This window comes from Crassostrea angulata, chromosome 9, assembly GCF_025612915.1.
Source record: "Crassostrea angulata isolate pt1a10 chromosome 9, ASM2561291v2, whole genome shotgun sequence".
In the NCBI taxonomy this organism is placed as follows: domain Eukaryota; kingdom Metazoa; phylum Mollusca; class Bivalvia; order Ostreida; family Ostreidae; genus Magallana; species Magallana angulata.
This window is the reverse complement of record NC_069119.1, coordinates 35542293-35666617: the sequence shown is the minus strand read 5'-3', so window position 1 is coordinate 35666617 and position 124325 is coordinate 35542293. Positions and strand designations below refer to the sequence as shown.

General features: G+C 31.8%; 3 protein-coding genes, 1 long non-coding RNA gene and 1 pseudogene across 7 annotated transcripts; 1 reads left to right on the top strand and 4 right to left on the bottom strand.

The window, feature by feature from the left end:
• Nucleotides 1-19231: 19231 nt before the first annotated feature.
• On the bottom strand, nt 19232-42087 carry LOC128163091 (uncharacterized). The gene is made up of 5 exons (XM_052826579.1): nt 42065-42087; nt 27166-27476; nt 25755-25835; nt 22731-22871; nt 19232-19565 (listed from the first exon to the last, which is right to left on the bottom strand). The coding sequence occupies exons 1-5, from the start codon at nt 42068-42070 to the stop codon at nt 19304-19306; spliced, it is 801 nt and encodes a 266-aa protein (XP_052682539.1). The 5' UTR covers nt 42071-42087; the 3' UTR covers nt 19232-19303.
• On the top strand, nt 28437-39527 carry LOC128163085 (uncharacterized). Of its 3 annotated transcripts, XM_052826570.1 has the most exons (22): nt 28437-29175; nt 29807-29989; nt 31022-31120; nt 31317-31418; nt 31591-31689; nt 31902-32000; nt 32241-32342; nt 32515-32613; nt 32824-32922; nt 33123-33221; nt 33420-33518; nt 33707-33805; nt 34002-34100; nt 34293-34394; nt 34615-34716; nt 35463-35562; nt 36092-36195; nt 36671-37455; nt 37589-37790; nt 37929-38024; nt 38577-38731; nt 39113-39527. In XM_052826570.1, exons 1-22 carry the CDS (start codon nt 28677-28679, stop codon nt 39377-39379), a joined length of 3690 nt encoding a protein of 1229 aa, XP_052682530.1. In that variant the 5' UTR covers nt 28437-28676; the 3' UTR covers nt 39380-39527. The 3 variants fall into 3 exon arrangements, with proteins under 3 accessions (XP_052682530.1, XP_052682531.1, XP_052682532.1); XM_052826571.1 differs by lacking the exons at nt 32515-32613; nt 32824-32922; nt 33123-33221; ... (2 more) ...; nt 34002-34100; nt 34293-34394 and having other exon boundaries at nt 38577-39527; XM_052826572.1 differs by lacking the exons at nt 31591-31689; nt 31902-32000; nt 32241-32342; ... (4 more) ...; nt 33707-33805; nt 34002-34100 and having other exon boundaries at nt 38577-39527.
• Nucleotides 42088-61442: 19355 nt separating the features above from the next.
• Nucleotides 61443-65948, bottom strand: LOC128163092 (uncharacterized). Of its 2 annotated transcripts, none has more exons than XM_052826580.1 (5): nt 65867-65948; nt 64231-64541; nt 63465-63545; nt 63028-63171; nt 61443-61712 (listed from the first exon to the last, which is right to left on the bottom strand). In XM_052826580.1, exons 1-5 carry the CDS (start codon nt 65870-65872, stop codon nt 61460-61462), a joined length of 795 nt encoding a protein of 264 aa, XP_052682540.1. In that variant the 5' UTR covers nt 65873-65948; the 3' UTR covers nt 61443-61459. The 2 variants fall into 2 exon arrangements, with proteins under 2 accessions (XP_052682540.1, XP_052682541.1); XM_052826581.1 differs by having other exon boundaries at nt 64231-64538; nt 65867-65940.
• Nucleotides 65949-72149: 6201 nt separating this feature from the next.
• LOC128163086 (uncharacterized) lies at nt 72150-124027 on the bottom strand (annotated as a pseudogene).
• On the bottom strand, nt 85606-88697 carry LOC128163094 (uncharacterized). The gene is made up of 2 exons (XR_008240758.1): nt 87650-88697; nt 85606-85902 (listed from the first exon to the last, which is right to left on the bottom strand). It is a non-coding gene; the product is annotated as an uncharacterized LOC128163094 (long non-coding RNA).
• Nucleotides 124028-124325: the final 298 nt, after the last annotated feature.

The window sequence follows — 124325 nt, the reverse complement described above, 5'->3', positions numbered from 1 at the left end:
ACAATATAATGATTTTCTCTTGCGTTACACAATTAGGGTTTTTAGGGACCAGAGGTAAACGGGTGATCTTTTCTATCTTAATTGGAAGAAATGCAAGTATTTAAAAAAGCAAGAGAACTTATAAAAAGCGGTACAATAAAGCATTAGTACTTCACTCCTTTTTCCATAACATGTTTTGTTGTCGAAAATCAAAGTCGATGATGTCATATTTCATTCTAAAAATCGAACGGAAGACCTCCTCGTTGCTCGCAACGAGATCGTGTCTAGTTATTATTATTTTTTTCCACAAATTTTGTGCACGAGATTTCTCAAAAACTATTCGACCGATTTCAATCATTTTTTCACAGAAGATGGGACTTGATGTAAACTTCATACATTTTAAAGATTTTTTCTGTCGTCACTTCCGGTACCGATTTATCGGCCATTTTGCACATTTTCACGACCTATTTTGTGCAGAGCTGATCTCAGAAACTATCAGAGATATGACTATGAAATTTTCAGGATAGGTAGTCTATAGTTTGAAATTGTGCACTATTATGTTGTTTTACGCCAGTGGCGCCATTTCTTGGAGCTCGCCTGGGCTCGAAAATTGAGTACGAATTTTCATTCAAAATTTTCATACGTTTTGATCTGTATCTTTTTATCAGTTGATATTTCGTTAAAACATATATAACAAAAGTAGTAGATAATTAAACGTTCTTTCCAACAAAATCAAGAAAAAGGGGCTGGCCCCTTAATTTAGGGGCCAAGACAGTCGTAAACTCTATTAAAAATAACTTAAAAACGATCAAAATTTTGTAATGCAATATAGAAGAAAAGTTGTTGATTGTAGCAATATTTATCAGGTAAAATCATTTTCACACCCATTTATGACGTAATTAGGGATTTTAAGGGGCCAAAGTACTTAAACTTTGACGCAATATATCTAGAGAAGGAGACATATTTTGTTAGGCAATGTAGAAAAGAAAATGTTTGCATTGATGATTCTAATCGATTCCACTAATCAAAACTCTAAAGTCTGTCCCCATTAAGGAGATAGAGGGCTGGCCCCTAAAATATTCAATCATTTGTATCTCAAAAATGAACAACAACATTAGATGGGTGTAAGAACAAAAAATGTTTGAATTCGTGAGACCTTTCGATTGAACTCAAGAAAAAGGGGCTGGCCCCTTAAATTAGGGGCCAAGACACTCGTAAACTCTATTACAGATAACTTGAAAACAATCAAGATTTCAAACATCTTTGGTACCTAGCCTTTTTACAAAATTGATACCAGCGAGATTTTAGTCACTGTAAGTGATTGAGACACAAACTTTTATAAATGATAGACAATCGATTGAAGATATATTTAACGGGTTTTCTTTCGTCAACCGTCACTTCCGGTACTCACCAGAAGAGTTCAAACAATTCATTTTTTTCACAAGTTTAACTGATTATCTTTGGTCTTTCATCTTCCATGATTAACAGTGGTGTACACTAAACAGATGTATAAAACAAAATCCTAGCTTTTATTTTCATAAACCTCTTTTGTTCGTCCGTTTTCGGACAAAAAACCTCGATGCACCAAGATCGCAGATTTGGCAGAGAATATCGATATTTCATCGTATCATATGAAAACAAAATCGGACGGAAGACCTACTCGTTACTCGTAACGAGATCTAGTTTCTTTATATTTTTTCAGCTTTATAATTTTGTTTAAGTATCTTCCATCACAATCCTTTGAGAATTATTTAGTTTAAATCTGAGATCAAAGTGAGTGATTATTATTACAAAGCTTTGTAAATATTGATTTTCAGCATTCTCTACGTTCCCTGCTTATAATTTGAAAGATTGAATGCATATTAAACAAAACAATAAACATTTAAAGCAATATGAGCTGTATTTTTCAGAATTTAATTTTGCTGCAAAAACCTGCTAGTGTGATAAGTCTGCCTGTAACTTAAACTTTCATGATAAATAAGATTTGTAAAAATCATTAATTTTTGTCAGGAGAAAGATTTCACTTATAACGAATATATAGCGGATCAATTTTTGTACAAGGGGGACAATGATTCAATTTTGCTCCAATTAAGGCTTCTTAATGGCTTTTCCCACAAAACAGAGCTAACAGAATTTAAAAACTATGATACTTTTTGTCATTTTAGTAGAAAATAACATTTTCTTTAAAAAAAATGTCAACATGAAAATTGCAGCTCATATTGCTTTAAAGTTAAAAATACGTCGTTTTTATTAACGAAAATGACGACATTAATAAAATGAAAATTATACAGAGGTCACTACAGAATAAATCACGTATTTGTAAAGTTTTGATAATCTATATTGCAAATCGAATAGAAAAATCATTTCAAAGGATATATTTACATGTTGAACAAATGCAAATGGATTAATTCAATTTCTTAAAACTTAATAAATTTTCCAATTCCAATGTAACATAAAATAAAGGCATTGAAAAATCATTTTAAGATTTTACCTGACTTTTTGCCCCCCCCCCCCAAAAAAAGAAATAAAATTAATAAAGTACATAACCACACTACCATGAAGTACTTGGAATTCATTGTGATTAAATTTAAACAACCACAATACCAGTTAGTATCACAGAGGAAAAAAGAGTTTTGTTTTATACTGTTGGAAATTGTTTCAGTTAAGATTATAAAACACTTTGATAAGAAAATAGGTAGACGTATATTGTATGTATCAAACATTTAAACCCTTTTACTTTTTGTGTCATGTTGAGAAGTACGTTAAGAGATGATAAAATATATAAGATTTAAAGGTATTGAAATTTTTAATGTCAGATAAGACAAAATCTTCGTCTTAACTGAAACGTTAATTTCCAGATATTTTCTTTATTCAATTAACGTATATATGGGAATTAGCAATTGTTGTTTGATAAAAAAAGACTTTAAATGCTTTAGAATTTGGCTTTCATTAAATTTATCATTATTATCTGAAATAATAAATATCTAAAAAAAAAAAAATCAGAAGTATGTATTAAGAATATAGTTATAGAATTAAAAAAAATTAACAACAGATCTTTCGGTTTGATTTTATTATTGTCATAAATAAAATTTCAAATACCGGTATGTGTTCGGTGACGGTAGAGATAAATCAAGTAAAAACATAAATATTGATTATTCAGAGACACTGACGTCTTGCAGTTTTGTCAATGTTTATTGAAGACGCAGAATAGTTTAAATTAACCAAAATAATTCAGCTAGATATTTCGCGATCATTTTGATTTCATTTGTGTATCTATCAGTAATCTGAATACATGTAAAGAGTTCGACATACCATTCGAGTCATGATACTAATATTTAATCCAGTGAGCACTGTAATAATCAGTTCAATCTGCATAAATAAAAGGGTTTATGTTAAAGGATTCAAGACTTATGAAATTGCCTTCTGGATCAAAAAGATCGATTATAAATATGAAACCTGCATTAAAATAGCTATATATATATATATATATATATATATATATATATATATATATATATATATATATATATATATATATATATATAAGACACTAGCTAATGAGAATTTTTTTTTTTTTGAAACTGTAATTTCACTTTTATTATACCAATGACATGTTTATTATGTGAATTGAAAATGTCAAAATAAAAAAAAAAAAAAAAAGGGGTTTATGTTTTGGTATTTGTATTTATCATGACATGTTATACTTTTGCGTGAACTCATTATGAATAAATAATAAGCACAATACTTTAAAAAAAACTTGATCAGGCTTGAAATTGAAAAATAGTATTTTTTATAATGTTTAAATTAACTCCTGTATTCGGGAGACGTTTTCTAATGAAAAATTGAATGTCAACTGCAATGTCGAGGTTGTCGTAAGATGAAGAGCTCGCAATTTTTGTTATACTTACAAGACACGTGTCATGTTTTTCACTTACAATGAATATACTTGTTTGAGTTTTCTCCTGGTTTGTTTGTTATAAACACGTCAAGTAAACAACTTCTAGAGATATGAAAAGAATAAGTGCACTTAAGCTATAGAGAAGGGGCCCCTTTTAAGTGCCGTTTTTATGTAGAAAATATCAACAAATTCATTTTATTCTTAATATTTAAGCACTGAAGGATACTTCTGATTTATAAGTACGCTTAAATTTACCAAACTTAGCATACAGTTTAAACAATTAAAGGTTTTTAAATGCCTATAAATAATCTGAATCCGGAAAGATCGTACCGAACCTACTTGAATTGTGTCTATTTAAATCAGATTGAGGGGCCATTGAAATCAACATTATTTTGTTGGTGGATTGACTTGCGCGTTTGTTGAATTATACAAGTACCTTATAAATGCATTATTTTACGTCTGTATTAATAAAGCTACGAAGTTTCACATGATCATAGTGATCAAACAAACATTTCTGACCATACAAAGTTGCCAGTGTTTTACAGTGAGCACATTTGACAAGACTAGCTGGAGGGAACCCACGTGACTGTTTGAAATAATTTATTCCATAACTGAGTTCAAACAGGGGTCACACAGGTAATAGCTGCCACTTGCTATAGGAAAAGCCTTGAAATATCCATACGTTTTTAATATTATAAGTAACAGCCTAATGTTGTAAAAACATTTACTTTTCACAGGAGTTTTTTAAATGTATAATGCGACTTTTATCTTTTCAACAAGTTTGTACTCGGTACTGATAGTAAAGAAAGGTTTTAAATTGAATGCCCGTCCTCGATTTACTCTAGAAAATCACGAATGTCGGCTGACCCCTACCATGTTGTAAAGCTTCGTAGTATTTATAAACATTAAACTCAGCGCTAAACTTGTTGATTTTTATGGTTTAAATATCAATAGATCATGTGAGATAAAAAAAAATGATGCATAATTTGCACTTGTCCTTTGTTTAAAACAATCATATTTATATTCTATATTCATATATTATAAAGCTCAAAAAGGGCCATCTCCTTTTTGAAAGAGGTGTCATATATTTTGGCCATGAATTGTTATTGAAACTTACACATATAGTTTATGTCGACAATTATAAAAACAGGTGCTATAAGCCTACCAATGAGGATGCCAACGACAGTAGTCATATAGTGATGAGAAATTAATCTTTTATATTTTCAACTGTTTTTCAAGTCACTGGTCAGAGGGTCTCTCAGATAACTGTCCCTCTGAATACAAACGAGCTACTGAGATTCGATTGGCAGGCAAGAAGTGTTACATTGTGCAAACCCATCAACAATGTGTGACCTACAAAAGGTGTTCCTCCAAGGTAAAAATTCAAATTGTGGATGTTAGAGGAAAATTGTTCATAAATTGATTAAATTGTTACCTAGGTTTAACGAGAAAAGCATTGCTAAAACCAGGTTATAATATTAATTTAAAGATGCGTGTTAGTTTTAAACTTTTCCTATACCTTTTAAGGTAACATATCCTGGGGTTTTTCCTCTTGGATATTTTTTTGCCTTCTCTGCTTAATTTAACTGCGTTGACGCATTTAAACCCGTGCACCCGTCGTATAAGAAAATAACCCATGGCAGACAGACCATCTTTACCAGTCCTATTCAGCCAGAGGGGCGCGAGCCCAAAAGAGGATCCGTGTGACGTTGCTTACATGCCCTCCAGTAGGTCTCTGCCAGACGCCTACAGGACGCTCAAAGTCTGGTTTAACTGCGATTACTGTCGCTTCAAGCGGATCAACTTGAAGTTGCCGCAGTGTTGTTCATGCAAACGGTACCAAGATTGCAAAATACCACATAACAAGGTTCTTCTTTTATTGTCCAATGTTTGAGTAACAAAATTAAAAATATCTTCAAAAAAGGTTGAACTGTTTCACTGAAGTCTGCTTCCCGCTCTGAAAAATTTAGTGCTAGAACTTTTTTCGAGAAAATATTTTTATTAACAGATATATAAAATTTCACAATTTGTTTTGTCAATAGTACATACATTTATCAAGTTGTTTATATATGTTTGAACGTTTCATTTCATCTTACTTTGAAAAAAATATTTAAAACGTTTATATTTGTTTGTATTAAGTTTGTATACAAAAATTTAGCGTTGCAAATTTCCAGTGCAAACATTAGGGGAAATAAACACTGAACGTTAATAATCAATGTTGATTATAAAGTATGGCTGAAAGGCAACATCATGAAAAATTATGTTTAACGCTAATCTCGCATTTCAGCTAGCATATGTGAGCTTTTTGTGTTGTTTCAAACAAATAAAATACATCCGATTGCTAGCAAACTGAAAGAACGTTACGTATGTTTGATTTTAAATTGATTATTTCGTTTCCGCTTCTTTAGAGACAGGAGACAATCTGAATTAATTTGAAATCTTTGTCGTACATGTACATAAATGACAATGTTTTGTGATTTGTTCATTGATAATTTAAACTCAGTTAAGATAATGATTGTGTTTCACTAATGTTATTTAAAGATTCATATCGGTATTTTGACCATGCTTTGTTTATCAAACATCATGAAGAAAACCAGAACTCGAATTCGATTATTCGTTTAGCACTATACTTTGTTCGGATATAAACTAATTTAAAAGTTATAATGCCTTGGATTGTTAAATAAATGAAAAAAGAAGTACCAGAATGTGAAAATCGAAAAAAAGCCCATATATTCTGTATTGTAGTTTGTACGTGGTCAAATCAAACAATAACAGTTAAAGATTAAATACGAAAGCGTTCAGCTTGAATCATACAATTTCCATAAGGTAATAAGTGCAAAACGGAGCATATGGCTCAGTGGTCATAGGTATTTGACCGGTACTAGTAAGGTTGATGTTTCAAACCCTGCTGTGATCACTTGATGTTGTGTGTTGTGCACTTGGACAAGGCACTTTATATATATTGACTCAGTCCATCCAGCTAAAATTGGGTACCTGCTTACGCTGGGGGTTAACCTGCCATGGACTGGTGTCCCATCCAGGGGGAGTCTATGACTCTCATCCGCATAGCACCACATAAACCGGAGACAAGCACCGGCCTTAACGCCTTTATTGGAAGAAAAAAAAAATAACTTTTTAAAAAAGTGCTAGGTTTCTGACAAGGTAGTTACATGTATTAACGAATGATGAAATCATTCAGTCCGTCCCAGTCATTATGTGTTCCCACTATCTTTTTATGTACACAGTTCAAGAATTGAACGTAAACATCAAAACACATTGTTTACATCTGTTATGTAAATCAATGCAATTTTTGCGAAATAACAATATCATATCATCTGTTCACTGAAGTAAATTATCATGTCGATCATTGAATAAAGCCTAATATATTAAACTTATCAGGACAGAAACGTGAAAAATAATCTCTAAAAAACTATTTGAACAAATATCTTTACTGGTAGGAAAAAATGAATAAATTGCGCATTTCTATTCATAATCAGTTCAAAACAGTTTGAAATAACAAAGTATAACCGTATGCATATCCAGTGAATCTTTTTTCATGTCTTGATATTGAACAATCGAAAGTAAATGAATAATGCATTATTAATGTGTTAATTTATAGTATCTTGGTGTATCCTTTGTATCCATGATTCGTAAATCGTTTAAGATGCCAATATGCTTAAAACAAAACTGATAACTTATAAACGCATGTACATTGTAAGAAGTCTGATACAACATTCTTTAAAATAAAAAGAAGACTTCTTCAGTTTTGATTTACAGTCAAGAGAAAGACGAAGAAATAAATAAAAAGAGAGACATGAAAAAGAAAAGAAAAGAAATGAAGTACATAACCAAACTACCATAAAATACTTGGAATTCATTGTGATTAAATTTGAACAACCACAATACCAGTTAGTATCACAGAGGAAAAAAGAGTTTTGTTTTATACTGTTGGAAATTGTTTCAGTTAAGATTATAAAACACTTTGATAAGAAAATAGATAGACGTATATTGTATGTATCAAACATTTAAACCCCTTTTACTTTTTGTGTCATGTTGAGAAGTACGTTAAGAGATGATAAAATATATAAGGTATTGAAATTTTTAATGTCAGATAAGACTAAATCTTCGTCTTAACCAAAATGTTAATTTCCTTTTATTTTCGTTATTCAATTAACGTATAAATGAGAATTAGCAATTGTTGTTTGATAAGAAAAGACTTTATATACTTTAAAATTTGGCTTTCATTAAATTTATCATTATGATCTAAAATAATAAATATCTGAAAAATAATCGGAAGTATGTATTAAGAATATAGTTATGGAACAGATCTTTTGGTTTGATTGTATTATTGTCAGAAATAAAATTTCAAATACCAGTATGTATTCGGTGATGGTAGAGATAAATCAAGTAAAAGCATAAATATTGATTATGCAGAGACACTGACGTCTTACAGCGTTGTCAATGTTTATTCAAGACGCAGAATAGTTTAAATTAACCAAAATAATTCAGCTGGATATTTCGCGATCATTTTGATTTCATTTGTGTATCTATCAGTAATCTGAATAAAGAGTTTGACATACCATTCGAGTCATGATACAAATATTTAATCCAGTGAGCACTGTAATAATCAGTTCAATCTGCATAAATAAAAGGGTTTATGTTAAGGGATTCAAGACTTATGAAATTGCCTTCTGGATCAAAAAGATCGATTATAAATATGAAGCCTGCATTAAAATAGCTATATATATATATATATAAGACACTAGCTAATGAGAATTTTTTTTTTGAAACTGTAATTTCACTTGCTATTATACCAATGACATGTTTATATGCAATTGTGAATTGAAAATGTCAAATTAAAAAAAAAAAAAAAGGGGGGGGTTATGTTTTGGTATTTTGCTGATAACTTATAAACGCATGTACATTGTAAGAAGTCTTATACAACATTCTTTAAAATAAAAAGAAGACTTCTTCAGTTTTGATTTACAGTCAAGAGAAAGAGAAAGACGAAGAAATAAATAAAAAGAGAGACATGAAAAAGATACAACAGAGCTACGGATATCGGTTGAAACCATCACAGATTTTGAAACTACATATTGAAAAAAAATCAATAAAAAAAATTCATTAGCAGTCCTAATTTAGATTGGGGGTGTTGGGAGTGTTTTAAAAAAAGAATACAAAAAAAACTTCTTATACTATATATACATCAGAAAGGGTCACCTGATTTATAAGCTTTGAAATTGAAATACTAATCATATAATGAGAGTTGGATATCATTAAAAAAAAATGAAAACAAGACGAAAAAATGAAGAGATGAAAGTTTTGGTTGATAAAGTTTCAATTTTACTAAAATCTCAGTCATAACTATAGATTTTTTAAAGCAAACAATGTTTTAAAAGAATGTGAATTTTTGATTTACTGCGGTCAAGAAACGTTTAGAATGTTTGATGTAAATACTGACCCCAAGATATGATTTAACTAAGTATCTTGTGTATAATGTTTTGATATGGACAGGTTAAATCAATCGGAACGTACATGATGCTGCGTATTATTAAATACAGCACGAACTATTAGAGCAATGGAGAAGAAATATTAAAATGTATCTCTGAATCAACATTCATACAATTAAGCCATAAAATAGTAGAACGATGTATAAACAAAACAAAAAAAATGATAAGATTTATATCAGTATTTTTGTTTAATTAAATACAATGTTATTTTTTATGTACAAAAAATTTTGTTTATACATATAAAACAATAAATTTCATGTGTATATTTTCATTCTTCATGTAATGTGTAGTTTACATGTATATAGGTTTAAACAGTCATTTGCTGGATAATATTTTATAGTCAACAATGTAGGATTTTGTTTTCTACTTTATATGCAAACAAGCATGGTCACTCTGTAAGTAGTTATTTTTAAACCAGACAGTGGGTCCCTAATTATTGCAGATACCTACATTCCATGTACAAATTAGGTAACGCATTGCAAAATGGGCAGCTACATCTCTGGTGGTCAGCCACCACGTGATTCTCTTATCTTAGCAGTATTAAGTTTCAGTAACTACTTGTAGCATCATTCCTTTGTCCGGGCCCTAGCTAAGCAGACGCATTGTGTTTTTAATTATCCCACCCACCATCCCCATGCTTCAGCTTTTGTATGCTTTAGATAAGACATTTGTATTTTTATTTGTTCTCAATGCAGTCGTTGGGGCTCTCACAATCAATTGTAATAACTTTTTTTTCTTTTTTTTTAAACTGGCCTGGGCCTGGTTACCCCCATTCAGATAAATTTCTATGCATTATGTAATTAGTTATATCTACCCGCTGGTGTCAACCCGGGTCCCTGCAATTAAACCTGATGGTGTCAACCCAGGTTTCATTCCTTAAATCCCGATGGTGTCAACCCGGGAACCATTCCTTAAATCCCGATGGTGTCAACCGGGGAAATACTCTTTAAATCCCGATGGTGTCAACCCGGGAACCATTATTAACCCGACGGTGTCAACCCGGGTTTCTTAAGTTACAGCTAATAATTTCCTGATGATGTCAACCCAGGAGTTTTTCAGTTTTATATGTGAGTAGCCCCCGAGAAGGCCAAATATGTTGTATTTTGTGTGATTTTTTAATCTATGCTTTGTCAGTAGATTTATTTGTTGTGCTTTTTTTGGTGTTGAATAATTGTAAAGTATTTTCATGTTTAGATTTAATAAATTGTTCAACATACTTTGATTTGCTCTTGATATATGTATAAATATGGAAATAAAAGAGATACGTATTAAACTCATCAGCAATAAAAACATGGTATTGAATTTTTAATGTGAATGCTTTTCATATCGGATTTCTATGTAAAGGCCTTTCTACGTATTTACCAGTGTAGTTGAAAGAATGTTTATCGTATTGTTCTTCATATCTAAAGCACCTAAAACCAAATAAAACATTTTAATTTTAAACAAAAGACATTTTTTTCAGTTCAATGTCTTTTATATTAAGATTGTTTATCTTTTATACATTTTAGTGAAACGTAGATGCAGAAAATATGAATCATGGTCATATAAGCTTCATATCTTAAAGAATATTGGTAACAAGTGAGAAAAAAAAGTACTTTAGACGACGGACGACTCAAAAATGAAAAAAAGGATAAACATTGTACTCATAAAAAAATTAAAATTTAATAGCATTAATACAAATTTGAGATAATTAAGCCTGTTGCTCATGTAAGGTACAATATATACATCTGCTCAGGAAGACGGCTACTGTAAAAATTCAGTTACAGTCAAATCAACATACACAACTGAAAATACACTTGTTTATTTGCAATACAAATATATTGTATACAGAGGTATAACAGTTTTGTTCTATAAACTATTTTTTGTTGCAAAATTTGTTAATGGAAAGTATTATGTCATCGCAGATGTAATGTAATATTAAAGTTTTCAAAACAGCATGGAAATCATTTTATTTTTAGGTCAAAAAATTGTATTTATTTTGTTTTTTGTTTATTTTATTTTTTTGTTCTAATAATAATCTATACCAATAAATTCAAAATATATGAGAACATTTTAGTTTTAATATTTCTAACTGTCTAGTTGTGTTACACAACTCGCAAACCTCTCAACCTTATTTCAGTTTTTCCTACATACATTTTATTTTATCTTTTATTTTTGGTGTTGATGATGGTCTAATCCAACAATAAAAGAACTTGTTCCTATGAGCCTAGAAATTTTTGAATATCGATGAAGACAATATTACAAATATGATATTAATTCAAGATCTCAAACTGACTACTGCCAGAAAAAAGTGTTTCTTTTTATTGCCTCCAGGTTTTATATTATTTGTGTGTTATTGAAATATTTGTGCTTCATTATACATAAAATTAATTACAGATATTAGAGTCAGATCAAAGAGGTATAGCGATACACATTGCAATAGATGTTGTTTCTGATTTAATATCTTTTTTCTTTCTTTTTTTGCATTTGATGTCAGATAATTAACGTTAAAAGAATAAAGAAAAGCTACCCTATACAAACTGACACATTGTGTAAGATTTGAAGAAACAAATAAATCTACATTCTGCATTTAGGGTTTTTGTCGCGTGTGTTTGTTATACATGGTGTTGTGTCAAGGTTTGTAGAAAGCCCGTTTACGTAACTAAAGGTAAAGATAAGGAATAGAAAATGCCTTAGTAGGTACAAATCTGAAGACAAAGAAACTTTTTGATATTTTTTGGAGACCAAAAAAAAAAAAAAAACCACTTTTGAATGTTTTCCTCCATGCATGCACACAAAGAGTACTAGCTAATTCTACATAACAATTTTGTTGAACATTCTCAATTCTAATTTTATCACTACAGGAAACATAATAGCATATTTGAAACTGTTACATGTTTGTGTAAAAGTATTTTCTGTGATAATGTTTTAAATTAAAAAATATTAAAATACAGCCCAGTTTGCTTGGTCCCTATTTGCCTGTGCCTTCCATTATGGAAACAGGTGATATAAGCCTACCAATGAGGATGCCAACGACAGTAGTCATATAGTGCTGAGAAATTAATCTTTCATATTTTCAATCGTTTTTACAAGTCACTGGTCTTCAGAGGGTCTCTCATATAACTGTCCCTCTGAATACAAACGACCTTCTAAGATTCGATTGGCAGGCAAGAAGTGTTACATCGTGCGACCCCATCAACAATGTGTGACCTACAAAAGGTGTTTTTCCAAGGTAAAAAATCAAATTGTGGATGTTAGAGGAAAATTGTTCATAAGTTGATTAAATTGTTACCTAGGTTTAACGAGAAAAGCATTGCTAAAGACAGGTTATAATATTAATTTAAAAATGTGTGTTAGTTTTAAACTTTTCATATACCTTTTTAGGTAACATATCGTGGAGTTTTTCCTCTTGGAAAGTTGCTTGACTTCTCTGTTTAATTTGATTGTGTTGGCGCATTTTAGCCCGTGTGCCCGTCGTATAAGTAAATAAACCATGGCGGACAGACGCTCTTTGCCAGTACTATTCAGCCGGAGGGGTGCGAGCCTAAAAGAGGAGTGCCTTCCAGTAGGTCTCTGCCAGACGCCTATAGGACGCTCAAAGTCTGGTTTAACTGCGGTTACTGTCGCTTCAAGCAGATCAACTTGAAGTTGCCGCAGTGTTGTTCATGCAAACGGTACCAAGATTGCAAAATACCACATAACAAGGTTCTTCTTTTATTGTCCAAATATTTGAGTAACAAAATTGAAAATATCTTCAAAAAAGGTTGAACTGTTTCACTGAAGTCCGCTTCCCGCTCTGAAAAATATAGTGCTAGAACTTTTTTCGAGAAAATATTTTTATTAGCAGATAGATAAAATTTCACAATTTGTTTTGTCAGTATTGTAGTACATACAATTATCAAGTTGTTTATATATGTTTGAAAGTTTCATTTAATCTTACTTTGAAAAAAATATTTAAAACGTTCATATTTGTTTGTATTAAGTTTGTATACAAAAATTAAGCGTTGCAAATTTCCAGTGCAAACATTAGGAGAAATAAACACTGAACGTTAATAATCAATATTGATTATAAAGTATGGCTGAAAGGCAACATCATGAAAAATTATGTTTAACGCTAATCTCGCATTTCAGCTAGCATATGTGAGCTTTTTGTGTTGTTTCAAACAAATTAAATACATCCAGATGCTAGCAAACTGAAAGAACGTTACGTATGTTTGATTTTAAATTGATTATTTCGTTTCCGCGTCTTTAGAGACTGGAGACAATCTGAATTAATTTGAAATCTTTGTCGTACATGTACATAAATGACGATGTTTTGTGATTTGTTCATTGATAATTTAAACTCAGTTAAGATAATGATTGTGTTTCACTAATGTTATTTAAAGATTCATATCGGTATTTTGACCATGCTTTGTTTATCAAACATCATAAAGAAAACCAGAACTCGAATTCGATTATTCGTTTAGCACTATACTTTGTTCGGATATAAACTAATTTAAAAATTATAATGCCTTGGATTGTTAAATAAATGAAAAAAGAAGAACCAGAATGTGAAAATCGAAAAAAAACACCATATAATCTGTATTGTAGTTTGTACGTGGTCAAATCAAACAATAACAGTTAAAGATTAAATACGAAAGCGTTCAGCTTGAATCATACAATTTCCATAAGGTAATAAGTGCAAAATGGAGCATATGGCTCAGTGGTCATAGGTATTTGACCGGTACTAGTAAGGTTGATGTTTCAAACCCTGCCGTGATCACTTGATGTTGTGTGTTGTGGTTGATGTTTCAAACCCTGCTGTGATCACTTGATGTTGTGTGTTGTGCACTTGGACAAGGCACTTTATATATATTGACTCAGTCCATCCAGCTAAAATTGGGGACCTGCTTACGCTGGGGGTTAACCTGCCATGGACTGGTGTCCCATCCAGGGGGAGTCTATGACTCTCATCCGCATAGCACCACATAAACCGGAGACAAGCACCGGCCTTAACGCCTTTATTGGAAGAAAAAAAAATAACTTTTTAAAAAAGTGCTAGGTTTCTGACACGGTAGTTACATGTATTAACGAATGATGAAATCATTCAGTCCGTCCCAGTCATTATGTGTTCCCACTATCTTTTTATGTACACAGTTCAAGAATTGAACGTAAACATCAAAACACATTGTTTACATCTGTTATGTAAATCAATGCAATTTTTGCGAAATAACAATATCATATCATCTGTTCACTGAAGTAAATTATCATGTCGATCATTGAATAAAGCCTAATATATTAAACTTATCAGGACAGAAACGTGACAAGTATTCCTTTTAAAGGAATAATCGGCAATAATGATATATAAATTGCTAGAAGCAACCAACATGATCAGTTTGATGTAAAATAATTTAAAAAGTACTGTATTTTTACAAAATGTAGAATATTTTGAATCTGTATACCATAATTTCATCATTATAAACCATCAACAAATTTAATTTTGAAATAAATTTGGGGAAAGCCGTTCGTAAACTCCTTGTCTAGTTCTATATTTTTAACGTAATTATTAAATGATAATATTCATTCTTCTTCTTCTTCTTCTTCTTCTTCTTCTTCTTCTTCTTCTTCTTCAGAATACTAGGTAGGGCTCTTCAAAGAGCATTAACACGTATACAAAGAAAGAGTTGTATTAAAATAATTTAATGGGACTTAAAAACATTGAATGTCATTATAACTTGCTATTGAGGTCGCATTATAACGTAACCTTGTTTATAAATCAAGCCTTCTTCCTAGCTACTATTATGCAACATCATTAAATCGAGGTCAGTTCATGGAGCATCTTCTTATGATTGAGGTCAGTTCATCGAGGTCAACTGCATTGCGAATTGAATCTTTCGATCGAAATTCTTACGCGTGAGACAAAATGTGCATTCTTGAATTTACAGGTCGAACTGTATTTACTTTATGTTTGCATCTCTTAAGGTAAATGAATTGAAATAAAACTGAGTAAAATGGTATATAAATAGTAAACCAAAGCTTCAAGTTTTTATAAGAACTACTTATGAAAGCGGAATGTGTGCGCACGTGGAAGCATTTGCCGGATGGCTCATATGGATACAACAATGATCGGCCGAAGCCGATCACAAAAATTAATTTCTAAAAACTATTTGTACAAATGTCTTTACTGGTAGGGAAAAAAAACCCTGAATAAATTGCGCATTTCTATTCTTATCCAGTTCAAAACAGTTTGAAATAACAAACGACATAAATATTTTTTACAATGTTTGCTTCGTCCTCTATAGCCGTATTCATATCCAGTGAGTCTTTTTTCATGTCTTAATATTAAAAATTAAAAGTTAATGAATAATGTCTTATTAATGTGTTAATTTGTAGTATCTTGGTGAATCCTTTGGATCCTTAATTCGATAATCGTTCAAGATGCCAATATGCTAAAAAAAACTAATAACTTATAAACGCATGTACATTGAAAGATTCTGATACAACATTCTTTAAAATAAAGAAAACTTGAATAAAAAGAGAGACATGAAAAAGATACAACAGAGCTACGAATATTGCTCGAAACCATCAAAGATTTTGAAACTACATATTGAAAACAAAATCAAAAAAAGAGAAGTCATTTGCAGCTTTTATTTGGATTGGGAAGAGGGTGTTTAAAAACAAAATACAAAAAAACCTTCCTATATAAAATAATAAAGTTTTACAAGAACGTGAATTTTTGATTTGCTGCTGTCATTAAACGTTAAAACTGTTTGATTTAAGTACTGACCTTAAAATATAATCTCACTAAGTATCCTGTGTATAGTGTTTTGATATGAACAGGTTATCATTTAAAATCAATCGAAATGTAAATGATACTGCGTATTATTAGATATAGCACGTTACTATGAGAGCAGTAACTAACTATAAGAGCAATGAAGCAAGAAATATTAAAATTTATCTCTGGATCAACATTCATACAATTAAGTCATCAAATCGTTGTATAAAAAAAATAGATACGATTTATATCAATATTTCTGTTTAATTAAATACATATGGAAAAAGAAAAGATTGTATTTTTTCTCACCTAATGACGTATAATGGATATAATTTCATTTAATGTAATAACCAGCTATTGTTTTCAATAAATACACAACAAGTAGGCAGTGCTTATGCCAATCAACTTTTTACACTTTATTTTTATACAATATAATAACAACTAATCATTATTTCTGTAAGATGGCGCTTTAATATTTTACGCGAAATTAAACTCTACCTGAAATGTAAGATTAATAATAAGTTCATATTCATAGAGAAACAAAGACAGCCATGTTGCCTTTTGTGAAACGTGGAAATTTTATACACCTTGTAATTAAAACGAGTAGATAAATAGTAGATAGATATAGTACAATAATAAACAAATAAAAGGGATGCAAGACATTATGGGGGTGTCTGAGTCATGATTCTGCTTAAATTGTTTTTAACACGCTATATTTGAGTTCTTTTTTTGGTTTTCATACCTGTCTGAACTATGAATTTTACTTTAGAACGAATTAAGTGTTTTCTTAGTTAAGATTGAAAAATTTATTTATTGTTATCTTAAGTTAAGTTCGATTTCATCTGAATAAAGCCTACTTTATCTTAGAAGTCTATCATATTCCTGCTTTAATGGAGAGACAAAATATCATATTCGGCTCTTGTTATTCAATATTTTGGTCAAAATTCTGGACATGTCAGAAAATTATTTTGAGTTCAGTGTTTAGAAATTTAGAAGATGGGAAAGAAATGATGGGTTCAAACATCATATTTTTTTTTTAATATTTTCATAATTTTATAAAATTTTATATACATATACTTGATAATGATTATCTTAGTATTTCAACTCAAACCCGATATAATATCTGCCCAAAATAATTTTGACGGTTTTTTTTTAAAGTCAAAAATACAAACCAAAATTTAAGAATTGCCTTTTTGACAAGTATATTTTGGAGAAAAAGCCGTCGACCGTTTTAAAGATCATAAAACTTTCCAAACTGAACATTTTGACAACATTAGTTTTAAATAAAAGTTTAACTCTTATTGTGTGTAATTTATATCTAAATAAATACCACAGTTTAAAAACAACGATCTCTATTTTTCCTCTTTCTATATAAAAAATAAATAAATATTTTTCGCTTCTTAATCGTAACCTTATTTCCCTTTTTATTAATTATTTTTTATTAATTACGACTCTCACTTCTCCTTATTAATAGCTTATCATTTCTTAGATTCTCAAAATATTCTTCGTCTATGTTTTAATATGGTGGCATATCTCTGCCCCTTGTGTGCAAGTTATTTTTCAATTAATTATGTCGACATGCAAGATAAATATGTTGATATGCAAGATAATTATGTCAACATGCAACATAACTATGTTGACATGCAAGAAAACTTCAATCAAATAAGAGTTAAAAAAAATCTCAAATATCGCCAACATGTGACATCCAAGATGCTAGATACGCTACCTACTGATGCCAACATGCAACTTATTTATGTTAACATGCAACTTCTTTATGTCTACATGCAACTTATTTATGTCGACAAGCAACTTAGTTATGTTAACATGCAAGATAAATATTTTGACATGCAACATATTTATGTCGACATGCAACTGAGTTATGTTGATATACAACTTATAAGTTGCATGTCAACATATTCATCTCGCACGTAAACATAACTAAGTTGCATGTCAACATATTCATCTCGCATGTCGACATAAATAAGTTGCATGTTGACATAAATTAGTTGTATGTCAGCATATTTATCTTGCATGTTACCATAAATAAGTTGCATGTCGACATAAAAAAGATACCATTTAGTATCTTGGATGTCACAGGTGGGCGATATTTGAGATTTTGTATAATTCTTATCTGATTCCAGTTTTCTTGCATGTCAACATATTTATCTTGCATGTCAACATATTTGATAGAAAAATAACTTGCACACAAGGGGCAGAGATATGCCACCATATTTTAGTTATAAGGATGATAGTATTTTTCCTGCGAATGTTTCTGCGTAAGAATTTGGAATACATGCGAGGGTTTTCCCAAAATTACATATACAACATTTGAATTTGTTCACTACAAATTTATTATACAACTACGTTTTTTTCACTCTATCAATTAATATCCCAAAAAATCAAATTTGTTCTTCTTTACTTTTCTTAAGAAAAGGAAACAAGTAGGAACAAGCTTTTTCAGGCAGTGCAACGTGTGTCGTCCTGAATTTTCAGCCTCTACGTCCTTGCGAAACCTTTCCCATCATATTCGATGCAAATTACGTTTTGTTTTCGATATTGTCTTTTAAAAAAACTATATTCATTGAATTCATACTCTGAGTCTGAATTCACTATGCATCTTTAGTTTTCTTTTTAGCCTAAAGGGTTTCACGTAGTAGCAAACTTCCTGTCCCAGACAACTTTTTAATATCACTACATGTTTTTTCTTACATTCGTTTTTTTAAAAAAAACTTTCACTCTTTTATCTTTATAGCAAACTAGTTTTTGATGTTGATGATAATAGAATAGTTAATCTTAAGCTTGTGCAACGATCTCTGTAGTATCATGAAAAAGTCCAGTAAATGTAGATTTCTGCTCCTCAGAAGGTTTATATAAGAAATGAAATAAATATTGCAAATATAAGCAAAGTATATCTTCTTTTCTTGAAGCTTGAATGTATTTTTTGACCTTTGCTACGATTTTGACCTCAACATTTTTATGATTTTAATAGGAACAAAAAAACTAAAGGTCAAACATTCTTTTGATTTTTTTTTGGCATAAGAACCAGCGGTAACTGTTATAGAATATTTTGCCGGCGGTTTTTTTAGAATAAGAATACAAAATTTTGACAAACTTGAAATTTTATTAATCAGGATGGAGGATAAAAATACATCTTTCAATGTTTTATTACAGAGAAAAATATTTTTAGGTACTTATTTGTGGTACTGAAAAGCGACATCGGTTATATCTTTTACAAGAACAGCATTGTGGCAATCTCATACTGATCAGTTTGAAGCCACTGAAATCGCAGTAGATCCAGAGTTGGAAGGTTCTGTAGCCGTCTGGAAGACATGTGCTGGACGACTTAGACGTTCTGTAACAAGGATCTCCTCCTGCGGAAGAGCTCCTTTTCTTTCTACCTCCACCGGCACCACCACCATCACCTCCACGACCTGCTGCACAAGACCTAATTAACAAGACATCCGTTAAACTAATTATCAAGTCATCACTGGAACGTATTAACAAGATATCACCCATGATAATTAAGAGCTTCTTAGAAAGAGCAGCATTAAGCAAATTAACACGAGCAGCACAGGAACTAATTAACTACTAGACATTATTCGAGCTTCTTAATAAGAACAGCACAGGAGCTAATAATCAACAGCAACACCGGAGTGTTATATGACAAGAGCAACAAGCGATATGATTAACAAGAGCAGCACACGAGCTCATAAACTAGAGCAGCATATTAGCTAATTACCAGTATATATGTATGGATTGTCTACCTAATTACCAGTATATATGTATGGATTGTCTACCTAATTACCAGTACATATGTATGGGTTGTCTCTATATGAGGATCTGCAAACAACATTATCGGCATTCCATCGATCAGTGCAGAAGTCAGTTTACTAAACAACCAATACATAAGTCAGTTTACTCAACGAACAGTTTATAAGTCTGTTTACTTAAGGATTAGAACATAAGTCAGTTTACTGAATGATCAGTACATAAGTCAGTTAACTGAACGATTAGAACATGAGTCAGATTACTAAACGATCAGTACATAAGTCAGTTTACTAAACTATCAGTACATAAGTCAGTTTACCGAACGATCAGTACATAAGTCAGTTAACTGAACGATTAGAACATGAGTCGGATTACTAAACGATCAGCACATAAGTCAGTTTACTAAACTATCAGTACATAAGTCAGTTTACCGAACGATCAGTACATAAGTCAGTTAACTGAACGATTAGAACATGAGTCGGATTACTAAACGATCAGTACATAAGTCAGTTTACTAAACGACCAGTACATAAGTTAGTTTACCGAACGATCAGTACATAAGTCAGTTAATTGAACAATTAGAACATGGGTCGGTTTACTAAGCGATCAGTACATAAGTTAGTTTACTAAACGATCAGTACATAAGTCAGTTTACTAAACAATCAGTACATAAGTCAGTTTACCGAACGATCAGTACATAAGTCAGTTTACTGAACGATCAGTGCATAAGTCAGTTTACTAAACGACCAGTACATAAGTCAGTTTACTTAAAGATCAGTACATAAGTTAGTTTACTTAACGACCAGTACATAATCAGTTTACCGAACGATAAGTACCAAAGTCAATTAACTGAACGATTAGAACATGAGTCGGTTTACTAAACGATCAGTACATAAGTCAATTAACTGAACGATCAGTACATAAGTCAGTTTACTAAATGGTCAGTACATAAGTCAGTTTACTGAATGATCAGTGCATAAGTCAGTTTACTAATCGACCAGTACATAAGTCAGTTTACGCAACGAACAGTGTATAAGTTCTGTTTACTAATCGACCAGTACATAAGTCAGTTTACGCAACGAACAGTGTATAAGTTCTGTTTACTTAAGGATCAGTACATAAGTCAGTTTACTAAACAATCAGTACATAAGTAAGGTTACTTAAGGATCAGAACATAAGCCATTTACCACAACATAAGAAAACCGTAGTTTCAATTTTATCAATAGCCATCACTTTTCGTGGATATCTTGAAACAGATTCAAAGATACATAAATTCGGTGACTGATAATATAATTTCCTTACAATATGCTGTTATTAGAATTTCGTGGATACGTTTGATAACAAGTTTTTCCATTGTTGGTATTAAACGACTTTTGATGAAATCACATTATATACATGTAAAAAACGTATATCATTTATGTGCAATAATAATGATAAAAACTTTAAATTTTACATAGGTAATCTTTGAACATCGTGGTGCCTATGGCAACACACTTTGAAAAAATTACGCACTTTGAAGAAATTCTACAAAGTGAGTTGCATTTGGGACCAAATCAACACACTTTGAAAAAATATTCTAAAGTGCCTTTAATTTGGGACCAAGTTAACGAACTTTAAAAATTGTTTTAAAGTGCGTTATGTATATCAACACTTTTCTTATCGAGACACTTAACGTATTTTGAAAAAAAATATGTATAAATCACAAATTCTGGAATTGAATTTATAATTTGTTGATAATTTGATGATTTGGTAACACTAGTGAATCTAATTGATTTACAATCTTTGAGAAAGGAGATGGAGACTGGGATTAGCCAAGGTCAACGAATACATCATTAATTGATTACAGGAAGAATGTCCTCTACCACTCATATTTTCACCCAAAACACATGATATTCAGCAACTCGGAGTAAATGCAAAGGAACAGAAAAAGAAAAACTGTTGTATATTAAGTACCGTGTTATCGTAGAAACGAGCTAGACAAACAATAATTTCTCCAATGGTGTGTTAAAGAATCTGCAAGTGGTTCAACATAAACCGGTTGATAAAATTCTAATCAAATGATTCATTATTAAAAACGTTACATTGCTAAACATTAAATCATTATAAGCTTTAAATAAAGCCTAAGGTGTGGTACCTTTTTCTCACTGATGTTTTAAAAGGTCATATTGTTTTTGGTAAACACTGCTAACATATCCTTTTTTCACATCATGCAGTTGAAGCCAGTTGAAATATGTTATATATATTGATCTCAATTATCAATTATCATTTACAGTTGCTCATTTTTTCTGGCATATCCCAATGTACTTGATAGGAAAAAAGTTGCATACATAAAAAGGACAAGGCGATTGCTAAGCGATGCAGTTTATGTCATCTTTAGTTGATTAAAATCTCCTGAGTTGCTCTTTATGTATAAATTATCAAACAACATAAGCTTCTGAGAAAAGAAAAAAAATTCTAATCGAGGAACAGTTCACCAAGCTAGCTGAGCTGGCATTTTTTAAATATTACGCATCGAGCTTAACAAGGTAACAACATTTTTTGTTATGCATAAAAGTATCCATTATTTCAATTAAACCCTGAGCATTTTTTTTCAAAGTGCGTTGACTTGATTCCAAAATCAAGCACTTATCCGAAAATTAACGCACTTTGATTTTTTTTCAAAGTGCGTAATTGTTCGAAGTGCGTTGAAACATACCAAAGATGAATAAGCGGAAAAATCTTAATGAACCAGATTAGTTGAACAGTAAGCTGGTAATATTTTTTTTCAAAAATACCCCCACTTATTGTATCAAGCCTGAAAGATCTAAATTATATTTCTTATACGTTACTGTCTGATTCTTACCTTTTACTATAACAATCTCTGTAGGACGCACATTGCTGATGGGGTCTCACAATGTAACATTTTTTGCCCCAGTATCCGACCTCAGTAGCTAGTAGGTAGCGGGATGGACAGTTGTCTGAAAGACCCTCTGATCCCCAGTGACTTGTTTAATAAAGAAAGATTATAAAACGTTTATGCACTTTGTACATGTATAATATTAAAACTCCTGAGAATGGTAACAATCTTAAAATAAAAAAAAAAAAAAAATTCGATATTATTAAACCGAAATATTTGTTTGGTGTTTTAATAAAGATGCCCCATGTTTAAAACTCCAAAGCTTAAGTGTAGATTAAAAAACAAAGTTTATAGGCACATTTATTATGGGAAAAACCGTATATGTACCATTTTCTACCATTAAAAATGCGCAAAAAAACCCACAAAACAAGTAAACAAATAAAAAAAACAAAACAAACAAGAGGCCCATGGGCCACATCGCTCACCTGAGGAACAATAGGTATGATAAAATCAGCTTAATGGAGTCATAATACAAACTATCTGGACAATGTACAATAATACATGTAGATTTTGTATAAATTAAATCCATTTTTCCCCCTGGATATTCTTATGTTTATAATCATTAGTCCCTTTTCTAACAGGCTGATTTTATAATCATATCATTATGACTATTGCAGTTCTCAAAAGATCCTTAATAATTGTTTATATATGGGATATAAAGCTACATCAAACTCTGAACCTTATTGTGAGGCCAAAGAATTGTCCTGGAGCCAACGTCTTAACAATTACAAAGAATCATCTGGCTGATTAGTTTCTGAGAAGATTTTAAAAGATTTACTCTATATATTCCTATGTAAAACTTTAACATCCCCCCAATGTGGCCCCACCCTACCCCCAGGGATCATGGTTTTCACAACTCTGAATCTACACTACCTGAGGATACTTCCACACAAGTTTCAGCTTTCCTGGCTGATTAGTTTCTGAGAAGAAGATTTTTAAAAATTTACTCTATATATTCCTATGAAAAACTTCGACCCTCCATTGTGCCCCACCCTACCCCAAGAGATCATGATTTTCACAACTTTGAATCTGCACAAGCTGAGGATGCTTCCACATAACTTTCAGCTTTCCTGGCTGATTAGTTTCTGAGAAGAAGATTTTAAAGATTCACTCTATATATAAATTCCTATGTAAAACTTTGACCCCCCCATTGTGGCCCCACCCTACCCCCGGGGGTCATGATTTTCACAACTTTGAATCTGCACTAGCTGAGGATGCTTCCACATAAGTTTCGGCTTTCCTGGCTGATTAGTTTCTGAGAAGAAGATTTTTAAAGATTTACTCTATATATTCCTATGTAAAACTTCGACCACCCCATTTTGGCCCCACCCTACCAACGGGGGTCATGATTTTCACAACTTTGAATCTACACTACCTGAGGATGCTTCCACACAAGTTTCAGCTTTCCTGGCTGATTAGTTTCTGAGAAGAAGATTTTAAAGATTCACTCTATATATAAATTCCTATGTAAAACTTTGACCCCCCCATTGTGGCCCCACCCTACCCCCGGGGGTCATGATTTTCACAACTTTGAATCTGCACTAGCTGAGGATGCTTCCACATAAGTTTCGGCTTTCCTGGCTGATTAGTTTCTGAGAAGAAGATTTTTAAAGATTTACTCTATATATTCCTATGTAAAACTTCGACCACCCCATTTTGGCCCCACCCTACCAACGGGGGTCATGATTTTCACAACTTTGAATCTACACTACCTGAGGATGCTTCCACACAAGTTTCAGCTTTCCTGGCTGATTAGTTTCTGAGAAGAAGATTTGTAAAGATTTACTCTATATATTTCTAGGTAAAACATCGACCCCCATTGTGACCCCACCCTACGCCCCGGGGGTCATGATTTTCACAACTTTGAATCTACACTATCTGGGGATACTTCCACAGAAGTGTCAGCTTTCCTGGCTGATTAGTTTCTGAAAAGAAGATTTTTAAAGATTTACTCTATTTATTCCTATGTAAAACTTCGACCCCCCCCCCATTGTGGCCCCACCCTACCCCTGGGGGTCATGATTTTCACAACTTTGAATTTACACTTCTTGAGAATGCTTCCACACAAGTTTCAGCTTTCCTGGCTGATTATTTTTTGAGAAGAAGATTTTTAAAGATTTACTCTTTATATTCCTATGTAAAACTTCGACCTTCCATTGTGCCCCACCCTACCCCCGGGGGTCATGAATTTCACAAATTGAAATCTACACTACCTGAGGATGCTTCCACACACGTTTCAGCTTTCCTGGCTTTATGGTTCTTGAGAGGAAGATTTTTAAAGATTTACTCTTTATATTCCTATGTAAAACTTCGACCTTCCATTGTGGCCCCGCCCTACCCCTGGGGGTCATGAATTTCACAACTTTGAATATACACTACCTGAGGATGCTTCCACACAAGTTTCAGCTTTTCCGGCTTTATGGTTCTTGTGAGGAAGAAATTTGAAAATTTCTCGAAATTTTTCATTAATTTCTAATTATCTCCCCTTGAAAACGGGTGTGGCCCCTAATTTTCACAACTTTGGATTTCCTTTGCGTAAGGATAATTTGTGCCAAGTTTGGTTGAAATTGGCCCAGTAGTTCTTGAGAAGATGTTGAAAATGTGAAAAGTTTATGGACAGAGGGACAGACGGACGACAGACAAAATTTGATCAGAATGGCTCACTTGAGCTTTCAGCTCAGGTGAGCTAAAAACAAAAACAAACACCCCCCTCTAATTTATTTCATAAAGAGATAAATGATAGTTGCAATAAATATTTAATAGTCTGAATATTTTAATTATATGCTATGAAATTTCATGCAAGGAAATAAATTTATTTTCTAAAATAAAAAGATGAGTAGAATTTTTCTTCCTTCATCCATGTTTGATGAAACTGCCAAGCACAGTTATAGCGTCAGTATCTAAAATGTCTCAGAGAACAGATAATATTTGTCAACTTAAAACATATTGAAATAATGAGTTAAGCAGTACCTTTTTTCACAGTTCATTGTTTTCTTGGATATGGCATTTTTAACTGCTTCATTTTTTGACAACGTGTACTCTATTTTCCTCCTACAGTAAAAAGAAATACATGATTTTTTTTGCATCGTTTATTTATCAGGAATACAAATTTGGTCTTAAATTTTGTGTTCTGCTGAAAAAGATTTTATCATATTTAAAAAAAAACAACAAACAAACCAAAAAATCACCCCCCCCCCCAAATCACTTATATATTAAATATGTTACTAGATATATATACATGAATACCAATGTCTTAGACATTGTTAAAACATATACTCTTGAAACTGATTAATTTGTGCATAAACGTTTAAAGGACTATATATGGTTTGAGCCTAAAATGGCCCCCTAAAATGAACATCGCCATTTTACTGTAATTCTTTGTTTTATTTGTACAAATATACATCTGAAGTTTTTTCATAATTTTCATTTTGATTTTAATGCCCACAATTTAAAAATATGACATCATAAAGTTTACCTTTTCCCGCCATTTTCTCATTTTTAGCATAAAACGGCTTGTTTTGAGGCAGTTTTTCTTTAAGGAAACATTGAGCGACTACTTGAAGAAACAAAATATTTTCACCAAAGATGTATCTTTCCAATACTTATAAGTGACAAAATGTTCGTTCTTGTTCAAATAGTCGCTCTATATTTCCCATTCGAAAAAAGATAAGAAAAATGTCAATTTTTGGGTGATTTTTATTGAATTATAAAAATAGCGTCACTTCTGACGTCATATACTGCCAGTGAGTGCATATAAATCAAATAAATGGGTGAAAAACATATTTCATGTCAACTCTTTTATAAAATAACACAAGAAGTTAATGTACCTGAATCTTTTTAAAAATAGCGAATTTTGGGGGCCAAATTTGACTAATATCATATATAGTTCATATGTATATTTTGAACGCGCTATCTGCTGTGACGTCATATATGTCAATCGCCTATACTATAAGAAAACTTTGTTTTCAGTCGTCTTTATGACGCAAAAAGGCCTTAAATCAAGTAAATGGTTGCTAAAAAATGACCCCAAAAATGTGTTTGAATGGCAGAATAATTCTTTTAGTCACTATAATGAGCATGTCCTATGATATAACGGTAGTTAAATCATATCGTCGAAAAATCTTTTTATACGGAAATATTTCCAGAAACTAATCCTCTGTTAAATACCTTAGTGATGTTAAGCCCGCCTCTTTTTACTATGTTTAAAATGATTCCGACGTCAAATGTCAATTTCAGCGCGTGCTACTGTACGTAAACAGAAATATTGCAACACCATAGATCCCTGCGATACGATAGGAAACAATTAAAAGTGACCTTTCAGTTACATTTAAGTTAATTGAATGGCATAGTGCCATTACGTGTCTCTAACACGGGCCTTTACCTGACTTCCTCAGACTGACTGACGCTTCTAACGTTAAGGTATGGCGCACTAGGTCCGCTTTTCCAGCAACATTTCTTTCGATCGTAACTACCATAGTTAGATCCATGAGAAGATGGGAAGCTTCTTTCAGGACTCTCTCCTGGAGGATTTGCCGGGGACATGTTTTCTTGATCACCAGAAACAGGGGGAGGTAACGCCGCAGCTTTGATTGCGGCACCGTCTTCAACAGCTTTTGGATCTTCCTCTTGGGCTGACACAACTTGTCCATGGAATGCAAGGACAAATACAAGAGCTAAACAAGCTAGCGTTGGCTGAAATTGATAATGTTGAAATAAGTAATCATTGTTTTCTTCATTCTATAGTTAAATAACTATAACTATTTATATATATCCAAATCACAAAAGTATTTTCTAAGGGTCCGGTAAACATACGACAAATTTGAGTCTGAAAGTATACTGAATACACAACGCATACCACTTTTTTTGTTTGGTACTCAAAAACATAACATAACATAACATTGTTACTTGAAGTTGATTTGTGATTTTAATGTAGGTTTGAGTCACATATCTATTTTTTTAAATGTCTTAAGGTAGCTCCATACTGGTAAAATTCTCTGAGGAAAGTTGAAAAACCGAACTAATTTTGACTTAATAGACGTAAATGTCATCAACTGTTAGAAAAAATATACATGTCATCACACTTTTTCAGATGCCAGATAAACATAAACTAAAGCATATTTTAGTATTAGAAAAATATATTTTTTTTGTTAAAAGTAAAATCTTGTAGGCAGATATTTGTTTTTCTTGTTTAATTTTAAGGTCAGCTTTATCAGAAAACTAAAATTACAAAACTATTTTAAAATTTATCGTTGGAATAAGAAAAACTATAGCAACATACAACTGAGAGAAAAGTCAGAAAAAGAGTTATTTCCCCTTTGCATAGATAAAATATATTAAAATTTGGAAATTTAGTATAAAATTAAGTGCGAAAATATCTTGAACCTACCAATAATTCTAATTACATCCATTTGATTATATTCACATAAAATGAATAAAACTATCTTGCACAATTTTTAAAGAATTCAAAGTTTTATAAAAAAGTGTGACATCACAGAGCTCTAGATCTACTTTAAGCAAAGAAGAAAGACTGTGACAATATAGAATAAATAGGAATGTTTTGGAAATGCACAATTGCCATGTATCTATTTTTGTAAAACTCATAACGTGAATTTTGAAACTTATTACTATATTTACAAGATGGTGTAATTTAAGGACGGCGGACCCAATTCAAGATTTCGCGCCTCTGCGCAGAAATACGCGCATATGCTATGAATATGACTGTCGTAATAAGGTACATCAGAATAAGAGTAAATAATAAATTTTTCATTCCACTAAACTAATTTGTTTTACACAGAAATATCAGTGATATTTCAAACGATGTTCATAAATTCTTAAGAAGCGAAATTAAGTTTACGACATTCACCGGAAGCTCATCTGTCAAAACAGACGACAATGTCTGTTGACAACTGTTTTCGGAAAAAAGGGAAATTTGTCTCTAAAAAGGATTTTATTCATTCAAAAATCCGTCAAGATAACATTGTTAAAGCCCGCAATCAGCCAATATATCAGACTGTTATTGAATCTGATCACAATTACGCGTCTAAATTCACTGAAAAGTCGTCAACATCTGACCATGACGAAGCCTTTACTCACCACCTGCACCCGGATTACCTTGAAGATTCATTTCAGTTTGACAGACTCAAGCCTCTTAATTTCTACCGGTTTATTATTGATTTGAAATTGTTCATTGACAATTTATTTTGCCAAGTATGTGATAACGATATCTACTTGAAAAATGCGTTAGGCGTCTTCCCATCTGGAGTGTGTGGCCATGTAGTAATCACATGCCTCGTGTGCAAACACGTAAACAAAGTAGCCATGGGAAAAACGCATCAAGAACAACAAAAACCTGGCCCAAAGATATTTGATGTCAATTCAAAAATTGGATCAGGTAAAGTTATAAAAATGTAACTGCAAAATGAATATGTACATGTATGTGAATAAATAGAGGGCATCCTAACATTTAATATGAATTATGACAAAATAAAACAAACTAAATCTGTAAAATGAATGATGAATTTGATACAGATGTACATGTCTTGTAAAGAAATGTTGGAGAATATATCACTGTTTTAATAATATGCTATTAATTGACGTGAAATTGATCACACTCTGGAATATATATGTACATGTATATTATACTGTGGAATCATCATTGTTCATGGGAGACCAATGTGGCGTTTGTGTGTAACCCTTGCCCATGAATTTACATTCCCACTAACAAATAAACAACCAATTGTTTATAATTTTTCAAAATTATCCAAACATTACCAACGAAATTTTGTCCCCATGAACCAGGAAAATTTTGGCTACCCAAGAAGAATTGACCCAGACAAATAAAAATGATTCAACAGTATTTGTCCCTGGATTAATGTACATGTACAATGAACATGTGCATTTAATTATATGCAATTTTGCTCTTGCAAATAGTTACAAGAGTAAAAGCAAGAAACCTATGGAAAATTGTAAATTATGTCAAATTTTCACATTGTATTAATTGTCATTATTGTGTTTTACTTTAGCAATGTATCATACTGGGATTGGACCCACTCAAGTGAACAACTTCCTTTCTACACTTAATTTGCCATCTATAAATGTCAAAACTTTAAGAAGGCGGTGTGAAGAAATTGGAGAAGAACTTGAAAACTTGGCAGAAAATTCAGTAAAAGATGCATTAAAAGAAGAAGTTAAATGTACTGTAACAGGTATGAATTAATTCCTTTGCACAAATTACAATCTGACAGTAAATTGTGTCTCTTATGATATTATAATCGGTGTCTATATTTACCCTAAATATTTCCATTTTGGAAAAAGTTGCAGAACCAATACTCTGAAAATCTGCAATGTCAACATATCCCAATTTTTACATTCAGTGTATATTTCCCCTAACGTGCGGTATTCAATTTGTCTGCACGGCCTGGTATGTTATAGGACCGACGACATCCCAAAATAAGCATTCAATGCTTATTGTTTTCTTTTGTGATGAAGATGTTGATTAAAATCCCTGTATCAGTAAATTCATAAATTACTGTATGAATTATGTCTTGTAATAATGTTACAAAACTGAAAAAAATATGTTATTTCATTATAAAAATTTATAGTCTAATATAATAGTCTGTCCTCCACAATTCTACCTTTTCCTACTTTCATTGTATATATTATATATTTATGCTTATTTACTATTTATTTACTACCTATCTATTCACTTATAAAATGTACCTCTGACTATTGAAATGTATAATTATACTGAATGACCTCATGTACCATTTCATGGTTTGAGTGAATAAACTGAAAAAAATTGATCACTGTTACAATCTATCAAAACATTATTAGTGGGAAATTATAAACTTATAATAATTCATAATAGAGGACCTCTTTATTTGTAATGGTATATATTTTTTTTCAAACAAGTTGTACATTTTTGCATAAACCCATTATGTTTTAATTCCACTTTTTGCATAAATCCATATTTTATATCATAAAGTGAAATCAACAGTAACCTGGAAATAAATTGTGAAGTCAATGCAGTGAAATATTAAAGATTTGTTACATGCAATTTATCTACTGCATAACAATTATGTTATGAAGTGGATATAATGCATGATAGGCAAACAGGTGATAAGAAAATAACTGGTCAAGTTTAATGGGGGAGAGTCTCAGAGAGAAAGAGAAAAAGAGTGTTAATTTCTTCCATACATGCAAGTTTATTATGTTTATATCAGTCTGATATTTTACAGAGGTGAGAAGGAATGTAATTGATGTTCCAGAAGAAAGCCTTGCAGTGTCAACAGATATGCATGTTAATTCTGATGAAGATGATTACAAAGATGTTGCAGGTAATATTTAGTGAAAAAAGAAATAGGATAAAAATCTTTTAACATTCTTTCCATTAAGAGGAATATAAAGTATTAAGAGAGAGAGAGAGAGAGAGAGAGAGAGAGAGAGAGAGAGAGAGAGAGAGAGAGAGAGTATTAATTCCTTTCATAGATGCAAGTTTATTATGTATATACATATCAGTATGTTGTTTTACAGAGGTGAGAAGGAATGGAAATGATGTCCCAGAAGAAAGCCTTGCAGTGTCAACAGATAACATGCATGTTAATTTTGATGAAGATGATTACAAAGATGTTGCAGGTAATATTTAGTGAAAAAAGAAATAGGATAAAAATCTTTTAACATTCTTTCATCTGGAAAAATATAATGACAGGGGATTATTTACAAAAGTATTGCAAGAGAGAGAGAGAGAGAGAATATTCCTTTCATACATGCAAGTTTATTATGTATATATCAATATGATATTTTACAGAGGTGAGAATGAATAGAATTGATCTCCCAGAAGAAAGTCTTGCAGTGTCAACAGATATGCATGTTAATTTTGAAGAAGATGATTACAAAGATGTTGCAGGTAATATTTAGTGAAAAAAGAAATAGGATAAAAATCTTTTAACATTCTTTCCATCTAGAAGAATATAATGACAGGGGATTATTTAGTACAAAAGTATTGCAAGAGAGAGAGAGAGAGAGAGAGAGAGAGAGAGAGAGAGAGAGAGAGAGAGAGAATATATTCCTTTCATACATGCAAGTTTATTATGTATATATCAATATGATATTTTACAGAGGTGAGAATGAATAGAATTGATCTCCCAGAAGAAAGTCTTGCAGTGTCAACAGATATGCATGTTAATTTTGAAGAAGATGATTACAAAGATGTTGCAGGTAATATTTAGTGAAAAAAGAAATAGGATAAAAATCTTTTAACATTCTTTCCATCTAGAAGAATATAATGACAGGGGATTATTTAGTACAAAAGTATTGCAAGAGAGAGAGAGAGAGAGAGAGAGAGAGAGAGAGAGAGAGAGAGAGAGAGAGAGAGAGAGAGAGAGAGAGAGAGAGAGAGAGAATATTCCTTTCATACATGCAAGTTTATTATGTATATATCAATATGATATTTTACAGAGGTGAGAATGAATAGAATTGATCTCCCAGAAGAAAGTCTTGCAGTGTCAACAGATAACATGCATGTTAATTTTGATGAAGATGATTACAAACATGTTGCAGGTAATATTTAGTGAAAAAAGAAATAGGATAAAAATCTTTTAACATTCTTTCATCTGGAAAAATATAATGACAGGGGATTATTTACAAAAGTATTGCAAGAGAGAGAGAGAGAGAGAATATTCCTTTCATACATGCAAGTTTATTATGTATATATCAATATGATATTTTACAGAGGTGAGAATGAATAGAATTGATCTCCCAGAAGAAAGTCTTGCAGTGTCAACAGATATGCATGTTAATTTTGAAGAAGATGATTACAAAGATGTTGCAGGTAATATTTAGTGAAAAAAGAAATAGGATAAAAATCTTTTAACATTCTTTCCATCTAGAAGAATATAATGACAGGGGATTATTTAGTACAAAAGTATTGCAAGAGAGAGAGAGAGAGAGAGAGAGAGAGAGAGAGAGAGAGAGAGAGAGAGAGAATATTCCTTTCATACATGCAAGTTTATTATGTATATATCAATATGATATTTTACAGAGGTGAGAATGAATAGAATTGATCTCCCAGAAGAAAGTCTTGCAGTGTCAACAGATATGCATGTTAATTTTGAAGAAGATGATTACAAAGATGTTGCAGGTAATATTTAGTGAAAAAAGAAATAGGATAAAAATCTTTTAACATTCTTTCCATCTAGAAGAATATAATGACAGGGGATTATTTAGTACAAAAGTATTGCAAGAGAGAGAGAGAGAGAGAGAGAGAGAGAGAGAGAGAGAGAGAATATTCCTTTCATACATGCAAGTTTATTATGTATATATCAATATGATATTTTACAGAGGTGAGAATGAATAGAATTGATCTCCCAGAAGAAAGTCTTGCAGTGTCAACAGATATGCATGTTAATTTTGAAGAAGATGATTACAAAGATGTTGCAGGTAATATTTAGTGAAAAAAGAAATAGGATAAAAATCTTTTAACATTCTTTCCATCTAGAAGAATATAATGATTATTTTCAAAAGTATTGAGAGAGAGAGAGAGAGAGAGAGAGAGAGAGAGAGAGAGAGAGAGAGAATTAATTTCTTTCATAGATGCAAGTTTATTATGTATATACATATCAGTATGTTGTTTTACAGAGGTGAGAATGAATAGAATTGATCTCCCAGAAGAAAGTCTTGCAGTGTCAACAGATATGCATGTTAATTTTGAAGAAGATGATTACAAAGATGTTGCAGGTAATATTTAGTGAAAAAAGAAATAGGATAAAAATCTTTTAACATTCTTTCCATCTAGAAGAATATAATGACAGGGGATTATTTAGTACAAAGGTATTGCAAGAGAGAGAGAGAGAGAGAGAGAGAGAGAGAATATTCCTTTCATACATGCAAGTTTATTATGTATATATCAATATGATATTTTACAGAGGTGAGAATGAATAGAATTGATCTCCCAGAAGAAAGTCTTGCAGTGTCAACAGATATGCATGTTAATTTTGAAGAAGATGATTACAAAGATGTTGCAGGTAATATTTAGTGAAAAAAGAAATAGGATAAAAATCTTTTAACATTCTTTCCATCTAGAAGAATATAATGACAGGGGATTATTTAGTACAAAAGTATTGCAAGAGAGAGAGAGAGAGAGAGAGAGAGAGAGAGAGAGAGAATATTCCTTTCATACATGCAAGTTTATTATGTATATATCAATATGATATTTTACAGAGGTGAGAATGAATAGAATTGATCTCCCAGAAGAAAGTCTTGCAGTGTCAACAGATATGCATGTTAATTTTGAAGAAGATGATTACAAAGATGTTGCAGGTAATATTTAGTGAAAAAAGAAATAGGATAAAAATCTTTTAACATTCTTTCCATCTAGAAGAATATAATGATTATTTTCAAAAGTATTGAGAGAGAGAGAGAGAGAGAGAGAGAGAGAGAGAGAGAGAGAATTAATTTCTTTCATAGATGCAAGTTTATTATGTATATACATATCAGTATGTTGTTTTACAGAGGTGAGAAGGAATGGAAATGATGTCCCAGAAGAAAGCCTTGCAGTGTCAACAGATAACATGCATGTTAATTTTGATGAAGATGATTACAAAGATGTTGCAGGTAATATTTAGTGAAAAAAGAAATAGGATAAAAATCTTTTAACATTCTTTCATCTGGAAAAATATAATGACAGGGGATTATTTACAAAAGTATTAAGAGAGAGAGAGAGAGAGAGAGAGAGAGAGAGAGAGAGAGAGAGAGAGAGAGAGTAATAGTGTTAATTCCTTTCAGACATGCAAGTTAATCATGTATATACATGTGTCAGTATGATATTTTACAGAGGTGAGAAGGAATGAAATTGATGTCCCAGAAGAAAGCCTTGCAGTGTCAACAGATAACATGCATGCTAATTTTGATGAAGATGATTACAATGATGTTGCAGGTAATATTTAGTGAAAAAAGAAATATATGCATGTGTCCTAATGATAAAAGTTTTGGAAAATTCTTTCCATCTGAAAGTGATAATTTACAAGAGTATTGCATGAGAGAGAGAGAGAGGAGAGACAGAGAGAGAGACAGGGAGAGAAAGAGGAGAGAGAGATAGAGAATGCAAATACCTGGCTACACATGTAATTGGTATTGTTTTTTGCCCACATACAATTATATACAAGATTATCATCTTCATTATACAGAATAAGCAGTAGAGAAACATGAATGTGTTTTAGAAGAAGTATTAAACATTAAAACCATATTTGCTAAGGAAAATCTACATTATGATATGTATTTACATTAAAGATGCAATATCAGTGATCCGTCATACATTGCATAAATATTTTAGCCAATATTGAAAATCCTGATTTGTTGGGGGGATGGGATAGAGTTAATCGGAATACATCGTAAAATTTCAAAGTAGTCTTAGAATGCTACTGCTAAGGTTATTTTTATCTGGATTAAAACACGTGGTGGTGCAATTCAGCTGTTTTCTAGGCAAAGGAATAAAATAATTTCATTTGTGAATAACCAGAAAACTTATTCCAAAATGTTTAATACATATATAATGCTCAATATCAAAATTTAATTCCAACTTGCAGCAGTTTTTTTAAATTATTTATTCAATTACATTTTTAATGTACTTGCATTTAAGAATAAGATAAACTTCACATTCATTTTTATGTTATACATTTTCAGGCGACGAAAGATTGCCATCAAGAGAGTCCACAAGTAAACAACATAAAAAGAAAACAACTGCTTTTGAAAAGAATGTCATCAGAAATGTAGATAAAGACAGGTATTTGTGTGTGTGTGTGTGTGTGTGTGTATAAATATTCAGATGTAAAAGATACAATACACATTATACATGTAGCTGCAGACTCTAGATAAATTTCTGAAAAATTTGAAAGAGTATGGGCTATAAATATTTAAGAAATGAACTCAATGTCTACCCAAGTTATACGAGTATAACCTGGGTTGGGGCAGTTTATGCTTTACAATCAGCAAAGCCGATTATAAAAATCGTAAATTGCTCTAACCCAGGTTATACGAGTATAACTTGTGTAGATATCGAGTTCATTCCTTATAATTTAATTTTCTGTTATTTACCATACAAATTGGGTACGTTTTACTTTTAAAAATGAATATTTATCTGTTCAAAATTCAAAATTAACATCAGGTGGATTAGTACCTTATTGACGTTAGTGCATTGTGACATCCTGTGACATGCAAACCAGGTTATAAAAATTTAACTAAATTTTTCTATCCAATCAAATACTGCGTTACAACCAGAATTAAATTATTAAGGTATAGTCATCTTTTGATAGTCAAGGAAGTGTTCAACAAAGTGACACATCGATGGGTATAACAGTATCTGCAGATGGAACTTTTCAGAAGAGAGGATCTGGTAGATGTTACAACAGTTTATCAGGTTAGTTTGATTTTAGTGAAAAAGGATCTTCCTTTTGTGTGTATATATTTTTGGTATATTTACATGCGCGGATCCAGAAAATTTTTCCAGGGGGGGGGGGTCTGAAGGATAATTGTGTTTGTCAGGGGGGTCCGAGGCATATTTGTAATAATTTTACTATGTAAATTTAATAAATTTTCATTTTCCGGGGGGGGGGGGGGGTCGGGACCCCTCCGACCCCCCCTCTAGATCCCCGCATGATTTATAAATATTGTTTAATAAAAAAAAAAATCGCACAGTCCGGTTTTTCCATAGAGAAAATTCTAAAAATGAAAGACAACACAGAATATATATATATATATATATATATATATATATATATATATATATATATATATATAATATATGAACTAGATGTAAAGTTACACCATGAATGCCCCCACAGGCAGCCAACATTTCATAGATTTACATAATTTGTTTTACATATGTTTTATAGGTGCAGCATCATTGATTGGGTTGAAAACGGGCAAAGTGGTCGGGTTTTCAAGCAGGTTGAAGCGTTGTAGAAAATGCATGGTTGCCAAAAAGTCAAACAGAACCCCAATAAAGCATAAATGTAGGAAAAACTGGGTGGGTTCAGCGAAAGCCATGGAGCCAGACATGATTGTTGAGATGCTCCAACATGCAAAATCTTCAGATGCCCCTGTTGCCACATTAATTGGAGATGATGACTGCACAGCCTTTAAAAGAGCTAGAGAAGAAGTTAATTCTACTATAGAAAAAGTCAGTGACAAAAATCATATGAAAAAAAATTTGTCAAACAAGCTGTACAAATTGAAAACGAAGTACCCAAAAGAATTATCGGTTAAAACCATTAATGCCCTGCTGAAAAGTTTCAGTTATATGATAGCACAGAACACTGGAAATATATATGCAATCAAAGAGAACTTGGAAAGTGTTGTTTTGCACCAGTTTGGAGAACATGATGACTGTGGTAACTGGTGTTCTTTTAAAGGAAATCCCACTGGAAAGCATAAGAACCTGCCATGGGGTCTGGATCTTTCCAATAATTCATTGAAGAATGACCTTATGAGTATCTTCAAAACATTAGATGCTGAAAAGCTGTCCAAACTGGGTTCAAGCAATGTAAATGAGAGTTTCAACAACATCCTGAGATCTAAAGCCCCAAAAGACAAACATTATTCCGAAAGCTCAAGTTTAGCCCACAGGTTATCTGCTGCTGTTTGTCAAAAAAATGAAGGTTATGACTATGTTGCAAAGGTACAAATTTGAATTTGTTTCCTAAATGTTTCAAAGATACTTTAGATTGTTAACATTCTGTTTCTGATATTACTGCTGTGACATAAAAAATTGTCTTATTTTAACTTATTTTATTTTCCTTAATGGATTTTAGGTTCATCAAAATCTTGGACTAAGCCCCGGGAATTCTACTGTTTCAAGGGCAAACATTATGAACAAAGAAGTGAAGCGAAAGAAGATAATGTGTAAGGAGAAAAAGTACAAGAGAAGACGAATTCTTCTTAAAGTGGAAAGGCTAGAAGAGACCAAAACATGTGAAGTGCGAGAAGGAGATACCTACGCAACAGATATCATGGGTACGAGTATATATAGTGCCCTTTATTTCTGTCAATTAGCAAAGCCTTTGGGTGCAAGCACCTAATTTAAGTTGACCACAATAAATTATGTACACATTAATTTTTTAAGATTAATCATTATTAACTTTTTATCCTCAGAGAAAAGTGCAGCAGACCTATGTACAGAAGAAATTCCCGCTGTAGAAAGAAAACCTCAAACATGCATTTGTTTTGATCTAGAAACAACAGGATTGAGTAAGTTTAATTTATATAGGATCTCTCATGATTTGCATAAAATATGATTTTTATCCAATGAGGGGATAGAAAGCACAAAAAAGAAGTTGGCTAAAAATCCTGAGAGATTCTTTTTATCCCATGTTTTAACAAGTCTTTTGTTAAACCTCAATCTTTTCTGCACAACTTGTAATTGTGAGCCACCCAACTTAGTTACTACAAGTCTTCATCAACTTTATGCATTAAATGCTTCATACTTAACAATTTAGGAGACAAGCGTCTAGCGGTGAACTCTTTACCGGTACCAGAAATCTACAGCGACTGTGCATGCTGTCTTTAAATTGTAGCTTTGCAAAGATTGCTCTCTGAAATACATGGTCCCTCATCGCAAGCCAATATATATATTCTCCAATCTATGAGATATTTATGCAGACTCTGGACTCTGGTTGCAGACGATACCAATGGACAGTACTGCATACAGGGTTATTTTCGCCCAGTATTATTATTTAGCTTTTTATTTAATTTCTTGTTATTAAATTTTCTTCAGAATTACATGACTGATTTTTTCCCCAGGTAGACACAGCAGTATTGTTCAAATAGCTGCATCCAATGGATCATCAAGCTTCAGTAGATACATAACTCCATTGTCCTGCAACATTTCCTCTGAGGCATCAAAAGTCACAGGCATCACCTTTGATGGAAAGACTATGTGCAACCAAGGAAAAGAGGTTATCCATCATCACCCAGTCAATGCTTTTCTTGACTTCATTTCTTTTTTATCTGAGAATGGCAAGGGTGTTTATCTTGCAGCTCACAATTGTCGAAATTTTGATGCAGTCATACTTTTTAATCAGCTACATTTGTACAATTTATGGGGGGAATTTTGTAAAACAGTCATTGGGTTTTCTGATACTCTTCCTATGTTCAAAATCATGTATCCAAATTTTTTGAAAAACTACAAGCAAGAAACATTAGTGGAGTCCTTACTAAATGTCACATATGATGCACATAATGCAGAAAAAGACGTAGAAGTTCTTCAAAGACTTGTTTTTGAGAAGGGAAATGTTGAAATTTTGATATCAGAGCAGTGCTTTTTTTATTCATCACAGTTGTCTCCCAAGGGTGTTGTACCCACCAAACATTCTTTGTCATCTTTAGTATCTAAAACAGTAATTTCCAAACACATTTGTGGCAAAATACAAAAAGCTGGTTTAGGATATATGCACCTTCTCCTGGCATTCAAAAGAGGCGGATTTGATGGACTGCAGTTACTACTTGGGGAGAAAAATGAAGATGCTAAAGTTAGGGTCACCAGATGTATGAAAGTAATTGAAAACATTGCAGCTCATTTCAGAGCTGAATTCCAAGAAGAGTGATGCAAATGTAAATACATGTGTTTTGATATAGAAAGGCAAATTATGCTGCATAGGTTTTGTACATGTATATATCTTATATTTCGCAAAATTCAGAGATACATAATATGTGATTATATAGCCACTGGAATAATTTAGGGTTTTCTATTATTCATCTTATAAAGTATTATAATAACATTATATTCAACATGAATGTACTATTGATGAACAAATATGAAAATGTACGTAGCAACATATACATGTCATTAAATTTTAGTTCATATGAAAGCGTACTGCATATATAGTACATATACATTTATCTATGGAGGATTATAGCTAGACTATTCAAAGCTACATGTAACCATATGTGTAAAGCTATTTTGACTAAGATATGCAGATCGATAAAGAAAATAGTGCCATGTATTATATCAAAAACAAAAACCTATCATATTTGTGCAGTTAAATTCAACATATGAATATTTTGAAACTTACATGTACATGTACCTTGTAGTTTTTCTGATGAATTACAACAATTAATAGTTGTTACAGGGGACATTTTGATTTGAATGTGTTTTTTGTATATTTATGTATGTACGTAGATAAGTACGTAGATACTTGATGTGTGCTCTAATCTATTGTCAGCTTGGAATATGGTAGATGACAAACTTGTGAAAGAAAATATGAGGAGAATTTGTAGTTTTTTAAGATTCACCTATATTTTTTTCAATTATTTTGACTGCAGAATTTATAGGTGCTATAGATGATAATATGATTTTACAAGATACAGGGTACTATATCAGAAATATATATGTATTTGATTCAGTTTTATTGATTATCAGAACACTAATTATCTGCAGTGTTGATTATAAAATCGTATGATTAGTATATAAAGAGAATGGCATTAATGAAATTTTAGCATTGTTTTCTTTATAACTTATTCGCACAAATCTGTGTAGTAAAGGAGGTACCGTAATTGTACTTTGTTGTCTAGCTGTCATATAGACAAAACGGAAGGCATGAATAATCAGAATAACGTACTGCCCTGCCGTACACAATTGATAATGTACCATGTGAGTGCATGATATTGTTTGAACTATTGGCACTTTTTTTAGAAAGGTTATTGAGTCTCATAAAAAGGGTAGCCCGTGGCCGTGGCCATTTCTTATTTCACGTTATTCACATCGATCCGTCCGACTCCCTAACATGCCTAAAGAATCCACTCTCCTATAAACTAGCTAGCAGTGTTCAGTCCTGCATTGTATATATCGATCTAACCACTTAGCTAAAGGTAAGTTGTTATAAAACTTGCTTTTGCTTACAAAATAGACAGAATTACTTATAATGTTTTTTTTTTATATCAGTGAATCGTATACATGTATTGTGTGAGTGGCAGCAAGCACGTTGCCTTGAAATATACAGATTTTAAGAAATAAATGAATTAAAACCGACAGAAAATTAAAGAGGTATATTGACTAACAGATCAAAACATAATTTGTGATGCCAAAATATTTTTAGTGGAGAAAAATTAAAAAAAAAAAAAATAGTCCGAATTTCCTCTGTTTGCGACAAGTCCGTACTATTTCCACGGTTTATACATCCTAAAACGCCCAAAGTAAGTTTGTAGTCTTTTAATCTCGTAGATAATGAATTTATACCTTAACTTAACAATATATATGTACAACAGTTAATGTAAAGTCAGGAATAATTAATTATGTCCTTTTTCAATGACATTTCTGAAGGAAAATGAACCATGCAGTGAACTTTGACACAACCCCTTAAAAAATTTAGGTCGATGACCTACATTTTTTTTCTGTTCATCTGTAAGCTTATTGACTTCTTAATATTACAATTTAATTAGAGTAAAAAATCTATTGCAGAATTTTTAAAATATCAATTTTTATACCACACCCCAGAAAATTCCCATTACTTTCTATTATATCTGAGAATTTTCGTACCCAAACTTTGAAACGCCCCCAGTAAAATAAGGAAGTCGATGATCATGTATTTTTTTAATTGATTTTCACTCACCATTAACTGATCAACATTATATAAAAATTTGAATAAAAAATCTATTGTAGAAATGAATTGGGTCCGCCTTCCTTAAATAGCTAAAAACCTTGAAAGCTAAATATTAGAAGATTTGGAACGTTAACAATGATTTTTTTAAAAAGTTCAGTGGCTATTAAAATCAATATTTTTAGTCTTACTGCTACCTCACATGCGTTAGGTATTTAATTTCTCCATTGAAATGCAAAAAATAAATGAATACCGTTTTGTCTAACAAAAGTCTAATTGTAACGTTTGAAAGGTGACTAAACAAATGAAATTAATTATTTAGCAATCATAGCGTTAAAACATATTTTACACAGAATTACACATAAAGTTGTCCTTGTTAATTCATTCTTTTTTTAAAAGGAATGTTCCCAATAACTTATTATTATGAATAAGCCTCAATCAAGAAAACTTGGACTTTGGTATTTAGGAGAACTGGATAAATGCGGTCATTTCAGGCTATATCAATCGTCTTCAGAAAAAATATTCTATAATGTTTGAATAAATGCTATTTTTCTAAATTTAATAATCGATCATTAATAGTTAAAACTATAACATTTCAAGTTTCAAGATAGAACTTTTGAGTACGCTGATGACAAAACCATTTCATTAAAGTTTGATACACAGTTCAAAGAATTATCAAAAGTATTTACTCACCTTCATTTTGAGATCCCCACGGCTCTTTGACATACAATATATTTTTTTCTCTATTTATATAGAAATTTTTGATTCATGAGACTATATGATGTTCTAAAAAGCAATTCAGGCATTAAGGATAGTGTCCCAGTAAAATTTTCAGCTGGCTGGATATCAAGGTTATATAATCCCCTCCTGTTTTCTTTTTTCTTTTTGTTATCAGTTAATGACATTCAGAGAACATGATAATAATCTTAAATTATTTTGTAAATATTGATTTTCAAATTTTAAAAATATTTTCTTGTCTTATACAAGGTATGAAACTCGCACGTGACTTTTGATGATGTTCTAAAAACGAAAGAAAACAGATACCATTGTATGTCGTTTGGAAAAATATGCTATAATTCGTGTAGATTCACATACATCATCTTTAAATTAGATAACATATTGGAAATTTCAGATCAAGTTGTAGAATATTAAGCTACGGAATCTATTTTAAAGTTATTAAAAAAGATGAAATATGTAAATGTTATGAAATAGAGATATTTATTGGTGAAATGTTTAGTTACATTACAAATTAGGATGTAATTGTCCAATTTTGCGATCCTTCAAACTAAAAAGAGTATCATAAAATTACAAAAAAATGATGAAAATGGAATTAAAGGATAGCAATCAATTAGACATGTTTGGACCAAATTACGAAAAAAAAAATAAGCAAATAATATATCGATCCCAAAAATGGTTTGCTTACGTATTATGAACAAGGTCCTCCTACAGGTTGACATATAAGAACTATGCATTCAATATTTTTATCAAGATTTCATATTTTTTATATCTCTACTTAAGATAATTTCAAACAAAAATTTTCATTTAAAGCAGGTTTTGTTAACGCAAGGAAATACATGTTTTGTAATCAAAGAAATATCACTGTAATTCATTCATGAATTAGATACATTTTGTTAAGATATATCATTAAGGATAAGAATACATTTTGCGCTATACGTGATAATAAAACAAAACGTCTTTCAACCCTTATGTTGTGTCAGAATTGTTCGACTTACAAAACAGCTGACAATGCATGTACATGTACGACGAAAGGAATAGAAGATATTGTGTATAAGTTAATTCCTGAAATCTGATTGTTTTAAATGCAGTATATAATCCTTTCTATTGCCCCCCCCCCCCCCTCCCAGTGTTAGCAAAATTCAGGTCTTTCCAGAAAAATTTTCTTTAAAATTAAGACATTCGGTATAATAAATTTAAAAAGTGTTGTTTGGGAGGGCAACAGTTGAATGGACACTCTTTGAAAACCATTGTCAACCATCGCTTCTCGTCGGTTGACAATGGTTTTCTCAGGGGTGTCAATTTCAACTTTTACCTGCCAAACAGGTACGATTTATAAAATGTAACAGAGCAATGACTTTTTTTTATATAAAAAGATGGTATTCAAATATAAAAGAACAAACAAATTAAAAATGTTTCTAGTATATCGGGAAAGATCCTGTTAAAACTGGTTCAAACCAGATAGCGGTTTACTTTACAAGTCCCAAAATGTTAATGTTTTAAACTGAATGCGTTCAAGCTATTTCTGCAGTAAAAAGATATATTTTATCCTCTTTCATCCACCTTGAATAATTTAAAGTAAAACAAAGGGAGATAAAGATGATAAAAATGTATTCGTGATTGTTTATATGAGATATAACGCTTTTGATCAGTCCGTAAAGATTTACTGCTGTACATATGTATAATAATCATTGAATACCAACTTTCGTGTACTTCGTTCATACGTTTATCCATGAAATTAAATGTTCATTGAAGTGCAATTTCTACAAACAATTTGTATAGATAGTGTCATTGGCCTTCAATTTACGCAACTTTGACACTTTGGTTTTCACTTTTTCCACGAAAATTGATAGCACTGAATATCAATGAAGCCACAGAATCGCAAAAGGTTTTGACTCTATCCATTTCCTTACAATGTTATAAAGAAACTTTTTTTGTGAATGTTTACAAAATATTGCCATAGATAAGACATCTGATAGTCTAAATCAAATTTATCATTTCTCTTTATGGGGAAAATACATATCCTAAATAAGTAAGTTGAGAATTCTAGTTTTTTACATCTGTTATTTTGTTATCCAACGTTTTTATCAATATGTTTTTTAAATTATTCTAATCAAAGTCGTACTTTTTCGTGAAGGAAATTAACAAGACCTAATGAGAGGTTGTGTTCGATATATTTCAGGGAAATTGCTTTCCTATGCATGAAACTAACATTAAGGTTTTTTTAATCTTAGATATGTAATGCATATATCAAGTTTAAAAATTGAACAAATGTCTCAATGTACTAGTATTAGATGTATAGACCTTGTCTTGAATTGTATGTTAATATGACAATTTTATTTCGTTTGTAAAATTAAGGTTGTTACTTACGCATACAAAAAGGACAACAAAAATATACAAAGTCAACTCGGGCATAAAGAATAAATGTTTAATATAATGATTAAAAATAAATTTAAAAAGTCTTCTGTTCTATAAAATGATTTCAAATTGGAAATATTGAAAACAAAATCCTTAAAGTTATGAACGGTTCACAGCTGCAAAAATTAAAACCAGTCTCCCTACTCTGGCATGATAAGATATTAGCAAGTTAACATTCAACTCGATTAATCGTGCCTACAAAAGAAGGAAAAGATCATGGAAACCATTCCTACAAAATAAATGTGCTCTTTAAGTCATTAAATTAAATTAAAGCCATTTCACCAGAAAATCAAAATTAGTTGTGAAAACATCCTCAGATATAAAGATGCAATTTTGCTCAAAGCATAATCCCTTAGGAACGGGTTAAGCCATAAAAATGGAGTTCATTTTTGATTGGAAAAATAGAAAAAATCTTAAAAAATCTTCTCCAAAAAGGATACAAACGAAAATTTGTGTGGTAACACCATAGGTAAATATTTAAATATGCTCCTATCATAATCATGAGATAGGCTGGGCCACAAGATATAAGTTGAGGCCACACAAGTGAGAGAGAGAGTTTAAGATAAGTTTTTTTTTTTTTTTTTGGGGGGGGGGGGGGGGTTCGTTTGGTTAATCTCAAAATTCAGTTTGTCAGGAAAAAAACTGGGGATGTGTAGATTCAAGTTTTTTTTAATCCTGACCCAGGGTATGATTGTCCCACAATTGCTGATTGAGGAAAAAAATTGAAAATCCTTTTTTTCAAATACTGAATGGAAAAAAATGATGTAATAGAAAAGCATCTCAATATGATAAATAAACAGTGTTTTTAAACATATTTTTAATTTGCGTCGGTCATCATTAAAGAAAGTGAACATGAACAAATTAATTGTTGCTTAATAAATTTTAAAAACCTTTTGAAACTTAAAAATGAGGTACTGTAAACGTATTATATTTGGTGTGTACAATATTTGGCGGAAATTCGTATTGCATTTAGCGATGTACTTGATTTAGCGGAAGTTGCATTCCGCCAAAAGCGCTAAATAGAATACACAGCCAAATGTAATACGTTTACAGTATGTTACCTTTTGTTTATTTCTATCACGAGATTTTATCAATTCAACACTCTCAGTGAAAGGTTTATGAAGGTAATCCATTTTCCCCAGCATGCATCTGTTCTCTGACGTAAATAAGCCACATTGCTGCTTGTGACTGGGTCAATGTTCGAACTAGGCCAGTGTTTATGTACAGAGTTGATAAAAGTTACGAAGAAAATATATGCCTGGATGTGAAGAAAAATTTTGTACTGTCATGAGAAGACAAGGATTTAGTACTTTCATTTTCTTTGTGGGGTTTCTTACCGTTACTTTTTATTTAAATGCCCTGGAAATTTTTCAGATTTGTTTTTTTCTTTTTTGATAGATAAGATCTTGATGATATGTACGCCGGTTCTGTTTATGCTGTCAGAAGAATAACAGAACTAAGACACTTTTTAAAAATCAGGATGCCGAGCAATGCACCTTGTGTGCTCATTTATGTAGCACACATAATGTTTAAACTCATAAACAAGAAATTCCCAAGTGCAAAAAAAAATAGGTCACAATAACACTGACCCACGGACATTCTATTCTAGTTACATGTCACATTAACTGCTGGTGGGAATGCATCATTCTGAGATCCAAAATCTTCCTCCATGAACACTGTTTAAAAATGATAACTCTTAACATCAATTCAAGTTTCAATTCACATTTTGATGATGACATTTTATCTCTGTTACTAAACGTGTCTAAAAATGCAATGTGTCTCACTGACTTCAGCATCAGTGCTGTCCTCTCTTAGATGCTTAGAGATAACCCAGCAGGGAGGTTATGATTTTAACAATATGGCAGCGCTCATGGATTGCAAGAAATAGTTATTCTAAGTGGTATATCTTCTTACTGAGGAAAGCTCTGTCTAAACGGTTTTCAGATATCATTATACACATCAAACAGACAAATTTGAGCCTTTGATATTTTTTTCATGTTCACTTTTTTTAAACTTTTAGACAATTTGATGTCAAAACTGACCGTAAAATATGATTCAGCTAAGTCCTCCGTGTATAATGTTGTGATATACGAGCGTAAACAGTTTGTGATATATAATATCAATTAGAATGTAAATAATACTGCACAATATAAATTATACGTTTTTTTTAATACAGAGTGAAAGATAAAAGCATTGAAACCAGTGTTATTAGATGTATCTCTGGATCAACATTCACACTTAAAGTATGAAAACAATGTTCAAAACATTATTATAAAAACCGAAAGATATGATTTATACATTAATTATTTAATTAATTAATTAATTTCTGTTCAAACAGATACATATGCAAGTATCAGAAAGAGTGCATTTTTTACTAAATGACATAATTTGTATCTGATAAGGCAATTCATGTCAAACTCAAAAGCAATTAAGCAAGATTTGGAATTTTTATTTGAATGCCTTTCATATCTGATTTCTATGTAAACGTTTATCGACGCGTTTACCGGCGTATTTAAAAAGAATGTGTTTTTGATATCGTTTTTGATATGTAAAGCACTTACAATCAAATTAAACATTGTAACTTCAATAAGGGTCAAATCCGGAAATTGATTCTTTCTTTTAGTTGTCTTCAAGATCTAGAATGTTTACTTTTAATATTTTTCAGAAAAATAAAATTCAGAAAATATGAATTATAGCTATGTAATATTCCTATCTAAAATATATTCAATTTGGTTACAAATGAGAAAAGTATGTTGGGTGACTTATGACTCGTAAATTCATAAAAAGCAATCAATGTAAAAATAAAGTAAATAAAGTAAGTAAAATATAATCAATTGATAAATGAGATTCGTGTCAGCTTATTGCTCTCATTAGGTACAATATGTACATCTGATCAGTTAGACAAGTACTGTTATTTTGAATGGCGTTAGAACTCTTTCAAGAAAGACATGTGGTGATAGCGAACATTGTTCAAAATCAAAAGTCCAGAGGAAAAATACAAAACAGGAGCAGAGCATACACGGACCTCTAAAAACCAGAGTTAGGATCAGGTGTCATGGGGGAGTGAGCATCCTCTGCTGACCGGTCACACCCGCCGTGAGCTCTTAGTCTTAGTAAGGAAAAACAAAATGTTTATAGACAATTAGGTGATTAATTATGGTCTAACACTAAGTACGAAAAAAGTCAGTCAGCATGCGACCCAACGGAAGATTTAATATGCTGACAAGGTCGTTGTACCGATCATAGAACTTACGAAAAGATGACTTCAGGTGAGACTGTTGGTAGTCCTGTTAGCAGGTTAAGTGACACTCATAAATAGACTCCAAAATGAGTGACTTGTCAATAAAGTATACATTTTGAATAGGCGTAATGGTCTTCATTGTATGTTCAGGTATCTGCTTTCTTGAATATAATTTAATTTAAACATATTTTATTGAGTAATCAAATGGATGAAGCAACAGGCAAAGCCTATATAAAGCCTCTCCAAAAATGGCTTTTGAGAAGATGTCAGAAAATGACCACGAATTCTCGACTTAAAATAGGTGTGACCTTTGAGTTTAAGAAGTTTGAGTCCCCTTTACCCCAAAAAACTTTGGTCAAAGTTTTGATAAAAGTGGTTATGAAGAAAATCTAGTAATGTTAAAAATCTAGGAAGTTTACAGGCAGGTATACGGACAGACAGACAAACAAACAGAAAAAGTATTTAAAAAATAAGCTTTCAGGTCAGATGAGATAATAAAGATAAGTTCACCATAGTCGTTACGCCTGACTCATTGAATAAAAGAAATTGTAAGTAAGACTAAAAATAATATTTGATTATGGATGATGATGATAAAGGTTAAAGTTTGTTCAGACAGGACCAATCTAAAACTGAAGAAAAAAAAAATAAGTAATGAAAAATATCACAGCAAAAATTTTGTTTAGAATCAAAACATGAACCCAATAATTCTAAATGAATTTAATGTCAATTAAAACTATCTAGAACTTTTAGAGCAAAATCTTTGAATGATAAATTGTATAAATCAAACTTTTGAAAAACATTACCTTATATAAAGTCTTGTGCATCTCAATGCTGTTTCATACATGTATTTGTTCTCAAAGTGTTTAGAATTACGCGAAAGTTTTTAAAAGTATTGATTTGCATTTATGAAATTGTGATTAATTAATTGCATTTGATAAAAGAATCAATGAAATTGTAATGCCAACAACTGACAAATCTTTTGATGTACGAGGGCTGTTAAAAATTTTGAGACCATCCAAATATTTTTTTTCAAGGTACGGATATTCTTGAAAATTGGCACGGGCATTGAACAAACTTAAAAATGATATTCAGAAATGTTAAGTATTTTTTTTGGTGTAAATAAACTTGTTGATGATTGAGGTATCCGATGCATACAACACTTCGCGATTTAAAACCATAAATTTCTACTTACGAAGCGTCTGTAAACTTAAAGTTGATTATAATAATGAAATAAAAAATCTATTCATGTTGATTTATATTATGCCTAACCTTTGTGCACGCTTCACTTGTGTTCGAGTTGAAATATGGAAATTTACCAGGCCATAATAATCTGACTACGTCGGCATCTCGAAATTTGACGTCAAAATGGTGCAGGAAATATATGTCAAACTGGCAAGAATCTGAGGCAAATATAACTGCAGTCCAAGAAACTACTGAAACAAACACTATTATCTTGATATATATCAATATGTTAAGTGTATCAGACGTTTTGACTGATAGTGTAACTAAAATCAAAACAGGAACTAAATATTTTGTATTTATGAACGGGACGTGTTAAAATGACATTTTAATACGTTTGCGGTTGTTCAGGGTTACTGGACAAAAACAAGTTAACTAGCTTACTAGTATTGATCAAAATACACTATGGACTACAAAATGTGTTTCCTATTTAAATGGGAATTAATTTCCGAACAGTCCTCATATTTGAAAAATTTAATAACATTTTACAAATATTGATTGTGTTTTCGAGCAACATTGATTATATTAGCCCCCTTGGGGCAAATATATTGCCCTCTGCTTCGCCACGGGTAATACTTCAACCCTCCAGGCATAAAATGGTTAATGTTGCCCGAAAAAAAAAACCAGTCAGACAGTTTTGTTATATGAAAAAACAACCCTAAAATCAAGAATTTATTCGAAAACGATAAGCGTAATTTGTGTTGCTATACAATGAATTCACGGATTTTAATTTTGCGCAGAGTTCATTTCCAAATAATCGTCGGCATCAAAAGGTCACTGGTGATATTCCACCATCCGTAGGAATTAAGCTAAAGATGTACCTGATTTTACTTCACAATATTTACCAAATCCATATATTTATAATACACAAATATTTGGCTTGTAAAGTGTGCTAGAAGCTACGGCAGTTATAACACTGTTATGCACACAGGGTAATCAAAATGACGAGTTTTATTCACAAAGGATGAACGCTTTGAGCTGCAACGTCACAAGCGAAAATCAAAGTTCACGCTTGTGGATGTTGCAGTAGCTTTCCCATTAATATGAACTTATTCTTAGGATAAGATATGAACTTGAAGGTATAAATCACATTTGCAGACAATACAAGAAGTTTAAAAAAGTAAATTTAAGCATTAAATCATGATATTTTGACAGATACAGTCTCATAACTGCCGCGATATGTACATAAAAATTGTTATAAAGCGGTAACGCATTACTCAATTTGTATGCACACACCGCTGCAGATTTAAGACTGTATTTTTCAAAAAGTCATGATCTAATGCTATAATAACCATTACGATAGCAAACCGTCGCATTGTGCGTCAGTTGTGTTCTTGCCTTGACGTATTGCCTACTATGACGTCATCTTGTTTTGGAGTCGCGAAATGTTTTTCCGGCGCGGTTTACGAATCAACAAATGAGAGGCGATGAATTGAAAAGGGAATATTCTGTAAATATCAATATTTCTAACCGGTCAATATTACATAGTGAGAATGTACTACTTAATATAAAAATACGAAATATTTCACAGTCCTATCAATATTATTGATGTAATGAAAAAATGACAATAACAAACCGTGAATCATCTCAAAAATGTGTTTTGTTATTTTGTGGTTGCTATATATGTCTCTTAAAAAAGGAACATGTTTTTCACATTATACTCTTTTATCTAATAAAGTAGTATTCCAAGATATTGTTCATCACATTTCGAATTCACTCAGAAAAATATTATACATATATAATTTAATTTTGGTTGTAACGCGCTTTCTGATTGGCTTAAAATATTTTGTATCGTATAAAGAATGTTGCCTACCTCAAAGTAAGACAAAAATCAAAATCGTATCAATCAGCCTGAATTTACGCTTGATTTTTTTTACAATTTGACGTCTTTTCAAAGGTCAAATGACTATTTTTTTTACAATTAAGAGTAAAAAAAATGAATTATAAGCAATGAATTCAATTTTATCAGGATTATTTTTTTACGATATAGAATGATTTGAAACAGTTTACACAATTTGATAATTTAAAACCGCTTTGCGGTTTATAAAAACGTAAACGGTTTCAACCCATGTTTTATCGTATAACCCCCCCCCCCCCTCCAAAAAAATGATATCATTGCTTGAATTTTCAGGAGTTTTGAGTAATCACCATTAAAAAACAACTACATACATTTTAAATGATCATTGTGACGTCATATAACATCGAGGACATGTTGCACATTTAGAGTTCATTATGACGTTACATCATTAGTAATTTATAGTAGTACGGTAAAAAACATAAAATATATTTGAATATTAAAATGAGTTGCAATTTGGTTTTGTCATTTAACGAGGCCGAGTACAGAACGAGTACGCAAGCTTTCGCGCAGCGTTTCATTTGTATTGTGACGTCATCTTTTTGCTTGTTTGACGCCATGGCGTGATAGTTTCAACTGCAGATATTCAGCGAAAATTGTTGAAAATATCTCGTTTGATGCGTAAAAATAATGTTATATTGTGGAATAAACATAAATGTCTCGAAGTATAAGCTATATTTGGGCTCGGGTCGAAACGTGAAGAGGGTTCAGCAAGCCTAGCCTTCTGTCACGTTTTCTTAACCCGCCTAAATATAGCTAAATTCATATATTTCAGACAATAATCATGTATTTTATATCAATGACCCTTAATATGTGATGTTATATATTTTTTTATTACTTAAATATGTCTGAATGTTTTAATAATACAATTTAGATCACCTTTTCCGCTTTTGTCAAATAAAAAATAGCCATTATCTGACGAATCTGGGAAATTGGGCATATAAAAATCAACTTTGATAAGACCCCTGGAACAAACCAGGAGGTAAAAGGTTTTTTTTATTTGACCATTTGATGCCTTTTAGCAATAACTTTAATATGTAGAACGGAAAAAGAAATCCCTAGGGCAGAAGTTTTGAAAAAATGTAAAAAATATGCAAAATTGATACATTTCAAGCAAAATCCCATAGGGTCCTATGTTAAAGATTAACACACTTTGAGATGACCCCCTAAACAAACGGTGTGGTAAATGTCTTATTTTTTAATCTTAAAATAATAATTATATCAGTAGAAATTCATGTAAAAAGTTTCATCCAAAAATCTAGGGCAGAACAAATTAGACCCGGCCTCGTTAACTCTGTACCCAATTTAAACAACTCGAGTGGCCGTTTTGTGCACATTCTTTTTGATGTCGTAACGGAGCCATCTCAAGATTTCCCGATAAAACCAAATGCCCAGGGGTGTAAATAAAGTTATCATTTATATCTATACCGTTATTACTAGTTTATTTCTAGTAGTAAATCATATTTATCCTCTATGGACGGATCAAAAAAAAAAAAAAAAAAAAAAAAAAAAAAAAAAAAGGGGAAATTCACAATGGAAGCAATACATCATAATTAAGAAGATAATTAGCAAGAATTGTTCAAACTGTACATAAAAACCAATTGTAAAGTATTAAACTTCTAACACAGAAGAGAGAGAGAGAGAGAGAGAGAGAGAGAGAGAGAGAGAGAGAGAGAGAGAAGTCCCAAAATTAGTTAGGAGCAAAGTTGTAGACATATTTTCTAAATTAGTTGTGAAGATCTTGAAAGGCAAAATAAAATCCCAGCGCTAACGAATACAATTTTTTTTCTAGAATTGAGATAAAATACACAAGTTTTAACTAATTTTCCGACCAAGCGAATTAATTTGGAAATATGGAATAGGATAATGTTGCACTTTCTAACAAAATTGATACCTCCCGTTTCTCGTTATTTTAGATATAAAAAACCCCCATTATTTTCATTCGATTTAGAATAAAGGGTAAAAAGTAGTTTTTCTGATTGGTTTTTTGAAATATCAACTTAACAGATCTATATTCTTTATTAGACAAGAACCATAGTTATTTGCAGGCCAGTACAAACCGTATAAACATATGTTTAATCTCTTTCGTATTCTTAAAATAATTCCATTTTTAGAAATACATATACTTCAGCAATGTGATTGTGATAATTGCTTTTGATTCACTTTAACTGTTACGAAGTTGTTTGTACAAATATCGGTTTAGGTACAGTACCGATCAGACCCAACCTACCAGAAAGTAAACCCCAACTAAACCCTGTGTTTACTTTCTGGGTTTAGTCTGGGTTTCCTCCGGGTTTACTACAGTGGACCTAAAGTAAACCCAGAGTAAACCCAGAGTGGACACAGAGAGTAAACCCTGTCAGAAATGTACCACTGAAAGCAGACGCTAACTGTGTATTCGGAATATACCAGGGGCAGGAATAACAGGCAGTAGGATGGTAAGATAAAATACGGGTCTATTCCACACTTCAGTGCGTACATTTAACCTCAAATACAATTTCCAAGTAAACCCAAAGTAAACCCCGAGTAAACCCAAAATAAACCCCGAGTGGACCCAAATTTTCAAAAAGTAAACCGTCCCAGAGTAAACCCAGAGTAAACCCAAAAAGTAAACCCAGGGTTTAGTTGGGGTTTACTCTGGTGTTAGGTTGTGTCTGATCGGTACTGTACTTGCAGCATGTATATAACAATTTTCTCTTTTCTGTAGTTTCGTGGACAATTAGAGAGGTTAAGCATTTGAACGTGTACGTCTACGTGTACGTGTGTTTACACGTACCAAAATTTGGTGTACGTTTAATAAACTGTACTTGTAAAAGAAAGTGTACAATAATTAGATTTAACATGTTCAGATTACTATTATTGTTTATGAAACAATTCTATGAATTTGATGAAACCAAAAGCACAGTCGTCCTCAATTTATCGTGTGCGTTACATAAAACAACGTTTGATATAAACAACGTCTGTATTTCTATTCAAAAATGCTACAAGTATTCATCTCCGTGTACTTTTGATTCTACACGTTCTGCACAACTTGTAAAATTACGCGTATGCAGAATTTATGACGTAATACACAAAAATTTAGGGGATTCCCCTAGTCACACGTACTCGTAAACGTGCACGTTCAAATGCTTAGCCTCTCTAATATCTATGTAAAAAGGATCTGCGTCGTTTATTTAAGAAATAAGGTAACATTTTTTTATGTCTATCGGGATATAAATACGGGTTGGTCACGTGATCAAATCTCATAAAGCCCGAAGGGCTTTATGATAGATTTGATCACGTACCAACCCGTATTTATATCCCGATAGACATAAAAAAATGTTACCTTATTTCTTATATTTATATTTGTTGCAAGTTATGACACTAACATTGCTCCATACTTCATTTCCTGTGTTGACCTAGATAGCCGCTTCGTTTAAAATGGCGTCACAAAAATAGTTCTGCCGGTTGTAATACATTTAATCAACAAAAGGAATGAATTTAACAATATTTTGTGAAAACAATTCAATTCTTAACAACAAGTAGAAATTTTAAAAAGATTATTAACGTCCACTCATTAAATGACGGTTGGGATTAACGCGGAACATCACTACTTCCGTTAAAGTAATCCGGTCGGCCATTACTTGTTAAAGTTGAAAACGCAGTGATTGAAGACGGACTTGGCGAGAATTTCTGAAGACATTGTGGTTCTGACCGAAGAATTGCATGAAGCGTCATAGGATGGCATTTCTGTCGGGTTACCTTCGATTTCTTCTCGTGGAACAACAGAGAGAGATGCAGATGGAGCTCGTGTTGTGGCGATTGACATAGTAGATGAGCTACACGAAAGGTTGGTGATTTTGCGATTGTTATGATTAGGGTTAGTAACATTTGACAGACATGAACTAACTGAGCGTTTTTGTTCATCTGACAGGTGACGATTGTATGTCTTAAGAGAAGCTTCACAACGGTGGCCACTCATATACATTATCTGACGTGACTCGAATCCCTGATCACTCATGGCTGTTATTGATGTTGCGCGCAGACAGTGAGGTGTGTAAGTGTTCATGCATTTGGATGACTTGCAAATGTCGGACATGAAGCCACTGAATGATCTCTTTGCTAGAGGTTTTGATGTGTACCAGAGATCTGCACTAGGATTATGCAGTGCATCTTTGAAACAAGAGTTGAACAAACTAAGAGCACTGCTGTCTGTCTTAGAGAGAAGCAGACGTAGCATTTTAACTGGACAGATCTCACTCTCAGGAACCTCATAGATTCTCTTTCCAGATGGAGCTTCTTCTGATCGAATACCCCCCTGGAAGTTTTTCTGTTGTGTTTCGTGGCAAAGAGTTACATACTGGCGATTGTTCTCATCCTTTTGAAAAAGAAATGAGTCTGTTCGCAGTTGATGATGGAACTCTAATCCACGCGTAACAAGATGTATAGACAAGTGATACCACACACATTGTCGAAGAACAATTGGATTGTAAGGAGCGGAAAGGAAGTAAGAAGAAATTCGTTCAAGGTCTTCAGGATGAATGACAGATTTGTGGTTGGTAGCCCTTGATGCACCAGTTTTCGTCATTTCTTTGAGCATTCCATCCAATGTATGGTTTGCTGATTTGAATTCCTTGTCTCGAACAATATCCATGGACCTTTTAAGGTCTTGGAGGTACCGATTGATTGCCGAACGGATAGATTTTAAAGAATTTTTGTGGTAATTTTCAGCTTGTACATCCGTCAGTTCTTCTGATCTTTTGGAAGTTGATTTCGGTTTGGCTTCACAATAAAATCTCCTTAATTTTGTCGCGAGGACCTCTGGACTGACAGTTTTGAAATCAAGGACATCAGAAAAAGCCTCCAAGTGCCAGTCTATAAATTTTAAATGAATTAATTGTTATTATTGTTTTAAATGTTGTTTAATTTTTACTGTTTATTATTTTGTTTACATTTTTGAAATTGTTTTTCATTTGTTGGTTTTGTTTGTATTAACGTTGTTTGATTTGGTTTGTTTTTTTATTTCTGTTATTGTACAGTAGTACAATCAAAGAAAATGATATGCCTTTGTGCTGGTCAATGTTTTGTTATACATGAATTAAATCTGTAGAACATACATTTGCTTTATTTTCAAGGATATATCTACATCATCATTGTATGTTTTATTCTTTTTTTTGTTAATTTTTTTCAAATTGTTAATTTTAATCATCAGTTTCTGTAAATAAATTTGTGTTGTTGTTTTTTTACATTTAACGAGGCCGAGTACAGAACGAGTACGCACGCTTTCGCGCAGCGTTTCATTTGTATTGTGACGTCATCTTTTTGCTTGGTTGACGCCATGGCGTTATGGTTTCAACTGCAGATATTCAGCGAAATTTGATGAAAATGGTTCGTTTAATGCGTAAAATTAATGTTATATTGTGGAATAAACATAAATGTCTCGAAGTATAAGCTATATTTGAGCTCGGGTCGAAAATATGAAGAGGGTTCAGCAGGCCTAATCCTCTGTCACGTTTTCTTAACCCGCCTAAATATAGCTTAATTCATATATTTCAAGACAGTAACCATGTATTTTATATTAATTACCCTTAATATGTGATGTTATATATTTTTTTATTACTTAAATATGTCTGAATGCTTTAATACTACTATAAAGAGCACCTTTTCCACCTTTGTCAAATAAAAAATAGCCATTATCTGACAAGTCTGGAAAATTGGGCATACAAAAATTAACTTTGATAAGACCCCTGGAACAAACAAGGAGGTAAAAGGTTTTTTTATTTGACCATTTGATGCCTTTTAGCAATAACTTTAATATGTAGAACAGAAAAAGAAATCCCTAGGGCAGAAGTTTAAAAAATGTGCAAAATTGATACATTTCAAGCGAAATCCCATAGGGTCCTATGTTAAAGATTAACAAACTTTGAGATGACCCCCTAAACAAACGGTGTGGTAAATGTCTTATTTTTTAATCTTAAAATAATAATTATATCAGTAGAAATTCAGGTAAAAAAATTTATTAAAAAATCTAGGGCAGAACAAATTAGACCCGGCCTCGTTAATTTTAGACATGTTAAGTTTCCTGATATAATTTTTAAATGAGCCAAACATATACCTTGGAAGAGTTTCACTCCCCATTTCGTATTTCGTTTGGTGGAATTAGACTGTCGGGAGTCCTCAAACATTTGAATCTGTTCTTCAGTCATAGATTTAAATCTCTTTGGGGGGGGCAGGCACCCCAGGTCTAGGAAGGCCCTCCATATCTGAAATTTCGAGCGCAGCCTCAACTTCTTTAGTTTCTTCTACACTTACAGGAGCCATAAATGGGAGATCCAATGAGGCCAAGATATCATTATCTAACAATAGATATAGTTCTGGCTCGTTTTCACTAATATTGAAATCACCATATTCTGCCATGTTTTGAGAAGTGAATGCCAAAAGCAGACGGATATTTTAAAATGCAAATTAATTATTTAATAAATTGAAAAATAAATGTATTTTGAACAGATTTTATTCTGTGTACTAAAATTATCATGGTTTTTATGTGCAAGTATGTTTTAAACGCCTTCCTGTTGATTTCAGTCGGATTTGTTTTCGTAGTAAAAGTAGTAACCTAGTTCTCACGAGGTCATTGTATTCATACGCGCTCGTAGCGTGACCTCTTGACCCATAATGATGTTATGCAGAAATAACAGCGGATTGCGCAAACAGTGTTATATAAGGGAAAACATTTGCAAGTGTAAATATTAAGTCTTAATTCTGGTAAAGTTTTAGGTTTAGTGGTCTTAGATTTATATTTTTCAATAATTGCTATCACTGAGTAAGTGGAACAGGTTTAACATTTTTGACGTTGTACTCATGACGTCAAATATGGAAATACGACAATTTGTGGTAGAATTATCGGAAACATAAAATAAAAGAGCAAACAATCAAGCGAGAACACATGTATTTTTTTTACATATATAATTTACAAATACCTGTTTTTAAAAGCACAAAAACAGTTGATAATTTTGTCTAGCTATTTGAATAAAAAGAGAAATATGCTAGTTTTCTATAAATTTCACTACAAAAGCGTCAAAACAGCACCACAAACAATACTAAATTCAGAGCGGTATTACATACAAAAAGCATATTAGGCAAAGTGGGTAAACAAATTTATATAATGAACTGTATATCCTAAATAACGAATTGGTGAATTTTTAGGGTTTGTTTTTCTCGTGAGATTATTAATGGGTTAAACCCGCGACCCTCCTTCATAATTGTAGTGCATTCAATTCTGGTTTACATGATAAAATGAAAAGTTCCTCTTTTGCTTCACGTTTTTTTTTCGGTTGTTGTTTTACAAGATCTAAAGATATACTGTAAAGTAGGGGAGGATGTTTTTGGCACAGTTTCTAATGTGTCCGCTGACAGTCGTGCAATTGCTGTTTACGACTTTGTTGTCGGCGGACGGGCATTCGATGTCTGAGGGTATCCCCAGTAGTGCTCTCCACATCCAGAACATGATATATTGAGAGTAATCATCGTCGTAACTTTAAAATGTAATGGAGGAATGACATTGTATGTTAAAATTTCTGCTCTCCACATCCAGAACATGATATATTGAGAGTAATCATCGTCGTAACTTTAAAATGTAATGGAGGAATGACATTGTATGTTAAAATTTCTGCTCTCCAGATCCAGAACATGATATATTGAGAGTAATCATCGTCGTAACTTTAAAATGTAATGGAGGAATGACATTGTATGTTAAAATTTCTGCTCTCCAGATCCAGAACATGATATATTGAGAGTAATCATCGTCGTAACTTTAAAATGTAATGGAGGAATGACATTGTATGTTAAAATTTCTGCTCTCCAGATCCAGAACATGATATATTGAGAGTAATCATCGTCGTAACTTTAAAATGTAATGGAGGAATGACATTGTATGTTAAAATTTCTGCTCTCCAGATCCAGAACATGATATATTGAGAGTAATCATCGTCGTAACTTTAAAATGTAATGGAGGAATGACATTGTATGTTAAAATTTCTGCTCTCCACATCAAGAACATGATATATTGAGAGTAATCATCGTCGTAACTTTAAAATGTAATGGAGGAATGACATTGTATGTTAAAATTTCTGCTCTCCACATCCAGAACATGATATATTGAGAGTAATCATCGTCGTAACTTTAAAATGTAATGGAGGAATGACATTGTATGTTAAAATTTCTGCTCTCCAGATCCAGAACATGATATATTGAGAGTAATCATCGTCGTAACTTTAAAATGTAATGGAGGAATGACATTGTATGTTAAAATTTCTGCTCTCCAGATCCAGAACATGATATATTGAGAGTAATCATCGTCGTAACTTTAAAATGTAATGGAGGAATGACATTGTATGTTAAAATTTCTGCTCTCCACATCCAGAACATGATATATTGAGAGTAATCATCGTCGTAACTTTAAAATGTAATGGAGGAATGACATTGTATGTTAAAATTTCTGCTCTCCACATCCAGAACATGATATATTGAGAGTAATCATCGTCGTAACTTTAAAATGTAATGGAGGAATGACATTGTATGTTAAAATTTCTGCTCTCCAGATCCAGAACATGATATATTGAGAGTAATCATCGTCGTAACTTTAAAATGTAATGGAGGAATGACATTGTATGTTAAAATTTCTGCAGTTTTTGAATTTGAACTGTTGGCCTTAATAACAACGAGTAACCTTCAAGACGGTCAACAGTATTTTTCTAAACTTTACAGCATGTCCTATCCATTAGTTGTATTAATCAATTAAATTTCATTTTTTTGTTTTAAACGATATAAAATGGTTTGGGCAGTTTACGTTTTTTTTTAACCGCGAAGCAGTTAAAAATCTCAATCCATTTAATATCGTATAAAACTAATCTTATAATCTAATTATCAATCTTATAATTTAATTATTTTACTCTTCATTGTAGATTAAAACGGTCATTTGACCTTTAAAATGACGTAAAGAATTGTACAAAATTCAAACGTAGCGTCAGGCGTATTGATTCGTTTTTGGCGTTAGTCTTATTATGACGTAAGCAACATTCTTTATACGATATAAATTTTTTTAGCCAATCAGAAAGCCCGCTACAACCAGATTCAAATTATATAAGATAACAACCAAAAAGACACAGTATATTTGTGTTATGTTTTTTTTTTTACGAATGTTTTAAAATCTTATATTGACACATATTAAAATTAAATATTTGTTAAACGATCATTTCAAATGTAGCAATGGTATACGAAGTTGTCGTATTACACCTATAAACAATTTAATATATTTAACAATATATTTAACTAGAGCACATTATTTTCCTCGTTTTACACCATGTGGAGGGAGATTCAAAATAGCATTATGTTTTCTATTTCATTTAGATATTATCTTTTTCTACCGTCTTAACAGTGTTCCAATATTTACGCTGTGTACAAAAATATCAATTTTTAGAATCTTTTATGTATTTGTTTACATACTTTTAAAATGCCAATATTTCGTTAGATTTTTCATTTATGTTCATTTGTCCTGGTAATTGTATAGTTATTCTTTCTTCTCTAAATCAAAAATAACTGGTTAAAGGTTCTTTTTATTATTGTAGGCGCTTTTTAATTTTCCATCTTCAATCAATGGTATACAAGAATATACCCTGACTTGTGTTACGAATACTTGAGGCAAAAGGCCCAAGAGTGTATGGGATACAACTCGGGGTAATTCCGGGTATTAGCGTACACTTTCAAGGTATACCATTTTCGCCTTCAGTGCATTGAGACGTCACAATTAATGCATATTGTGACAACATGCTATATACCTTCGGTTCAGATCGTGTGTACGGAAATTTACACCCGGCTTATAAGCCAAACCTTCTGTTCCAAGCTACATAGCTAATAACTAATAACTGATGAAAATGTAACTTAACTCCCACCTTCACGCACGCGTTTTTTTTTCTCATCTCGCTGTTACTAAATGAAAAGATCGTTCATATCACTTTAATGTTCCAAATGATAATGAATGAAGAAAGACTGAAGGATAAGTAAACACTGAACGATGCTTATGACCTATCAAAATAAACGTTTTGATGAATATTTTTAAAGTTGGGAATTAAAATGACCCGAACACCCCTGGAGATGACTATTCCAAAAGTATATAAGCAAATGTGCTGTGGAATGTTTGAAAGTTGTCAGAGATCAGCAAAAGAGTAAGCTTGTGAAAAAAAGACAGAAATAGAAAGATATAGGATGAAGAAATAAGAAATAGGGTTCAGTATGAACCAGTGACAAGAAGCCCAAGGAATTGAGTCAAGGTGCTTTGTGTGGTGAATCCGAACAAGGTTGAGATACCAGTTTTATGTTTAGCAGTTGAAACCGGATAGAAACAGGGCGTAGAATGCCCATCACTTTAATTACTTAATTGATTGTAAATATTTTAAACATTAACCAAATCGTTGGAAGAAATTTACAGACAATATTCTCTCTGAGAACCAAGGGCAAACATGCCATATTATATAATGCCTCAAAAACTGGGGATACAAAATATCCTGATAGTTTTTGAAAATGTTTTTATATCAGTAGAACAGAGACTGTACTTTTTTACGTTGCTTTATTGATAATAGCAATTATTGTATTTTTTACATGAACAACACTGTGGCAGCTCAATGTTGATCAGTCTGAAGCCATAGTAATCGCAGTAGATCCAGACGTAGAAGGTTCTGTAGCCGTCTGGAAGACATGTGCTGGACGACATAGACGTTCCGTAACAAGGATCCTTTCCTTTGTCTGAGATCTGTCGTCTGAAAACGCCATGCAGAAACGAACGTCTACCCTTTGTAATAACTCCACCATAGGCACACGGGCTGAATAAGAGAAACAACAAACGAGTTACTTTCCAAGAATTGCATACGTGATACTACCAAAAACAACACATGAGCTAACTAAGAATAACAGTACACGAGCGTATAACAAGAGCAGCGCATGTATTAATTAAGAAATGCAACATATAAGCTATATAATAACAGTAGCACACGAGCTTGTGAACAACAGCAGACGAGCTATTGGGCCCGTAACGTTATTTTCATTTTACAATTCATTCATATCAAATATAAATTCTATCGTATTGTGCATGTATCCTGTTCTATCGTGCGTTAATTCTATCTTATAGTGCTACAATCATAGCGTATCATTTTTCTTGTAAAATATAACGTTGTGGGTAATGTAATGAACAAAAATAGCGCACGAGCCAATTACCAGAGCAGCGCGCGAGGGAATTAACAAGAGAAGCCAACAAGCTTATTAGGAAGAGTTACACAAGAGGCAATTAACATGAGCAGCTCTGCTTATTAGCGAGAGCATCAAATGGGATACTTGGCAAGAGTAGCATACTAGCTAATTATTTAAGCAGCAAACTAACTGATTAAGTAGAACAGCACATATGATAACATGTAAAAAAGAAATATAAAAAGCTGCAACATTTTATTAAGTACATAATGGCGATAACGATGGTTAAATAAGTTATCTTTCATATTTTTTTTATTTTTAACATAAAATTAACAATAAAAAATATATGATATTCATTCATTTTAGCTTAATATTCAGGTTAAATACAATTTAAGTTTCTCTACGTCATAAAAGTTTTTTTTTAGAACAAAGCAGATAACTTGATTTTAAATTTCAATCGTTTCTATATTTAAAGACATCAAGTCTAATTAATTCTACCTTAAATATTTTTATAAAGTCCCGACTTTGTAGGTACTTGCCTCTAAAGTTATTATGATTTATTTTGGAACCATATTTTTATTTGTTCATTTACGATTTTGGATCATTTTAATTTTGATGATGAATACAATTTCAAAATTATAATAATGGTTATTTGACTCGTGAAATTAAAAAAAAACCCGCACAACATCGTACGATCTTGAATCGGTCTTGTTAATGCCATACTATGGTAAACATCCTTTTGTTTATTGTTGAATTGTTTAAAATAAACTGAAAGAACGAATACATTTTACAGCTAGCGGTTACTATCGTTTGTTAATTTCCCATACTGAAGGTATATGCGTCAAAGTTTTAAAGGTATTTTTAACTTAAACGTTAGAATTTGAATCTTACCTTTTTCTATCAAGGCTGAATGATCTACACTTTGTTTCTTAAAAGTCACAATTTGATTCTTACCCTCTGCGACGTCTGCAGTTTCTGTAGGTTACACATTGCTGATTGGGTCTCACAATGTAACACGTGTTGCCCCGGTATCGAACCTCAGTAGCTCGGAGGAATCTGGATGAACAGTTGTCTTCGAGACCCGCTGATCCCCAGTGCCTTGTAAAGGCAACGAAATGACAGAAAGCTGAATTAATTATATCGACATGCTCTCTTGTTATATACAACGATATTGCGATTCGAATATCATAATTTTAAAAAAGATTTTTTTTTAACTTTGCATAGTAATTAGGCAAACTGTATAAATTCTACAAGTATCCGGAAAGTAAAGTTAAGTGAAGTACTTAATAATAAGACAATAAACGTGCAAATTAACAAATAAGGGTAAAATACGATTACAGTTGACCTTGTTAAGTGATATTACTTTCATTATTCTTAAGAGTGAACTGTACCTTTTTTCACAGTTCATTGGGTTTTTGGATATTGCCTGCTCAACCGCAGCGTTTTTGCACAACATGAACTCTATCTTCCTCCTTCAATAAAAATATATGTACACATCATTGTTTGCTATGCATCTCATTTAAGGCATATATGATTCACGTCTTCATAGTATAATGATAAAATGATTTAATAGCCGTTTTCATTTGAAATGAGTTTCTCTGAAAAATAGGTCAGCGCGCGTGTTTTGCAAATTTAAATTCTTTTTTCAACAAATATTAGGCTAATCAGTTTTTCTTTCCAACTATGAAGGCATTTTATTTACTAAGTTCCGTTATTTAAGACCAAATACCTGATTGCTAAGTAAGAGAATTGCAACCTTCGTTATACAAAACATTAGAAAAGCATAGGTTTATCCATATGGTAAGTATTTTAAGGAAATAGTTATGGATCACTGCTTAAATCAAGGCTTTTCCGGTATTAAAGGTTTAGAAATATCAAATCTCAAGTTTGCAACTCCAATACACTCTTTTAAAATGACCCTCGCTGCCCGAAACTAAACATGAAATCAAACTAAATGATTAAATCATCTGTCTCTTTTTTTTTTATAGATATGGCACAATTATCAGGATAAAAATAGCTTCAAAACAACGTACAGAAGTTTTGAATGTTTTGGGAAAAAACATTTGAATCTAACAAAGCAGAATTGAGATAAATATGGGACCACAGGTCCCAGCGTTTCACTGATGTGTTTTGATAAGTACTTCTAACATGGTTTACCTGACATGTTCAGACTGACTCTGGTCGTTCACGCTAAGTGAAGGAGCTGTGGGTCCATTTCTATAGCAGCAATCCTCTGAATTGTAGCCACCATAGATAGAACCTGAATCACGAGAAGATGAGAAGCTTCCAACAGGGCTTTCTGCGATGTCGCCTTTTTGATCAACAACAGGAAGTGGTTCAGAGGGCCTTTCTTCTTCAGCTCCTATTGGCTGATCAACTTCAGTAGCTTTATTAGGATCCACCTGGGCTGACACATGTTGTCCAATGAAAACCACGACAAGAAGGCCTAAGTAAACTATTATAGTCTGCTATGAAATAAAAATAAAAAAAATTAAAGAAAATCGTTGTAGCATATTCATTTATTCCACAGTAAAATATTTAGACATTGTGGCAACGCACTTTGAAAAATTTTTTACGCATTTTGACTTTTTTTTCAAATTACAACATTAAGTCTCATTGATTATTTTCAAAGTTCGTTTGAGACCCACTGTCATACTTTTTTTCACACACCAACTGAAGAATTTAACGTTTATCATCAAAGAGACAGTTTTGAAAAGCCTTCGGGAAAAATCTCAATTTAAATCAGTAATTCTGTACTTTGTTTTAAAAAGTAGAAATATGAGTAAGTGACTTAAATCGTTAGTAACGAAGATGGAAGGAAGAAACCAAAGATACAGTTTATATGTTTTATACATTAAATTACGTATACTAATTTCCGTGAACTGTTCGCAAACTGGAGTTAACTGGAGTAAAGACTACACTGACTTCCAAAGTTCAAACCAAGATATTTTATCATAAAAGATTCGAAAGTTATATGTATAGCCAATGAACCATTAACAAATATATGTAAAAGTGCCATATCTTTTTTGCATTATTTTCAAAATTATAATAATGTCAGACGTTTTCTTATTAGAAAAACTTACTTATCAGATTAGCTAAATTATCCAGTAATTACAAAATCTCTGTTATATATCCCATTTAGCTTAATAAGTTTGAAATGTATATAATAACTTTATTTTCATTCTAAAAAAATTGACTTTCAACTGTACAATTATTTTTTTAATTTCTAAAGAGCGTCAATATTTACCATATTTACTCACTTTATTATATAAAACAAAATTCATATTCTAACTAGCCCTAGTTGGTAGCCCTTAAGCTTAATTGGTTTCATGTTCTAATTTGCTCTAGTTGTTAGCTCTCTAGCTTAATTAGTAGATTATTCTAGCTAGGTTTGGTTGTTAACCCTTTAGCTTAATTGGGTTCATGTTCTAATTAGCTTTAGTTGTTAGCCCTCTAGCTTAATTGATAAATAATTCTAGCTACCTTTGGTTGTTAACTCTTTAGCTTAACTGGTAGATGTTTCCTCACTAACTTTAGTTGCTGGCCCTCTAGCTTAATTAGTTTTATAATTCAACTAGTTGTTAGCCTTGTAGCTACATTTTGCGTTCAAGATTTGTTTAACTCGAGTGGTACTTTTGAAGACAAGAAACACAAAAATTGTTTTCATAAATCTAACATTAATTAACTTTTACCAAAATGTTGTTTAGGTTTTTAGAAACAACTTGAATAATCTTAAAGATGTTACTAGAAGTTTGAGAAATAGAATTATACAATACAAATGAATTTAATTTACCTTCATTTTGAACTCCTTCTTGAAGTGAAAATTTAAACACACATCCTCTATTTATATACAAAATTTTTATAAAAGAATATGAAACATTCTCAAAAACAATTCAAGGGTTAAATATAATTTGGACATTAAAAGTGGGATTATGATGTTTAGATAAAATTATTCTAATCTGCACAAAAATTCCTTTGATGGTTCATCTTTTTTTCTCGTTTCTCGGAAACTAACGCAAACGATTCTTATCTGATTCAACAGTCATATACAAATATTTATGTGCAACCTTGAAAAAAAATGTGGGACACAAAATCACATTTGCATAAATGTTTCCAGGTCAATAAATAAATTTTACTAATGTAAGGATGTTTGTAATATTTCGTATAAAGAAAATCCTGTTTTAGCACAGAGAGATGATTGCTATTCAACAATTCTTTTCATGTATGGTATTTAAGGGGATGGATGGTTAGGTCTTATCTAAATTACATTGATTTCGTTGAGAAAAAAAGATCAGTATAAAGCTATACAAAACCAATATTAAAAATTCAAAGCTAAAATGTTTAGAATTTTTCTTTTAATTAAAAATAAATTAATAATTTTTAGCTTAAAATAAAACCATTTCTAAACATTTGAAGTATATCTGATATATGTATAAGAAATTAGCCAGTCTCCTTGAGATAACATTTTGTTCTTGTTTTAAATAAAGAACTTAGAAGACATTTCGATGGTAATTAAGAAAGAAATCCCCTGTGTCTATAAATAGAATTTCCACATACAGAAATGGCCCAATTGAAGTCAATGAATTGTGACTAACAAAGCAAAGCAAAACGAAAACAATGTTTATGTTATACCTTTCATCGATATATTTTGTTGTCAAAATTTGACTTGACAGTCAATGTTTTGCTGTTTATCGACTTTTTATTTAATTCCAACAAAAGACCATTAGACGAGAAGAAGGGCGAGTAACTGGAAAGAAGAACATATTGACAGAATAAGAAAACTGACAGAAAAAGAAAACAAATAAAAGCCATGTGTTTTTTGTAAGGTCATTCCACCTTTCAGGTGAACGATCTTATTTTATCATATGTTTTTCTTATTTTTATTGGTGACAGCTTTTTTCTGGAAATATTGAAACAATTTTTTTTCTTTAAGTAATTGACCATTAAAAGTAGTGGTACCGAATGACCCTTGCCTTAATAACTCTCAGAATTAACAAAGTTATTGCCCTTGTGTATAAAAAGCATGTTATTCCTACTCCTCTTAAACCGTTAGAGGTAAAGACCTGAGACTATTACTAATGTTTCAACTTCACTTAAATGCTACTTCCATCTCATCATACCGAAAGGGTCCGATGTCTCATTTTCGCAGTTATTTCCTCTCAAAGTTTTGAACATTCCATAAAACACAACTTTTTAACCATACCTCGTAGAGACATCGGACCACCTGGGATTAAAGCGTCTACTTGGGCGATCAAATTGACAGAGAGGTTATTAATGAGTTTTCATTTTTCCTTTTGAAGATATTAAGAAACTTTTTCATGGATGTAGTAAGACTTTTGAGGGTAATTTAAAATATAACTACATTGTATTTATCCCCTATCTTAAAATTTGTATAGAGTGAATGCTACTATTGTACAAAATACATGTTATCGCTACTCCTCATAAACCTTTAGAGGTACACTGTAGAGACTTGAAACTTTTACCAATGCCATTAGTACACTCAGATGTTCCTTCAATCTATTCATACTGAAAGGGTCCGATGCCTCCTTTTAGCAGTTGTTGCCCATGAAAGCTACACATTTTCAAGAGAAACACCTAATCTTGTGAACCAACAATCATAGATACATCGGGCCACCTGAAAAAAAGCGTCTACCTTGGCGGATCAAAATGACAAAAATATTAAAGATCGAGGTCATTTGACGGTTTTTGTATTAAATTTAACATATCTTTTGTTTAAAGCTGAACACCGCTCGTAAATAGGCACTGTCCGCCATATTTCTCTTTCATCACTGCTGTCCCTACAACCCCTATATAAGGCACAGACCTCTAAACAGCTCAAAGTACTTTGCTGTAGAGGTCTCACCTGTGTGGACGTACATCTCGCCTCGCTGTGTTATTCGGTCGCGATGAGATTATCAAATTTTACGCATTTTTTTAAAGCCAGGAGAATACTATCATCAAATAATTTGGTCAATGCATTATTTACAAACAGAGTATGCACATAGAATAAGAAATAAATGCATTAAATCGAAAGACCACGAAAGGAATACTACACGTCGGCCACGAGTTTCAGGTGTGCAATCGGGTGTATCGGAATCGAAGGGTTTATATACCAGGTATCTGTGACGGTGCCTATTTACGAGCGGTGTTCAGCTTTAAGTAGGTGTAAAAAACGTTTTATGGATATATTAGGACTTCATACATTTCAAAATATTAGACCCTAGTTTGAATTGGTTATAGAGTTATTGCCCCTATTGAACAAACTGCTTGTTATCGCTACTCCTCATACACTGTTTGAAACAGAGGCTTAATTTTTTTACATGTACCAATATATCTGTTGACGCCATTTGAAAAAAGTAATGCAGAGAAAACATTATATATTTTCTCTTAAAACAAAGATATCTGAAGCATGAAAAATAAGAAAAATTTAACCTCTCTTAAACAGCAAACCATAAGTTTGTGAGAAATTTTTAGCATACTTCAATTGCAATGTGTATAACTACACCTCTTTGCTCTAACTCTAATATTTGTATTTAATTTTATGAAATTTAATATTTTTTATAACACACAAATAAGACCAAACCTGGCAGCGGTAAAGAGAAACACCTTTTCTGCCATTAGTCAGTTTCATGTCTTGAGTTAATATCATATTTGTTATATTGTCTTCATCGACATTTACACCATACATGAATTTCTTGGCTCAAAGGAACAAGTTCTTTTATTGTTGGATCAGACCATCATCAAAACTAAAATTGAAAAATAAAATAAAATGTATGTAGGAAAAACTGAATATTGGTTGTGAGGTTTGCGAGTTGAGTACCTCACTAAACATTAAACAGTTAAAAAACATTAAAACTAAAGTGTCATCATATATTTAAATTGTAAGGTGTAGATTATAGTTATACGTAAAAAGAAGAAGAAAAAACCCACGATATTTAGATATAGAAATGAAATGATTTTAAATGTTTTTATAAATTTACGATTACTTGCATCTACGATAACATAATATTTACTTGCCTTTAACAAGTTTTGCGACAAAAAACAGTTTTTAGAACTAAACCGTTATACCTCTGTTCGTTAAAAATATATTTTCATTTCAAATGCACAAGTATACTGTAAGTTTTGTATGTTGATTTAACTGTAACTAAATTTTTAAAGTAGCTGTCTTCCTGAGCAGATGTGGATATTGTACCTTACGTAAGCAAGAGGCTTAAGAAACGCGTTTTGAAATTAATGCTATTGAATTTTATTCTTTTTATGAGAACGATGTTTATCCTTTATTCATTTTTGAGTCGTCCGTCGTCTAAAGAACTTTATTTTCTCAGTTGTTACCAATATTCTTTAAGATAGGATGGTTACATGACCATGATTCATATTTTCTACATTTTCACTTCACTAAAAGATATAAAAAAAGATAAACAATCTAGGTACATGTATACGAGACATTGAGATGAAAAAAAAAGTTTTAATTTTGTGTCCTTTGTTTAAAATTAAAATGTTTTATTTGGTTCTAGGTGCTTTAGATATTAAGAACGATATGATAAACATTCTTTCAAATACAGCGGTAAATACGTCGAAAATCTTTTACATAGAAATCTGATATAAAAAGCATTCACATTAAAAAAGCAATACATTGTTTTTATTGCTGATGAGTTTGATACGTATTACTTTATCAGAGACACGGAACGACATTATGTGAGAAAAAAAATATCTCCATATCATAACATTATACACAGGATGCTCAGTGAAATTATTTGTAATATCAGTATTTAAATCAAACATATTTAACGTTTAATAACAGCAGCAAATCGAAAATTCACATTCTTTTTACAACCATCGTTTGCTTAAGAAAATCATTAAATATTACTGAGATTTTTTGTAAAATTGAAACTCTACCAACCAAGTTTTGCTTTTACCTCTCCATATTTTATGTCTTGTTTGCAGTTTTTTAAAATGATATTGAACTTTCATTATCTGGTTAGTATTTTATTGTCAAAGCTTTTAAATCAAGTGACCCTTTCTGGTGTATATTATAATTTTTTTTAACACCCCCCCCCCGATCAGAATATACGCTTTTAAGCATTTTCTTGTTTTTTAAAAATATTTTCCTTTTTAATATGTAGATTCAAAATCTATTTAAGAAGTCTTCTTTATTTAATTTTAAAAATGTGGTTTCAGACTTCTTACATTGTACATGCATTTATAAGTTATCAGCTTTGTTTTGATAATATTGGCATTTAAAATGTTTCGCAAATAAATACACCAGAATACTATAAATTAAAAAAATTAACAAATTGATAATACATTATTCATTTACTTATGATTTCAAATATCAAAACATGAAAAAAAATCACTGTATATGAATACGGCTATAGAGGAGGAAGCAAACATTGTTAAGAATATTTATTTTATTTGCTAATTCAAACAGTTATAAACTCAATATGAAGAGAAATATGCAATTTATTCCGTTTTTGTCGGACCAGTAAAGATATTTGTACAAATAGATTTTTAGAGATGAATTTTCACGCTTCTGTTCTGATACGTTTAATATGTTAGGCTTTATTCAATGATCAACGTGATAATTCACTTCAGCGAAAAGATGATATGATATTGTTATTTCGCAAAAATTGCATTGATTTTCATAAAGGATAACGTGTTTTGATGTTTACGTTCAATGATTGAACTGTGTACATAAAAAGATAGTGGGAACACATAATGACTGGGACGGATTGAATGATTTCATCATTCGTTAATATATGTGTCAGGAACGTGTCACTTGTTTAAAAAGTTAAATTATTCTCCCTGCAATAAAGGCGGATAAGGCCGGTGCATAAGGCCGGTGCTTAACCCCGACTTCCGTGGTGCTAAGTAGATGAGATTCTTTGCCTCTCCCTGGATGGCATGTGACACCAGTCCATCGAAGATTAACTCCCAACGTAAGCCAGTACCACATTTCAGCTAGGTTGACTGAGGCAATTTAGATAAAGTGTCTTCTTTCAGTGCACAACACACAACATCAAGTGACCACAGCAGGGTTTGAACCAGCAACCTTTCGGTAACTAGTACTGGCCAAACACCTATGACCTCTGAGCTCCGCTTTTCACTTATTATCTTATAACAATTTTATGATTCAAGCTAAACGCTTTCATATTTAATTTTTTAAGTGTTATTGTTTAATTTGACCATGCACAAAACAAAAACAAAATTAATTTTTTTTTTACATTTTTCACATAATATTAAATAAAATAATTACCCTTGAAGAAAAAAAAATATCAAAGGTGACCTCTTATTTCAATACAAGATTTAGTCCATGCACGAAAAACGGAAGATCACAAAGCATCATATGTAGGTCTGTTGTAAGAACGAGTTCTTTTTTTTTTAAAGGGAATTGAGATTGCTTTATATTATTTGATTTAATACATGTATTAGGTAAGGTGATATAATACACATTTCTTTCATTTATATTTGAAACAAAAAAACACATTCTTTTTTTCTCGTACTATAGTTTTTACTTTAAAAGGAATGTGATTACGTGTGACAAAAAAGAACAACTTATTTATTTAACTGAAATTAACATCCAAATTCATAAAAGCCGACTAAGGGCAGAACAATTCCATTCAGTCATATTTTAGAAAAGTGAGTTGAATTAATGGCCTTGTTTTACCCTAAGATGTGACTTATAAATATGTCAAAAACAACGCAAACAACGTTGGAATACATTGCAATTTTAACATAAAATGGCTAAATTTGTTATGTAAAAATAGTGTTATTATCTTTCAAACTCTTTCGCTTGGACCCAGATCGCCCACCCGCATTTCTTAAATATTGCCTATTTCTTTCTTACTCGAACGCAGATTGGTCGAATCCTCCCCGAGACTGACTTAACTTTAAACGACGCATTAAAAGGTTATATCGAAATTCCGATAATTTTGAAAATGATTAACTAATTAAAATGAATGAATTTAACGAAAAAGAGTAGGTCCTATCCCCATCCCGGAAACAAAAATTATTCCCTCAGAACCCCTATAATAACTTACAGGGTCTTCGAATATAATCGTATCTTTTTACAAGATTCATTAGCCCTTTCCGCGTTCGATAAAAAATGCGCGTAAAATGTTTTGTGGTTTGACCTTCATACCGGGTATACCCACTGTGTAAATAAAGTCGTCCACGTGCTTAGTAGCCATGTTCTTTTCACCAATTGCCTTGACAAAAGATGCATATTGCTCTTTTTTGTTTGGTTGTCCTTTGTCGCTTTTATTTTGTTAATCTACTTCTATTTGGACTGGTTGGCTTCATTGCGTTTATGTTTCATGCTGTATTTAATAATACGCAGTATCATTTACATTCATTGATTTTTATACGATAACCTGTTCATATCAAAACATTATACACAGGATACTTAGTAAGATCATATTTTAAGGTCAGTATTTACATCAAACATTCAAAACGTTTATTGACCAAAGTAAATCAAAAATTTACATTTTTATCAAAAAATTATTTAATATTATTTAGATGTTTGTAAAATTAAAACTCTACCAACGAAATCTTGTTTTCATCTCTTTATTTTTTCGTCTTGTTTTCATTTTTTTATATCTGATATTCAACTTTCATTATATAATTAGAACAAGGGTTGATCCAAAGGTTATGTCACACTATGCACCGCGTTTCATACTGGCGCTGTTTTGTACAAAATGATACATCAAAATTCTAATTTGAAGTAAAATTTTGATTTAATTTCGTTGAACACTTAACAAGATATTGATGTTCATAGCATGATATATGCATAACAACGCCGCGTCGTGAATTTATGTCCTTTTTAAGGTTTGTTTTTATGTAGAAATTTAATCTTCAAAAAACAACCAATATATTGAAACATCTTCAACTTTTTCTGTTTTAAAAAATTCTAGGGAATGTGACCTTCCATTTCATATATCTACGGGATACCTTTTGTGTCTCGATCATGGAAGAAGGAGCAAGAAAAAGACTGGATATACGAATCGTGATACGGGGCGTTTTTTGCTTCGATAAATAGAAATCACTAGAAAATGTACTGGGATTGACATATCAACCTAAAATTGACAGCGATTGAACAGGGTAATCTAAACTTGTTCCAATATCTAATAAAAACATATGTCATATTAATAAATAAATTAAATAGACAGAAGATATACGCTCTGAAGGAAAGTTAAAACTAGGTTCTTACATCATGAGCTACTAGTAAATCATAAAGCTACGTTCAGTTCTAAAAAAGATCCCTAACATTAGTTTATATATGGGATATAAACGTACATCAAACTCTGAACCTTCTCGTGAGGCCAAAGAATTGTCCTGGGGCCAAAGTCTTAACAATTATAAAGAATCATCTGGCTGATTAGTTTCTGAGAAGATTTTTAAAGATTTACCCTATATATTCCTTTGTTAAACTTTGACCCCCCCCCCCATTGTGGCCCCACCCTACCCCTGGGGATCATTATTTTCACAACTTTGAATCTACACTACCTGAGGATGCTTTCACACAAGTTTCAGCATTCCTGGCTGATTAGTTTCTGAGAAGAAGATTTTTAAAGAATAACTCTGTTTATTCCTATGTAAAACATCGACCTCCAATTGTGGCCAAAACCTACCCCCAGGGGTCATGATTTTCACAAATTTGAATCTACACTACCTGAGGATGCTTCCACACAAGTTTTAGCTTTCCTGGCTAATTAGTTTCTGAGAAGAAGATTTTTAAAGATTTACTGTATATTATCATATGTTAAACTTCGATCCCCCATTGTGGCCCCACCCTACCCCCGGGGGTCATGATTTTCACAACTTTGAATTTACACTACCTGAGGATGCATCCACACAAGTGTCAGCTTTCCTGGCTGATTAGTTTCTGAGAAGAAGATTTTTAAAGATTTACTGTATATATTCCTATGTAAAACGTCGATCCCCCATTGTGGCCCCACCCTACCTCTGGGGGTCATGATTTTAACAAATTTAAATCTTCACTACCTAAGGATGCATCCACACAAGTATCAGCTTTCCTGGCCGATTAGTTTCTGAGAAGAAGATTTTTAAAGATTTACTTTTTATATTGATATGTTAAACTTCGACCCTCCATTGTGGCCCCACCCTACTCCAAGTGGTCATGATTTTCACAACTTTGAATCTACACTACCTGAGGATGCTTCCACACAAGTTTCAGCTTTCCTGGTCGATTAGTTTCTGAGAAGAAGATTTCTAAAGATTTACTCTATATATTCATTTGTTAAACTTCGACCCCCCCATCCTCAGGTGAGCTAAAAAGGTTAAGTTTACAATTCAATAAGTTGGTTTCTGGAAGAACAGATTTTGGAAATTTTTGTAATAAATATTGACAATTTTTTTTTACTTTTTTAATCTTTAGCTTTTAAGATCTGTGTACAAACATAGAATTGTAAGTAAATCTCTGTATCTTGCTAAAGGGTACCTGCAGTGCCGGTCAATTTTTGATATAATGAAGATCTATGTGTAAAAACATAATCCTGAAAATTTTACAGCGATCGCATAAGTAGTTTTCGAGATATTTGGGGAAAACCCGATTTCACACCTGAACGAGTTTTGAATCAAGCCGATTTGGCGCGATATGAACTGTGACGTCACGGGGTCAACGCGACTGTATGAGAAACAGGAATATCGTATGAAAACTGTTCGTTTTGTTGCATTGTTTTATCGGTATATGAACATTTTTTTCTGTTGTTTTATTTCCTTATCAACCCTGGATGACTAAATATACTGTTGTTTGAGTTTAAACCCGTTCTTTATCGAACAAAAATGCCGAAATCGGAAAATTGTTTGCTTCATGAATTTAGTGAAATGTGTAACACATTTTGCATATAAATGTACAGCATATGTAGCAAAATGGCAATTAATCAAACTTTTGTTTTAAGAAACATATTTTGTTAATATTGTCATTCTTTCGAGTGATTTTTCCGTGACATTATTAACTGATTAATAATATATATTGATAATACATATCTCGTAAAAGGTAACGTGGGGTCTATTCCTCGTATAAGGCATACAATTACAAATGATTTCGCCCGATTTTTCAATAATAATGATATAGGACTAATAACAATCAAAATAGTATGCATTCTATAACAAACACGGGATTATAAACGGATCAAGGCGAACTTCCAAGATGGCTGCATGATTAAGTCTGTCTATTCTTTTAAAAATACGATAATGGAATTTCATTTTACATTTATTTACATCCTTTGTCAAAATGTTTAAGTTTATTCAGATTTCATAATGATTCGCTGTCATTATAACAATAAGTAATGTACAATTAAGGCGTTAATCAAATTGCTGACCATAGCGCTCGAAAGAAAGTTGCACTTGATTAAATAAGAAATTAAGACCAACGTAAATGTAATTACTTCCGAAATAATTACTTGATCACATAAAAAAGGTTTAAATTGCATTGTAAATTTGGTCATTATTTCAGTGATTAGATAAGTAACAATAAAAGCATTTACTTCGAACATTACTTTTACTAAAAATTTTGACAGTCTTTAATCACTGATTGATGGACTATATATACATATATTAGCTTACGAATGCTTGATTCACAAAGTCTAATTTATTTTTCTTTTTTATTGTTTAACAATTGAGTAGCTAATTATACACAATTCAATTTACCAGTCCAGAGGCGTGAAACCCTCTCTTTGTTCACCAGACTCGTGTACCATGTGTATATATACATTCACCAGATACACGTGTGTCTGGAGCATTGGCTTTGTTAGTTTACCTGTTTACCTGTGTCATTGTCTCCGATCACTCGTGTGTGAAAGGATATTATGTAATCAAAGAATGAATAATGAACATAAATCTATCCATGCAAGCGTTTTAAGATAACGTATTCATCGGTAAAAGGGCGACGAGAATAGCAAATTTTTAAATCCTTTAAAAATAAATCTGACTGTAATAAAATAATTACGGATACAAATTTCTAAATCTACAATTCTTAAATATCTAGATACGTCAAAACATCAGACCTCTATTAATCATTTTGGCTTAAAAATTGAATTTAATTTGTATAGCTTTGTAAAGGAATTTCCCTCCTGTTGACCTCGTGACGTCACTTCCGCTGAAGCCTCGTTATCGCCTCATTCTGTTTTCTCTTGATTAGATTTCCCAAAGCAGGTAAAAATAGCCACTTTGAAGCGGCGTAACTCCGTTATTTTTGCATCGATTTCGATGCGGTTTTTTGCATTAAATTTTGGTAATTAAACTCTTTGACATATGTTTCACATCGGCTTGGCTGCAGGTACCCTTTAACACTCAAATATGGTTAGTAAATAGAAATTGTAAACAATTAAACACAAGAAACATGCACTACATGACTGTATAACAAATAAAGAACACTATTTATTTTTTCGAAATGAATCATATATATACATGTATATACCTACATATTTCCGTAAGCGATATCAAACTCTATTTAAACTGAATAAACTAGAGAAAATGCCGAGCATCTCAACAAAACCTATTGCATTAATCTACCATTACGCAAAAGATAATGCCGAATTACCGATAGAATGAATTGTATTTCAGTACCCCTACATCAGATTTTGCTTAATTTGCGCAGGTAAACAGTTAACGTAACTGTTTGATTTACCGAAGTCTGTTTGATTTGATACGTAAAAATCACGAAATACAGACGATAGTGTCCAGGTTACAAAGCATAAATAATGAAAACGAAACAAAAATCAGAACAAGCTTACACCAACGTATGTGTGAAAACTGTCAACGCATTGAAATATTTAGCCTCAATTTTCTTCACAAAATCGGCACCAATATATTTTTCATGTTTCAAAATTTCCCTTCATACGCGAACTGTTGCACAACAAGCAAATTCATCATAGTCAGATCGACCAGTTTTCGTATAATGTCATGGCTGCTTTAAACAAAGAACCTCGTTTTAGAAGTATGGAATACGAGTCTTGGAAAATGGGTATGCAAACCCGGGCCGTGGCAAAATAAATGCCGGGGCAGATCGGCAATCGTCAAATCCAAATACGCATGATTTTGCAGCAATATCTACAGCGAATACAAATATACTAGCGATCCATCAAATATCCTGAAATTTTAATGAGATTGGCAGATTAATAACTGCCAATCTTTTGTTTTGTCCAGGCCAAGTCTTGCCTACCCATTTTACCGGATGCCGAGCCCGAAGCTATTAAACTGATTGAAACACGCCTTTCCTTTTTTATTATTTTCGTAATAACTTAGATTTGAAACAAAACTACCCCTTAATTTTTGCAATTTATATTTTCCTTCCCATAAGGATAATTTATGCTGAACTACGTTGAATTTCCCTCGGTAGTTCTTGAGAAGATTTTTAAAAATGCACCCCCCTTTTTCTACAGTTTCAAGGTTTTCTCCGCTTTGAATACAGATCGGACTTTTATTTTTGCAATTTATATTCGCCCACCCATTAGGATGCTTTGTGCCAAATTTGGTTGAAATTGGATAAGCAGTTTTAGAGAAGAAGTTCAAAATGTAAAAAGTTTACAGACGGACAGACGGACAGACGGACGGACGGACGGACGGACGGACGGACGGACGACGGACAAAATGTGATCAGAATAGCTCACCTGAGCTTTTAGCTCAAGTGAGCTAAAAATGAAAAAAAATGTAAAAAAGAGCATCGTGGCCAATTTTTATAGAGTACTAAATTACGACATTCTACTAGAACGCCAAAGATCCAGAAATGACGTCGCTAGCGTCCGTTGACTATCCTTGCTTCAAGCTATACAAAACATATTATCTTCAGAAATATTTATAATAATGCATTAAAATTTTCAGATCTGAATTGAAATAGGTAGATATCTCAAAGCACAATTTTTGTCACTTTACGCGGATTTTTCATGATTTTAGTTTACTTTTGGATCAACCCTCGTAAATGTAACTTCCGTGTCAGGAACGTCGCACTCATTTAAAAAGTTTAATTCTTCTCCCATCAACAACGGCGGATAAGGCTGGTGCATGAAGCCGATGCTTATCCCCGATTTTCTAGGTGCTAAGTAGATGAGATTCATTGACTCTCCCAGGATAACACTGGACACCAGTCCGTCTGAGATTAACTCCCAGCGTATTGTTATAACGGTTTTTTCTTTGTGTACTCGCTTTGCTGAGGTACCGGGGAATAAAGGATCTTCGGGGACTTCGAAATAAAACCAATATTAACTAAGGTAGCTAAACACAGTTTCGTATAAAATCCAGGGGGTTTTTCTCTGAGGAAAAGCATGATGGGTAGGGAATTTCCTGCTATTTTTATGCGGTATACATGAAAATAAAATTTTTATACTCTCAGTTGCATAATATAGTGAATTATCTTTCGAATACATGAAAAAAGTATGTAGAAAAATTTTAAAAATTAATTTAGTGAGACTCTAAAATAAAGGGCGGTAACTCCAAAAACATCCGGATTTTACACATGCAGAATTTCATGAATTTTTTAGCGGGTAACAAAGCTCTTTAAAAAGCTGGCGAATGTACCCTGAAAATACTATGAAATGATGCCTAAGGACTTGTTCTTGAAAATGTACAGAAATAAAAATGGCTGATTTGGTTGTATTCTGCTTTTAGGGGGAGCCTAAACTGCATGGGTGTACTGCATTTAGAGGCATCCTTTTGTCTTTTTTCCGCATGTTTTGAGTGCCAAATAAATTCTAGCATTAAGTTACATGTGCATTATTTTTAAATATTTAAAAAATGCACAATTTTATCTTTCTATTGATATATAAATATATATGTAACATGTTTTAACAATTTTTTTTATAGGGGTCAGTTTTGCTTGCCCCTCATCTGAAAACGTCCATATAACGTAACTTATAAAACTGTGTTTTGCACCCTTAGGCCAAAATATAATGTTTATCAATTTAGATTGCAAATGTCAAAAGGTGTAAATTCACAATAAAACAATTGACAAAGAAAAATAACATAAAATGAAAATATATTTACCTTCGAAATAAAACCAAATATTAAAATATGGCCAAAATATAAAGTTTATAAATTTAGATTGCAAATGTCAAAAGGTGACAATTTGCGTTTGGCTTTTGGTTTTATTTCGACGATAATTACAAAGTCACGCCCATAAAGTGAATCCCGAAATATAAAACACTTATGGGCGTGGATAAAAATGAAACGAACAGGTAACAATCATTATAATTAGCGTTAACAACCACTGTTCAAATTATGTAATTAAAACGCTCACAGGTGCCAGGTAAGATGTCAAAACAGGTTGAATTATGTAATTAAAATACTAAGCGGTCCTGTGAGGCTTATTTAACAATTCACATTAATTTAAAAATTAAAGAAATAAGTATTTCAAGATTTCGACATAAAAAGTAATATTAGCTAATTATTAAGTAAAATAATTATTGCAACATTTATGGCCACATTTCTTTTTGGTTTTGTTTTTTTCTGGGTTTTTTTTCTGTTTTCTTGAACATATATACAATAATGCTTAATATAAAGGGAATATATACAAAATATATAAATGTTACATAATACAGTAAAATATTTACAAAATATGTACATGGAGCATAAAATGCCGTAACAGTATACGTAAGCAGCTACCCAATGTCAGCTAGGTGGACTGAGAAAATGTAGATAAAGTGCCTTGTATAAGTGCACAACACATAACATCAAGTGACCACAGAAGGGTTTGAACCGTCAACCTCTCGGTTACTAGTACTGGCCAAACGCCTATGACTTATAACCTTATAGAAATTCCATGATTCAAGCTGAACGCTTTCATATTATTTTTTAAGTGTTATTTTTGAATTTGACCATGTACAAACCACAACAAAAATTAATTCTTGTTCAAGATTTACACAAAATATTACATATAGCACAAACATCATCGGTATGCGTATTGTAAGAACGTGTTTTGTATATAAAAGAATTTGGGATTGCCTAAAACCTCAACATCACAGAGAAGATAGTTCAATTTGCAAACAGCATAATATTGATGTTTATTTTATTTAACTGTCTAACAAATCAAAAGCTAACATATTTGTTTCGGATTTGTTAAAACGTGTTTAAATATTAGAGATACTTAATGTCAACAAACTTCCTTCATCATAATGTCTCTTACGTTTGGGTGATTCTAATTTTACAAACGACGTTTTTAAACACATTTGAAGAGTAATGGTTCCTTAGTGATAAATTTTGGCATGCACTGGCTAAAATGTTGATTATTTTATTTTTTTTTTAAATTGAACACTTACTGTGGGCCGACCTTTTCTCCTGTAATCATAATTTGAAATAGTTGAATCTTCACAATTAGAGGACGCAAAAATTCTCGTTCATTGATTTCTATATCAGAGGTCATGCAATTTATATTAAGTTTAATATAATAAAAAAGTGGTTAACCATTTAAACTCACTAAACCCTTAATTTAAGGGTCGAGGCCCTTCATGACATCCTAAGATAGTACGTGTTGTTTCACGAACCATATTTTTATTTCTAAGATTAAGTTATAAAAGAAGGACGCGCAAAATCACAGGTAATTTGTAATCTAAATTGTGTCCGTTTTAATCTAGGTTCATTTATACGCCGACTCGATATATCCCAGATGTGAAGTGAAGCTTTCATAAGCGTTTTTTGGCTAAATTAGCTTGAAAAATAAGAACCATTCTCTTTGATGTGAAAAATATGAAACCTGTTGAAATATGTTTCAATCACAATGACATGATTTAACATTTCTACAATGAATGCGATTATAACATATTGACATCAGACATATTTCATTTTAGAAAGATATTTTTGTTTAGAAAGAAACATTACTGGTGATATAAAAAGAAACTAGTGTATAATTTTTATGCATACACATTCAAAAAGTAGTTACTGGTAATACATTAGTTTTAACGAATTTTACAACTATACTGTACATGTAAACAACGCATATAGTTTTTCAGTGTCTTAAAGTTATACATATTGTGCATTATTGTAGATGAAATTAAATATTGAAAGTCAGAGTAACAACCAAGACTACGTTACTGGAGATGAGTTTATTGGCGATAATGGCCATGGCTGCTTAAGTTATAAAAAGTATATGTAGGTATGAAAATAATTGGCACGAGGTGTACCCTGGGAACAGACGTACACCTTGGTGGCAAATCTTTAAACATAGCCTTACTAAAATTAAACCGTCCATATAATTGATCTGAAATGAGCATTACTGGTAAGCCAAAATCCGCAATCGGCAAACAGTTTGAAAGGCAGCAGACGTCCTAGAATAGCAGCCATGACGGTTTGTCGGGAAGTGGGGTTCCTGAAATGAAATCGAAAAGCAGAAGCACAGAAAAACCAGTACAAATTATATATAGAGTAACAATTTTAGCTAAAATGGCTGTAACTTGCTTAAATAACAAATTTTTTTTTTAAAGTAGATGCGAGTTTCAATTTGAGTGTTGAGGGAAGGTGAATTGTATATGGAAAACTGGGATGACGTCATATATGGTATGACTAATAACCATACCCGATGAAGATGTGGAGTAGTGATAACAAGCGGAAACCGCCGAGGACCTAAGGTGCTATCTATCAAACGCGTTAATTAAAAAGCAAGTTGAATTCCACTCCAATAAATGTATTTAATCCTTAATGCATAAATACCATTAAATTAAATGAATATAACGTAATAAATTGGGCGTGGATCGACTAGTGATTTGCGGTAATATGCAAAAGCTTTGAGTGCTCAAAACTTTTTTTCTTACGAAATGTTTTATTAGTTTCAATAGAACCTTTCATAATTTCTTTTACCACTTTTTAAAAGAACTGCAAAGGAATCTATCTTTTACTTTTGCGATAATAAGGATAACTAGAGCAAAGCTCGTTGCAAAGCAACGAGTGGGTCTTCCGTTAATGTCGGAAGTTAAGCTGGAAGTTCCTGTAAGAAGCAGAGCTCTTAAACCAATAAAAAGAGTAACAAAAATAAAAAGATGAAAAAAATCGAATATTCCTGGTACGACTTGACAAAATACGAATGATTTTAAGTACGCCTTAACAAAAACCTTTCCGATTTTAAGAACGACTGAACAAAAAAAATCCGAATGTGTTCAGGTACGACTTAGCAATTATTTTTGGTACGAGTTAATTTTACTTTGAACATTACGCTATTTTTCAAACCAAGGACGCGGAATCAAAATTTCCGGAAAAATCAATTTTTAAACCCCGATATCTCTGTAATGCATCGTCCGATTTTCAAACGGATTTCAGTTTTGTATTCAGCATGACCAACTCTACAAACCTCATAAACATTTGAAATTGAAACGAAAAATTCGAAAATTCGAAAATTTTAAAACACTTCCGGTTTGGACCGGAAGTGACGGAAACTAAATTCCAGCCTTATGTCCAAATAAAAACGATCAATGCTTCAACACAGAAAATTCCAAGTCTCCATCTTAAAGCGTTTTTGAAAAACGCCCTGGACAAAATTACTTTTTTAAAACTTAAAAATTGACGTAACGCAAAAACGGAAGTGAAGTTGTAGTTGAAAATTTTAAAATTTTGAGGCACAATAATGCCTTATAATCCCTGAAAGTTTCATGTAAATCTGTTGAAAACTTTTTGAGATATTAAGCTTTGAAAAAGTCAGAAAAATAAAGAAAAATAAAAATAACTAGAGCAAAGCTCGTTGCAAAGCAACGAGTGGGTCTTCCGTTAATGTCGGAAGTAAAGCTGGAAGTTTATGTAAGAAGCAGAGCTCTTAAACCAATAACAAGAGTAACATAAATAAAAAGATGAAAAAAATCGAATTATTCCTGGTACGATTTAACAAAATCCGAATTTTTTTTTAAGTACGACTTAACAAAAACCTTACTAATTAAGTACAACTTAACAATTATTTTTGGTACAAGTTAATTTTACTTTGAACATTACGCTATTTTTTAAACCAAGGACGCGGAATCAAAATTTCTGGAAAAATCGATTTTTTAAACCCCGATACCTCTAATGCATCATCCGATTTTAAAACGGCTTTCAGTGTTAGATTAAGCTGAATAAGCTCTACAAAACAGATATTCATTTTTGACTTGATCAAAAAATTCAATTTTTCGAAAAATTTGATTCACTTCCGGTTTTGACCGGGAGTGACAGATTTTCATTTCGAGCCTTATTACAGAGGTAATACGACAAAATCATAACCATTGAAAATTTCAAGCCTCTATCTTAAAGCGTTTTTAGAAATGCTGCGGACAAAATGACTTTTTTAAAAAAAAAATTTAAATGACGTAACGTAAAAACGGAAAGGTCGTTTTCAAAGAAACTTTAGGATCTTAGAGGCATAATAGTTGCACATAATCTCTCAAAGTTTCATTTCAATCGGTTATAAACTTTTTGAGTTATAAAGCCGAAAAGGAGTCAGATACAAAAGATGTCACCTTTGACCTTCCAAACTGTGTGCTTGTTGCACCATCAAATGTCAGAAACTTAGCAATGTAAAGTTTATTATATTTCTGTGAATATTTCCTATGTAAAATTACAATGAATAAACATGCTATTCCATCTAACTGTGGAATAGTTTCTATGCTATCTGTCCATGGTGAATAGTCAACGAAAGTATTCACCGGCAGCATGAGATTTCCCTTTTTTAAACTCTGAACACCTCTGGTATAATCCGATCACAGCATTAAATTCAAAGTCCGATAATTCTAATTTCTTTATCATCAAGAAATTCTGCATCGCCAACAAATAAAGTTTTCTTCAGGATAATAATTAAGATATCTATAGCTATTTACTGACAGAAAGACAGACTAAGACTGTTGTGTTGTGTGAGGATGACAGACAGTTTATTGTCCCCCTCAACAGCAACTATTTCACTTGGCTTCACCCATGAAATAGTGGCTGTCTTGGAGGACAATAAACTTGCTATCATCCTCATACCCAGTGAATAGGTATACAATGACCCATCCACATAAATTTTGAGTTATATAACCTCCCATTTGTAACCTGCAATTTCACAGTGTAAAGTCAACACAACAGTCTTGGCCTCAAGTTTCACCATTCAATTCTCATGTACGTATTAAACATTAGGGGTTTTCATATTGCATACCAATTCCAACAAGGGAGATCCCTCTAATGATGATCATTAAAATTCATTTTATGAATCTTAGCAACACTCATAAGCCTTCAAGTACAGCATCTCTTAAGGTGGCTCAAAACACCTTGAAATATTTTCTCAAATCAGCAGAAAATTAGTTGATTATGATAGATATCATAATTGATAAGAAGTGTTTAAGTCAAATAGGCAAAAAATGTGCAAATTTGGATGAACAATTACATTTTCAAAAATTTGACTCAATAAACAGTAACAAAAGCTTTAGGCGGACTAAAACTCAAACGGTTTAGAAACCCAATACTTTAACCATTAAGCTATGACGGTATACAACCCAATCAAATGATATTAAGAGTTCAACAAAACATTTAAATCGCCATCTTGTGAAGTAGTGTCTTAAAAAGTACAAGTCTAGGTGTAGTGATGTACCTTAATTTTACAAAAATATTAACGGGTACTTTATCCGAATCGTCCCTTGCTACCTTTAACTTAGTACATTTTATGAACAGATGTCTTTGTCTTAGAATAAGAAAGCTAATGCAATTCTGAGAAAAAAGTATACCACATATTGACAATTCCATTGAGGTTTAATAAACATATGGCCATTTAAGTGAACCCACCATTTCCAATTTCTTTTACTCAACACAGATTTACAGGGTTCTCCATAGTAAAACATCTTTACCTGACCTTTTAGAGGTCAATTGTTGTTCAACCACCTTTAATAAGAAACCTTATTCAATACAACATACATCTACATGATATTATCTTGTTAAAAGCATCACATAACTTAGAAATGCCCTTACATGTATACCCACCCCCTATCTTTTGATTTTCATAAAAAGTCATGGTTTGAAATCTTTTACCTAATTTTCTGAAACTTGTGGCAATTTCTATGAGTCATTTCTCACACATATTTGAAAACAATTATCAATGATACTAAAATTTGATCTTTTTATGCTTCTTGAATGATTTGTAGCATTTTAATAATTAAATAGACAAGTATTCCTGCATGTGATTTCTTTTTTCCATGAAAAAAAGTAAGCTAACAATCATATTTATTAAATATCTAATCTATTCTGGTTTCTTGTCTCTTTTTAACCATGATAAAACAGTAAGATCAACAAGTTCAACATCTGCCTTAAATAAAATTAAATTCAAACACACCTGGGTAGCTGGAGGCGGAGGAGAATTCCTTAAAAATGTTCAAATTTGACATGTTTTTTTCTACTTTTTTATGCATATACTGTAAAAGGGTGAAAATAGATTGTTTCTTGCTCATTTCAAAAGTAATTATCATTGCTGGTGTTATTCAAAAGTCAAATGTACATTTACATATCCTACATGTAATCTTAATGGAGAAAATTGGAAAGAGTTGGGTGATTTTTCAACTATGTAAACACATCTAGATATCTTTATAAAATAAAAAATGAAGGAAACATAATTGCATACTTTTATTGAAAAACAAATTTTCACAACAATTATATTTCTTTAAACAGCCTTAATTTTGTTTTTCATAATTTCTTATCAAACATGAACAAACCACAATAGGACATGATGCTTTCTTAAAGTTCCATTATTGTTCATGCATTATCCGATTTAATTTGAATTACCGGTAGATAGTCTGTAGAACACAAGGAATATGCATGTGGGTAGAGGTGACAGGTTAACCTCAAGAGCTGAAACCACAAGAATCAACAGGTAAAAGCCATGTGGTAACAAGAGTCTGCTTTAAGCTGAAATAAAAAAAAAATTAGCTGTGTTAACATACATGTACTTGTAATAGCTGTGTTTACATTAACATATACATAATATTTTTGGAAAAAATACACTGACCATGCAGTGTTATAAGTATGACATATCCAAATATATGACATTAACATTTAGCCAGAACAAAAACAAAAATGTGCTTATCAAGTCATAATATCATATTAAACATTAAAATAATTTCTTGGGTATAAACATATCAGATTAAGAGAGAGAGAGAGAGAGCAGGAGTGAGAGAGAGAGTTTGTTTTACTTGAAGTGCGACAGCAATATTTCAATTCATAAACTACAAAGGAATATTACCAATCCAAACAGTGTCAAAGTGTAAGCTTCTGCTACGTGTATACCATGTTTTGTCAATTCTACTGGGGTTTATTGCGAATAAATTTAGCGAGGGTTTTTTTTTTCTTACGAATTACATGTTTTAAAAACAATACTACATGTATGTATAATGCGCATAAAAATGAGGGATTAATAATACATGCTCATTTTAAAATTCAATGCACTTTGGATTTCTTTTAGAAGATCAAGATATTTTTGTCACAAAATTAAGTTGCCCTCTGACAGTTTCAGTCTTTGCCAAGATTAAAAGAGAGAGAGAGAGAGAGAGAGAGAGAGAGAGAGAGAGAGAGAGAGAGAGAGAGAGAGAGATCTGAGGCACATGCAGTAAAAATTATTTACATACTATGTAGATGTGATATGCATGTAAAGCTTACCTAAAATGAATCAATATGTATAAAAGATAATCTAATCTCTCAAATTACAATGATTCTGTGAAATACTTATATCTTGAGAAGACTGTTTAATAGATATCATGGAACATTGACCTAAATTCTGAGCTTGATATAATATTGATGTTTTACATGCCTGTTACACAAGCAATAACCATATATAACAGAGAGCGAGACAAAAGGTCTAATTTTAATTAGATTGAATATTTACTTTGTCAAATGTATTTATTTAATGAAACACAAGCCTGAGTTTTTTAATCTATAAATTAAGTGAAGGCGATATGGTAAAGATCTGCTATATTTAGATATTTAGGGTAAAGTTATCATCATGCAAACATGCACTCTAATTACAACATTCTATTCTTGTGTACCTTAGGACTCCCATCGCTTTTAATTTTAAATTCTTCATGCAATTTACTACTGATATCCTTTCTTCACTTGCCTCGGATAGTCTTTTAAACACCATCACCAGTCCCGTAAATTCATGTGGTCCACTTTGTTTACATGTAAAAATGGCGACTCTCGATCTCGATGTAAATTCAACATACTTGATTTTCCGAGGTCGGTAGCGTGTTTCGGAGAAAGTCTGAGGAAAATAAAGAGGCGATATCAGTAGTAAATTGCATGAAGAATTTAATGGTACTAATTGTTTTCACAGAATTTGCGTATAAATAAGGTAAATCAGTCCAAAACTAGCGCACGTTTTTCTGCGCAATAAATATACATGTACAATTTTTTCAATGGGTGGCCCTGTAGCTCTCCGGTCTGTCAATATTTTTTCCCGGAGAGCTACAGTTCTGCAGCTACCGTGAAAATACACTGGACAGATAATATTCCGAGATTCCACTGACTCTAACGCCCGCTTTTATATTGTGACGTACTTCAAAAGCGGAGGTTAAAGTCAGAGGAATCTAGGATTAGATTGTTAAGTGCAAATACTTTGAAAAGAAAAAGTCAATACGACATATCCTGTATTGAAACATACCTTTATAATCTGTCATACGTTAGTTGAGCTGAAATTTCCACTATCGACGTCTTGCAGGCCTTGCTTCTTTTAAAAATGTAGACACACCGCTATCACTATCAGCTGTTTGTTCGCAGTCAAAAAATGGCGAGTTGAAATGGGGAATCGTACGATAATTATTTCGATTAAAACTAATAAGACTAATAAAAACTAACAACGTAATTATCGACCGAAATAACGAAATTGTATCGATAAACACTTTAAATAACTATTAAAAAACAGAGTCCGGTTTTATGACCTGCACGAATTGTTTTCAGCAGGAGTTACTTTCAGTGTGAATTTTACACTATTTTTTAAACCAAGAACACGGAATCAAAATTTCCGGAAAAATCAATATTTAAACCCCGATATCTCTGCAATGCATCATCCGATTTGAAAACGAATTTCAGTTTTGTATTAAGCTTTGCAAACTCTACAATATGCATATAATTTTGTGTTTTATATATAGTTTAATTATCAGTACGAATTGTTTTCAGTAGAAATTACTTTCAGTGTGAAATTTGCACTATTTTTAAAACCAAAAACACGGAATCAAAATTTCCGGAAAGATCAATTTTTAAACCCCGATATCTCTGAAATGCATCATCCGATTTGAAAACGAATTTCAGATTTGCATTCAACTTTGCAAACTCTACAACATGCATATAATTTTATTATTCGCTCAAAAAAATGAAAATTCCGAAAAATTAGAATCACTTCCGGTCGAAACCGGAAGTGACAAAATAATTTTTTTTGTAAATTTGCCATAAGTAAATCCACAGATTTACAGTCACAGAGAATTTCAAGTCTTTATAAACAACCGTTTACGAGAAAAGTCCTGGACAAAATCACTTTTTGAAATTTTTAAAAATGACGTAACTTGAAAACGGAAGTGACTTAATGACTGAAAGTTTAAAATCTTCAAGGGACAAATATCTAACATAATCCCTGAAAATTTCTTGCAAATCGGTTGAATAGTTTTTGAGATATAAAGCAAAAAAGAAGTCAGAAGGAAAAACAAGAAGAATAATAATAATAAAAAAAAACTAGAGCAAAGCTCGTTGCAAAGCAACGAGTGGGTCTTCCGTTAATGTCAGAAGTAAAGCTGGAAGTTCCTTAAAGAAGCAGAGCTCTTAAACCAATAATAAGAGTAATAAAAAGAAAAAGATGAAAAAAATCGAATTATTCCTGGTACGACTTAACAAAATCCGAATGATTTTAAGTACGAATTAACAAAAACCTTTTTGATTTTAAGAACGACTTAACAAAAAAAAATCCGAATGTGTTTAAGTACGACTTAACAATTATTTTTGGTACGAGTTAATTTTACGATTAACATTATGCTATTTTTTAAACCAAGGACGCGGAATCAAAATTTCCGGAAAAATCAATTTTTAAACCCCGATATCTCTGTAATGCATCGTCCGATTTTAAAACGGCTTTCAGTGTTAGATTCAGCTTAATAAGCTCTACAAAACACATATTCATTTTTGATTTGATCAGAAAATTCATTTTTTCGAAAAATTTGTTTCACTTCCGGTTTCGACCGGAAGTGACAGATTTTCATTTCGAGCCTTATTACAGAGGTAAATCGACCAAATCATAACCATTGAAAATTTCAAGCCTCTATCTTAAAGCGTTTTTGAGAAAAGTCCGGGACAAAATGACTTTTTGAAATTTTTAAAAATGACGTCACGTCAAAACGGAGGTGACGTTCTCTTTAAAACTTTTACATTTTTGAGGGACGCCAACTTGCAAAAATCTCTGAAAATTTCATCAAAATCGGTAAAAAACCTTTTGAGTTATGAAGAAAAAAAGGAGTCAGAAGAAAAGAAAAAGAATAATAACTAGAGCAAAGCTCGTTGCAAAGCAACGAGTGGGTCTTCCGTTAATGTCGGAAGTAAAGCTGGAAGTTCCTGTAAGAAGCAGATCTCTTTAACCAATAACAAGAGTAACAAAATTAAAAAGATGAAAAAAATCGAATTACTCCTGGTACGACTTAACAAAATACGAATGATTTTAAGTACGACTTAACAAAAACCTTTTTGATTTCAAGAACGACTTAACAAAAAAGATCCGAATCTGTTCCAGTACGACTTATCAATTATTTTTGGTACGAGTTAATTTAACTATGAACATTACGCTATTTTTTAAACCAAGGACGCGGAATCAAAATTTCCGGAAAAATCAATTTTTAAACCCCGATATCTCTGTAATGCATTGTCCGATTTTAAAACGACTTTCAGTGTTAGATTCAGCTTGATAAGGTCTACAAAACACATATTCATTTTTGATTCGATCCGAAAATTCATTTTTTCAAAAAAATTGTTTCACTTCCGGTTTCGACCGGAAGTGACAGATTTTCATTTCGAGCCTTATTACAAAGGTAAATCGACCAAATCATAACCTTTGAAAATTTCAAGCCTCTATCTTAAAGCGTTTTCGAGAAAAGTCCGGGACAAAATGACTTTTTAAATTTTTTAAAAATGACGTCACGTCAAAACGGAGGTGACGTTCTTTTTAAAACTTTAACATTTTTGAGGGACGCTAACGTGCAATGATCTCTGAAAATTTCATCAAAATCAGTTAAAAACCTTTTGAGTTATGAAGCAAAAAAGGAGTCAGAAGAAAAGAAAAAGAATAATAATAATAATAATAAAAAGAAACCGAAGAATAACAAGAGGGTCTTCCGTTGAAAACGGAAGACCCTAATAATAATAATAAAAAGAAACAATAGAATAACAAGAGGGTCTTCCGTTGGAAACGGAAGACCCTAACAATAGAATAACAAGAGGGTCTTCCGTTGGAAACGGAAGACCCTAATAAAAAGAAACAATAGAATAACAAGAGGGTCTTCCGTTGGAAACGGAAGACCCTAAAGAAACAATAGAATAACAAGAGGGTCTTCCGTTGGAAACGGAATACCCTAATAAAGTTCGCCTTTCCCCCCTTTACAATCATTATCATGTACATATCACATACTTTCATAATTTCTATTTGACTCATCTTAAGATACAATGAAAGCCACTGTCATATTATAATGTTAACTCTAAGTCAATGCCGTTCGTATATGACACGAATGTAAACTTTTAAAGTGAATGTAAAAATTAATTCCCTTGTTAACCTAGAAACTTCTTAGAAAAAAAGGTAAAAGGTGTAAAAAGTATGGAGGGTAATCGTGTTCAAAAATCCAGACATGTAAACTTGTAAATCCGAATATGTAATCGTGTTGGTGTGTGAGTCTGAGTATGAATATGTGTAATTCTGACCGTATACCTATAAAACTCGGGCATAAACACGTGTAAGATTTGACTCAGTTCCTTCGCATGATGTACAATTCGCAGCTTTATTGTTTTCATCAGTTAATTAAACCTTCAACTTTGCACACTTTCAATCCGTAGTTTCTGCATTTGTATCTTCAAGCTCGGCAATAGCACATCTGACATAATACAAATTGACAAATGTGAAGTCTACAAGTTTGTCGAATTTTGACATGACCTTATATGGCAACTGCTTTGCTGCGGGGAAACGGCATGCCGTAATCGCCGGAATGGATAAATCATTAACATAATATTCAGCTTAAATGTTGCAATAAACTTTTAATGAAGGACACTTATCTATTTTCTATCGAAAATACCGGTATTATTTTTAGAATTTTTTTTAAGGTATGATTGAAACTGGACCAAACAGGAAGAGGGTTATGCACATAAAAATCGTCGCCGATGTGACGAATGCGCTAATTTCTGTAATATAATTCTCATGGTATTGTATGATAAGGGTTAAAAAGAAATGCCTAATATCTTATTTCTCTAAAATAATTTGACATGTAATTTAAACTGGAATATAAGTAAATGCGTGCTCTTTTCTAGAAATGAGACGGATCAAGAAATTTCTTAAGGGGGTAAATATATTTTGAGCGGCATGAGGTTCGGAGACCGCCGTGAGGTCCCATGTTGTAACTCCATTGCTTCTGACTTCTAAAAATTTTTAGAGAGAATTTTAACCGGGTTTTTCGATTATTGAAAAAGTGCAAATGGCGGGCGGGTGAGTGGCTGCCAAAAAGGTACCCTTATTCTACCGATAACTCCTCGTACAGTTTTTGAGATAGGAAATTGTTCTTTTGCATAACACTTATACATAAATCAGAGGTATGCAAATTGCTAGGATTTTGATTTCTGATAATTTGTCAAAAAATATCAGCTGTTGAACTTAGTCATTTTTTTGCAAATGCATTGCATATAGAGTACCCCATTTCTTTGGATAGCTAGTATTTATCAAATTCAGGATTGACAAATGGATTATAATATGGATACTGTAACACAAAAGAAAACCCGGTGTTACATTGTTACATTAACAGCTTTTCTCTTGTTATTTTTAATTTTTTGCGGAAAAATGTATGTAACTATACAATGGCATGTATTTATACTTTTTTGGAAAAAATTCCAAGATTTCTCAGTCGAAACACCCCTGTTAGCTTATCAAGTTTCAATACAATGCTAAAAAATGTGATGTCTACGGAGATTTTGTATTGCAGCAAGCCCGGATGATAACGTTGAAAAATTGTGCGATGTATTCCGAGAGTATTCCAAATGGAGAAAAGATGTAAACATTTCCCATTATAAATCTCCGTAAGGAATCTGTTTTTATTCCTGTGAGTTTTTCCGAGTGAAAGATGATAATGTGTCAATGAAATTATCTTGGAAATTATCCCATTCAACTATTTCAATTGCACTTCTTTCACAGGTATGTGTATTTTAATTTAAAAATCGTCCAAATGTGCTGCATAAATATCTTGGGACAGACTATAGTTGCTTATGGCAAACAATACATGTTCACAATTGGCTGTAAAGCTGTATTATAATAGCTCTCCGGGATTTTTTTATCAACCAATTTCACAAAGTGAGTCTGTATTGAACCGACATTCAGGACGTCATGCTCATATTCCGTAATACTTGCTTGAAATTTTAAAAAATGCCAATTTTCACCTGCATGATAGGCTTTTTTCCCTACATATTGCTGACAATGCAAAATGAAAAATTTCTAAAAATAATTTATACACATTTTAATTTCACGACAGTTAACCTTATCTTTGGAATTTTTATTTATTTATTTTTAAAGGGCGCTTCTTATGTCTCATGTTAATCAAAATCTCAAAACCAATATATGTCTTTATATTCTTTGTTTTTCTTATCGATAACTTTCCGAAAAATAGTACTTTCTAAGAAAAGTTGTTATCCAGAGATATTATGATTTAGACCATCCTTATATTTTTTTTTATATTTATTCCGTCCCTATTCCGGCGATTACGGCATGCCTTTACCTGCAGCTAGCTTTTTTCTATCGGTGACGTCACTGTTTCCATATATGGTCATGTCAAAATTCGACAAACTTGTAGACTTTACATTTGTCAATTTGTATTATGTCAGATGTGCTATTGCCGAGCCTGAAGATACAGATGCAGAAACTACGGATTGAAAGTGTGCAAAGTTGAAGGTTTAATTAACTGATGAAAGCAATAAAACTGCGAATTGTGCATCATGCGAAGGAACTGAGTCAAATCTTACACGTGTTTATGCCCGAGTTTTATAGGTAACACGGTCAGAATTACACATATTCATACTCAGACTCACACACCAACACGATTACATATTCGGATTTACAAGTTTACATGTCTGGATTTTTGAACACGATTACCCTCCATAAAAAAGAGTGTAAATAGTGTAGTTTCTATGTACATGTACTGAATTTTTTTTATTATATTTATTATATTTTACATTCACACGCACACACACGAGAAGATAAGAAATTACGTAATAAAACCGGTAGTTTATTTTTTTTCTAATTTGTTAGAAAATGCGGTGATCGTACTATCTTTTTTTTTTTTAGCTACATATACATATAAGTCGTTTTTTAAAATTATTTTGACCTCATAAATTAATGAAAAGCATTGGCCACTGCTTTAATTTCTGTTATTTTTATAAATCATCGAGTGTTTTTTTTTTTTTTTGGGGGGGGGGGGGGGTCTAGTTGGTCCATTTTAAATCAGTAATAGCATGTGTTAATGTATACAGATGTTTATTCCTAATTTAAAAACGGTATGATCCAAATAGAATACAATAATCACATGCAGTGACAAGTAGGATTTGGAATGTACAGATGTGGAACTTTTAACCTAAATTCAATATAACGCGTGTTTTCTTGTTATAGTTGATATAAAATTCGGGTTTTTTTTGTTTTTTTTGTTTTTACAAAAAGAAACAATCGAAATTCGCAAATAAATGCATCTTGGCTTATAGAAGAAACGAGGATATAAGGCAAGATTTTCAGTATAAAACAGCATTCCCATGGGGGATTTAGCGTCGACATTCCTAAAACACTCCCTGGTTATTCCTACCCCCTCCCCAACAAACAATCAATTAGCACCCCCCCCCCCCCCCCAAAAAAAAACAAACAAACAAAAACATACGCAGACACACAAAGCACCTAAAATTTCTCCAGTGTAAAAAAAGCTTATTTCTTGGAGGGATTCATCAAGTCAATCTGTAATTGAGTATTTATTTAGTATTTATTCTTGATTTTATCAAACTAAAAAATGTAAAATTTAGAAGTCTACACTATAGAAATTAACTGATCATGAAGAAATATAGGTATATTTTGATAATTTTTAAGTTTTCAGTTTAGAGTAATGTATCTCGATCGCCGGAGGTTTGAAATGAATCGTCTATTTAATTAATTTGGACCATAATCTCGCAATTTTAGGGCCTGTCTTTTTTAACTTTATAAGGAACAAATATTGCGTCTTTTTGGAAAAGATTAAAAATCTTGATAATAGCCCTTTAATGATACGTGTATTCTATTATTTGTGTTCAACTTTAATGTGCATATAATTCATTAAGGTACACAGTTGCCATAAATTTGTTCCTTAGACATCGATTTACCTGTCTTAAAGTTAAGACATAACTTAAGAAATTCATAAGATAAGATTGGAAGAGTGAAACGGATAAGTAATGAAACTTAGAAAAAAAGTTCTTTTCTAAGATACAACTAAGTCCTACGTATGCTTTGTGAAACGAGCCCCAGATTTATTCTTTAAACAACTGTATTCTTGACCGTAATTCGTTCAGAATACATGTTTGTTTAAGGTCAAGTGTTAGCTGAAAAAGGAACAAGTACATCAGGTATTTAAAAGAATGTTCAAGTGCAGAAAGTTCACAAACAGGTCAAATAGGGTTTACTAGTCCTCTCAGCGATGACCTTTATGTTTACATTCCCGTCAACGTAAGTGCACTGATATGAATACTCTGTCTCCTAGCATTTCACAAGATGAACTGGTCAGCGCTAATAATGCTTACGTCCCAAACGCGAATGATAGACAACAATTTAGTCTTACTTTTAAAAAGGACAGTTGTATTAGATGTTAAAAAAAATAATTGGTTATCGCACATTTCAGATTAATGCAATTATAATTATACATGTAAATTATACAGGGCAGGTAATCACTGTTATATCAAAACATATATAAAGAAACTCATAAACATTCTTGAAATAGTTGTAAACGCCAATGTTTGTTTTAAAATGTTTCATAGAAGGACGAATAAAAACATATCAAAACCTTTTATCCTTGTTCATATTTTTGTCAATTACTACACAGCAAACTCGGACATTACTTTATATACATATGTGACAATTGTTATCTTTAGATCTTTCTAACATTGTCTGCGTCACCCCGAACAATGCAAACAGAAGTCTAGATGAGAGAAATATTTGTACATTTTGCCAAGGGTTTAACGTGTACCTAGTCAAGTGTCTCCGGAATGTCATTTAAAAGTTATAGACATCTCAACTTCGGTAATGAAGTCGTTACAAATAAAAGTTGGTTAACACATTATATTAATACTGGTTATATCATCTGGACATAAATGTTCGCATTTTTTATATTAACTCACTTGAGAATAATAATCATCAACTATATATAACAGCATGCATCATTTACATTTTGAATCGCCATCTTAACCTACCTAACGCCATTTTCGTGAAGACCAGCATATGTTTTGGACCAAACACACTTTAATTATGGTAAAAAAAATGATTATTTGCCGTTTAAACATATTTCCAGAGACCTTTTTTAAAAATCAGGACCAGACAAGTCAATGGTATACTCGTAGTTGTTTAAATATTTAATGTTGTTTAAGACCAGCAAAAGTTTGACTGCTGTAATTGTGATGGTTTTGCCCACTCTACAGTGATAACATACATCAGATTACTGACGTAAATTGATTATTTTTGTCTTTAGACAATTGAATTTATTATTCCAAATAGTGTTTATATATCTTGGAATTTATTCATATTTTTTCCAATCATCCTCTCCAATATGTAATGGTTTAATATTTATAACACATTTACGTGTACTTGTAATGGCATTAACTGATGTATTGAATTATATGATAACAGGGGAATAAGAAGAACCTTCTATAAATTCTTTAAAAAAAGTTGAGAGAGAGAGAGAGAGAGAGAGAGAGAGAGAGAGAGAGAGAGAGAGAGAGTTGAGTATTGCCATAAAATTTAAGTACTTTAAGGTAACATTTAACTTCAAACAGTTCACTTGTCGGTTAACAAAGTTTAAACCACGCCTAGATTGCGCTTCCTGAGGCTTGTTTGTATTGAACGTTTGTAGGGTCACATGAGATGGAGCTGGTCAGATCTCATGACATTAAATGACTGATAAATGATGACAATTATTTGGAATTTTTTTTTTGCAGACGTGCCCCTACACCTCCTCTTAAAAACAAAACTAATCAAACAATTATGACGGCTGCCAGCACGCCAAAAAATATAAATAAATAAATATACATAAAAAAGAAAAACAAAAATAAAACCGCACGAATCGATGAATATTACTAAATCTTTAACAAAATTCTTTAAACTGCATTAGTAAGATTTCTTAAAAAGGTTAACATCTAAATAACTGAAAATTGTCGGACTTTGTTGACAAGCCATCGTCGTTTAAAATACATTAGATCTAGTACTATCTTCTAGAATTCAAAACTATCGGGATAGAAACATCCATCCTACGCATCTTCGTGATGAGTCAAGTTTTTTTCATTGCAATTTCGTGAGTTTCCTGTCAGATTTTATTCATAAAAATCCATACCGTTATAGCAAGTTGTTTGAGAACGTTCATAGGCGAATCCATGACATAACCACCTATTTTTTTCCTTTTTTAAACTAATTTTTAAAATCTTAACTCTCTGTTTTTCTAAGCTATGGTCTCGTTCCATCTTTCTCTATATCCTCCATAATTTAAATGTTGATTGATATTTAATTATATAAATCGTGCTATTTTTCTAAACACGCAACCGTAGTGTAAGTTACCTCCCATTACTTAGATACATATCGCATATTATTATGTTTTAATTTTCGTCAATAATTAATATTATTATAATATCGTATTTTTCCCAAGCATATGAATGGTCGATTGCTGTCACATGATCGTGCTATAAATTTTGTTCATAGACCTCATTTTATTATAAATATATTTTCAAGACAAAATACTGGGTTTTTTTTCACATGCGACATTGGGACATCATAATAGCGAAATCAACACCTATACATTATGAATAAATTATATAACTATTATACGCGTGAAGAGAGTGAAGAGAATAAGTTTTTGATTAATTATAAATAAACAGTTATTATAGCCTTTTGATATCGGTCAATACATGGTTTTATAGACCTATAAAACCATTATTGACCGATATAAACAGGCCATAATTGCATGATATTCAAACGTGTATGATTTGCTTTATATAATTTCTTTGTTATTCTATTGTTATTTTACAAACTAGTTTTAATCACAGCAGATATATTTTGGGCATTAGTGATCTTAAATTTGAGGGCAATACACCCCTTTGACGACGGACTGAGACAGAGATATATCAGCCCCTGGGGCTTTACAGCCCTAGCTTTTGGTTGCTGTCTCACCTAGTCCAAAACACAGGGCTGATACACTACTAGGTATACGATATAATGCTATAACTTTCATAATATAACTGTATACATACATTTACCACGAGTAAGCATAGTAAAACAAACTTAATCATTCTTTATCTTTTATTTTAAATTTTGATAGAAATAGTTATACAAAAAAAGTGAAATGGCAAATTTTATCTTATTTCATTACATCTATACAAGAAACGAATAGAGAGCCACACCTAATATTGCCCCTTTTTAAGAGATTGAATTTAATACTCAATTCATGCCGGCATCAACTTTAGGCTGTGTACAGCTTGTCCACTTGAAACCGTTTGTTACAAAGACGGTTATAATCTAGTTAAAGCTCTATAAACCTAGTACAAGGTTTTTTCGCCCCGTGTAATTTTCGCCCTTTTTTACTTACAGTTTCACCTATCTTGAATTCGCCTAGACAAAGTTGTGTTTGAAGAAAGATAATCTAAGACATTGATATTCGTCCGGTTTTAAATTCGTCTGCTGACAACAAAGCGAAAGTAGCAAAAATAAAACAGGGGCGAATATTTTCCTGCATTCAGCATTTATTAAATGTTTTTGTTAGTGGTTGGTATCGATATGGATTTTTGCTTTTAAATGTGGAAAGTTAGGCCATTTGACTTTACAATGGCGTTGTATGCACAAACGTCCCAGAGAAATAAATTGTAGATTTGAATATTTTAACTTTGTATTGGTCTTGTAAAGCTTTGATTTATTATAAATTTTTCTCATTTTCACCAACATGAAACTATACACAAAATTTAAAAGATACCAAAATGTAGCTCTTTCGGAAAAAAAAGAGTTATCAAAAAATACAATAAAATGCGAATAGAATAGGTCTCCAACAAACTTTATTGAACAAAATTAAACTCAAAAGTTGAGATCAGGTACTGTAGATCAAGTATATTACATGTATGATGTGTTATAGATATATTAAAACTAATTTCAACCTTTACGATATATGTTTCAATGTATACTTTTTCTATTTACAATGGCATGAAAACAACAGCAATTAAGTGAACTGTATTGCCTATGCATACGGTCATTCTGATAATGTAGTTGTTTATACAATCATTCATCATCCTTTAGATCTAAGGTGTTCATGGTTTTTGTGTGATCGTCGTGAGAGGTGCACGTCAATTTCTTGTTCAAGATTCTGTTGGAAAACAAATAAAAACCCCATAAAGGCTTATTCGTTCTGACATATAGTTATGCATATACATTTCGTTATCCACATTAATGTTATAAATTTTAAACAAGTAGTGTTTCTGTGACATTAATGGTGATGTGTGTGTCTATGGATGCATGCGTGCTTGCCTGTGTGTTCGCTCTCTCTCTCTCTCTCTCTCTCTCTCTCTCATTTTAACTCTCTCTCTCTCTCTCTCTCTCTCTCTCTCTCTCTCTCTCTCTCATTTTAACTCTCTTTTTCTCATACAAGTTTTACCTGGAGTATCAAATCCATATTATCCAACAACCTGTTCCATTTCATCTGACTTCTCTCCAAATTCAAAATTCGGGTGTTTCGTTGTTTTAACAATTTAATGTATTCTATCGACGAATCAAGGATCCTTGCTTTCCATTTTCTGAATTACAAACATAAATAAAAAGAATAATACCTGTATGAATCTAATGTAGATGTATCAATTTATAAAATTTATGTAATACTTATAGCTTCTGACGAGACCTTCATTGGTTGTTTACCTGGTATGCGTTGTGTGTACCTTAAAACCATGTTCCTATTACTGGTAATAAGCTTATAATTTCACTTTTTTTAACTTAAAGTTGAAATTTAATTTGATATACATTAATTTTGCAAAACTTCAAATGTAACATAAATAATAAAAAAAGCGCGTTTGCTTATCAAAGCTTGATGAATGACCATAATACATATGCTTCTTGGACTTATTCCTTGCTCCGTTATATTGCATCCAGTAAATAAAAACTATGTGCGCAAAATGAGGTTGTTTATTGCTTAATAACGTACCGTTCCATGGCACAACTTTTGATGATTCTGTCTCTTCTATGTCTTTTGATTGGCTATGAATGTAACCTAAAGGAAGAAAATGAATAATAAAACACATATTCCATAATGTACACATTTACTCTAACGCATTGCACACGTAAATTTTTGAGTTTTGCGTACCTTTGAACGTAAAAAAAAATCATTTGTTCTTTTATCAGAATATTTTTGAACTTGTTAAACCCTTAATGTTTTGGAAATCATTGCTATATTTTATTAGAGCCTTGAACTTTATATCAATTATTATTGCAATTTCATATTTTCGCGTTTTAAATGGTTGTAAAAATTAGTCATCTAGCCAACCACCCCCCTCCCCACAACCCCACCAACTCCCCCCCCCATGTTGAATTATTATATTGTAAAGAAATATACCGGAGGAAAAACTTAGTAGTGCTAAAATTCAGAAACAAATTCGTTTGCAAAAAGTAAGCGTTCTTAAAACTAATGTTCTTAACATCCAAAATATTCAAGTTTTACTGATTAAAATGTTCATACCATTAACTCAAACACACACTTATATGACTGTATTGTACCCCAGCAAAATACTCCGCGTAATGACTAAGCTATTGTTTATTTCTACTGAGAATTCCACTCTTATAATTAAATAAACTAGATTTATTAAGTAGTTAGTTTCATTTATCATAAACAAACAGCGATTCACATTGTTTTTGTTAAGAATTTCTTTGATTGGTTTTCGCTTGATATCTGTTTAGCGTTGTAATTTTTGTTTGGCTCTGGTCTTTATTTTCTTTCATTTTATGTATCGTAAAGGTTTTTATAATGTTGCAAAAAATATACGTTTAACTTTTTTTAAAAAGATCAATGAATGAAAATAAAAGAGTTTATAAACGGTGGGGTAGTTTAGTTTCTCCAGTAGATATCAGGTAAAATTCCATAGAAAAAATGATACCTGTTCTATAGTTTCTTTTCCTTTTCAACCCAACTATGTAGGATCTCTTTGTACACTGTCCATTGACGTGTCTTTGAATTTTTTTCTGAATATGCAAATGAAGTAAAAATTACAAAATAAACAGATTTAAACAGAACAAAAACAAAAATGCTCATATCAGTCAGAAGTAGGACTAACTTAAACGATGTCGAAGACCATCTAAATGCTAAAATAACAGGTATTTTGCACTTTTAGATATCATCATCAGACGGGACAGTATTCTTATTCTTTGTTCTTTGAAAAAAACTTCAGGCCAGTTGTCACATCTAAAACACTTAGTGTAACATTTTAAATCGAAGATCAGTTTAGCCTACAGTCAAAAGAGAGAGAGAGAGAGAGAGAGAGAGAGAGAGAGAGAGAGAGAGATAGAGAGATAGAGAGAGTTTCAGGCAGCCTTAAGCGAAGTAAAAATATTGTGAAACATATAGAGTAACAGAGAACTGTTCAAAGTGCCTAATATATTTCGTATACGATTATGTTCACTCGTCGGGTGATATCTAAAATAAAAACCACCAGCCCCAAATTTTCAATTGGATCGCATGCTGACTGACGTTTTCTATAGTTATTGTTAGTTTAGTTATTGTATGTTTAATGACATTGTTCGCTTTTAATTTGCATAGATTTTTGTAATTTACTAACATTTTCAATCTGCACGTATATTTTTATTCCTTTTAACAGAATTTAGTATAAACCCTATAACAGTAATGTCCTGATTGTCTTAAACATCCTATTATTCTGAACTTTCATTTTTTTTAATATAAGGAGATAATGAACATAGATTTACTTTCCATATCAATATAAAATGAAACGTATAAAGGACGATGAAAAAGTAGGATGGAACTTTATAAAAAACATGAAGATTATTTAGTATCAGCCATATAGACAATGCAAATACCTATATTACTTATTCATTCCAATATCATTAAATAAGTTCACGTCCAATCAAGAAATAGTCTAACTAATATACTTTTAGTTGTGCCTATAAACAAAAAAATGGAGAAATATATCCTGAGGAGTTATAAAGCCGAAAGGACCAACTTCTGTTACCCGATAACCAAATTACTATACACAGCGATAATTCACTGCAGCAATGTTTTTATTTTACCTTTTTAGATATATCTCCACTTCTATTATCCAAGAGTATTCGGTCTGTGTTTTTTAACGTTTGCTCCATCTTAAGGTTCTTTGCTACTAGATTTAAACTTCGCCAGTTTGCTGTCTAGATATGAATGCCAACAGGTCAAACGATACACTGGGCATACCAAAGTAGCGCGAAGAGGTTTAATTAAATCGTCCAATGTGCTGAAAGTTCAACAGTCACAATCCAGGTAAGAGAGATTGGATCTTCCTCCTTGCCTTACTCGGTTTACTGCCGACAATTAATCTTACGCACGGGAAATAGTTTTCAGCAATTTATCGTTTCTATCAAGTAAAAAGAAAATAACCAAAATACAACACATCTCTATTTTTAAAATTTAAAATATTTTAAAAAATATTATTTCAAATATTATGGTTACAAAAATATATCATTTATTTCCGAAATATTTCCAATGATAGATTAAGATTACCGGATGGCTGATATAGTATACACATGTAAAATTAAAGCAGTGAACTTTGTAAGAATTTAGCACACGAAAGGCCATCTGGTTCTGTGAGAAGGTAATTATTTTTTTTTTTTAAATAAAAAGCAAAACCATGAACTTATTGTTGAGAAATTATAGCAGAAACCACTGTTATCAAACTGCCAGAGGATCAGTCGAGGTGTTTTGTACGTGTTTTACTCCAGCGTTCAATACTCAGAATGATTTTGTTTAATTGATGTAAGCATTATTTTACATATTTTTTCTTTTGAATTCCAAACAATACTTGTCAAAGATATATAATTTAAAATAACATAAATACCTTAACTCGTACTTCAGAAGGTTTAGCACGTTTTGAGTTTTATTGACAGCATATCAAAGAGGCAAATTTGAATTTTAAAATGAGTAATGGTGCAAACCAGACGTAGATCTTAATTTTAACAAGATATAATAAACTTGTTATCACGTTATGAAATGACAGGTTTACTTATATAATGTTCAAGGCCATTTTCTGATGACACGCACTAGTTACAATGACAGGTATTTTGTTTTTTTAGATATCATCGTCGGACGGGACAGTATTGAGGTTCTTTGAAAAAACAGCACGATCAGTTGTCCCAGGTAAAACTTAGTATATCACTGTAAATCGAAGGTCAGCTTAGCCTACAGCTCAGAGAGAGAGAGAGAGAGAGAGAGAGAGAGAGAGAGAGAGAGAGAGAGAGAGAGAGAGAGAGAGAGAGAGACTGTGATAGAGACTGTGATAGAGAAAGTGACAGAGAAATTTTGCCTAAAGCCACTCACAATAGCAGATTGAAACTTATCCAGTAACAAAATAATGCATATATTCGGGTCAGTTGAAAAAGACAAGTTTTTACATGATTTTTTCATCACAAAAGCATTCTTTATATATTAACATTAACTGCACAAATCCTTTACATTTTGTGTTGACAATAGTTGAATTAATTTTAAGACAGAGGGTGTAATATATAAAACATATAATAAAAAAAATATAAAAAAAATATATAAATATTTAATAATATATAAAAGATTTCTCTTAAATTACAATAATAGGGACATTTCAATATAAAACGATATTCATCTTCTATCTCTGAAGTACATTAAGAACATAAACGTCTCTCTAATGGAAATTTGCTGTAATTACCAGTTTCGACGGTAAGACAATAATATGATATTCTTAATTTACATATAAGTTCCTTATATTGTAAAGGGATTCTTTTTGTTAGATAAGACTGCAATGTACAATAATCAACTAAATATTCATAGATTGAACATTCGGAAGAGGCACTCATATCAGGTAGTAGAGATTGTTTATAATTATCCAAAATACGTTGCTTGGCGACTGTTAAAATAATTTCTGGCTTTTCCAAAAATTGATTTTCCAATAAATTCATTAGTCTAATACTTGATAACATATTCTTAATCTCCGCAGCCTAGGATGATATTTATAAAAATAATCCCCACCTCCACTCGACTGACGGTTTCATAATTAAAGGGGAAGGAAAGTCAAAAACATAATTTATTTATCATAATAAAGTGGTGTAAATTAACACATGTGGTCATGCTGTTTTGAAAATAAAATACGTAATTAAGCTTTAATGAACGTTTGAAGTTGGAGAAATCGTATTTACTGGAGGTTGACATGATGTAGAACTCTTTTGTATTAAAAACCGAAAAAATAATTATTTTGACGTCACACCATCTATTCCGGTTTGGTTTACATACTGTATACAAATGAATGTACACAGTGCTCTGAATATAATTAACGCTGGTTTATGCCTTTCTGTTACTCAAATAATCGACCAAACAAATTGATAATGTTTGAGTTCACACGTCAATCTAAAGAATAAATACATGTTTCATTGTGTGCATAAATATATGCATTTTCATAAGTAAATGACAGCTATTAATCTGCTATCATTCAAAGTTGAAAACGACCTCGATTAAATTTTTTATTCCAAGTCAAGTTCTTCGGTAACTAAATAAATGTTATAATTGTAATCGGGATGTTTAAAATTCATTCCTTAAAGTTGTAATTACCATGTCGGAATAACGACGGCAGACATTTTCTATAATACTTGGCATCTGTTGACAATTTCCACAATTTCTCCGACACTAACCTCCGCTTTTAGATTTCAACAAACATGCTCCATTTGACGTTAGTTCGTAGTTTGCAAAGGTAAAAGAACGGTCTCAAATCAATATTGTTTCAAATTTTCCAGAACTTGTCATTTAGAGCGAATATCATGATGTTATATTGATAAGACAAACCGGAATAGATGGTGTGACGTCATAGATTAAAGTTCAATGGCAGCCCCCATGGCGGCGGGAAATTTAAATTAAGCGATCAATTTTCTTGATTTATTCATTGTTCCGGGGTTTTTAATGAAAATAAATACGATTTACAATTATAGTAGATGATAATTAATTGATTTATTGCACAACATATTTTTAGTTTCCTTCCCCTTTGATTTTAAGACAATAATTAATCAGTAGATTGTTTACTTATTTTTTTCATTTTTCCGATTACGATAAAGAGCACCGGTGACCGGTCAGCAGAGGATGCTGATAATACCTCTATTTTTTCTTGAAATTTTTGTTCTGGAACCTTGTTTCTTTTCATCATATTTTGTTTATTTGCAAAATTCAATATCTTGAATAAAAAAAATGTTTTACATACAGACTAAAAATGTTAGTAATTAATATCAATTTTATATGCGTGATTTTTAAACGGAGAAAATAAGGAATGTACAAATAATAATTTTGATGTTGAAAAAATTATAGCAAACACTAATAAGTTTCACTCTTCATTTTTCAAATTTTTTTCCGGTTTTTTGTTTTACAATGCAACAAAATTAAGTATAAGGGCTTTTAAGGGATATACAATTATTGTCTTCATATACTCTTTCTGGGTATCTTCATTAGCTTATTAATACTAAGTTTTCCTCTACTCTTCCATAGTTTTAAAGATTTTTTAAAGCTATAGTTATTATATACCAATTGCTCTACCGGGTATATTGATGACTAGGTAAACTGTCACCGCAGACTTACCTTTACTGGGTTTCTTTGAATATCGAGTTTTAATCATATGCAGATTCACTACGTCCTGATTCCCAAAATTCAATACTGCTGGTAAAACTATGTCTAATTCCTACTCTAGCCGATATTACTTTTTCTGATTTTTGTCTTTTTAACACTTAAATTCTCTTCTGCTCAGGTTCTCAGATGTGTCGCCTTAAAGCCTCCCAGCCAGTGTGCTTAGCTGCATGCTGCACTGACAAATATACCTTCGGGCAATTCATTTTAAGAGATGTCTGGTCATTCCATTTTATATGAGTGCGATCAAATTCGTTTCAACAAATATATCTAGAGTTTGCAATTATTTCAAAATAGACAAACTAATTGATTTGAATGTAACAATAAGAGTTTTCGATGAATATTTAAAACCTTCCGCATAAAAGTGTATGTTGCGGTACTCGTGCTTTAAAATCATTTATGTCATAATCAGTCATTTTTTTTGCATGACTGACCTTTGCATTCTTTAGATTAGCAAAAAAAAAAAAACTGCGCTGACAAATCATAATTGCCTGATGTCACGTTGTGTTCTCCGAAACGGTGTACGGATTGGGAGCTAGCGTATCACTATGTTTATAAAAAGATTATATACGATGCTTCTTAAATGTGTAAACTTTAAAATCCGAAATAAATGAAGATGTTTTATGGCGCATTATACTCACAATAATCAGGTTTTGTTGTTGTTGTTATTTTTTTTTATAAACAGGCTATTTACTATGATGAAGGTATGGTATATTGTTGTAAATAAAGATTGACTAATAAAACAAAACCCGAACCCCTCCATGGGTCAATGGATGAGTTCATTTGAAGCATCAGGTAAAGCATTCTTAGGATGAAAATCAACAGCAGTGAAAATGAAAATTTATTTCATATAAAGTACATGATCCTAACGGAATAATGTTGTTTAGTCTGGTATGTTATTTGTTACCTAAAATAACGTGTAAATAAAGTATATGCTACTGTATAACTTTTGTACAGCGTTATAATTCTAAGGTATAAAACACTTGTAAACAAAATAATTGTTATTAAAGTGTTTAGACTGTAGCACCAAACACGTCAACTTCACAGAGCGTGAGATACTCGGTAACCATGGAGATCTCTACGTATCTCCCCATTGTTAATGGCGGACAGTCGAGGACCACCAGTTGAGACAAGGTACCAGGACCAGCAAAGAAACCACATACAGAGTTGACAGAGGATGCAGTCATCCCGACAGCCACTTTTACATCACGAAGTCGATGTGAGTCATCTGGAATGTAAGTATTTTTTAAAACACCGAGGATATATTTAATATGTAAATTGTGTGACAGTTGGACAGAGCGCATATTTAACACAGTGCAATTTAATATTTTTGTAGAACAAAATTTATTTGAAATGCACACACTGCAGTAGGATCCGCCTTTTTACTAAAATCATAAACCAAAGTAAGATTAAACGTTGCGTGCTCAATCTACATTATGAGGTCATGTATCATATACGTAAAACTTTTGCCTTCGAAAATAGCCGAAAAATAGGACTTGATCTTTTTTATCTACTACAATCTTATAATTTTTATGAATATTTCTCTTCTTTTTTTCGTTCTCTAAAGAACTGGTTTCCTACGTTATTGTTAACGATTTTATTTTCTATCTAATAATTTTATCAGACATGCGTGAAACAATTCGGATTTCTTGATTAAAGTACTCGTAATAGTTGAATAGTTTACATTGTCATACCATTCATTTTGTATTACCTATTAAGTACATATCCAAACCCCTATTCAGAATCCTGACTTTTATAATGTAGTAGACAGCTTGCAGATCCACCCTCCACCATGGGTTAAAATCTTTAATATCTGTGTGTGAACAGGTGTTTTCTATCAGGTCCGTGCCTCTGTCACCATCCACCGCGTGGTCTGCCACATTAGTTTCAAACGTCGACGACTGCGTGGCCGGTTTACCCACCGCTATATCTGTCAACGCTGTCAACAAATAAACAGTAAACATGACTGAGGTCATAGAGATTAAGGATCCGTGTTTTTTTCGGGGGGAGAGATCACTCTTCCTTAGATAAACATAATCTAAAATGAAATTGGCAAGGTTTCTACCAATGCCTGTAGTTGTGTATGATGTCACTGTGTGCATTGCAAATAAAGTTCTTACGTATTATCAACAACAATTATATCTGATTAAGCAAAACCCCTAAATAATTGTTCGGGGGAAAGACTGCCCTTGCCGCGAGTTAGATTTTACGAGAATAAATTCATGAATAATCACAAGGAAAATGAAATAAACTCGCCCTGCTGCGCGTTTTTAGAACTGAATATAAACAAAAGCTCTCACTTTAAATGCATGGTGTGTGATGAGAGCTTTCAAAGCTATTCCTTTGTCCATAACTAATCTCTTATGCTGAATAGGAATTTGCAGAATTCTAACTTTAGTGTAACATTTTACTCTTCATACCGACTTTTTTGTCACCAAGTTTTCGTTTGTTTAAGTTTCTGTTGCTGGTCGCGATAATATCACAATTCACTGTTAGTTGAGAACGCTAGCAACTAGGCTGAGCTATATTTCTAGAGTATGTGTGCTAAACTCTACGGTCGGGCATTCTCGGAAAACTACTGTAAATAGAATGATCGATTCGATTTCTTTTTATCATAAATAATAGATGTGGCACGAATTTTAAAGTTTCTTAACTCATTGTCTAACCTTCATTTAAATGTACAAGAATAATATAGGACATATAATGCCAAGACTGTATATTAAAAGACCTAGATTTCCTAAGTTTATACCACCTTCCTAGATTATTTTTGCAAGCTCATTAAAAACAAATAAACATTATATTTTTTTGACAGAAAAAGAAAAATGAAACGACATTTAAGCGGGAAAACTTCAGTAAAACAACCCTGTTTATCATGAACTTTCCTTTGTGTTTATAAAAATGGCCAGAACGCTGTCGCATCCCCCTTTTAAGCTTGTATTAAAACATCTTTTAATAATATGGACGAAAAAAATTCTAAAGGGATCCTGAACTTAACAAATGTTCTAGCAGCAAAGTAATTGAAATCTTTCGATTAAAATTTGTGTTCTATTGTTTCAGTATATATCAACACCGTGTTTCGTAATGAAAATCAAAACACGTACATCGCTAAATGATGCAAAAATTTTCAAATTATTTTTCTGATAAAATATAGATTTTTCTTATTATTGTAAAAATTGTTTGGATTGATATGAACCCAGGAGAACAGTAATCGTTGGTCCTTACTGATAAGCAGGGATATTTCTTAGTTTTTCTAATTTTACTAAATAATGGATTTTTAATATGTCGTTTTTAAGACATATTGTCTTTATTCTGCAACATAGATGGACTTTGTTTGGTGTGATAAATGGAATATGATATATTTTTTTAAAATTGTTGTTTCTACTCATATAACACACATCATAAGAACGAAGAATGATTCCTTTATATTTACAGCAAAAATTTAATAAAGAAATGCAAATAACGCAATATTAATTTAATGATTAATCGTACCATTTGGAAACATCATTTAATCATGAATTCATTCCTTGAATTCTTGTATAAAATATGAGATGATAACATGCAAATTGAGAGTGAGCGAATCGATCATAAAGCCCTTCCGGCTTCATTGTGTTTGATACCTATATCACAACCACCAACATTAGAATCTCAATATACCTGAATAATTATTTATTATTCGTTAAAGTGTTTATAATGGTTGAGACTCGTTTTGTGAGCGATTGCATTTATGTATTAATTATTCATGAAGGGGTGCTTGATTAAAGAACTTGCAAACAGCCACATGTATATAATTATAGTGATTTTTTTTATTTACTTGTTCTGTGCATTAAAACACTGTGGTTTGAAGATATTGGCTTTTAAAGTTAAAAAATAAACTTTTAAAGTTTTTCTTAATTTCTTTTTAATGTGATGCATTTTATTACATTTGACATCTGAAGGCGTTTTATGTCACCTTCGATACATTTTATACAATGCATATATTTTTATGCAGTTTTTTGTTTTGTGAAAATAAAAAGAAATTAAAAAAAAAGATGTAATGATATGCCATATATGTTGCGTTAATATCTTTTAGTAAATCAAGATGGCATATCATTGTACATGTATAAATAATTAGCAGAGGTGTGCATGTAGGGCAAATACCATTAACAGCCCATTGACCAGAAAGCCACCTTGACAAGTAATACATACTCTGAACACATCTATCAGACATGATTGTTTTGTAATCTGAGTCACAGGTGGCGTTCAGAGATCCAAGCAAGTGAACGTAACCTTCATTGCAGGTCCCAGTAACCGTGAGCCCCGGTAGAAAAGCTTGTTCGGCGTCAAGTACACCATTTTGAAGGTAGGTGCTACATTCTAAATAAAAGAAATTAGACTCTGAATTCTATTTGTAAAGATGAAAGTTTCATTGTTTATTCAATCGTTTATAAATTTTTTTGATATTTTTTTTATTTCGATTGGAAAATAAATAAACAAATATAAATCAAAATAGAAATAGGTAAAACTGATCATTTGTTAATAAGGATGTGTGGTATTTGTGACCATTAACAGATTTAAGTCATTTGCTTCCTATGAATGAGAAACCACATTGTACTTATTACAGCTATGTTGACCATACACAGCTACTGTCAAAAAAGTGCAACCTTTCGGTTATTGGCCAAATGTTGTAACGTTTGCTCCACAATTAAACTTACAATGAAGGAAACCATGATTTTGCTATTTAAGCATATAATAAATTCATAAAGCTACCCCCCCCCCCCCCCGAAGATTAAAGATACGTCGAATATATCAAAAAACATAAATTATTGAGACAATTTTGTAATTTTCCCCCTTTAACACTTGCACCCCCCCCCCCCCGTCTTGAATTCGCACAGACACAGTTGTGTTTCAAGAAAAATAGTAAAAGACATTGGAATTTGTCCATTCACCTACTGATGACAAGGTCGAATGAGGCGAAAATAAAACGGAGGCGAATATTTCCCTGTATACAGTAGTAATTTATATATATCGTAGTCTATCCTTATGATATTTTTTTCAATTGTAGTTAACCTCAAAAGTCTATACGTTATCATATATCAGTATTTCGCAAATGCATTGAAGTCGAGGCATTATTTCATAATTATGTCTTGTTTACTGTATGTATAAATAGAAAAAAAAAACGAACAAACAAACAACAAATTTAAATTAAAAATCCAATACCGGTACTTTTACAATTTTATTTTATAAATCTATATTCTTAAATACAATATTTTCGACCAAAAAGATTAAGAAAACGATACCAAGCAATAAATAGTTACTTATTCTTTATTCTTAAATAACAACTTTACCTCGTACTTTGTAATGTTCCCAGTTGGTCACTTCTTGTTCTGTTGGAGAATCAATGGAACACATCTCATAGAACAAAAGGCAGCGTTTGGAATCACCGTTCCATGCATATGACCAGCATATTCCTGAATGCTCTGTACACTTTGTTCCACATAGCAGTCTGCTGTCCAACAAAACTTCCAAAAACAGGAACGAATCTCTAAATATGCTTCCTTGGTCCCAACATTTCATGTAGTTTCTGCTTCCATGTATTTCTTGAAAACAAAGACATTGTGTGAACAGTACAGAGAAACATCGCAACAACCTTTTTGCAATCCACATATTTTCACTGATTGCGATTAAGGTCCGAAGAAATTAAATTTGTCATTAAGATTGTACAATTTTGGTTCTTCTGGATAATATGTGTCTCCACATCTCTGATTGATTCTCTAGTAGAGGAAAAAACCAATTATATATGTTATTGATATTAAACTAAATAAAACAACCAAAGAAAAACATGCACGCACTGTTCAATAGCAATATCGTCACATGATTTTTATCGATTGAGCTCCATTATACACGGTATTATAATATGAATTATATAAATATGAATGATCCACAACAATAATTAAGGACCCTCAAAACCCTGTGACTTCAGATTTTTTTTTACGGTACGTCACAGCATGTTCGATTTTATGCAATGTAAAACAGTTTATGCATGTACAGTAAAACTCGTTTTGTTCGAACTCGGATATAGCGAATTCTCGGATAAAGCGAATTTTTTTGAGTCCCTGGTAACATTCTTAACAAATCTTTGCAAAATTTTAAGGTTATAACGAATTCTGATATAACGAATTTACGGATATAGCGAACTAATTTTTAGTCCCGTAGAGGAGTATAATAATGAAATTTAATACTTTTATAATGAACTCTTTTATAGTTAAAAAACGTTTGCTCTACCATTTAACATGATAGTTTGAATGAATTTATTTTCAAATACTTTTTTGACTCACAATCTGATTATTAAAGGTATCGAAGTAATGTATTTTTATTCTAAGCCTCGATTAGCAAAAAATATAGTCTGGTGAAAGAAAACATGTATACAGTGAATTTGTTATAGTTATAATACGAATTGGTTTTACGGATATAACGAATTACGGATATAGCGAATTAAATCTATTGGTTCCTAGGACTTCGCTATAACCGAGTTTTACTGTATCGCCCAAATTTGTTGTAATACTACGTGGCGCAGTGGGTGTTACTGCAGTTTACCATCTTCATGTTCCTAGTTTGAATACTGAAGGGACTTTAATTTGTATTATGCGCATTAAAAATTACAACAGTTGATTTCTGCACTTAAATTGAATAAGATTTGGTCAGTTTCAAGTCGAACAAATGCCATATCTTTAAGTAATTCAGAAGAATCAGCATGTACGCAGGACTTTTCCCTGGTTTAAGGGGGATCCTTAGGTCTTATACAAAGGAAATATGAGCTTGTTTGGTTAAAGGTTATCTTTTTTTTTAAAAAGCTTCTTAAATATTTATGAATCCTAAAGTTAAGATTTTCATATTAAGTTTGTATATTTCAAAATAGTCCCTTAATGCTGATATAAGTTCGAATAAGATGACAAACAAAAATATACGAAAGTCGAACTTCACTCAAAGGTTATCGATAAATACTTGGTATTATTATTCACTGAGGCCACAAGCTTAGTAAAATCTAAAGATGTGATCTAGTTTACAGTTTTCGACTACTTTAGAGCGGTATTTATTTCTTTTCAATTTTTTTTCTTGATACTTACACCGCTATGATACAAATTTTGAGTAAGAATGAGAGCATCAGTAGTTTATCATTAATAAGATGAATATAAAGCACAAACATTTGGTCTAGTCAATACGTTTAAAGGATATCGTCGGCAGATTTTCATCCTTTAATTAAGTGGACTTCTTCTGATCCTTGAAAGAAAGTATATCGTTCAAAACCTTTTCCCTTTGATTTTTTTAACATTGAAAATTAGACTAATAAGTAGAAATGAATCCATAGAAGATAATATATATATATTGAGAGTTCTATCAAGTACTTTATATCGTTTGAAGAAATTTGTTGATGGAATATTTAAATTGCTAATTTTAACAAAAGAAGGAAAAGAGTCTCCAAGCAATAAGCATGTTTCATTGCTAATTAGATGTATTTTTAGACCATCTAAATGTATGAAAAAAAATCCCTTAAGAATACAAATGCCAAAGATACATGTTGTTCTCACTTAGATATACCAAGCCAAAAAGGAATTTAGAAGTACATATGAATCAAGTTAATATAACCCCTTCCCCAAATTACGGAGTTTCTATATAATCAGATAAACGGCAAAAGATAGCTTCATCAGAATTTACGAAGCTCTCTTGTCGAATATGTAACTACCTCATTGAACATAACTTTGAACATTATCTTAAAAAAAGATTCATCTTTACGAAGTTGAAAAAAAATTAAGCTTAAGATGTATAGTTCGCAGATTATTGATTCACTAATTTGTATTGGTGATGAAATAAATGAACCCTTGAAATCAATATTTTTTTTATAAATATAAAATTATTTTCAAAAAAGATGGCTTTTTAGTCTGTAGTATCAGAAAAGTCATGGGACCTGTTGTCAGAGAAAAGCATAACGTAAAAAGTCTTTGTTGATATGACCACCCTACTGATCAGATTTGTATCCACTTAATCCAAAAGTATATCTCTACACTTGTTAGACTGTAAGTATTTGTTTTATATTTTATATTTTATGACAACTATATATTAATTGCCCATGAAAGAAGCATTAAACTAGTATACACGTACGTGTATTTGCTAATTAAGAAACTCGAGGTTAAATGTAAATATGTTTAACTGCCAATCGCATTGAGTACAATCTAAGTGTTTGCGAGATGTTAATTAAAGTAATAATGCCTGCTAAAAGAATTATCATATAAAAGTAGATATATATATATATATATATATATATATATATATATATATATATATATATATATATATATATATATATATATATATATATATATATATAATTGTTTTTGTCTGTGATAACATTACGAATCAACTTTGAACCCTTAATCCCAATAACTTCATTAAAAATGAGTGACAAAAAATGGGGGGATATAAATGTAAGTAATTAGGAATCATTCTTTAAATATTATGAAGTGATTATATCGGTCGGAGTATTGTTAAAACTATCGTAAAACCCTTCGGGTTTTATTGGATTTGACAACGCCCTGGCCAAAATTATTACCTCATAATACTCAAAGAATGATTTCTTATTTCCTAAACATGCTTCAGGAATATTTCTTAATTAGTCATAGTAAAATGTCTTGCTTTTTGGATCAAGTAGGTAAATGTGAAGCAAGAACGATACATATTTAACTGAATTCAAACGACATATGAAAGTTCTGTGTTACAAGACAAAAGCTACGGATGGAACATCATTTAATTTATTCAGGTAAACAAACGTCTGACACATTTCCATGGAACACATACTTAAACATATCAATGAATCTGTAGATGAAGTAAGTATCCATTATGCTACACTTGGACCCCCGATGTTGTAGCTCAAACCATACTAGTATTCTTTGAATTTCTTCCGGTGTAAGACGATGTTGTCCTGTTTCAGTCATTTCATGCATATCTTTTACAATTTTATGTTATGCTGTGGTATGCGATTTTAATTATACGCTATGAGATTTGTATGCTATGCAAAGAGAAAATAAAATGAAAGGCTTATTGATATGGTGTTTTATGCTATGCTATGAAATTTAAACATAAACGCCTCCATACACAGAAGAGTTCCAAACATTTCAAAGTAAAGTGCTCAGAAGTTAATCTGCAATTTGAACATTTATTCTTTTGAATAAAAGCATTTAAAACCGAGTTAAAATCATGTTGTATGCTATGCTATTGTATGCTATGGTATGATATGAAGAAAGAAAATCTCTGAGATTGTATGCTGGGATATGAGATTTTAATGCTATGCTTTGGTTTTTGTCGCAAAGATATGCTTGAATTGACTGAGGATATAGATAAATGGAATCAAAGGACATATGAAATTTCTGTGTTACAAAGACAAAAGCTACAGGTGGAACATCTTTTAATTTACTCAGGTAAACAAATGTCCGACACATTTCCATGGAACATATACTTAAACATATCAACTAATCTATAGATGAAATAAGTATCCATCATGCGACACTTGGACAACTGATGTTGTAGGTCAAGCCACACTCTTAGAATCCCATCCGGTGTATACATGTAGTGATGCGTTATTATCTTATATTGAAAGTTCTTTCCACAAAAACAGAGAAGAAATAGCTGATTTTTTACTTCCACTCGATTTAATCCTTTGGACTAAATACGTGCCTGTTAGATTTATTCCCAAGTAGCAAAGAGATACATGCATGCAGTCTTTGAATTTTCCAGTAATCTTTCTTTATTGGTCCCAATTATTTGTTTAGATTTTTTATCAAGTAAATATGAAGAATTGATGATATAGATTTGACTGAAATCAAACGACATAAAAAATGTCTGCGTTCCAAGACAAAAAATACATGACGTACAATTTTATTAAGTAAACAAACGTCTGGCACATTTCAAAGAAACATATACTTAAACAAGTCAACTAATCTATAGATGAAGTAAGTATCCACTATGCGACACTTGGACCACCGATCTTGTAGCTCAAGCCACATTCTTTGAACTTCATCTGGTGTATAGTGATGTCCTGTTATCCTATATCGAAAGTTCTTTCCACAAGGACCTGCATCGCGATATCCACAGCTAAACCCTTTATGTTGTAAAGCAGCAGCATCAATATACTGTCTACACAAGCCCGTTATGTAAACGTCTTCATATATGAAGTACGGAACTCTTTTAGCTGCACTGTGAAGACTTGAAATGATGTCTCCGCTAATAAGGTAAGCAGTCCCTGCCATATACTCTGGGTAGTAATCATTTTCGTATTCGTCTCTGGAAATTTTCCATTTGGAAAATGCACTTCGGAATGGATAAGCCCCGCTTACTTTGCAACCAGTTATTGAGTTCATTTTTGGATGTGCTTTTAGTTCTTTCAAAAGTCTTGGAAGATTAAGAAACATGTCATCATCAATTTTCAACAGATACCTCACTCCTTCACAATTCTCCATTGCCCAATGCAGTATAGCAATAGATTTCAGGGAAAGATTCTCATAAGTCTCCAATATATCTTCAAACAAAATATCATTATAGATTGAATTTTCTGTTTCCGCAAGCGTCTGATCAATAGAGTTTCTACTTTTACCCAGCATAAATTTCACTAGAACAGATGTTATAATTGAAACGTTTCCCCATGTTTTGCGAATTGCGCTTCTCTGCTCAAAGTTTGACACAGCGCTTGGGACCATGATGAGAAGAAATACGTTTCTATTCCTGCAATGTACTTGGCTTGGTATCGGCAGATGCAGAAGACCAGATTTAACGTAAGCTTGAATAAGTGTGTGAAATTTTTTTTCTGACCTCTCTTTATAACCTCTAAAAGGTGTACAAACGAGATAAGTAGTCAGGAATACCACTGCAATCCATTTTATAATACGTCTTAGTGTCATTACTCTCGGGTGATTCATCTGAAAAAGAAAATACATTAATACTAAATTAAAGTTATCGCTGGTTTTATAATTCTGAATATATGTTTGATCATATTTTAATGTCAACAATCAGATCATCTTAAATTTTAATAGATGAATTGTTGTGCTACAAACAGTACTTCTATAAAGAAAACATATATCTGTTTTATCTTTTAAATTTTCTATATTTTGATATGAAGCTCTTCTTTTAAGCGATATCAATGTAGTCTAAAATGGCCACGACTATCGATTCCTGTCAAAACAACATCTTATATCTAAATAAAACATGTTGCTATTATTTAGAATCCTTCACAGAAACTGTATCAGTTAGTTTAGTTATTCAGTTTTGGAAATAGACGTTTTCGTCAATTTTTACTTTACACGGACATGTATTTAGAAAAAAAATAAAGACATAATCAAAACTTATAATTATCTTCCTTTAGCAATTTTGTATTCCATTTTATTTTATACACAAAGCGCCTTATCCACAAGATGGTTCTGTACCATTAAGTCAACTAAATGTTAAGGGGGCTAGATGAAGATCGATTTCTATAGCTAAAATATTTAGATGTTTCCTTCACTGAATAATGAGTTATGGCCAAATTTTTTTTTTTAATGTTCAAGGTTAATTTGATGGTTACTTTGGAGACCATCAAGTTTTCTTTACATACAGGTCCAAGAGGATAAATGAATAGCAGAGCTATGATATGCAGTATTCTTAAATTCACACTATATACGAATAGCCTGTCAGTTGTAAAACTGGGATGAACATTTTTTTTCTTTCTTGAAATGTTTTCACCGTAGACAAATATTCATGATATTTAAACAATTTTCTTTTTCTCAATACATGCATTTTTAACATGTCAACTTAAAAGTTAAAAATGCGTTTTCTATACATATGACATAAAAATTACTAAAATCTATGAAATATTAGAATTGCTTTTTAAATATATAAGTTTTTACTTGAACAGTGGTTGTTGAATGAGGTAGAAGAAATATCATCAGGGTTTCTACTTTACATATGCGTTTATAATCTGATTAAAATTCAACGAATTTATATGCTTTTCTATTTATGCATCGGACACTTTCCATTATATCTACCTATGGTGAATAATCATCGAAACTATTCACTGACAACATTCAAGTTTCCAATTCCTTAATCTAAGAGCACATTAAATCGAGTGTCTACTGTGAATTCAAAGTTCGATAACTCTAGTATCTTAAACGAGAGGAAAAGAAGCAATGTCGACAAAAAATGTTTTCATTTGTATAATTAATTACCATAAAAATGACTTCGGACAATTGTAAATCGATCGTCTCTCCGAGAAGCTCAGTCGTGTCTGTCTCGGGGGACAATGCACTATTGTCTTCATATTCAGTACATATATACAGTATATATGTAATAATGAACCTTAATTTTAATAACATTTGGGACACGGGTACATTTCATTATATACTTTTGAAGTTCATGTTCAATTTTCTTTCAGTATTACGTAATACTAGACATTAAAATCGAGAAAATTCTATATCAGTCAGAAAAAATGTTTGAATTTTAGTTTTTCTAAACGATGGCCCAAATAAATCAGATCTGATAGATAATTTGTTGACTTCCTAGCCTCCTGAAAAACCAATTATAACCGCAACAAATCAAATGAAAACATTTTTTAGTTCAAAATTGCTTCTTAGTCCTTTGCGGCAACGTTTATATGTTTGCACATCAAATTGAAAAAAAGCTTAATGCATTGAATTGTAAACCGTCTAAACGATAATGATCTCGACATCATTGAATAAAAATGGCACCTCAATTTTGTACACACAAACTTAAGGACACGGTCAAACAAATAAAATAATGATATTAATAATAACGTGCATTGGGAAAATTGTCCAATGCATACACCTTAAGCTCTTTATAAACTTATTTCTCAGAGTTTTTAAATTAAAAACACCACTCTTGTTTAAATATTTGAACAAGTTTTACAAACATCCCCATGGTTTTCTGACGACTGCAAACAAATTCAAAGGTTGTTTTGAAGATTTACATGCAGGTCTCACAACACTATTTTTCCGAAGGTTCACGTCAAAACATAGCTGAGGAAAAATTATTCCCGAATTCCCCTTCGTTTTTATGAATTTTCCGCCAGCGACAGGGACTGTACTTTTTTATGAGATGAAAAACAACGTGTAAAATGCCTGATTTTCCCACCTTTGTAAAAATACGAGGTCACTTGAATTTTTGATGCCAGTTGTTTCGGCGGGGGGGGGGGGGGGGGGGGGGGGTGAAAGGGCTCGGACATGATTTTCAAGCACATGTGTAACTTTTGATGTAAACAAACTATCGTGCCTTTGTGAATGGCTGTGTGTTTTTTGCTACTTAATTGGTTAGGAACAATTGTTTTAAAAGTTATAAGGAGGAATTTCCCCAGAAGTTCGTTTTAAACTTGCCACCCGTATCTAAAGTTGCGTAATTTTGGTAAGAATATATAGTAAAAATTAAAAGTGGTGTGCAACCTTTAGAGCCCTTACTGACTCTAATCAGACAAACAAATCAAATGCAACATACAGTGCGTGATACAATTTAGAATTACGATGGATTTTCCAAACGTAATAATGCACCTAAAATGCGTAATTTAGTGTTTGTTTGTTTACTCGTAGTTATGGAATTAACTGCATCCTTTATTCAGACATTACATGACTAACTTAAAATCTATTAAATATTTTACATGTACAATGTAAAGAATGTCAAGGCAATAGTATGACCTGTTATTAATGAGACATGTGTATGACAAACTTCTGAAGAAAAAAAAAACAAACAAAAACAAACAAACAAAAATTGTGTAAATAACTTATGCTAGTAACATTGTTTGGATAAATCCAAATTAGCCTATTATTATAAAATACTTCTGTCTCAGGCAAAGGTGATTTATATATTTCATGGTCATAATGATTAATTTTGAAAAAAAAAGAATTTGCTATAAATATTACTCATCATTAGAATTTAAGTAGCATCGAAAAATTAGGGGGCGTTTAATAATTAATGTCATCGTTGTTACAAAAAAACCCAATAGTTTGTTTTTGTTTTTGTTTTGTTTTTTTTTAATGGCTATATTCAAAATACTCTCCCTAAAGATAAATAATCTCAACTGATTTATCCAAACTTTCCTACAATTTTTTGATGGAATGGTATTCATGTACTGATAAATGACAGAGCTTAAAGCATTCTTGAAGCAGATCTTCTTCCAGGCAACTGCTTTTTAATCTACTATAAAGAAAAACAGTGATAAGATTTTGTTTACATAGATACAAGCCTGATGAGGGAGTGGGAAGAATGGGGCAAAACATGGCCCTTTTCTGTTTCCAAAAATGATCTCACAATTTTGAATATATATATGCTTAGACGTTGTCATCAAGAAGTCGAATGTTCCAGAATATGGTCTCTTCCTTTTGTAATGTTTCATAACTTTCGTAAGCCAAAATAAATTTATACATGTCCGGTGATTGATCTGCCCTTAAACGACACGACGTTCACTACATTAAAGAAAATTACGTGTAACACTTTCTTTGTTCTTGTTATCGTTTTGCCTTTAGTAAACAACATTTTGTAATCAAGTTTCCTTTGAGGTTCAAAGTAATATACAGTATCAATGTTTTATCACCTGTATCAATTTCCGATAAACGTCGTCTATTGCAGGTTTAGTAGATTTTAAGTAGTTTTCTACACAATTTAACCCGCAATCGGGTTTTTTCTCTCTCTTTTTTAATTTGTTAATAGACAAGGTATCCATCTTGCACATACCTTTCGGAGGCCAAGGTGTTTTTTTTTTTAAATGACATATATAATCATATTCTAGTATAGAATATCATAGCAAAAATTATATGCCCTGCCTAGAAAAGGTGTATCGCGAGTTCATATACATTTTGTATAATAATTTTTACTCGCTGAACCAAGTTCAAATACTTGTTATACGGTATTTCCTTGGAACTCACAGAGAAGCACATTATAAGCTATACGAGAAGAATGTGGATGGAAAATTTGAATTTGTTTTTTTATTCTACATGTCATTTTATATTTATAACTCATTTAACAGATGCAGTTAGTTTGAATATGAAATACAAAGGTATTACATACAATTTCTTATATTACACACCAAAATTGTGTCTTCCGACTTAGCAAGAATTTAAAAAAATTCACAGATACTGTCACTGGTTTTGGCAAGGTGGGGAGGATGTGCAGGTAATTTATATTTATATTATACACTTGTTATATCAATTTTCGAGAACATTTTTTGTAGAAATCGCAGTTTTAATGATTCGTAAATTTCATGGCCAAAATGAAAGTATGTAAAAGGATAATGCGCTTTAATGAGTATATTTCCTGAAATAACTAAAATATAAAATGAAAAAAAATTAAAATTCAATAAACAATATTTACATTCTACTGTGTTTTTCCATTAAATTCCTTGATCTTCAAAAGCCTCTAAATGCAACAAGTAGTCAAAGGTCAAATTGACGAGTTTTATCATGACGTCACAAACGTTGAACGCTGTAAACTGCAACGTCACAAGCGAAAATCAAAGTTCACGCTTGTGGCTGTTACCGTGGCTCTTCCATTAATATTAGCTTACCCTTAGGATAAGATATGAATTTTAAGGTATGAATCACATTTGCAGACGAGGCAAGAAGTTAAAAAATGTAAATATAAGCATTAAATCATGATTTTTTGAAGTATACACTCTCATAACTGCAGCGGTGTGTGCATACAAATTTTCATAACGCGCCAACGCGCGTTACTCAATTTGTATGCACACACCGCTGCAGTTATGAGAGTGTATACTTCAAAAAATCATGATTCAATGCTATATTGATGAAACAAACCACGGCTCAAAGTTTGAAATTGAATTTATCATTTTTCATTTTGTCTGTACAACGACACAACTCATTTGTACTTAAAAGATATCTTGTCAATAAACTACAAAATGCCTCAACGAGAATAAGTGTTTGTAGTCTTTCTATTTAAATAAGTGTGAGATCGTGTTCGCCGACTATGACTAAATTCTACCTTTGAAAAGTGAATATATTCAACGGCAATTATACCAAAACATTCATGTGAATTAAGAAAAATGTTTAATAAAGAGAAGAAGCCAATTAGTTTCGTAAATGCGCGATTTATTTTTTAATAGAAAGAACATTCCAGAACGGATTAACCTAGAACTAAGCGCTGACTAATTAACATTATAGGAAAAGTGTACAAGAATTTATTATGCATCGAACAAATAGCTTTGATTGATCTGACTTAAAATATACAAATCTGCATGCATTCGCGTTTTAGGTAGATTTTATACCAAAAAGAAAAATGTTGACAAACTTTACATAGTTATGCAAAATACTTGAACGTTGCATTTAAGTTGCTGGGGGGGGGGGGGGGGGGGTCCCACTTTCTTTTCTTTCAAAACAGGAAAACATATTTTGATAAGATAAAATTCTAGTATGTGACATAAGGAATACTTTTAAAAAAATAAACGTCCAGCCCCCTTCTCCGTTTTGAAAAATCCTTGTGCATGATTGCATGAACAATTAAGGTTTAATATTTCTTACAAAAAGTAATTAGGAAAAAAATGTCTGTTGCAATTTAATTCAACAATAAACTGCATACGGAAAAAAAGGTTGAAAGCCAAATTTGTTTTCTGTCAACTTCAACAAAAACAAAATTTGGCCACGTATAACATTTTTTTTTAATTTCCCGCGTTTAATTAATGCAGTTAAACATTTCATAACTAACTATTTACATTTAAGCTATAAACTAAAAATTGCTATAATTGTGTTGTTGTTGGTGTTGTTCTCTTTTAATTTTTTTTTTAATTTTCCTTCTCTATATATTCTTAATGAGCAAAAATCTTAGGAATCATTTAATTAGTATGCATCAAAATACGTATATGGATTTAAAATATACCTTTAAACCCCCCCCCCCCCCAAAAAAAGCAAAAAAACACAAAAAAACCCCACAAAAAAACCCCAAAATACATTTATGCCATACTTTGAAAGGCCATTATAGTTATATCTACTTTGTATAATATCAAATGTAAAAAAAAAAAATCTAAACTATTTGAAGGTAAGATGTTTAAAAACACCTCATATAAACATTAAGAAAAATACTTCATACCTTAAAATGACCTCCGGTAAATAATCATATTCTAGTATGAAATATAAAAGAAAAATTATATGTTCTACCTAGAAAAGGCGTATTGCAAAACAGTAGTAAAATATTTAAACAGTCCATATACTAAAAATTTATAAAGTTTATATGCATTTTGTATAATAAATTTCACTCATTGAACCAAGGGCAGGATCTTGCTATAAAGTATTTCCTTGGAGACTATACGAGGAGAATGTGTATGGACACTTTGAATTTGTTTTTTTTTCCCTTCTACATGTCATTTTATACGTAAAAATCACAAACGATACATGATATTATTGTATTCAAAAATAGAGGTGGTTTTTTTTTTGTCCAAATAGAAGCATATAATAATATGTTTTCAACCGAGATCAAAATTCAAAATACTATTCAATTTTTCCCCCAATCTTTGTACAGAAAGGCAAAAAATATGAGGTGCTTAATGTCTTCATTTTCTCACTGACAGGATTTACATAAGATCTTAATTTACATTTTAAAAAATTAAAAATATTATTAAGTAACTTATAATTAAATTCACCAAGTGGTTCGTCACACAAGTTTACCTTGCTTTCAAAAATATATTTTTTTCAATTTTCTGTGTCAATATTAGATAATTTGCTTAATGCAGGCTATTAATAGGTTGGTTTACATTGTTTATGAAGCATGTTTTCATAGTATAATGTACATCTGTTATCGAATATATCAAATGTTTCCTTATGAAGGCATAAGTATTTCTATTTAGTATTTTTGTATAAAAACAACACTTCGTGACAAAAATCTCAATTTTTTCTTGGTTATTTTCTTTAGAATATTGTATTCACATAACCAGATCATTTTTTCAAAAAGTTCTAGCAATGTTCACCAATTCACCATTTTTGTTTAAAAAATCATTAGCCAGTTTTAAATAAATAGTGGTTTACCATTATGTTCGAATAGGGTATTATTCCACAATGGTTGTTGTGCAAATGTTACATTTTAAAGTTCTGACATATTAATTAACCTTTTACATTCATAAAAACAACATAGTGTTTCTTTACACACAAACGGTAGTTCTTTTTTAAAAAATCCAAAATTGTCAGACATTTAATTCTGTGTTTTTATATACCCTTGGAATATATCATTAAGCATACAAGATTCATCTACAAGTTTTTTTTTTTGGCATATAACGCTTTCATTGCTTTAGGTTTCAGTTCTATATTTACCTGAAAAACACCCCCTTCCTTAACTTTTCCAATTATTGTATCTCATTTTATTCTATCTCTTTTACCCCCCCCCCCCTCCAAATGAATAAATATAATGTTGCATTTGATTTTTTTTTCATCAAATCTTGGTTAGAAATAGGTAAAATCATAAATTTCATACCTTGAAAAGGTATTTTGGTTTAAATACGCCTTGCATGTATATTCCTTACCTTGAAAAAAATACCGAAGCAGGAAGACTTAGTGTTCATCGACGGAATAAAAAAAAAAGGATCATGCTAGCAGTTTGAATGCATGCATATAAAACGGTTTGATTAAGTATTACGTAATATGGCACCTGGGTTATTGGTTTACCTCCTTCTTCTCACTTTTTAATAACATCTTTGCAGTTTCCTGTGACAATTCAGAAAGAAGAAAGATGATTGCACTGTTAACTTGAATATAATTTTATTTAACAAAAATGTCCATTCTTGTTCTCTACCTATCCTGTATCGGAGCATAGCGACTTTTTATTTTTATTTCAATGTTCGATAATTTTTTTTTGGCGAGCATCTTATCAAAGATTGTGTACATTTACCACGTAAGAGATGTTTAAATTATCGTTATTAGTTTAAGATAATCAATTTAAAACATCCATGAGTTTGGAATTTCCTACTTAGATGCCGTCACATTTTCTGCA

What these genes read in the sequence shown, in the direction of transcription:
- LOC128163085 (XM_052826570.1), top strand. Translation starts at nt 28,677, where the DNA reads ATGTCTGTTGACAACTGTTTTCGGAAAAAAGGGAAATTTGTCTCTAAA. An exon ending in AGTTAAATGTACTGTAACAG is followed by an intron (nt 29,990 to 31,021) that starts GTATGAATTAAT and finishes GATATTTTACAG; the next exon opens with AGGTGAGAAGGAATGTAATT. An exon ending in TGATTACAATGATGTTGCAG is followed by an intron (nt 34,717 to 35,462) that starts GTAATATTTAGT and finishes ATACATTTTCAG; the next exon opens with GCGACGAAAGATTGCCATCA.
- LOC128163091 (XM_052826579.1), bottom strand. An exon ending in AGTCAGTCTGAGGAAGTCAG is followed by an intron (nt 25,836 to 27,165) that starts GTAAAGGCCCGT and finishes TTTTTACTGTAG; the next exon opens with GAGGAAAATAGAGTACACGT. An exon ending in AGAGATTGTTATAGTAAAAG is followed by an intron (nt 19,566 to 22,730) that starts GTAAGAATCAGA and finishes CTTGTTAATTAG; the next exon opens with GTCTTGTGCAGCAGGTCGTG.
- LOC128163092 (XM_052826580.1), bottom strand. An exon ending in CCAATGAACTGTGAAAAAAG is followed by an intron (nt 63,172 to 63,464) that starts GTACAGTTCACT and finishes TGCCTTTACAAG; the next exon opens with GCACTGGGGATCAGCGGGTC. An exon ending in AACTGCAGACGTCGCAGAGG is followed by an intron (nt 61,713 to 63,027) that starts GTAAGAATCAAA and finishes TCTCTTATTCAG; the next exon opens with CCCGTGTGCCTATGGTGGAG.